Source organism: Scleropages formosus, chromosome 15 (genome assembly GCF_900964775.1).
Source record: "Scleropages formosus chromosome 15, fSclFor1.1, whole genome shotgun sequence".
In the NCBI taxonomy this organism is placed as follows: domain Eukaryota; kingdom Metazoa; phylum Chordata; class Actinopteri; order Osteoglossiformes; family Osteoglossidae; genus Scleropages; species Scleropages formosus.
Genome location: NC_041820.1, coordinates 12492955 through 12637133, shown reverse-complemented (window position 1 = coordinate 12637133; position 144179 = coordinate 12492955). Strand labels below are relative to the sequence as shown.

The window sequence follows — 144179 nt, the reverse complement described above, 5'->3', positions numbered from 1 at the left end:
TTTTATACTGTATATAATTCTATGTGCTATACTTTTATACGACTGGCAGCAGAGTAGGTTTGTTTACGCCAGTACCTCCACGAATACGTAACATGTTGCGCTACAAAATTTCAACAGCTATGGGACCACTGCCGTGTATATGGTCAGTCGTTAAGTGACACATGACTAACTAGAACCTATGAGGAAAACCAGTCAAAAATGGGAGAAAAACATTGTTAAATCTCAAGTTGCCACTTAACTGAGTCTTTTCTTTCCTTCCAAAGACATATCTGCATAAGCGACCAAAGATGGCTAACTCACAGGTAAGACAAATGCCCCTGAGTAGCCCCCGAGGTCTTTGTTGAGCTAGAGTTAGTTTCCTCAGCTGTTTGCTCACATGCCCTGAACGCTGTGTTGCAGGAATACAGCTTGAGCGAACTTGATGGGAAGATTAGTGCACTGAAAGCAACATTGCTGAAGAAGGTTGGCCAGCTTCGACCGAGAAACACAGAAGATTTCACCTTGCAATAGTACCAGTACTGCTACTCCAGCCCTTCACAACACCCTGTCAAGTATGAGGAAGGGGAATCCGGCCCCTGGTTAGTATGTTAAGATCTAACTCTTCCCACCAGCCTGTATTTGATTTAGGTTCACCCCAGTGGATAATCTTGCAAACTGATTGATTATTATTTAAAGACTAATTTCTAAATTTAGTATCATGTTTGCATATTTGAAACATTGTACAATGCATGTAAATACAGTGTAAATATTTTTTTGTTTTACTGATGTTTTTTTCCATTGGAATTTCTAATTAAATTCCTTTACAGCAGAAGTTCTTGTAAGTTTTTTTTTTTTTTTTTTTTTTTTTTTTTTTTTTTTTTTAAATTTGGTACCTCTATTTTCTATAGAGGCACGTGTATGCTATATATCATACTTTAATATAGTGCTAAAATGTTTAGTTTTGGCATGAATTACTATCTTTGATGCTTTGAGGGGAGGTGAGTTTGTTTATAGGTAGATATCTGTTTTTGGGAGCTCTGATTCTTCACCACCACCAAAGCCTAGTGTGCTGTAATACCATTTAATTTTTTACACAACTAGAGGATGTCTGTGATCCATTATATTTTGTAGGTAATAAGAATTAGAACTTTGGCTCTCTTAAATTACTTAGTTCTGAACAGTTATAAAAACACCACTAACATTGAATTACCACCCAATTACCAAAACACATTTTCAGTTTTATTTTACAAAGCTTTGTCTCTCACAGATGTGACTGTATTTTTGATAAATATTAATATTTCTTGAAATGTATTTTAATATAAATGTTGCATGTTTTTTTTTCTATTTTCATGATACATGTTTATTGTATCTTTTCAAGGACAAAGATGTTTCAAAAGGGCATAACAAATGTCTATCAGGTCCCTTTGTATGTATTTTGCATAAAATTGATGTTGGCAGTCAGTCAGGTTTGTAAGGTTAACTGCCGTCGACACCGCTTTTCGGCTGGTTATTGCCCCTGTGCATTCCTTGTCTGTGGTTCAGATTTGTTTCCGATTTTGTTTCTCTCTTCCTCTGCACTGCTGTGCGAACTGTAAATGCTGCCTTTGCCTCAAAAGCTGTCATTCACGCAGTGCCTCATGTCTGTAATTAGGGAACAGCGGACAGCGAACGGGAGAAAGCTGATACCGGCTGTCATTACAACAAATGACCTGATTACTCAATCCCAGGGATCAAAATTGGCAGCGTTCGACCAGCCAAAATAGACCTGTCATTTAAGAAAATTGAACCCTTTTTGGTCGGGTGAAATTTGTCTAGCTGTCATTAGTGTGTAAGACTGATACATAACAAGTTGAGTTGCGCATCCACAGTGGACTGATAAGACAGCATATCGACAGTGGTAGCTTTTGCCTGTGATTGTGTGGCTCAAGTGGATGAATGGTTCATATAATACAAACACTTATATTAAATCTATATGCAGTTTGTTTTACAACGTAAATTACTAGCCAGTGCAAGGTAGTTTTAAAATAAGACTGCCCTATTCATTCTTTCTTGTGTAGAATTTGTCCAAATGAGTAGGCTGCCCACCTACATGTGTCTAAACAGTAGAGAGATACAGTGAATGTAACATTCACCAATTCAATTAGCTCAAACTTTAAAACAGCATTTTTTTTTTTTTCCACAAGTACCCTATGTTTCAGCCACGCTGCAGCATTTACATGTGTATTTATCTTGTCAAAGAGCCTGCCAGTGCTAAACCTGGAGATTTTCTTTGACCAACATCCCATTGTAAACTGGATTCATATTTCCTGGGACCTTTGTGTAATAATACCTGTGATAAGGGTTAATGAGGAAAAATTGCTCTGAACATACAAATGGATTAATAATGGAAATTAAGCTCTATTACGTTTAGATTAGCTCTGCTCGGAGTGTCGCTGTTCAACTGAGCTTCAGAATAATGGCTCTGTGATGTACCCCCTGCCTGCTTGCTAAATACCTGTCATATTTTTACTTTTTCATAATACTTTTTAAATTGGACCCATGAGTCTTCCAACAGCTTTTTTTTTGCTTCTATAAGTTTCCCTTGCAATTTTCATCCTGACAAAGTTACAGGGGCTACTGCACAAAGCGGATGCTAGCAGTCAAAATGTAGGGTTTAATGTGTCATGGGGCTCTGTTAAATTGTCAGATTAATTTTGAAGGACATCACAGAAGAGCATTGTAGGAAACGCCCACATCCATTAACACTGTATTGAAGGAGTTCCACTGGGGCCAAAGACTTGTAGTACTGCTGTCTTGTTAGTGGATCCTACCTTGTCCAAACCCTCGATCTGAGCTGACAGAGGTTACAGCACTTCCGAGGGGATGTGGTGATTGAGTCCCTCACCTCTGGATTGACAGTGCTTTCAGGCCAAAGTAGCCCCATGGGCCACAGAATCCTTCCTCATTGGGTGAGCAGCCATTGTTCTGCCAGCTCCATCCACATATGTGAATGGGCTACTTGTGCCATGCTGAAAGCAAGGAGTTTTTCCTGCTTGTCTCGCGCAGGGACATTGTTGTGCGGAGAAGAGATTCATATCCATTCATAATTCACCAACTCTTAATGGGCTCAACCCTCAAAAAAGCTCTCCCTGACTAGTCAGACCCAGTCTTTATTCAGCTATGGCACCATGTCAAAAAAGACTGTTGCTCGTTTGTGCCCGAACAATAAGGAGCAAGGCTGAATCTTCCTGGGGAACAAAGGAGAGAAAACAGGCTTTTAATTCTGGAGAACATTAGATTCTGACACATTTACCATGGCCGTTTTGTCCTAAGTGCTGTGGCTGTAGAGTCTCAAAAAGACCACCTGTTGGCTACCAGTCTGCTCTTCATTAGGGGTAAAACCATTGTCATAAGAGTGGAACACCACAGGGATTTTAAAGTTAACCCATTTTTCATGATTGCCAAACTGAGCGTAACAAGGTAAAACTTATTTTGTGACTCATCCGTGGAAGGGCTGTTGCTTTCAGTTTGTGAAGGTATAAATGAATCCAGCTCAACAGTTAGTCATAATTTATATATTTCATAAAAACTCCATTAGAGAGCTTTGCAAACACAACCAGATATTTGAAAAAAGTTTTTTTTTTTTTTAAATGTGAAGGTGTAGGGAGAAAATAACATGCATTTATTTATCTAGCGGATACTCTTCCATCTCTTTCTTGCAATGATTTACACTAACACACACACATAGTCTGAAGCCACTCGTCCCAAGCGGGGTTGTGGCGATTCGGAGCCTAACCTGGCAACACAAGGCACAGGGCTGGAGGGGACACACCCAGGATGGGACGCCACTTCGTCGCAAGACATCCCAAGCAGGACTCGAACCCTAGACCCACTGGAGAGCAGCACCCGGTCAAATCCACTGCGCCACCATGCCCCAGTTAAATATATATATGTAGAGAGCGATCTTTTTACTGGAGCAATTCAGGGTAAGTACCTTTGCTCAGGAATCCTAAAGGTGTAGTGGGATTTGAACCCAACTCCTTTGAGTGCAATACAGTAATGCTAACCTGCTACACTAGTTGTTTCCCCTTAGAGATCAAGTTGCTAAATCTCTAATAAAATATTTCTAAAACACATTCACAACAATCTGCCTGCAATATCATATAAATCTAATTTGAGGCTTTAGAAATGGTGCGGACATAAGCATTAACATCAGAAGAGCAGCCGTTTAACATCAAAACAGTGTTTCGCAGTTATCTAGAAAACGTATCTGTAGAACAAGAACAGAAGAAAAAAAGGCAAGAACATATATTGAAATAATGGTCCATAGACAGAGACAGCCCAGTGAGAAGGAAAGCATTGCACACGGTTGTAGGGGGTGGCGACTGTCCCCTTCAGGCCAAAGCCCAGTACCAGAGATCCGGACAGGTCTCTGCAGGCAACCGTGGTGAATCCGTGGCTGAAAGGATGAAATACACAAGTGGAGAGCAAGGACACGCTGAGGCCAGTGTTGTATGCCAAGTTATATGAAGCCCCACGTCTTAACAGTACTTTTTCAAGTTCAGCAAAGTTTACCAAGTTTCTTATGTTTACCTGTTAATGCCCTTAAAATGTTTTCTTATGAATAAAGCTTTTCAATAATTCTTCATTTCCCATAATAGTCTCTGCAATGTAGATTATCTTCATTTGACTAAAATTATATTTTTTTTGGCTTTTTTCTTTAACGAGTTTTGTCCTTGTCAAAAGTTTTGTCCTTTGTACAACCCTGAATTATCCTACTGCTGCAACGGAAAAAATCTGCGCCCTTTTGCGATGGGGCCCATGTTAATGTGCATTTATGCCCGAGAATGTAGTTTAATTATTCAAAAACTTTTTAGCAGGTTATTTGGAGGAAATTGTATTTCTTGCACCGTACAGAAACATTTCCACTCCTTGTCGCACTTCTACATGAACGTGATGCAGTAGGCCTTCAGTCACGCTGACAAAAATGGGTGCTAACAAGGATCACAACGGTCCCATGTTACACACATGTTTTTGAAATGGAGCCATCCATGCATTCGTGGCTGGGGGAACACCTTGTCTGCCGCTGCAGGGAAACAAACAACGATTTGTCACCCTGGAGACTGCCCCAGTGTCTCCGCCGACGGGCCCTGGAGAGTTAAAATGCAGCGGTTACGTCGCCGGGACGGATCCGCGGGAGCCGAATTCAGGCAATTACAATCAAGTCAGGGCACAGGCGGCGCGGGGGCCAGGCGCCTGAGTAGGATGCTGATGAGCCACTTAGCCGCAAAACCTCACACGGGCCCTGAGGCATCGACTGAGCCCCCCTCCTCATTTTTGCTGGACACCCGCTGTCCCCCGAAACACAGCCATGCGCACGCACACACTCGCCTTGCTCCCGCGTGTCCTTGATGCTGCGTGCATGTTGCAAAATTCACAACAGCATGTCAGATGCAATGGCACATGCATGCACATCACTAAATGTCACTTTGGACACATGTACTAAGGTTCTGTGTCACTTTGGCAGTTGCACTCGCTGTGCGGTAAGAAGCGGAAACTCGGCTCTCGTGAGGTCATCGCGTGGAGCTTGACCTGGAGGAGAGAGGCGAACAACTTCACTTCGGAGCCCTCTGACACACAGAATGGACATAAAGGGGCCTCGTTTTTGGCCATTTCAAGACTTTACGCTTACAAACCGGATGGCAGTACTACGGCAAAATTAAGTTTCCCACTGAAAATGATGATGTTGGACCAAGCGTAAACGTTCAAGTATGGAGCTCTGGAAAGGAAATTTGCAAAGCCAGTAAAAGCAGTTAATCTGGGGATCAGTTTCAGTGCTTCTGCAAAATTTTCTTACAGCCACATCTGAAGGGGCACATTTAAAACCTGCCTCTCTGGCCAACAGCTAGGGAACACAGCAGGGCAAATGGGTCAGGATCACAAGCACACGAAACTCATCTCGTAGGTGTAGGCCGCGGTGTAGTTTCCCCATACCAGGTTTTTGGATGAGCCATAAACCAACCCCTTGTGCATTTTCTTCTCTTTTATTTCTTCCCCTTCTCTGCTCTGCTTGGGACTAACCTTCAGGCACACTCCGTGTCTCTGTGTGCTCCTCGCAGCCATTAGGCTTCGCACCTGAAGCTCTCAGGCTCCCTGCAGTGGCGCTAATCTCTCCTCCATTCACCCCGGAGAGCCTGCGAGGGCCGTTGAGGGGGCAAGGCGGGTGACGCGCACTCACCGCTTGATTGCCCCCGGCCCCTTGAATGTCACCATCTGCGGAAAATCACTTATGCACTCTCTTTCCTGACACTGTCACTATGTGGGGGTCTGAGAGAGGAAAAGGCCCCACGGCCGGGGTGGGGACTCGGGGGGTGGTGTTAGTTCCAGCGGGCGACGGTAATAAAGCAGCAAAGCTCAGGGTGTCGAGGTGATGCGTTGTCTAGGCCGTGCCCCAACTCCCCAGGGAAGGGCAAATCTTGGGTCAGATGCCCCCCCACGGGCACATCTGAGAAATGCAGTAGAGGGAAGACTGAGGACATGGGGGTCTTCCACGATCTGCTCCGCAATCCGTTACGAACAACGTGCTTTTGAGCAGTAAACCCGCACCGTCAGGATCTCCCATTATTCGCACCAGTCCCGTTCTGCTTTGCAGAATTTTTTGCCCATTTAACGTGGCCGCATGGCGGACAATACTTCACTTCCAATTTCAGCCATAGTAACAGCTCGAGCCGCTAGAATCTCCCCCGTCAAATCATGTCAATTTTGTCGAGAAAGAGAGAAGAGGCAAGGCGTTGATCCTATTTTCCTCAGAGGAGGGCAGCCGCGGCCCCATGGTAAATAGGCTATCACTGCAGCTGCTCTCCGACAAAACACTCCAGCAGACGCGGGGCAGGAAATCCCATCACAACAAGCCTCTCTTCTCTGTTGCCATGAGCTAAGGGAAGAGGATGTCAACCCACCTGCGCACATCCCGACAACAAAAATCAGAATGCCACGCGGAAAGCTCCTCCAACAGTCTACAGCTGGACCACGAAATTACCCATAATTCGCAGAGGACACCCCCACGTGTAATTAGACAGCACACAAGATCAGAGTTCGAAAACTAGCAGCTCCGCCCTGAGAGTCCCGCCCAGTCCCCCCCCGCAACGTCCACTTGTGGATTTGCTGTGTGATTTAAGGAAGGCCTGACCCGTCTGTTTGCGACCACGGAGCCGCTTGCGGAGCTCAACACTCGAACGGCGATAAACGGAGCAAAGGCGGTTATTGGCACCCAGTCCCGAAGCGACGGCCCCTCTCCTCCGCAGCACCTCTCTGGGACGGGCAGTCATCTCCCACCCAGTTGGAAGTGTTCCTGAAGCCTGTCTTGCATAGGACCAATAAAGCTGCCAAGACCTACGGGACACGACAGTCTGTGTGGTGAATCACATGTGAATCACATGCAGTTGCCCTTTTAAAAAAAAAAAAAAAAAGACTTTAAATTAAAATTGCTCATAATTAAATTAGACATCGCCCAGGGGACACTGAGGGTTTGTCTTTGTCACAAGTGGTGAAAATATTAACAAAGGCAGGGTGACGCATCTTAATTTTGTGCAGTGTTTCGGACGACCAATTAATATACGTAATTTGCCCTTTGATACCGCCGCCCTTTCCACGCATAAAACAGCACACGGAGTCGCTGTCTCTCACAGACGCACAGCTGAAACTCCAATTTCAGCCGGCAGGGCAGAAATCAATCTCATATTTCTTTAGTTAATCCATAATGGCCCTTCACAAATCCTGACACTAATAAGGTATTCAGCTGGGGGCAGGTGAGACCAGAGGCTGTGGGGAGTGCATGGGGCGGAGGGCTGGGGGTGGGCAGAAAAACCCGCATTCTCCGCCCTGGCAGTGTTCCAGTGCAATTATGCGACTTCTGTATGGACAGAGTAGAGTGCAAGGAGGAAGCAGCTGAGAGACGGAGAGTGACAGAGAGAAAGAGGGAAAGACAGAACGAGAGAGAAAGGTACAGAGGAGGGAAGGGGGGGAGAAATAAAATTTAAAAAAAATCAATCCCATCTGTGGTATGACGGTTAATTAAAGCAGCTCTCCAACCGGCTGGGGATGAGTGCCTTGCCCTGGCTGCTGGAGGCATGGTTCTGATTACTGGCAAAGAATGGACCGTTTCTTAGCAATAAGAGAGGAGGCTGGGAGCGGTCCTGCATGATGTGTGTGTGTGTGTGTGTGTGTGTGTGTGTATACACACACACACACACACACACACACACACAGGCCTGCATGGGACCCGCATGGTACACACTCCAAGTGCTGATGAGGTCCTGGAGCCATAAAGTGTCCTCATTTAGAGAAATTTCTCAAAAGAACATTAGAAAATCAGGTGCTCCAAAAAGCGACGCGGCGTCTTAACAGCACCGAAAAATATTGAATTCTTATTGCGATTTGAAAATGACAAACTACACGAAGAGATCACAGAAGCTAGCTTCCCCTTGTTTGTAAGGGTTTGGGAACCATAATTGGACACCCTTTACAATCAGCGGAGAAGCAGGAATATGGGGCCCTTTCAGCTGTTTTCAAAGACCCGTTCTACACGGCCTTCTGCCCAACCTCATTTGTGTGCACAAGCACGACTCTTAATGCATACGGCGGTACGGTGCCCAGCCCTGCGAGCGGGACGGTCGCTCGGATAATCCCGCATATCACATGTGAACGGGGACGGAGCGCTGACGCGTTGACATTTGCAGTGGCCCGCCGATTTGTTTTTATATGTCGGGGAAGACTAACATTTCAGCATCCTCTCTCGCTTAAACCCGCATCACTTACGTGTGTCACACTCATTTAACCTCTGCACTCCCTGAGTTAAGGTACAGGAGATGCTTGTACCAGTGGCACCATGTGCTGTGATCTGGTGACATTCCAGTGTGACTCTGCCCCCTAATGGACTCATTTGGTAACACTTTGTAAAATAGCTTTGTGCTTTCTTCAGCCTCTGATACACAGAAACAATGTGTCATAAGTCCAATAATAATAGAAAAAGAGTAGCAACCTAAATTCTTCCTCATTTACGGAACCTTCGGAAGTTTTCAATTCGTTTATAGGTATCATTGTTCCACCCTTCATTTAAGGAATTTCAGCATGTCTGTCTTGTATAGTCCAAATAGCCTATACGATATTGTGAAATATTACTTACTTTATAGAATTTCTAAGGATCCAAAACGTCAGTTGTGCAAAATATCAGGGACTCGTCTTGCCCGTTTTTTTTTTTTTAAAAAAACTTATGGTTCACACGTATACCAGTGAAACCCCGTAAATTCATCCGCTGAAAGTGCAGTAATGCTGTTCCGGAGAGCAGAGGTTACGGACGTAAAATTGTTTTTAAGAGTACAGACTGAAATATGGTAATGCCCGTGTCGCGGAGAAGTGTTATTATAACCTGGCAGTTATGGGCCATTGTAAGCGTATGAATTATGTATATTGATATGATTTGATGGGTGGAAAGGAGTGAGCCCTTGATTGAAACTCTACATGGGTGTTCGTTCATGATGTCTTTTTCACACTCCGGAATTGGAGGTCAGACCCCTTGCTAATTAGTGTGGGCCGAAGGCTTCAGGAAGAAATGAGGAAATTATACGTTCTCCCTGGAAAAATCAGCTGCCAGATTTTCAGGAACCGCTGTAGAGCCCTCTTCCTGATGGATGCGAGTTCATTAGGCTTCCACAGCGAGACGGAACCTGCAAATGACCAGTGCATTGTTTTTACTATTACTACTACTGTAAAAGTACTCAGGCAATATTGACAAGATGTTCCTTGCTCTAATATGTAGTTTAAATTATTGTTACAGTTGGACACCGGGGTGGCATTGCTTTGCAGTGGGTAAACACTGCTGTCTCATAACCCCTAATCCTGGGTTTAGATGCAGGCTCCAGTCTGGCTCAGTTTAAGTGGAGTTTGCATGCTGCTCTTGTGTTTGTGTGGGTTTCATCACAATGCTCTGGTTTCCTCCCACAGTTCAAAGACACCTGTTTCAGGCGAATTGGTACCTCTAAATTGCTCACAGCGTTTGTGTGTATGCCTGCCCTGCAATGGACTCATATCCCCTTCAGGGTGTACCACATCTCATACCCTGTGCTTCTGGAATAGACTCCAGGTCACCACAACTCTGCACCAGACTAACTGATATCAAATGAATGAATGAATGAATGATCGATCACCAATGACCAGCAAACTCCCGGAAACCATACTGCTATGTGCGGGTTTTTTGCCAAAAGCTTCAAGGAATCAGCAAGTTACTGTTAAGCAACTGAATGAACAAACTCTATACATACAAGACCTGTATAGCGAATGAACCGAGTGCTGGAGCAGAGCACAACCCTTCAAGCCACAGCAGCATGTTGTTGTTCTTCACCCCTCTGCAATGGATGATGACACAAACTGCTGGTGCCATACAGCGGAGGAGGGACACTGTGAAAGCGGGGTCCTTCCGGTTGTCCATTGCCTCCCGCATCATCTGGGTTTACCGAGCAACACAACGAAGGTGCACTAGTCTTAGGATCCCACCAGCTCTGCCCTCTCAAGCTGGCCAAATGCCAATAGATGGCTTGCATCCACTTACACGTCATCACGTGATCAGCACTCGCCAATCAGCGCCGCACAGAACCACAACACGATGCTGTTTATGTCTTAATGGCAACATGAAAGAAAAAAAGATGAGGTTCATTAAAGCACTACAATACCATCCCTGTCTTTCTCTCCTTTTTCATGTGGTGTAATGATGTCTCTTGTCTGCCTACCCACGATGTTTGTCATGTTTCAACCTGAAGCAAAGCAGGGTGGAATTCTCTTTCTTTCATGATGGAGTTCTTTCCAGGCACAAGACCAAATAAAAATATAAAAAAAGGAAAAAAGATAATGAGACAGCAGCGGGCAACGGCCAAGAACCTTTCTGTGACTTACACATGTAGCTTGAAGAGGATTTTACCCAGAGTAGAATTCTTACACATTTTAACAGGTGTATATTATATTATAATTATTATTGTTGTTGTTTCTGTTCCCCGCGACCCCCTATGGGACAAGCAGTTCTGAAAATGTGTGTGTGTGTGTGTTTCTGTGCCAGGCTGTTAGCTGGCCATGAACTATACCAAGACACTATTGGAGTGTGGTACCACCATAATTCACCTCCCTACCACAGTGTTTATACCTCCTTTCTGGTGTTTGCATGTTTTTCTTTTCTGCAGTCAATAACAAAATGATGAATTCTGATATTGTTTATGGGATGAACCGTCAGGATTGATTAGGAGGTTGTTGCGGTGACGTACATAAATATTTATTTTCAGTCATTTTAGGTCTCGAACTGCCATCATCTATTAGGCGCATGACAACTGTGTAATTGTTTATGTTTATACTTTTGTGATGAGAACTTGTTGAATAATGGATAAACCTTTCTGCAGCTATTTGTGTGATATATACAGGTTCATATGGCAAAATGTGACAAACTCACTGTGTTTTATAATCATGTATCTGCATCCAAGTCTCTCCTACTGTTGATGTAAAGCACTCCTTGCATTTCCCTCTGAGATGTACCTTGGAGAAAAGCATCTGCTAAATGAAAAAAAGTAATTATAAGTTAATGTCAATGCTGTGTGATGGTGAGAAAAATCAATGAGATAAGTCTTAAGGATAATTTTAGATTTATTTATTTAGGTGATGTTTTTATCCAAAGTGACTAAATGTTAAGCTACCTACAATTATTTACCCATTTGTACAGCTGGGCAATTTTTACTGGTGCAATTTAGGGCAAGTACCATGCTTGAGTGTGCTGCAGATGGAGGTGGGATTTGATCCGGTAATCTTCGAATCTAAAGGGAGCAGCTCCAACCACCACGTAATCAGTCGGCCCCTACTTTACCATATCTTTATCCGAGTTTTCATCGTATCCCAATTAATAAATCAATAGCTAATTAATCAGGTGACAACTAAACTGCATAGATTTACAATATGAATGAGCCCAGTTTTATTCGTAACCTGTGGAGCTAATTTTGCATTTCCCCATTTGCATACCCATTAATTATTACTTGAACCGTCCCTCTTAAGTACCGTGATTAAGGGTACCGCAACGGAAACAGGGATTCCAACCTGTGCCCTTCATCTGCAAGCCGAGGCTCTGATATTTCTCTACTCGCTGCCCCAAGGAATATGTACTCAAGTAACTGATTGTAAGTCACTTTCTAAAGCAGACAAGAAAACTTGGTAAGCTTTAAACCACTCTAGTACTTCCAGTAACCACTCCAGCACTTCCCGCCCTCGAGCAGTTCAAAAACAAGGTTTCATGGCTTAAAAGTAATTTTTAAAGCCTAAGCCAGGTGATATGCCTTTGTGAGCTATTCTTACTTCCGTCAGAGTGCACCAGGGCCCATTGGATTCTTGCAGCCCCTTATATTTCATGAAACATTACAAAGAAGGGGCACGGAGATGGCAAGTCAGAACCTCCAGGTAGAAAACTGGGACGACGTGACTGAAAGTGGAGCAGAGAGAACATTCTGAAGAGATTGTTGATCTTTTGTGTTTCCCCCCCCAGCGGCATTATCGTGGCATTATTGCCTGTCCGCCATTTCAATGCCCCCCACACTCCATGCTTCATCAAATGCGAGAACCCCCTTTCCAGTGGTTCCCTGCCCCCTCCAGTCCACATGCTCGCTGGTTGCTAAGACAACAGATCTCAAGAAGCACTGAAGTAGGTGGCTCCTTGCCTGTCCTGTTTGTCTCTCTCTTTCTCAGCTGTGCGCCTGGGCCAGAGTGTGTCTTCACCACTCATTTCTGCCAAGGGAACTCCATGAAACAATGTGTAATGAATGGATGATTCAGCAGTGCAGCTCAACAGCTGGACTTCCATTTTCTTCAAGCAGGGCTCACTCCTACCGATACAACTGACCTGCACGAGGTCAGTAGATACATACCCGTCTTGCTTGCCACAATGCAAATGCACCTTTCTGGGGTGATAGTCAGCGTTTCCTTCCATCCTGTACTCAATTGTGCTGCACAACTCCTTGTTCCTGGAATCCTGGATTCTAATACTGTGACGGCTTCAACCTAGAAGATGTTTTAAGAAATCATATACAAAATCTTGCAGAATAAATTTCTTTTTTTTTTTTTAAACATAGGGGGGCGCGGTGGCGCAGTGGGTTGGACCGGGTCCTGCTCTCGGGTGGGTCTGGGGTTCGAGTCCCGCTTGGGGTGCCTTGCGGCAGACTGGTGTCCCGTCCTGGGTGCGTCCCTTACGCCCTGAGTTGCCGGGTCTGGCTCCGGCCCCCCGCGACCCCGCATGGGACAAGCGGTTCAGAAAATGTGTGTATTTATTTACATTGTAGTTAATATGTATTTATCTTTCTACATATGTGTTTGATACTTTACGTATGTATGGACATACACAAACACAACATATATGTATGTATCTCTGTATGTTGTACTTTGTGTGTTGCTGCAACAAAGCACGTTTTCCTCTGGGACTAATAAACTTTCATTCATTCATTCAAAAACTCTTGAAAAATAGTTTCTTACTTTTCAATGAATACTACAGAAAATTCAACACGCAAACTGATCTAGTCCATTACCACAAATTCAGTAGAAAGTAAATCACCCAGATTATAGTGTGATTTTTCATGAATTATTTCATACTTTCTTAGTCTTGTTTTGGGTCAACATTAGTGATCATCCATTCATATCAGTAAAGAGCTGGTGAAGAGGCCATTTCTACAGTGGAGTGGGTCTGTGCAAGCTGAAATAGTGGATGCTGTAGACCACTTCGCTTGGCTTCAGACAGGAAACAGAAAAATACACCGAACTCAGCAGACCAATATTATTGAAAACACCCATAAATCCATCCGTTATGAATAATAATACTTAGGCAGGATGGTGGTGAGTCAGAGCACATCTGGGAAACACCAGGTATTAGCCAGGGCAAAGACACAGCAAAATGCTCATCCATTGGTCTCTCACTCACACACACACACGGAGAAATTTGGAGTCACCATTTGACTGTACCAGTTCACCTGAGTAAAATCTTCGGACTGCGAAAGGAAACTGGCATATCCCTAGAAATGACAAATGTTAGACAAACCTAAGCAGAACCTACTGAAAACTTTAGCTATGATATTAATGGGAGTATATTTTAACAACAAGAATTAATATGTAGCTATTCTGATAAAAAGCAATATACCAGTAATAACACGTGTCCGTTTCATCCCTGAGCAGCAGAGTACTTCACCTGCAATCAGATAGGTAGGAAATCTGGTTGAAGAGATACGGAGAAGTCAACCATCAAATGGGATGGGGCGCCTTTAGCAAAGTACCCAGCAGTATGAGCTTTTCCGAGCACAGTATGATCCAAGACAATATTGTCTCATCACCGCTTCTCACAGACTACATACCCTGGTACACTCGCTTAACATTCTCTTCTCAAAGAGAAGAGCTCACATGTCACCTCTCATTCCAACCCAAATTTTTTGTCCTTTGAAAAGCACTACAGCACTTATTCTGCAGGCCAGTTAAACACCACAGATGAAAAGGTATCAAACTCCCAATCCAATGGCTACTTGTAATTTCATCCTTCTGTGAATTTCTTTGTCTCAGTGCTTTTAAAGAGATATACCTTTTCTTTCAATGTAAGCAAGGAGCATTCTTGTCCTGAATGGTGAAAGATTGCAGATTGCAAAATTGTTTGTCCTGCCCCCCTCCATCAACCTGTAAACTCCATACAAACACACAGTGGAACACACCTGGGCTTTCTTCCTAGCTCTGATTGCTGGGGGGTCTTGGAGCAATATGCATTTCAAAACCAGCGGCTCCTGCTTTTTCCACGAAGGAAAAACAAGAGGCAGGAGGAGAAGGCCTCTTTCCCCATGGTGGCGTTCGCAAGGTGAGTAAATACATTCCTAATGGCCACTGATTCATTCTTCATTGCTCTCATAGGAAAGCCAAGAGAGCCATAATGACCTGCATCTTTACCTTATTTTTGATTATAAATTAAAAGGAGGCCGTGAAAGCAAAAGCGGTGGTCGGCAGCCTCCTGATTGCTGCGTTTGATTAGGAAAATGTCAGCCGGTGTGTTTCCTTTCTCTCTCTCCACCCCCCCTCCGCCCCCCCACCATCGTAGCAAAACCCCACTCAGGGAGCCTTGATGAACACAATGGCGTCGCTCTGAGGGGCCCGCCGTGCCTGTGTACCAATGCTAATCACACGCATTCTTTCTCTGCTGCGATCTCTCATGCTCTCGCCTGTTCAAGCCATCGTAGACCCCGAGTCCAGGTAGGAGAAAAACAAACAATAAGCAAAATCACAGGCAATTAAAACTTATTCAGACCAACAGGTCAACAGCGATGGAAAGCGACGCAGCGAACAGTGCTTTCGGACACCTCCGCTTTCAGTTCGCTCCCTCTAGCCAACATGTCAGAAGGGGAAATGGTTCATCCTCTTCCCTCTAAAGGTCACAGTCCGCAGACCTACGGACAGGAATCACCCTGACCAAACACAGAACACCTGGCCCTGGCCACGCAGACCGAGACTGAAGACGGATCATCGTAAGGTCAATGCCTCTTTACACTGTGGTTTGGTGCAGCTTATGAGAACATGGCACCACTGCTTTAAACCCTAAACCTATATCAATAAATAAACAAACATATTCTACCTTATTTTTCTTCTCTCCATCCTCCGTCATGTGAATTCACATTGTAATGCCTGGCACGCACAAAAATGCGATTTGATTCTTTTGAAAACACCAAGGACGGCACCTCCATTTTCCATGGCCAAAAAAAAAAAAAGAGACCGACAAGGAGGTGGAAAGTGTAAATGGATTGGAAAGGGAGAAAAAACAGAAAGATACAAAAGAACAAATTAAATGTCAACCTCAAAAAAAAAAAAGACTGAAGAAAAGAGGATGCTAGAGAACCCTGGGGCAACTCGTGTGGTTTATCTTTCCCTCTCTTTTCCTCATGGTTGTTGCCACCATTTTGTACGCCTTTTTCCCCACTACCAGCAAAAAGGCCTTTTCTCCAGTCAAGGAGAAAAATAAAATCCTCCTTGAGATGGGAGAAAGAGGGTGGAGTGGGACACAGGAGATGAAATAAGCAAAGAAAGGGCGGAAGGTGCCTGGGAGAAGTGTTAATGAAGGGAAAGAAAGGGCTCCCTGTTCGTGCGTGCCTCGTATTATACCCTTGACCCTATCCCTCCCCCAGTATCGAAGGCAAGGTCAAGAGCCGTAGAAGAGAGTGTGCGCATGTTTATGGCAAGTTAACAGGGGCAGTTCTACCTAACGATGACAGCCAGGGTGGGGGCAGGGCTGTGACAAGAGAACTGTTTAAGATGTGCTCCTTTTCCTCAACCCTTATGTTCTTCTGCCTGGCGTTCATCCATCGTAATGCCATTCAGCAACAATCTGCGGAGCTACCCAATACAGTGCACTTGGAAACATTTTTCTTCTCCTTAGCAAGAATGTAAAGACAACAAGGAAAATGTGTTGTTTCACCATGTAGTCGTTCCATTGTGGTTTTTGGACTGCTTCTCACTTTCCGGTTATGACGTCCCTTTAAGTGCTGGCAGATCCACAACGGCAGAAAAATATGACTTTAGCTTACTAACTGCCAAAACAATTGACAAATATGACAAGTGCTTCACTGAAAAAAACATGCAGTACAGCAGCACTGGTAAGGAAACTGCAGCACGCCTCGCACGGCCATGAAGCAACTTTTCTCTTCTTCTCTAAACCCACATGTCTAGCTGCATGCTTTCGAACCCTTGACCTTTACCGGCATACTTTAAGTACTTTATTTGATGCAGTTTTAGTGACAGGAGCTTTACCTTGGCAGAATGTCAGACTTCACAGACTTTGTGAAGATTAAATGTCAATGGGAACATTCCACATATTTTTTAAAGGAAGTGAAGGAAGACCTGTCCTTCACACATCATAGTTAACAAAACAGAATAAGATAGAGACATGCACCAAGAGCTTAAATGAGTCACTATGTCAATAAAATGAAAATAGCCGCAATAGTAGCTTAGAGGTGTATTACCGTATTTTGGGGAGGGAAGGAAGGCTTGATGAATTTTGCTGCTGAAGTGCAGAATTACCATATCAAGGAGGAAGTAAAACTTGTGCCAGATATTCTTCAGCTTAGATGTGAAGGTCTGCCATGTGCTCTGGAAGTGAAGATGGTAGTTCATTTTGAGTCACAGCCAGTGTTCACCTTGCCTAGTTTCTGGGACATTAAACTAAACCCTCAGGCACAAGGCCACATAAAGAGTGATGCAAAAACAGATACATATAAAAAGTAGCATCAGCAATGACAACACCCAGGTTCTTCAGTTGCAAAGGGATCTAGCCACTATGCAACTTGCTGCCCCTTAACCTCCTAAAGCTGTGACACTCTGGCAAAAGGTCTCCTGGGAATACTGGTGCTAAGGGAGTTGGGAAGAACAGATATGTCTCATTAGGGGCAACAGGTGTTGTCTTGGTTACAGCTATTGCCTTCCCCTAATGCTTGACAATTTTTTAAAGCTGAGATACAGAATTACTAGAACAAGGAAGAAGTTGAGCTAGGAGAATTTAGGAAAGATAGGTATGTATCATTAGGGGTAGGAGGTTGCATAGTGGTTAGAGTCTTTAGAATTGAAAGTTGGGTTTAAATCCCCATTTCTGCTACAGTTCCCTTCTGCAAGTTACTTACCCTGAACTGCTTCAGCAGAAACTACTCAGCTGCATAAATAGACAATGAGTACTTAAGTATACAAATCTAACATTTTAAGATGCATTGGAAAAAGTCATCAACCAAATGAATTGTAAACATAGAATCACTACCACATATTTTGATAAATACTGGCAGAAAGTGGAACCAACAGATTAATTCAAAGCATGCTGAACCAGAACCAAGGGATCCATGGAAGTTCTGGTGGAAGCAACCACAGCAGCATAGGAGCATTAACTACTTTCTCTAGTTGCAAATCATGATTTTAACCAATGTAATCACAGGTAAATCTACCTAGCTTTGATGTTTAAACTTTACCTGATATAAAACTCAGCCAATAAACTTCTAAGGAGTAAAGAAAAAGTCATGATCACATAGTGATTGGTGATGTAGTGAACCCAAGTGTGAAGTTCATTTGTAAGTACAAAAGGCAAATAGTGGATATGAAGGTTGAGTGTGAAACACAGAGGCTCAAAGACACGTCGACTGTGGGACTCAAAGGACTAAGAAAGCTCAGTTCTTGAGGGCAAGGAGATATGGGAAGCACACAGGGACCAGGAAAACCAAGGGCTAGAACAAACAGGTGGGACACACAAACTCAGCCAAGAGAAAGCAAGAATCACAAACAAGCTTGTTAAGATTCCACAAGGCACCTCGTTGTGCTTCAGTCTTAAAATCTGGTTTGAAAGGCTGATGGAGCACAGGTGTGCTGAATCCTGCTGGCTCGTTTTGAGTGAGGACCTCTGGCGGTCAGCTGGAGAACAGTTCCCAGGGAGCATGAATGAAATGCTCAAACAAGGACTAATCTAGACACAGTGACTGGGAATAAATAAAAACTGGAGCAATGGAACAAACTTTCCAGCAACTCCATTTGCCAATTGCTTTAATATTTTTGAGGAAATAATTAGACTCTTTTCAAAACAAAGCACAGATGAAAAGCAATAAATTCCGAATTCTAATATTTACAGTCTTTTACTAGCTTCTAGGTTGTGTAGCACATATACAGTACAATATTATATTATATATTAGTCAAAGCTTAATTCTCTGAATAACACAACAATGCAGTTTGCGCAAACGGATCTCCGCAACAGAAGCCATAAACAAATCAACGGATATGGCGGGGTCTCTAATCAAAGCAATCAGCCCTGTTTTCAAACGTGCCCAGTGCCAGATCCACGCACTAGGCTCATCTTTGTGTATGGTTTAATTGCTTGTTTTTGCATTTTGATGGAGGAGGGTGATGATGCCTTATCACCTATCCCTGGAGATAAAGGACTTCCCAATTACTTTGTTTAGATGCTAATGATTGCATTTCATTAGTGGCCGCTCTTAGCCCTCCTCACCCAGTTAAACGAATGAATATGCTGTAATTTCAATTATTGGAATTATGAAAATTGCTTTAAAAAGACGACACCGGTATCATCGGCTTTCTGCTGTGACATAATGTCATTTTAATTTCCATAATAGTTTTAATTGTCAGTGGTCCTGCTGTGCGTTAATCATTTAATTGCATTGTCTTGTTCCACACCCCCTCTTCTCACTGCTCCCCACACCCCATCTCTTCTTGAGAAGACAGAATCTTAATCAGAATTATTAGGAAGAGTTGATGGGGGCCGTGAAGACAAGAGAGACATGCAACCTGAAAACGCGTTACAAGTTCAGGCACGGGTCTATGAGGAGAACGTTAAATGAAGACTTCACTTAAGAAACACCAAAAATGTCACCAAGAAGTTATGCACAACATCCTCAACCTGGAAACATTCAATATGCCTCCAAAGGGAAATATTTCCCAAAGGCGGTCCAAAGCTGTTAAAACATTCGTACCCAAACTTCCTGCATGAGAAAGTCATGAAAACTGTTGCAATTATACAATTTAAGAAAAAAATCAATAGCGCTTACTGTGAAATCGGTAACATGAGTGATGATACCACTCACCATTGTGAAACTCCTTTGCTGTGAAAACAATGTAACTGTTGTCAATGGTAACCAAGGTCATGCAAGTAATTCACACATGATGACAAATGCATTTACATAAGCATTAATAAACAAATACAGAGTTAATACTGTGTACATATTCTGTAGTACCAATAGGTGTAATGAAAGAACTGGGGGAAATAACTGTGTTCTGTGTCCTGGAGAAGCATCACACCTGTACAGCGGTGGAACTTTTTGCATCTGAAAAACAAATTAGTTGTAAGATGTTCAATGTTCTTAGCAATATTGTGTTTAGCAGCACTTTTGCCTGCAAAAGCTATTTCAGGGGCTGTAGTTTGTCAAAGTCTTTCAAAAGGTTTGTTTATCTCTTCATATTTTTGTAGGTATTTTTCATTGAAATACTAAACGTAAAAAAACCTATGATGATCACAGTAAAAGGAAGGAGAGCTTATGTAACATGGGGGGTAATTTTGAACTTAGATAAGAGCAAAGGAGTTTGACAGTGCCAGCAGAAGGGTGGTAGGGTACACAGTAATCAGAGGGCGCACGGAGAGCAGTGCGGAGCGCCCTGAGTCACGGCTAATTGGGTCTTTGTGACCTCAGGCTTGAATGCTCCTGATCCATTTATTTAACCTCTTTGTGATTTTTCTTCCCCACTTTCCTCGGAACATTGGTCCTTTCATCTGGTCAGAAATGGAAGGGTTTGCTTCTCTTTTCTCTCTTGCCTGGGTCAGATGTTGAGCTACAGATGGATGGCTTCCCACACAGCAGCAATGGGACAGAGAGTTTTTAACTGACAAGAAGTTCAGCTGTTGTACCATTGAGAAACATATTCCAGCTGAACTTCTCCAGGAAAATGTATAGCTGTATGAACTGGTCACTATGAATAACATTACTACAAATAAGAAGAAGAAGGTAAGAATAGGGGTATTCGTAACGACAACACTGTTACTGCTTCAGTGCCAGGATGGTATATGGTCACTGTTGGCATCACAATATTTGAAATCAACACTCAGAAACACCCACCACCACTATTTTACACTGATTTCCTGAACCAGAGAAGAGCTTTAGGTAATGCATAGGTTGACAACATGGGTTTGTAGCCAAAAGATTGACCCTACACCTTGGCTAAAATGTACTCGCCCTGAACTTTTAGAATATATTATATATATTTACTTTTATTTATTCAGCTGACACTTGTCTTCAAATCGTCTTACAATGTTAAGCTACCTACAATTATTGACACATTTATGAAGCTGGGTAATTTTGGGTAAGCATCATGGTCAAGGGTACTACAGCAGTAGATCCAAAGGTAACAGCTCTATCTACTACATTGTCAGTTGTCCCTATATATATAAATTGCATGTGTGTGTATTTTAAGTTCATTGTGCAGTTGCATCTTGTAAGTAAATAAAATCAAGAAAGGGTGTTAATATTAGCCACGTGGCACCTGTTTGGTGAAGGGTTACGAAGAGAGAGAAGGGCTCCTGATGCTGCAGTGTTAGCCCTGAGTGACAGGCCTGAGCATTGTTCCAGCGATTTGCTATTCGAGAGCGGGGGCGGTCAAGTGCAGCCCCTCCAGCATCGCACTCCAATCTCCCCGACGTAGGAACACCTCTGCGGGCCCTTCAGCTGGGGAGTACGGGGACGACGCGGACGACGCAGGTCAGCGATGCCGGCGAGGTGCAGTAGCTGAGGACTCCCAGCGGCCTCTCCTCACAGGGAAGGAGAGCGCTTCATTATGTTCATTTACAAGGTCAAAGCAGGCCTTGTCGCAGCTCTCGCAGTCGGCTGCCAGATGACGCCGCCCCCGCCGCTGCTTGTCCGTGGGCCAGGCTGGGACCGTCAAAGACTGGGAGAAACAAGGGACAGCTGGTAGCATAGCAGTCAGAGCTACTACCTTTGGATCCAAAGGTTGCAGGTTTGATCCCCAGCTGTAGTACCCCTCAGCAAGGTACCCCCCCCTCAATTGTTCCTGTAAAATTACCCAGCTGTACAAATGGGTAAATGATTGTAAACCTGTAATAACTGTGACCTTAATGTGGTAAGTCATTTTGGAGAAAAGCATCAGCTAAATGAATAAATATAATAATGATCAGCATGGAGGCAAGCTGGAGCTATTGACAAAACAGTTTGGATTTGTGTCCTTAACACCTTTTATAACCAAGTCTGCAACTACTTCAGATTCCAAGCATCCCAATCCCTGCACCCTATTTTTTGAGAACCTTTCTGGCCGGTGTGAGAATTTGATCTTACACGTACTACACTCATGAGCTTTTTTCACTCTGCTCAGCATTGCTGAGCTTCATTTAAAGTTCCGGTTGCCGATCAATTTTCAATAATTAACAATTCGATTTAGTAACGCTAGAATGTACATGATGCATTTTCCAGCTTCAATAAAATATCTGCAGACATTCAGCTGTTAGTTACGAAACACAGCGAAGAAAAAGCAGAGGATGAATGACTTCCTCGGTGTTTGTGGTGGTGTGGTCTGTGTGCTGCCTGTGCTGTGCAATTACTCCATCTGCTGGGGCGGTAGGAGAACCACGGGACTCACGTCTCTCAGGAGCTCTCCAGATCCTGGTGAGGTACTCCGTGGGAGTGCTCGCCTCCTTTCCAACCCCCACCCCCAGTGAACCAGCCACCCCTTGAACATCTCAAGCATGTTTAGAAGCAGAACTAAGGAAAAAAACGTTAGGAAAGCGCAACTTTTTTAAAAAATCCCCTCCCGGTACCAAACCCAAGCGCTGTGGCAGTATGAAACGTTGCCATTTCCGGAACGTTCTCCGCGTCATTATTCTGCACATCCATTCGGATTAAATTGGACGTGTGCACACGCAGGACAGGCAATGAACATTAAAGAGAAAGCCATCCACTTCACGTGGCGGGGCATACGTGCCGGCATCTAGCCGAGGAAAGGGAATTACTTTGTCTATCTGGAATGAAAGAAACGGGCTGGAGCAAAGAGAAGGCAAATGGATGTGGCTAATAGAGCAGGCCTCTGATCCTTGGCTGGTGCACAGCTGGGGAGACACTAATAGGAGTGGCTGAAGAGGAGAGGATGTCTTTATAAACAAGCACATGTATGGGACACTGTGGGGGCTTAATGTGATCTAAGATTACAAAGAGCTGCTTTTGGGGTGGGGTTGGGGGTGCACACAGGAGGAGAAAAAGAAAAGACGTAGCGCTGGAGTCATATATCAGACAAATGAGGGGACCGTCAGTGTATGAACAGAGCTGCACGCTTGTGTGCCCACGTGCGAGTGGTTGGGTGCAGTGAACATGTGTACTATGCTAGTACTGCAGTTACAGAGAGAGAGAGAGAGAGAGAGAGAGAGAGAGCGAGCGAGCAAGCTTCAATTATCTTCTTTTCTAATGCTTTATTTATTATTTTTTTGTTACAAAATACTGTTCAGGAAATTGTTCAGCCGATGCTTTGGTGATACAAGTGTGTACAATTTATCATGCCAGGAAAGCACACATTGAAATTTAGAGAGAGAGAGACAAAGAGAGGGAGAGAGAACCACATACTGGCTGTGGACTTACATGTGGTCCACATGAGCGAAAGGAGCACTGGAGCACAACTAGTCTCCTAAAATGACTTTTTTATATTCAGTGAATGACTTGCTTGCGGATATACGTATTTTCCTGATGGGGGTGTGGCAGGCTGGGCTCTGGTCCTGCTCTCCGGCGGGTGTGGGGTTCGAATCCCGCTTGGGGTGCCTTGTAATGGACTGGCATCCCATCCTGGGTGTGTCCCCCCCCCCCCCCCCCAGCCTTACGCCCTGTGTTGCCGGGTTAGGCTCAGGCTCGCCGCGACCCCGCTTGGGACAACCGGTTTCAGCCAGTGTGTGTATTTGTCTTTACTTTCGTAATCAGACATTGCACAGCCTTCCTTACTGTAAACATGTGAATACTTTGATGGAGAATGCGTGGAAATACCACTCACCAAAATTTAAAGGTGCTTTCGGAACGAGTTCTCCTTAGACCTACGCAGCTTAGCTACTTTTTATTACTCACGTTTGCTACTTTTTGGCAAAATTTCTTACAATTTTTTTGTTCAGTTGTTTTTTTAAATCCATCAACAGCCTTTCAGTTGCCATCGGAATGGGTGTCAAACCTTGAATGTATAATGTTTGAACTACACGTGTATTTTAAGTCATAGACACGCAGATTCTTATTCTTAAGGTATTTAGACTGTTTGTTACAAATCATACTACAAGTAAACTGATCCAGTCTAAACTTTACTGGACTTCAGGAGAAGGAAGAGGGTCATGAATCTCAGTTTTAACAGCACCATGTGTTTTGGCATCCAAAGGACTCCACCTCAGCGACCTCCCACCATCCGAAAGATTCGCGTTCGCACCATGTCAAAGTGACCTCTCGTTGCTACAGCCGCTATTTACCGCCCTGAAAAACACTACAACCCCTCCTCCTCAGGACATCCATCTACCCTCTGACAGCACGAGCCCAACTGACCGTCCCAAATTCTCGTCTTCGAAGGCTCGGAGGCGGAGCAGTCGACCACCCACTTCTGCTGGAGGAGCAACCGTCAACAAACCTGTATATAAAATGTAACTCCAAAACTTCGGGATTCCCTTACAGCTCCACCTCCTCTGCAGCACTTTCACGAACGAATCTCTTACTCTGCATTAAAATGACTATTACTCTGTTACTGCGGTAAGCATATGCGCAAAATACATTTGAATTTGAGTTTTCTTTTTTTTTTATCCAGAGACGCACGATGGCATAACAGGTTGCACGTCTGTCCCACAGCTCCAGCTGTGCAGTTCTGATCATGTTTGTGTGCTTTGCCGGATACTTCTTTCCTTACACTTTTCAAACACGTGCTGTTCCGGCGAAAGGGTGACCGTAAATAGGCGGCAGCGTGTGTAGCTCTGAGTGAAAGTGTGAATGTGTGTCCTGCGTTGGATTGGTGTTCCAGCCAAGTTGTAATAAAGGCTACAGTGTTGATGTGGCATCAGTTCACAGCAAAGGTCCCAGAGGCAGATGACACATCATATACTGTAACAGCTCCATTCAACAGATGAATGCATTCAATCAACACGCACACATTTTCGGAACCGCTCGTCCCATACAGGGTCGTGGGGAACCGGAGCCTAACCGGCAACACGGGGCGTAAGGCCGGAGGGGGAGGGGACACACCCGGGACGGGACGCCAGTCCGTCTCAAGGCACCCCAAGCGAGACTCGAACCCCAGACCCACCAGATAGCAGGACCCAGTCCAACCCACTGTACCACTGCACCCCCTTCGTTCAATCAACATTTAGCCAAAATTCAAACGCAAAACGGACGACGCTGCTCACGGCCCGAAGACCCGCTACTGTTCACAGCCACTGAAACCATTCTCTGTCACATTAACTTTTTGCAAAAACAGTCCCGTCAAGTCACAGTTTCTATCTAATGGCTCTTATCCAGCTTGAAAAACAAGCACCAACAACAGCATAGTTCCTTATAACAAAATACCACCTAAGTGTAGCATTCGGAGAAGGGCTAAAAACGACACTTGGACAACAAATTCTCACTTTTCCTGCTTCAAAGAAAAGAAACCTGTGCAACGATGGAGTTCCCGACACTGATACAAATGCAAATAACTATTAAGAAACAGAGGGAGAAGCGAGAGGGTGTTTTGTCTGTTATCCCTTTTTACCATAATCCTTTGTGCCCGTACTGAGCTTTCCTGGCTCAGGTCTGCAGTGAGAAGAGACAAGCAGGAAGCGGCTGGTGTGTCGTCGCCGCAGCTGGTCCTTATGTCCCAAACTGTCCCCCCGCCTCCATTACCCCGAACCCCCTTTTCACCTCGTCTCTTCATCCCCTACTGAAAAATCTTCCCGCGCTCCCCTTGGGTCTGGGAAGGATGCGACAGAAGGAGACACGTTAGACCATGAATGAAATGAGGACATTAAGAGGATCTACACACATTAAGAGGACACACACACACACACACACACACTCCCCAGCGCATGCCCAGAGCCGCAGCATCACCCTGTCTGGAAGTTCACAGATACCCTCATATCCTTTTAAAGATGGCCAACGACTGTGGTCACAAAGAGAAGAAGACAAGCTGTGAGCATGATGGGTTCAGCAGGAGTTGACCCAAGAAGCCACCTCCTCAAGCTCAGCACCTCCATCCCCATTCCCCCTCTCCATTAGTAAGTGATATAATTGCCCCTCCAGCCCCCAGCTCCCCTCTCTCGTACAGTAGTTCACTCGCCCGGTGGGGGGGGGCGTGTTTCCCCACACTCCACACACAAAGGGGCTGCTTAACTCAGGCCCACCAGGGAGGCCACAGGGAACCCATTACCTACCGAGAGAGGAGGTAGGAGGTACAGGAGACTCAGAGACAACACGAAGGAACCGAGAGGAAGGTAAGATGACAACAACTGCGTGCTGCTTAAACATCCGATGATCCTGACATACACCGTTTGTGCAACACGCACAAATTTTCCAGGTCGAGCTTTGCTGACCCGTAAGAACGTCTGTCAGAATGAAAAATGACACGTTCATTTAGCTGCGCAAAAATGTTGCCAAAATCAAAACTCCATCCTTAAAAACGAACGAAAATACGAGAGGAACATTCAGGGTCTGTCTGAGCTTTCCGTATCACGTCGTGTTCTCGCCTCATGTAGATGCCCCCCCCCCTTGCTTCACCACCGCACACATACACACAGACCCTCCCACCGTGTCTCCTTTGTGTCGGCCTTTGTAACAGTTTTGTCTCAGACATATGGCTGGCTTTAGGGGAGCAGGGCCTCTGCAGCTGAGCCTTTGTGCGGGGTCACCAGGGTTGCGGGGATTGTGTTCCTCGCTAATTCCTCTTTTCACTGTCTTCAGATCAGAGTCTATAATGATCCAGGCGGCACAGCACAGGGATTATCATACAGACGTGGGGGGGGCAGAAGCAGAAAAGGGGAGAGTAGTTAACCCATCTCACTGCCCCCACGACTGCCCTCCTCGGGAGATAGTTACTCCTAATGAAACATCGATGCGTTGCCTTTTCCGTCCCACGGACTTGTTATGCCTCCCATAACTGGCGACCAAGCCTGGACCCCCGCCAAATTCCCACCTACTTTCCAGCTCATTTCCCTGCATGCAGCTTGGGCAAACACTATTAAGAGGAGACAAGCATTCACTGAAGAGCAGGGCTGCAATTACATCTTTCGCGAAAGACTTCAGCGGAAACCCGTTCCAAAGCAACCCACCTCGAGGTTCGGCGGCCCCGAAAAGCACCGCGCTGCTCTCCGCAGACATACCCGCCTTTGTCGCCGTCTTGTCTCTGCTCGTAAAGATTCTTCTTTTCTTTCCACTCGCAGGCCCACGAGGACCCGTTCGTCCGTCAGGAAGGGAAAGGAAAAGTGCGCAAAATTACGAGCGAACCCGCAGCCTCCGCTGTGCGATTCCCGCGACCGGGGCCCCCGTTGCTCCGTCAGCAAGTCTACATTCCGGAAACCAAATACAAATCGACAATTAAAAGGCCGTAATATTTATTCAGCAGTTGTATTATCTCTGTAATTTCAGTTAAATGGTTTACAACACAGGGGGTGCGGTGGCGCAGTGGGTTGGACCACAGTCCTGCTCTCCGGTGGGTCTGGGGTTCAAGTCCCGCTTGGGGTGCCTTGCGATGGACTGGCGTCCCGTCCTGGGTGTGTCCCCTTCCCCCTCCGGCCTTACGCCCTGTGTTACCGGGTAGGCTCCGGTCCCCCGTGACCCCGTATGGGACAAGCGGTTCTGAAAATGTGTGTGTGTGTGTGTGGTTTACAACAGCCACTCTAGCCTGGAAACTAGCCCAGAGCATCTGAAAGAAGTAATCCTTCAAATCAGCTAAGTAAGCGGTTCTCAGTTCTGAGCCTTTGAACCACACTGTATGCTGCTTTTGTCTGAATTGACGTTAAAATTATTTTGCCTTGATTGAGCTGTTCATTGTAAGTTCAAGTAATGTTAAAGCTACAAGCGTTCTCTGATGTCCGTCTAAAGTATTCATTAGCCGAAAAATAACAGATGGTGAAAAGGGATGAAAGTAAGTCATATTTCTTTTCTGCCTCATGAAAGACTGAAAAAATGTAAAATATTCATATTCTACAGTGTCTGTGGTTTCAAGTAGACAGTGATTAAAATGAATATGTGCCCTATGCCATAGTGCTAACGCTTTTAGAAACTATGACTTTGGCAAATCCTGTAAATTCAGAAGTAATTTACACACACACACACACACACACACACACACACACGTTGTCCGAAGCCGCTTGTCCCAAGCAGGGTCGCGGGGAGCTGGAGCCTAACCCAGCAACACAGGGCATAAGGCTGGAGGAGAAGGGGACACACCCAGGACAGGACGCCAGTCCATCGCAAGGCACCCCGAGCGGGACTCGAAGCCCAGACCCACCGGACAGCAGGACCCAGTCAATCCCACTGCGCCACCACACCCCCTGCATAATTTATCCTGTTTTAATTTTCACAAATTATCGAACAAATGAAAAGTTTTAATAGAAAATCCTGTATGTAACTGAAACAGATTTCTGACATCTGATGTCTTTACGATGTCTTCAGCATAATGCAGCAGTCACAGTCCTTGTCTAAGTGATCAGTTGGGTACATGGACTTCTGCTCAAGATTTCATGAACGACCGCACTGCACACCGTTAACCACACGATGTTATGTACTAAAATGTGAGAATAGAAATCTGCTTCAATGCCTTTGTCTCATGTAAAGGCCACAGCAGAGTTAATGATTATAAAAGTATACGGGCATATTTGCTAAAATAATTAAAAACACACCCAGTTGTATCTGAATTTGCTCTCTTGATCACAAGACCTGGATTAAGAACTGCTGTACTTACAAAACACTTACAGAAATCATTGTAATATTACATTTATTCCATTTTCATCAGCCACATATTCTGCTTGTGGTCACTGTGTTCCAGAGCCTATCATCCTGGAAACCCAAGGCATGAAGCAGGGTTACACCTCGGATGGGACATAAATTAAAGAAAACTTCATCTCACAACCTCCTGATCGCTTTGCTTTCTTATCTATGATAATAACAACATATTAATAAGATGTACCTCGATTTAATTCATTATATAACTATAATAAATGAAAAACATATGCGGTCCGACATATGTAAATTTTTTAAAAATTGTTTTAACTTTGAGCCACATTAAAAGGAGTGTGAAATGACCAAAAATAAAAATCCAATATCCGCAAATTTGGCTAGATAACTGGTCTGGCTTGATCTAGCAGGATGTTTGCCTATTTTATTGCCCATTTTTACTGATAAAACATACTCTACATGAGAGTTATGTTTTGAAATGCAAGTATAGTGCATCCCCACTTAAAAGTGGCACTTTTATGTGCAGACTCATGTAAACCGAGGGTACGACATCAGTCCTCGGGGCTTCCAAGTTAAGATACACGACTCGTTATTGCGCGATATATAAAACTTCATGATAGCACTAAAGATGTTTATGATAGCACCAAGTCATGCACTTCCTCTGTGCATGACTTTGGATTGTGGCAGGAAACCCATGCAAATACGGAAAAAACATGCAATCTGTACCAAGCCACATTGAAACCTAGGTCTGAAACCAAAGCCCAGGAGCTGAGAGGCACCAGCACTACCCCCTGTACCCCCTTCCCTCACTTTGCTGCTTTCATTACATATTTCATATATTTAAAATCAGATGTTAAAGAAGATTTGGCTAAATTAAATCAATTTGTAGTGTTGGAGGTATAACCCATATAAAGTAATCTATGTGTTCAGTTCAGCACCATTTCCTTTCTCTCTTCCACATCATGTAAAATTGGCTGCACTGCAAGTGGATAATGTACAATAATTATAAAATGTGCGGGTGCAATCGTCTTATCGCTTGCAATATCTTTATTTTGGTGCTTTACTGATCTGAAGTGCAATTTCATTGGTCTGTGAACATGCTTTTCTCCCATAAGAAATAATTGTAATAGAACCCTGTATAACACTGACCCTTTTTAAATGTGGACAGAGATTCAGCAGCTCTGAGTGAAAGAGGGAGGTTGCTCCAGCACATAGGAGCCAGAACTGAAAACCATCATGCTTTTGGACCTTTTGTGCATGGGGCCACCAAGCAGGCAGAGCTGGAGGAGCGTAGCAGTCTGGTTGGGGTGTAACGGATGATCAGGTCTTGTAGATATTATGGTCAGGTCTTGTAAATATGTTTTCTTTAACATTACTTGAACTGTGCTGTTTATGAAATGGAAAGCTGTGTAACAGCAACAGCCAAGTTGAAACAAAAAGCATAGTACACAGGATGTGGACCAGGACTGGAACAGAAGATGACCAGAATGGTAGGTTAGTTCAATTTGAGGACATTGCTCTGATGGAAATGCAGAAAGATTCAAAGGTACAAACTGTTCATTAAATAATTTTCCAACAACAAAACCTGAATAAAGCAACACAATGAGTTAAGAGGTCCAACAAGTTAAGTTTGGGACATCTGACCATGACCATTATTCACTTCTGCTTGCAGTATCTCCAAATGGATGTTAATGGAGCCATTCACTGTCAAGGAAATCAATGTGCAAAATGCAAAAACACTGGGGAGAGGGTTTAAAACACTCCCAACACAAAGGAAAAGCACCAGTTTTAAACATCTCTACTTTCAACAGAATCATTATTCTTTATTCTGCCTGTAAATGCAGAGTGACACTGAACATTCACTGAACACATAGGCCTTACATGGATGCTCTCTGCTTGCTTTTCACAGCGCAAACATCTTTTCTTCCGTCAAAATCCTCACCATCTGCTCAGATTGACTGATACCAACTAGTGATATGACTTACATAATCAATGGGTGGTGCACAGGACTATGTTCTTACTTTTACTCTATATTTTACAGCCAGAGTTCCTTAAGCGGGGGGCGTAGTGGCACAGCGGGCTTGACCGGGTCCTGCTCTCTGGTGGGTCTGGGGTTCGAGTCCCGCTTGGAGTACCTTGTGATGGACTGCCGTCCTGTCCTGGGTGTGTCCCGTCCCGTCCCCCTCCGGCCTTATGCCCTGTGTTGCCGGGTTAGTCTCTGGCTCGTCGCAACCCCGCTTGGGACGAGTGGTTTCAAACAATGTGTGTGTGTGTGTGTCCAGTGCAGGATTGCAGGGGTTCAGCCCCTGTCTGGAAACACAGGATGTGAGGCAGGATACACCACTGAATCCAACACAGTGAATTAACAAAAAAAACATGTATCAATAATGGCGATGATGATCATGCTCATTTCTCTAAGACTGGAACTCTGGAGTGCATGACAGCACATGCTTCTGCCCATTGTCTTCCTGCCTTGTTTCGTGAAATTGAAGTGTGCAGCAGAAAGGCCTGTTTAACATAAATTACACAATTAACTATTCCAATTAATGGAACGAATGAGGAGCCTGTTAACCACTTTACCGCCCTTTGTTTTGTAATGAACTTCTTTTTTCCCTCTTTCTTCAGTGAAGCCTCCGCAAAGTCCAGAAGGAGCAATCGTCCGTCTTCAGGAGAGGAGGACCAAACGACTGTACAAAAGCAGTGCAGTAAGAGACAGTTGGCAGTTGTCTGCTGGTTGGTCTTACCAATTACTCTCAGCCATATCTAAGAATCAGGCAGTCAATGTGTGCAGGTGCTTCTCTCTCACCACGTCCTCGACCAACTGGCCCAGCTAAAGAAACATTGAGTTACCTCGAAGTTACCAGCCTACTTACATCCAGAGGATGGAATGTTTATATTGCAGTTATTTCCATGCTATTAAGTTTGGATCTCAGGGGTTTATCACGCAACTCTCATTGTACGGTTTTATTTAGCAGAAAGCAGACAGTCCCTCTTCACAGTTGGCTTGATGCTGGACGATGACTTTTAGAATAACGATACCAGCACACGTGTCTGTACATATGAACGGATGTAAAATTGATGAAAGCTGAATTATGGACCTCTTTATGTATGCATGCTCTAGGTAGAGGCATTCACACATGTGCAGCTACATTTAGACGATAGTTATCCTCGTTTATGCAGCCTGTCTATTGGTGCAATAGCTTCAGAAGAAACCCCTTGACTACTTTCCCTCATTTTTGTGATTTGTTTTTGTTTAGCCTGTAACGGTTATATTTACTTACATTTTTCTTACTTTTTTCTACCTCTCAGGGACTCATCATTGAAATTCATGCTCTCAAGGACTGACGCTCAAGCAAGGCCAGAAGATAATAGGAGAACCTATTTATTCCCGGCTTTTGTTTTTTTTTTTTTTTTTTTTTTTTTTCGTTTTCTTCATTCAATGCGATCGTGTTCCAGGAAAGATGACAGCTGTCTCCTGTCTATTAGCATTGCAAATGAGGAAGATCGTGAGTGCTCCCATTGCCATGCCACAGCCACCCCCGCACACACACATACGGGGACACACTCTCAAACATTCCCAATTACCAGGCCTTGCCTGGACTCAGCCTAAGACTCAATTAGCCCACTGACCAAGGACCTGGGTTTGGGATAAGGGGGTCTCTAAGCAACAAAGATTGACAGTGGATCGAAATGGACTTTATTCGATTCGCTTCTTCCTCTTCTCACCGCCCTACCATATAACTTCACTTCCTTTGTGTGTCACCTTGACAAAAAAAAGGGAAAAACATGCTAGTCTTCAAGTAGCCTTCTAAGCTAGAATGAACATGTACAATGAATAATCATACACAACATTTCTATAAAACTACTTTGTGTTTCTATTCTTAGAAGTTGAAATGCTAACAGCAAAAAAAAAAAGAAAAAAATGGGAATATTAGTTGTTTTAAGTCCTGCTGTCAGTTTCACAGCTTACAAATTTTTTTTTTTTTTGTCAATCCTAAAATAAGCATCTTCGTATTGGTATTCAGGGTATTTTATCCAAAACTAATGGTCAGAAGGTTATACCTATTTGTAAGTAGTTTATTTAAAGTTTAATGTTGTCCTGTGTGTGTGTTTCCATTCAAAGACAAATATAATCACTAATAACAGGAAGAAAAAGTAATGGAGGTAATTGTTTACAATACTACTGCAAAGCCCCATTGTCATGGTAACAAAGGAGTTCAAGCTTAGTAGCAGTTCTCGTCACATCAAACAAACCTCCAAAAAAAATCAAGGCAAGTATTCAGTTACATTTTCAGCCAAGTGGCAAAAACTGTTGTTTTATACATAAAAAAATTCAAATATCAATGTATATTTCTGCTGCATATGAATACAAAATTTGGATAAGTATGTATGAGAAGCCATACAAAAGCATGCAGGAAGCAGGTCAATTAAGGGAAGATGCAATGAAAACTTTTACTTCATCAGCAGACGAACAGTATTTTGACATATTCCTGTGTAAATGACAATATCATGGCACCAGCAATTATAAATTATACTGTGAAATTTTAACAAAATGCTCCAGTCATCTAAGATTAGAAATAACCCTGAAGATGAAGGCTGGCGTTACCGATGGAACATGTGACCGCTGGAAACGCAGCGAAACGGGCAAACGGCACTTGGAGGAGAGCAGCGCAGACAGACACCCGGCACTGACAAACACTGCTGGTCCTCATGGGTGAGGCCTGAGCCCTTATGGTAGCACAATGTGGATTTTCACCGGTCTCATCTGATCATCCCGAGAGGGTCTCGCAGGCCAAGGAACACATCCCTTATGAAAAGAAAGTCCGCAAGCAGCTGATGTCGTACCCTCGAGAAGAATTCCCCAGCTCAGAGTGGCCATTCTTGCTTGCGGGACCCTAGAGGTTCACCGTTCAATCCAGCCCCCCTTCTTTCTCTGCTGTTGCGAAGACGCCTCACTTAAAAGAGGCCGGCTCTTTTAGATAGCCAAGTGGTGTGACACAGGGGTCCTTTTTTCCCTCCTTTTTCTTTGGAGGGCTCTGAGTGGACTGAAAAGGGATTCCCTTCTTTCTCTTTGCCTTCCCCTGCACCCACACCCCTAGCAAGCCCTCGACAAGTGTGTGAAGCGCCGGTGGTATTGTTTCCCCCACAATGCACAGGAAACACAGGGGTCGTGTGGCCTGGAATGAAGGTCAGTTCAATCAATCCAGTCCCTTTCCCTCGCTCTCGCCTCTGCATGATGGATGCCAAGGGGGACTGGGTCACTGAGAGTGGACACCACCTCTTCTCTAGTAGAAACATCACGTCCAGTCAGAGCTGGAACCCTTGAATGGACTCCAGTCCAGGGGACTATCCCAGACATTTGCCACGGCCCTTCTTACCTATATGATGTCTCTGGTCATACTTGGGCAGAACGTTCATTACTATTTGAATTTTTTAATTTGATTTGACTTCTCCATTTGCACAGCAGCACAATGACGATAAAGTCTTCAGTTCAGTTCAATTCAATTCAATCTCAGTATCACCCTCAGACAGCAGGACTGGCCCTCTGTAAATAGGGTGCAAGCAGCTATGCTTATAATATACGAATAGCAATACCAGCGCATCATTTTTTGCTTGGGCTAGAAGCAGGTTGTGTGGTAGTTAAGGACACAAGCTTTAAGATTAAATGTTACCAGTGCAACTTCCAGGAGAAGTGATGCTGTTGCAACCTAGAGAAATTCACCTAATAGTGCTGATAAAACATTCAGCTAAAAGCAGATACAACTGTAAGCCACCTTAGCCACAAAACAGTTGTAATAATAGTGTTACATACAGTAAGTGTATGCAGCCTATGCAGCCGCTGAGTAGTTAGTGGTTTGGATGTTGAAAGGCACCTTGAGTATTCCTGTATGAATGGAGTCATGGCCTTGTAAACATGCATGTGTAACTCTAATTATGGTGCAAAGTACCTTCAGAAAGTATTCAGAACCCTCCACTTTTTTTAGAACATTGCTGTTTTGCAGACTTCTGTAAAAGTGGAGTGAACTGCTTGTCATTAACGGAAAGAAAATATCCCACAATGAAGTGAAAAAAATGTTTTAAAGAATTTTTACAAATTTATTAAAAAATAAAAAACTAGAATCTCCCATTCATGTCAGTATTCAGACCCTTTATTCAGTACTTTGCAGGACTACCTTTAGCAGCAATCACAACTGCAAGTTTTTTGGGTGTGATTCTACCAGCTTGGACACAAATATATTTGGGCAGCTTTTCTATGGGTTTAACTCCAGGCTTTGGCTGAACTACTCATCGAAATTCAGAGACCTGATGTGAAGCCCCTCCAGCACTGGCTGTGTCCTTCGGATTGTTGTCACTCTGAAAAGTGAATCTTTGCCTCTAGTCCAAGGTTGTATGTGTTCTAGAGCAGGTCTTCTTCAAGCACCTCTTTGTATTTGGCTCCAGTCAACTTTCCTTCAATCCTATTCAGTTTCCCTGTCCCTGCTGCTGAGAAGCATTCTCATGATATAAAGCTGCCACCACCATGCTTCACCATAGAGATGGTATTAGCTAGGTGATGAGCTATACAAAATGCCATGTCTTATTGGACCAGAGAATCTTTACCTCAAGCTCTCAGAGCTGTTGAAGTGCCATTTGGCAAACTCAAGATGGGCTGTCATATGCCTTTTAATCAGGAGTGGCTTCTGTCTAGCCACTCTACTGTAAAGACCTGATTGAAGAAGTGCTGCCGAGACAACCATGCTTCCAGGTGCTTCTCCATCTATACACAGGAACTTTGAACCTCTGTTAGAGTAGCCACTGGGTTCTTGGTCCCGTCCCTGACTAAGGCCCTTCTTGCCTGAGTACTCAATTTGTCCTGATGGCCAGCTCTAGGAAGAGTCTGGGACATTTCAGACTTGTTCCAGTTGAAGGTGGAGGCCACCTAATCCTGGGAACCTTCAGTGCATTCCCCATTTTTATAACCTTTTCCACATGTATGCATCGAGTCAATCCTATCTTGGAGGTCTGCAAAGAGTTCCTTGGACTTTATGCCTTGCTCTTCACTCTGCCATGCGTTGTAAATTATAGCACCTTAAAAAGATAGGTGTGTGCCATTCTAAGTCATCTCCTGGGTATTGTGTGTTGATTGATGGCAAAAAATAATAAATTTAATTTTGAAAGAAATGTACAACACAACAAAGTGTGGAAAAGTAGAAGGATCTGAATACTTTTTTGAGGCACTGTATATAAACCAGCATTTAAAAGTTTGGAATCACCCAGAAATTTTTATGTTTTGGAAAAAATTTATACCTTTTTTTTAATCAAGGTACCATTACATCTGTATAAAAATAAAGCAAAGGCATCATTTCTAATTCTGCAAATGGCTGTTACTGCTTGAAATGACTGATTTATAATTTCTTCACATATGACTGTAAAGTCCCATTTTTATCCATTACCCCAGTGTCCTAATGGTAAACTCTAATGGTAACAGTCCTGATGGTAGAGAAACCTTTGTAATTGTCTGTACAGCAGAAACCTGATGTTCTGTTCAAGAAAGCAAGCAAATTGTCTTTCTTTGAGTTGCAAGTTACTTCATTCCTGAAGCTCATTTCTGGGTTCAGAAATGGCCAAAATAAAATAGCTTTTTAAAGAAACATGTCAGTGCATTGTTGTCATGCTGAAAATTTTCAAACTGTCTTGAAAGAAGAGGGCAACCTACATCTAGCCAGGATAGAAAATGAGGCAGAAGGCCAAGATGCACAACTGCGCAAGAGGTAAGTACAGTAAAGTCTGTAGTTTGGGCAAAAAACACCTTACAGGTCCTCAGTTGGCTGCTTCCTTCAGTAGCATATGCCAAATATCAGTGTCATCTGAAGGAGTGAAGACTTGGACTCATCCATCTTCCTTGTCCTTGCTGGGCGGTCACCCTTCTCCTCCCTCCTCCTCTGACCACTGAGGTTTTGTGGGGTTAGTAGTATCAACGGTTGCCATGGTGAACACACTATGGAATTGAACTGGAACATTTTTGGGTCAAGATTGTCTCCGATCACTATAAAGATACCAACATTACGCTTGATTGAGACCAAAGGCATCTGAGGAGGATCGGTGGGGCAACCACACTGAATGGTGAGGTGGGATGTCCTGTGCCTGTTTCACTGCAGGCAAGAACATGTTGATCTTTGATAGCATGCTGACCAAGGATATGGATATACAGTATAATCCTAAAGTCAGTCATCACAAATTTAGTAACTAATGGAAACATTTTTTTTGCCCTTGGAGCTAAGGGTAATTTTGTATATCCAAGGCTTCTGAAATCATACAATATAATAGTTTTGCCTTTAAAATTAATGTTCTGAAATACTTATCCACCCTTCACTGGATTGCGTCGTAGTTGACTGTACTCACCAAATGTCCAGTGGCAGATATGTCAACACGGTTGAGGGTTTTTCCCAGGCCCTTGCACCAATCCCCATCCCTCCTCCCCTCTTCTCCTGCACCTTCCAAATTCTAGCACTGAGTCCCAGCTGCCCAGTCAATTAATAAGACATTGTCTCCTCCCCCAGACCTAGCGAGGCCACCCAGGAGCCATGAACCTCCGGCCCCCCAGTGTCGGGCTCTTCTCTGGTGGCCCACTGGAATGCCGGCAGCTATTGGAAAGGGCTGTCTTGGGGTGGGTTTTCTATCGCCATAAGCTGATGTTGCACTGGCAGTATCGGGGCTGGACAAAAAAAGTGGTTGCACAGTTCCTTGTCCTGACCTTTCACCCAACCCTCACACTGCTACATCCCCTTGTCCCAAACCCATGCTCAGCCCATCATCCTTCATTTCGAAACATTGCCCCTGGGTGGCTCCTCATGCTGAAAGTCAGTCAAATTTGGGTCCTGTCACAAAGGAGGTGCAAAAATTAATCTTGGGAGCTTTGACAAACGAAAATACATTTATGACAACCTATGACAAAGCCCCAATTCATCAGTTACAAATACCTTCGCAGTGTTATTGCATTTTGAGCCAACCCTCAGTGAAAGCCACCTCAGAGATGTCCTGCCACTATTTCTTTTAATCTGTAGCAATGTCGGATAAGTGCCTTGCTTAAAGGTACTATAGCAGAAAGTGTGGTTTGAACCCGGGTCCTCTGAATCAGAAGGGAGTGTCTAATCATTATGCTGTGCGTTTCACATTTGTTCAAAATAGGATTATTCTGAGAAATTCCAGTCCCGCACATTGCATTTTCATCAACTGATGCGGCCGGTCAATCTGTTGCAGCCTTTAGCAAGTGCAAGGACACGTTAAATGTTAGTTTTCACGTAGATCTCCCTCCCCATGGAGACCAGCTCAATCCTACCTCACGCAGCCAAGCTTCCAGATTCAATCTCAAAAAACGGCTAGAAATCCACAGTCTTTCGATATGGCAGCGTCGCACTCGCGGAGAATAATTGCGTCTAAGAGGGAACATTTTCTCTCATTTTTCATCATCTCAGGGAACAAGGAACACAGTGTGGATACCCAAGTTTGCAGTTACTAAAGCAGAATTTCCACTTTGAATTAACAGCAGTTAAGTAGAAAGCAGGAGCTTTCCGACCACAGAGGTGTCACCAAGGTCAGTGCAACATAAACACTAATAAAAAATAACAAGTGACACTGAAAATAAAAATAATGATGCAAAGAAGCCAAGGAAACAAGATAATCTACCGAGTCTCATCCGGACTCCTACGTGCAATTTGTGCCAGGGGCCAATTATGTGAAATCACCAGGGAGTCGCACTTTGCTACTTACTTCACCCAAAATGCCCTTCATAAGAGAGCTGAGGTCTGGAAAAAGCACTTGACATTCCAGTTATTTCAACAGGAGTGGAATTACACAACCATTTCTGGGACGAAAATTCTCCAGGAACAGAGGCAGTGCAGGTGGACAGTGCCCTCTACAGTTAGATGGTTCAAAAGCTAAAAAGCAATGCTGTGAAACTGACGGCAGAAGAATACACAATATTTACATTTTATTTTGCTGACGCCTTTCTCCAAAACCACATGACTGTGATATAACCGCACTAATATACTCATTTATGCAGCTGGGTCATTTTTACTGCAGTAATTCACGATAAGTACTTTGCTCAAGGGTTCTGCAGCGGGAGTGGGATTCGAACTCAGGTCCTTAGAGGGTGACACTCTGTCCACGAGACGTCCTGCTGTACAACAACTACTTCTGCCGAAAATAACAACACGTGCATGTGAATGTAGAGCGTTTTATTAAACATCTGACAACAAACAGTTATACCGTTTTACTTAACATTTTAAATATAAATTTTAAAGCCCTTGAACTTTTTTCCTTAAATATCTCATTTAAAAACATATAAAACCACAACATATTCATGTCTTAACAAAGGAAACACAATTAAAATCTGAGAGCACAAACACCATTCTAACGAGACTGTTTTTTTTCCCCCTCAAAAAACATTTTCTCGACAACTTTTGATGGCGATAAAATCCGAGTTGATTCAACCCACCCTCACCCCGGCCATCCACGCACAATCTGGATGGATTTTATTCCATTACGCATCACAAAACACAAACACAGAATACAATATGAAAAACGCACTTTTATATATTTGTCACTTTTTACACTTAGTGGATCCTTGTTACCCTACATCTTTTCCTCATTTTAAAAACATGAATCATTTAAGTTCCTGATACATACGAGCCAAAATCAAGACAGAGTACTTTTAAGCAGCTCCACATTTTCGTTATTATGACTTAACATGAAAAATATACATAATATTAAGACAACACGACGACTATATTTTGGTTCATGTTTTCCATGCGTGCCCAGAATGTACTGCAGTTCAGCATGTATAAGTTGAAAACACTTCTAGCCCAGCTAGATGACCAGAAAAACAGATTTCCGTGAGGTATGACCCTTACGTGCCGTCAGAATTTTCTACGCGTGACCTGAAATGAAATATTCCACAGTGAGCGCAGACTGGAGGCCCGAGGAGCGAGCAGCACTTCCCTGAGGCCTAAACACGAGTCCGCTCTTCCTGAACAGCTGCGCTCGGCCCAGATAAAATCCAACGGACAGACTCCGCACATCCACGCGCTCGGAGGATGCCCCCCCCCCCCCCCGCCGCCGATCGGTTCTTGAGCTACGGCTTAAATAAAACAACCGCTCCGGAGGAACGTGTGCTTTTTCACTTGAACGTCACTAAGGTTCCTCCTCCAGTCTTCAACGGGCCATCGGATTGTCTGTGATCAGTGCGGTCAAGAAAAATGCACGCTGTCTGAGATTTCTTCTGTGATTCAGGAGGGTTAGTGCACTCCTTCCCATCTCCAATCGTAGCCAGAAGAAATTCTCGCAGAATTAAAGGGCACACTTGCAGCGATGATGCCACGCAAAATACTCGCACACAATGTCTTCAACCGCTTGACCCGAGCGCGGTCACGGAAAGCTGGAGCCTAACCCGGCAACGCGGGGCAAAAGGCTGAAGGGGGAGGGGACGCACCCCGGACAGGACGCCAGTCCATCTCAATTCACCCCAAGCAGGGCTCGAACCCCAGACCCACCACACGGCAGGGCCCGGCCAAACCCGCCGCACAAAATAAATGTCCGGTTTTCAGCAAAACAATAATAATATATATTCCTGAACCACACTGGTATTTCCTAGCTGAGGTAACAATTTCTTGCATTGATTTGCAAAACATAAATCAACGTATTATTACATTTACACCATACGCTGGCAAAAGAGCAAAGAAGCAGTTCGGATAGTAAGCGTTCGGAGTGGCGGAAGCAGCAGCACTTTCGACTTCAAGATGCGTGCAAGAGTGCTGCCGGGCAGCCGCACTGCAATGTTTCATAGGTGGAAATAAAACCGTTCCTTTAGCAGCCACAATAGTACCCACAGCTCTGTCGAAGCACCCGGACTCACAAGGCGAACTCATCCCCCATTCCCGTAGCTAAAAGGTACCAGTTACCACAGGCTTTCAAAAAAGAGTCATTCTGACACATTTTGGTAAAAATCTTAACTTTTAAAAATCTCGACCTAGTACCCAAGCTAAATTGAAGTTGCTCAATGACATCCACCTTTCGAGAACAATATGAAAAATGCTATATGGTGCTGCATTCTTCAGCTTGGCAGAACTTGAAAGCTCAGTGCTAACTAGGACCTGAGAGTCTCCAGCGTTACGCTGGGTGGGATCAGCAGGACCACAGCTGGACAGTGCAACTTTTGGAGAAAATGGGCAAAAATACAGATCGTTCCGAAACGCGGTAAAAAGGGAGTCCAACTCTGGGTGGATAAAAACCCAATTTGACCAAGATGGATTCTTCTGACTTTTTATATTTATTCATTTAGCGGACGTTTTTCTCCAAAGCGACTCTTTTATCCCCATACCTAAAGTGCCCATCAAAGTTTAAGTACATCTGCTCACGCCTGTTTTTTTCCACTTAACTGTATATCAAAAATATAAACTATACACGTAAATAAAATCTTGCACATTTCAATGATATGGTCACCCAATACAAACTTATATGACACATACAAACTTATAAGATATTATGGGGGAATAATACATATGATGATGCAAATTGTAGGTTCCCCCACATCCTGGTTGCGAGGCGTCAGAGTTACGCACAATTACAAACTACCGTTGTGGCTAAACACATGGACTTGTAAACAAAGGGTTGCCAAGCAACGATCCGTGAGCTGATGATGCTGTCACGTTTGACAGCGAGCTGGGAACCCTGCAACCCTCTGGTGGAAATGGAGAGACAGGAGGCAGAACCATGGCTGTGTGCTTCAGCGCTTTCCAACCGTGTGATGACTGATGACGCTCTGCTCTCCGCGTCTCCTCTCCACACCCTATATGATCAAACAGAAAGCTAAAGGCATTCTAAGCCCACACAATTTTCCAGAAAGGCTTGTTTTCCTAACAGGAAACACACCTGCACAGGAGGCCTCAGCAGACAAGTACAACTTTTTCGTGACTCAAAATAAAGGGCACCAGTGCTCACAGGCAAAAAGGTCCTTTCACAAATACATACATTTTAAAACACAACAAAACCTACCCCCCCACTTGAACAAACCCACTAATCACCATTTCATACAACTATAAAAATGAATGAAAGACAACTTTAAACATTTTTGTGCGGATCGGGTATGTTTCTGTACGACTATGTACACATCCCACACACACACACACACACACATGCTTTCTGACCCGCTTGTCCCATACAGGGTTGCGGGGAACCAGAGCCTAACCTGGCAACACGGCATAATGCTTGAGGGGGAGGGGACACACCCAGGATGGGACGCCAGTCCATCGCAAGGCACCCCAAGCGGGACTCGAACCCCAGACCCACGGCAGAGCAGGACCCGGCCAAACCTGCTGTGCCACCGCGCCCCCCTATGTACGCATCCAGTCTTATGAAAACAATTTTTTTCTCTCTCTCAGTAGTTCGGTAAAAGATCCGTGCCGGAAATCCACAGGACCTGCTGGTTTGTCGGACTTGAACCCGGTCCAGTAGTAACATGGTGCTGGGAGGACAGGGGGCCGTCAACCAAAGCTCTGAGCTCTGAGGCCACATCTCGTCCGCGCCCTTCCGCAACCTCCTTGTGTCTCCGTGTCGCTGAGAGCAGAGAGGAGGAGCTACGAAAGGACCAAACCATTAACGCGCTAATACCCCTGCACCATTTACACACCCCGGGCTCACACTGCTGCGCAAATTATTTTTCCGAAAAGCATTTTAAGAAACGTTGACAAACATTTCCAGAATGGCTTTGTTCTCAACCTGTCGGACGTCACTAAAGGGACTTTTCTCTTGGATCAGCATCAGTAAAAGCGAGAAGAAGATTCCGGTAAAAGAGCACACCGTTTTGATTGTCGTCTTCTGAATTAGCGGTGTGTAAACGGCTGCCCCGTTCGCAGACACTGAAAACGGAACAAGGAGTCAACGCTGCGCAGCACCGGCAGCAGCCGAGACAGCCAAACGCGTGCCTCGGGCACAAGTCGCAAGCCTTGCAAGTCCACCAAGTTGTCAGCATCGATGAACTAATAACAGTCTCACAAATAACCTGGAATTTAGAGCGGGTTTTGTTCTCTTTTACCGGTTCCGAAGCTCAGAACAGAGCATCCGCAGGCGAATAAATCAGTGCACAAACACACGAGTCCAGACCTGAAAGAAAACAACGCAAGAGAAACGAAAACAGCACCCCATCCCCGAGGTATTAAAAAAACTCCAAAGTACCGTGTCCCTTTCAAACCCTTACAAACGGGATTTCCATCTTTACCACGGTAGCCTCCGAGTGCTTGGGGAGGGACTCGGCATCCTCCTCTACATCAAAAATCAGTGCGGCAAACACACTCACGCGGCCCATCTCGCAGCCAGCGGCCGGCTCGGCCGAGGACAGAAGACCGCCTCTTTGTTCTACTTGTTTTACTTCCACACGAGGCGGGAAGAGGACCGGTGTGAGACGGACCGAGAGGGAGAGCGGAGCTCTAATGTGACGTGTCAGGGTGTCTGTTGGCGGGGAGAGGAACCGGACTGTGGCCTTTGACACTAAACAGCTTAGGCCTGGTTTTGACTGCAGGCTTAAGTTCTCTACCCAGCTTTCTACTTTTTTAGTATTTGGTCAAACCTGTGCATTTAACAAGAAACTGAAATTCAGAGTCTGCCCTCAAAATTCCAAATGGGGGCCTGGGACACGACCTTTAATTGGGTCTTCATCTTATGTAAACAAGCGATTGTTAACCTTGACCGCTGCCCACCACATCTACTAACACTCTGGCCAAACAATAAATCACTGACTCTGCTGCTTTATGACACTTAACAAAACCCATAAAACAATGATGAGCTTTCAGCTGAGACTGCTTTAATGATATCGCCCAGCCATTGCATAGAAACTGATTCGTGTGAAAAAACACCATACCTGGCCCTACTGGTTTAATTTTTATAAAACGTAGTTTACTCAGCTGCCTTGCGGAAGGGACAAAGTCCCAATACATATCACAGTTGTTTTTCCACTTCCCTAATCTTGACATTGGTCTGTCAAAATTCTGCGTCCTGTCTGAAATAACTCCGAGACGCACTTGTCGTCCCTGGTTGAGATGCTTTTAACAGTCGCCATTTCCACGTCAGGTTCGATGTGATCAGTGAGGATGTCGAGACATAAAATCACCATCCGTACCCCCAGTGTAACATCAGCGCATGAAAGCATAAGAAACTGCATAACTGTTGTGTGAAAGCAAAAAATACTTGAAGATTATTGCTTTAGTTTGATGAGTACTGGAGCCAACTGACTATGCGCAACTAAACATTTGGCAGCTAACAGCTCTTCAGCCCTCAGGATCCAGGATTGTCTATAATACACTAACCGCATGTCAATGTCTGACCACCACCAAGTCTGTCATCAGCATCTTCTACACTGCTCCCCAAGGTGAAGCCACTCTTTGGGGGAAAACGCATTCTGATCAAAGTGTTGCTGAAACATGTCAATAATTCAGCACAGACTCAGATACCAGCTTCTTGAGCCACAGTTTGAAAAGCAAGGCCAAGTGCATCCATAGGTCATCCATGGCAAAGTACCCCTAGCCTGAAAAAATATATATTTTAAAACTTATCTTTCTGTATTACAAGACATAAATATCTCAAGTTATGATAGATCCAGATAAATTTCCCTTTCTTTTAACACTATGAAGCAGAATCAATAATCAGATAACAGAAATGTATAAGCATTAAAGTCCAGTATCTTATACTTACGGAACTCTACAACACAGCTTATCTACACTATATGAGAACTGTTGTCTGTGCTAAGAAACAACTTCACATAAACACCTGAGCGCCACAAGGCCTGACCTGTATGAACCTAAAGATGTGACAAAGCAGAATCAATCACTCAACAAAACAAACACTCATTTCCTCGCATACTAGAGAGGAATAAATTATAAGACCTATACACTAAGCCTGATCATAGTTTAGAATCTATGCTTCTAAATATGATTAATGCTTTTGAATGAACATCTCAGCGCATTTCTGCCTGTCGGAGTAAGCTGTGAATCTGCGTGGATGCAGTTGAGATGTCGTCTCTCAGCCCGTCCCTGAACATGGAGCGGGAGAAACACTGAGCCCAGTACAGAGATTCCGGGCCAGTCCGAATCCACTGGTCCCGAGCCCCGCTCGATGGCGCCTCTATTGCTAGGAATGCTGGAGGAGGGATTCCAAGGGATTGTGCATTTGGAAGTGTGCGTCTTGCTCCACATGTGACAAAAATAACCTTCCAGTGTCATTTTGCAGTTTTCTTTTTTTTTTGGCAGGGTGGGTTTGGTCATTCCCTCAGTTCACTCTGAAAAATTAAAAATGTTGCTGGCCGGACATCGCCCGCATTCTGTGCGGATGTCTGGGACAAGGCTGAGGGCGAGGGGGCTGGCACCGGTCCTTGGGGTGGAGTTCCTAGGTGGAGGGGTCTGCTCCTGCGATTGCGAAGAGGAGTAGGAGGAGGAGCATGAGCTCTCTCCAGAGCTGCTCCGTGTCTCCGTGCTGGTGCTGGTCTTCTTCATCTTTCTCCTCTTGGCCAGCGGAGCCTTATCCACAGTCTGCAGTCGGAAGCCCTCGCGTTTGCACTTGTTGAAGGCCTGGGGCAGGATGGGCACACAGGAAAAACGGAACCTGAGAAATAGCATGTATAGAAACGCATCCAAAGTGCTGAAAAAACATTCCATCGCAGGCAGACAATGAGCACTACGTCCTGTATCAGTCTCTTAATATCTTTATCGGTGGACCAACGATGGAGACAGCGGTTTCCATTGATCCCCAAAACAGCAGACTACCATCATAGTACTGCTATGATTCTTTTGGCAAGCAGTGCTCCGCCTACTGCAAAGACAGCAAGCAACACCTTTCAAGTAAAATAAATGTCCTTAAATTTATTTTCTCCTTTTCAGTTATTTGCTATAAATTCAGATATAATCTGGAACCCTACAGTAAATGTCCACCTGGAAGACCCGAAGGACTCTCAACACCAGCTCTTACAGTGTGTTCACACGCACCGAAGCTTAGCGAAGCACCAATTAGAAAAGGAAATCACATTATAAATAGGCCACGATCAATTGGATAAGCAAAGCAGTGCAGCATGTGACTGCGCTCTCAGGTCGTTTGCCAATGACACTCATCACAAGAGCGAAGACCCTACGCTGAAGGTGGCCTTGACGCAGGTGTGCACGGAAGCGGTGGAGGAACCCAGAACGTCGGGGGTCATGAGAGGGCCGGAGGGTAGCTGGCCGTCATCCTGGAGCCAGGCGTTGTGGCGCAGGCTGCACATCTTGATCCTCTCATCTGGGTCAACGGTCAGCAGCTCTTTGGGGTAGAGGCCAGCACAGATGGAAACACATTGAGCAACACACCAAGAAAATGTCAGGCCCATGTGTTGGTTTATGAAGTGTCGGTGAAGAGTTTGAGTATATAAGCTAGAAACTACAAGCTAGAAGCTTTTTTCATTACTAACAACACATTATATGCAGGTCATTAATCTGCATTGTCTTTCACTTTCCTTCTTCACCAGATAGTTCATGCACAACTCTGATGTGTGCCTTAGGTTGGTATCTTACTGAAGAATGACAGACTGTCCAACTAGGTATAACCCTGATGGAATGACATGCCTCTAAAGTATGTTATAATAGCAATGGACTTGGTAATGATCACTAACTGTGAGCAGGAAACTAACCCAGACCATGACCCTGCCTCCTCCACGATGGACAGTGGTACCCATAGAGACACAATTCCTACCTTTACTCTCTCTGTGTCTCACAAATTCCAGGTAGCCATATCCAAATATTTCACATTTTGTCTCACCGGTCTATAAGCCTGGCTTCAACTCCCCAAAGATGTATTTTCAGTGTTTTTTTTGGCTCTGGCAATCTGGTTTCAAGCAGATGTACTCACATTTCTGACTGGGGCTTTACATCCATCAACAGACTGACACTAGTGTAAAGAAAGCACTGCTGCAACACTGCAAAAATACCTGGAACGCCATCATCACCTTTAATTAGGTCCTTGGCTTGCTGGGATACGTTCCTCCAGGCGTCTCCTTCGAAAGAAAAGTCTCCCTGTTTAATCTTCTTCATAATTTCCTCAGCTGTGGTTTGGGTGAGACTCTTGGCCTGACACTGGAAGGGCACCTGTCCTGACAGCATGGTGTACTGCGGGGGAAGCCAAGGAAACCCCTGTGCTCAGTCTGGTAGCACACAGAGCCGACATCGCGGTTCAGCACAAGGGTGGGTTTTGAAAAGAGCATCAGCAAAAGAACACAAAACACTCTTCTAAAGCGACTCCTGCAAAGACAAACATCAAGCCTCAGAAGAGTTAACTTGTGTTCCGGGCAAATTACTCTTTATTCCCTGTCTTTATCTATTGCCCATGTGACTGTGTACTCAGGCCCACGGCACCAAGCCTGCCTGGACGCGTTATATCACGGCGGCGCACTGCAGCACTCCAACCCACCCCTTCCCGCCCCAGGCAGTGGGCAGGACACAGACTACTGAGATCCCAGTGCACAAGAGCAGCCAAGAGCAGCCAAGAGCAGCCAAGCACACAAGCACGTCGCTATGTGAACTTCATTCACTGCAAAATTACTCTGCTGGCCTGTCATAAACCACCACATCGTTACTGCTACTGCTATTATTATAATTGTTGCTGTTGTTATAATATTTTGAGACCTGTACACCATCAAACCACATCAGTGAATAACCAGATAGTTATCAGCCAAAGCATTAATTGCAGATTATACAATTATATTTCAACTGAACATATTTTTATCCATCATAAGCCTAAAACTCTAAACTGTAGCTACAATTAATCACTTAAAATTAATACACCCCTCAATGGGCAAAATAATACCCCAACTAAAGAGCTTTGAATATGAAGGTTTAGGAAAGACCCTTATTTGGATAATCACATTTAATCCTCATTAGAGGCTAGCATTAAAAGCTGACGGAGGTGCACTTTCATTAAAACAAAACATTAGTCAAAACATGGGATTAGAAACCCACACCACCTGACACTAGACTGGAAAACACTGAACAGAGAAAGAGTAAAATGCACCAAACCCATTAAATGAACTACATTGGGTTCTAGAGAGGACTAGCCTTCCCCAGAGAACTGGCCAAATTCCCCATTCGGGCCCCATGAGAAAATACCAGCATCACACAGTAAAATGACTGGCTAAATAACTCCTTACTTCCATCACAAAAAGCTGCTGTGCACCGAGTGCTCCGGCTGCTTTACGCTCCTCGCTGGGTGCTTGGTGGTGACATAGGCCAGTCATCCACAAAAAACTATTTCAAGAGAAGTGGCAAGAGACGAAAAGATGAGAAGTGCTGCAAAGACACATTTTATGCACATTTAATTTGGAAAGTCTCAGCTTTTTGCAGGCGATTTTCCTGCGAGATAAAATATTCAGCGATGGTTTTCCGCACGTTAAAAACACCTCCGAACGTGCTGCATGCCAAATGAGCTCTTTGGAGTGGGACTTCTCCCGGGGACTCGACTCGTCCAGGTACCCCTCTCCAGATGCCCCTCAGCATGTCGGCAACAGAAGGGTCACTCGGCGAACCATTTATGTGCCATTTCTAGCTTTACGCACTGTGTCGGTTCCCCCGAACCCCACGTGAGGTGCGACTCCACGGTATTCCTTCGTTGTTTTCATTACGTGTTATTACCGTGTCTCTCGCCTGTCGCTAAATACACACTGCGAGCCTCATGTGTGGAGCGCGCGCAAACAGGCGAAACCGGGAGGAACGGCTCAGAAGGGGGGACGGCCCTCACCAGGATGACGCCGAGGCTCCAGAGGTCGCACGACTCGTCATAACCGTCGTATTTGAGGATCTCGGGTGCCGCGTACTGCAGCGTGAAGCAGGGTGTCTTCAGCAGCTGGTTGTCAGGCGGCTTGAGACGGGCGAAACCAAAGTCTATGATCTTTATCTCAGACGCGTCGCTCTCGTCCGCGAACAGCAGGTTCTGGAAAAATTAAGAGGAATAACGTAAGAACAAAAAAATATACTTGTTTCTAAGTAATGTTCTCACTGGCCGCACTTGAAAGCCATAAACTGGCTATACGCCTTCCTCTCTGCAGTCCTTAGTACGACTCTGCGATGCTAGAAAATACTGTAAAATAATGACACAGTTTATACATAATTGCACATATCATACATGTCACACCAACAGAAATACTCCCAAATGGCCTGCAAAACAGCATGTGATCTGTCGTGGGAGCATTACTATCGGTTTGTTAACACCCCACTCCCTCACATAATGGGGCTAATTCTTTCAACGAAATTACCGTTACAGCAAGTTCCCAATCCGAGGGGATCAAATTACCAATATTTCTTACGGAAAAACAAAATAACTGGTTGCGCAAGATACGAAGCTGAACGCGCGCAGCGGATTCGCAACGTTACTCATTTGTTTTCCCGCGTCTCCGGGAATGCCCACCTCCGGCTTGAGGTCTCGGTGCACCACGCCCACGTCGTGCATGTGACTGACGGCCGACGCCAGGCGGCGCATGATACGGCTGGCCTCGGTCTCGCTGAAGTGGCGTTTGCGGCGGATCCTCTCCAGCAGCTCCCCACCCCGCAGCAGCTCCAGGACCAAGTACGTGTGCAGCTGGGCAGGACACCACGGTACAGGTAGCCTGGGTCACATACGCTCGTTTGGCTCCTTCCCAAAAGCATTTCAGTCCTGACAATTAAACTCCATACACAAGTCTGTGGTTCCCAGAACAGAGTCTGGACTGCCAACATCCTAACAATACAGGACTGATGCAAATGGATGGATATGTTATTTAAATTAAAAAGATACGTGTTCCAGCGGTATAAACAAAAACACAGGAATATTATTAACAAGAACGGACATTCGCACTCTTTCCCCCGCTGCATGAGGCTACGATAAATGCAATAAAATCTCCGCAGACCGTGTGCGGAAATAAAGGCACATGGAGCGGAAGGGAGCGCAGAGGGAATGAGTGTCAGAGAAGCAGCGGGCAGCGCGTCGTTCTCATTAGCAGGGCAAAGCGGGCAGCGCTGTCACGTGGCAGGACTGCGATCTCGACAAAGAGGATCTGGGGCAGGGATGGAGTGCGAAAATGCATCCGTATCGACCGTGCGGACCCCATCGGCCCCTCCCGCTCCTTCTGCTGCAAGCAAGCACAGGCACACGTGTGTGCAGACGCAGGTGCGCAGAGAGTCAGAAATCGGAGAGAAACAGCAAAGCGCAAGGATATGCTCTGAAATGACACGCGAACACGCGTGAGCGAAGGTGAAACGCACACAAACAGACAAAGAATAAGGTGCTTTCAGCCTCAGTAGAAATGTACTTATGTGGTTCGGGCGGCGAAGCGGGGTCGCGTTCAGATCAGCGGGCTGTGAAAGCAGACTCGGTATTCGAATAAACCACAGACTCCTACTTCCGCACATTTGCAGAGCTACACAACAAGCTACTGTGAAGAGACGATTCCCGAAGGGGGCTTCTGGGGCTCCGTATTCAAGAGGCCCGGTCAGAACCTCTCGCCGTTCTGCTGGATGGAGCACCAAGCGCGGGGTCACTGCGAACGCAAATGAAACTGCGGACGTGAGAAACCGGCCCATGCCGCCAACCTGGTCGTGGTAGATCTCGTGGCACTTGACAATGTTTGGGTGGCTGTCGCACAGCTTGAGGGCCGCGATTTCCTTCTGTGTCTGGGACTCCATCCTGTGGAAGATGTCGAGAGTAAAGAATGAGCGGTTAAGGCGCACGGTCCTCTGTCGCGGTGATGTAACCACCTTTGCTGTTCATAGAGCACCTACCTTCTGCTGATGATCTTCACAGCATACTTCTGTCCAGTCTTCCTGTGGGTACACGGTCTGCAGATGGAGAAGCTCCCCTCCCCGAGTGGCGTCTCCTTCAGGTCCATCTCGTAGTTTGTGTAGAATGGAGAGTCCTGCGTTGGGACGTCGGCACGTCACACTTTTTTCATTTACAATCACTCATCCCTCCATCCCTTTCCAATAGCCATTTATCAAGTGAGCTGTAAGGCACGAGGTTGTGTATAAGCTGCTCTACCCTCAAGTCCATCACAGAAAAACATTAAAGAATCAAAAGAACAAGAAAGACTCCTTGTTGGACTGAGCTGGACGAATTCAGAGGTCTTCAATGCGAACATATGACTCGGAGCTAAACCGCCACAATCCCTCCACGTACCCTTGGTACATTTACCTTCATCATTACGCTGCGGGCCACGGAAGCAGAACCGGGACGCTGCGAGCCCTCGTGCAGCTGGGACAGGTCGTCCATCACCGCATTATGCTTGAACAGGATGGAGGGAGCCACGAAGGAGTACCCCTGCCTCAGAAAGAGCACACGGGTGGAAAAAGTGCTGTGACCGGTTCAGCTTGATTCAGTAGACCGTATGGTCGTAGGGAGCGCTTAGGTCGGTCAGATGAACGAAAAAGGGCCTCCAGACACAGTGACCTCAAAGAACTTGATGCAAGCCTGCAGCGGACTGAACACTGGCAGTTTTCATTAAATCACAGATGTACCATTTTATTCATTTAGCTCATGCTTTTCTCCATAGCTACTTACAACGTTAAGCTACCTACCCAACACTTACCTATTTATACCGCCGGAGAGTTTTTACTGTGTCAGTTCAGGGTAAGTACTTTATTTAGGGGTACTACTGCAGGAGGTGGGATTTGAACAGGTGACCTCCGCATCCAAAGGGAGCAGATGTATGGTAACCTCACTCACTACCTGCTCTGCAGCATCTGGGGAAAAAATTGCTTGGTGCACCTCAGGGCAACATACACTCTCTCAACTCTTCATCGTTTCATATTCATTACTTTTGCATTTGGATTTAAGAAAAAACTAAACTATCCAATACAGATTTTGAGAGAGCTGAGATGAAAGCAAAGAAACAAAGCGGTGTGATGTCTTTGCCTTTTTTACAGAGCAATATGTAGTATTTCAGGAGTATTTCCCTACTGATGGTTTATTACTCTTTAAACCGGCATAAACGCAGAAGGGTGGCACAGTGGTGCCTCACAGCTCCTGGGCTGTGGGTTCGAATCTGGCATAATATGTGTGGAGTCTGAATGTTCTTCCCGTGTTTGCATGGTTTCTTCCCCCAACAGTTCAAATACGTGCGTTTCAGGTGAAGCGGTGCCCCTAAAGTGCCCCAAGTGTGTATACTGTTTGTGTGTGTGTGTGTGTGTGTGTGTGTGTGTGTGTGTGAGAGAGAGAGAGAGATTGCTCTGCAATCCTCTAGCGTTCTGTCCGGAGCGTACCCCGCCTCACACCCTGTGTTTCCGAGACAGGCTCTGGATCGCCACCGCAATCCTGGATTAGGATAAGCAGTTATTGATGACTGAATGACAGCGGTATTTAATTCCTCAAGTATTTCACTCTCTAAAAAGAAATACGATCAAGTTAACACAAGTAGCATAAAGCAAAGCTCTAAATGGAACTCATATATTTAGTCCTCAGACACGTCTCGGTTATGTAAATAGAGAAGTGCGAGGGGAACTGGCGAGAGCGCCGATGGCTCTGACTAACAAGCGCAGAGCGCCGAGGCCCTCAAGGCAGTGAAAGAGCGCCTTTCCTTGTCCATCTGGGGTTACAATGCCACCCCTTTCATCCGCCCCCCAGCTGCACGCAGCGATCCGGTGCTTTGAGAAACTGGCAGCCCCCCCACTTCAGACAGCTGCTTGGTGTAAACGGGGAATGGGGGGCATGATGGCGGAGGAGACACTCCTAATTGCCACACTTCAGTGCCTTGATTGCCCCGCTTTGATAAGCGACGGCTCGGCCCGCCAAGCGCCATTCAGGTTCGCGTTTTGCGTGAAGGCAGAAAGGAATCCAGGCTGAAATAAATTTAAAAAAAAAAATAAAATAAAAATCGAAATCACGGACATGGGCTTCTGTAATTGCAAATGCTTGTAATAAAAAAAAAAAAAAAATGAAATAAATAAAAATAAATATTTTGATGTCTGCAAAGGGCCTTGAAAAAGGCAATGCGAAGAAGAGCAGTCAAAAGCTGCGGAGATAATTACGGCAGACTTTAGCAATTCCAGCGGACCGCAACCTTCTATTTCTCCCCGCCGCTCCTATTGATCGGGCAAAACTTGTGCGATCAAAGAAAGCAAATGAGGGGACGATTCAGCGTCAAATTGACTGGCATCAACAGTGCTAAGGAGGTCAAAATATAGGACGGTTCAAACTTAATTATTGTGGACAATCTACATCTGATGCCGAAGTGCAAAATGCCAGCCAGTATAATTACTTTTCATAAAGTGGGGAGGCACAGAACGATGCACTATATTCGCTATTCAAGACACAGCAATTTGAGAAGTCAGGACTGTTCATCTGGAAGCTCTATCATTTCTATTGAAAACAGAGAGGGATGCTAAATTCCACTGAAAATGTTGCTAGCGGTCTACCGCATATTTCAAGACACGGGTCACAAAGTCAGCTCCCCGAGGGCCTTAACAAATGTTTTGAATGTATGAATTGTTTAAATTCGAATAACTCCTAATTGGGAAAATCTGGCCACGAAAACTTGGAAAATAAAAACCAGAGGACCTTCTGCGGACTGAGTCATACAGTTCTGCTTCAGTCCATTCATTCTTAGCGGTGTGGCCACCCACAAAACTACCACCTAATCCTTCAACGTAGTGACTCAGAGACGTGGTTCTGGCCGACCCCAACGTGCGCAGCCTCCGCCTGGGAACATAAGCACTTGAGTGCAGTAATAATTACCATACTGAACCAATTCGGCGGTCTCTCTCAGTGGTGACGCTGGAGGTAGAAAGCCAGCAACCATCAGGCTTCTCCAAGACCACGGCCGAGATCGCTGGTGTAAAGCAACCTCACGGAGCCGCTACGAACCAGCGGGCGGTAAAGCCCACCTGGAAGATGCGGTCACAGCTCTGAGGTAGGGCAGCAGGGGAGTAGGTGGGCTCCATCTCCGTGAACTCCTCCGCAAAGTTGCTCACATCCAGCTCGTCCCGAATGGCGGGCTTGAACGGCGCCGGGACCCTCTTGGCAGCCAGGTCCTCCCAGTTAATCCTCTGCAAGAACAAAAATTTTAGTGCTACATACTGTGAAACTCCTTATTTCAACTTCCATGCCAGTCTGCAGCCTATCCTAGAAACACAGGGCACTAGACTAATCGAGGTACACGCTAGACAGAGTGCCAGTGTGTCACAGGATAACAGAGCTTGACGATACTTTAAACCATTGTGAATAATATTTAAAATCTATAAATAACTCAAGCTAATTGAGAACAAGGTAGAAAATACAAATAAATCTAATTTGTTTGCCTAAAAATATATTACACTGCAAGGTACACTCAAAACCTGGTTTCTTTCTTCCTAGGAAGTAAGACAAAGGAATATAAAGGAAAATGGCACTGGTGTCTCAGCCTGGACCGGGAGATTGTCGTTACACCTGTAAGATGGTAAAAGAGCTGGATAATGCAGCACACTGCAGGTCTCCTGTGCCTAAGTGGGTCTCACCTGGTAGAACGGGTGTCCCTTCACACTCTCGGCACCCGAGGACCCAGAGCCCAGCCTCTTCTTGGGGTCCTTGATGAGCAGCCTCTGAATGATGTCTTTGGCTAGCGGTGCCATGTCCTTCGGGAAGGGAGGGTCTTTCTTGAGGATCCTCCTTGGGATTGTTAATGGCAGTGAGAGACAGGTGATCTTTAGAGATATGATGATCTACTGAGACTTTGTTGGCTATGCTTTCAAGGTATGAGGTTCCAGTAAGTTCTCATCTCTGTCAAATGAACGTTTTTATTCTTTTTTTGGTCATTTAATCATTGAGATGATGAGGGTGAAAAGTTTTCTCTTAGCTTTCATCCATTACTCTTTTAGAACCTTCAGGCCTTTGGGGATTGAACATTAGACATGCACAGCCCAGGTTGGAAAAACGTATGCAAGTCTCTAGGCTAGTAGCTTCTCCAACAGATATTTGAAGTGAGGTGTTCCCATCAATAAAATGAGATTAGAAGGGTGGGTTGGAGATGTCCTGCCCTACCAAGAAGGCACATGAAGTTTGGATCCTGACAGAGTCTGCTCTTCGTTAATGTTTGAGCACATGGGCAGCAGTGCGGACAGAGCTGTGGCATCTTCCATGTAAATCCCAGACAGTGAACACACACAGATCTACACTCGTACCTCAACTTACGAACACAGTTGGGACTGGAGGTTTGTTCATAACTTGGAAGTGTTTGCAAGTTTAACTACTAAATCCTGATCAATTAAATATACTGATTAATCCCTCACTTTATTCAGAAGTTAGGTTCCGTTAAAAATGTCAGCTAAAGCTATAATGAAGCTAAAATTTGCAATAAAACTTTATTATATTTGCATCAATAGTTCATACAATGCAGGGTTTCAGTGTTCCTCTATACTGGAAACACTGGCCATAGGACAGGGAACAGAACGAATTGGACACCAGTCTATTTTATTATCTTTTATTAACACGAAGCAACATTAAAGTCCACTCTAAAATGACTGTAAATTAAAAAAATGCATGTTTACTCTGTCCTGTTCGCTACATTGTGCGTGCTTTAGGCATGCAAAGACAATGCCGTGTTCTTCACCTGTTCGTTCTGCACTTCAGGCACCATAGCGGAGGAGAGGAAGTAGGGCGAGTTGGGGAACGTGTTTCACCTCAAAATCCTGATTACTGACAATGTGGAAGTGACCGATTTATTACACAAACATGTTTGTCAGTTATCAGGCCACTTCCGGTTTAGCAATAAAAAATAAGACATGTACCTCTGTTTGCTGGGTAGTTTCCGTAAATGTTTGGATAAAAGTATCACATAAAAATATTCTGAATGAAATCGGTATGGAAAATCCTCAAGATGCTGCAGAGCACCCTCTGTTTCGTGATACACCCCCTTCCCCACTTCATCCTCCTCCTCCTCTCCCGCTTCTGAGTGCATTTTACTGCAGACTAGTGGCGGAAAACATAAAAGTGAGAAATGCTCCCCTGCAACAGGGAAACCTTAGAAAATAGAAGAGCGGAGAAAGCTCAGTCGAAGATAAACTCGGAAATGGTTGTATCTTTAAAAATCTATAACCTGGATTTCTGTAACAAGAGGTACAAGTTTGCATGGACTCCATCGCTTCAGGCAGGCACGTACAGGTTTACGGCACAGGTTTAGTAACTAAACAATATCAGCACTTGTGCAATTCTGATGTATTTAAATACATTTTTGAAGAACTCGTATCACGATAACAGGCACCCTGATATTTTTCCAGCATCCAACTTTTGTTTAATGAGAATGACATATGGTACACAACAATACTGACAGATAGATAGAAAAAAATAAATAAATAAATATCTACGTGTGGATTCCAAAATAGAAGTAATAGAAGTCATGTCAAGCATTTGCTATGAAAGTGACTCATACGCCTCCCCATAAATAATACATCTTGCAATGCTTCACGGCTTTGATGCTTGTTTTCCCTTGAATATGGTGTTGGCTCACAAATAGGCCTGAAGGGTTTGTATGTTAAACCTAGTGGGAGTCACGCTTGTAAGATTAGTGAGAAATGTGATTTTAACATCTCATTTGATGGAAGAGGTTCGATTATTCATCTGTTTGACTCTTTTTTTTTTTTTTTTTTTTACATTATTTAACTTCTACTCCAATTACCCTGTTGTTCATGCGACGTGGAGACTCTGTAGACAGTAGCTCTTAGTGTGCGTGAGAAAGTATGAGTGCGTGTGAGAGAGAGAGAACCGTGCAATGGATTGGAGTCCTCTCCAGGATGCAATTTTCCAGGATTTATTGTGGAACTGGGGCGAGTTGATGGACGGATGAGCGGGTGGATACTGAAGTTAAAAAAACCTGACAGGAGGTATTCCAACGACACCGGCCGGGACAGGTCCTGAGAAAGACCCACACAGTGCCTGCTGGATTACAGGAGGGCAGCTCTTACCTGGAGATGTCTGTGTGGGAGTTCTCATGGCCGTCCACGGTGAAGGGCGACCCCCCTGTGAGCAGCTCGTACATCAGCACTCCCAGGCTCCACCAGTCCACCGCCTGCCACGCAATCCCCCCCACACCAGCAGAGGACAGGAAAACAAACGAAAAGCACGAGTTCGCCATGCGAGACCACAGCTCAGCAGAAGGAAAGGTGTAAATGCAGAGCCCATGATGGAGGGACCCACGGGAGGATAGAGAGCAGTACCTTGTCATGGCCGCCCTGCCCGCCTTCCACGATCTCCGGAGCCATGTACTCGATGGTGCCGCACATGGAGTACGCTCTCTCGGCCTGACAGACGACCACACGGAGACGCGGGAAAGAGTACGTTTTACAATGATAGAGAAAAGGCAGCAAAATCCACCATACCCTCAGCCAGAAAAAAGATTTTTTTTTTTTAATCTTTTTTATATTAAAATTGGCAAATGAAAGAAACACTACTAAATAAAATTATAAATTTTATACTTACTGTACAAGTGTGATCTTACATATTGAAATACATCCATGAAAGTTAACGCTATTAATAACCACTGAGGTTATTATCGCAATGGCAGTTCCCAAATCACTGAAATCAAGTGGAAAACAGCAAGATTTACTTTCAGCATTTATTTTAATACTTACATCATCAAACTCTTTGCTGAGACCAAAGTCGGTGAGAACAATGTGGCCGTTTGAGTCCAGCAGGATGTTCTCCAGTTTCAGATCTCGGTAAACAATCCCTAGCTGAAAAGAGGACATTCACATTCAATAAGATTAGGTGGAGTATTGTGACTGTTTTGGAAAAATATCTTGTCGTGTATCAATCGATCAATTAACCAATTAATTGTAAAAAGTATTTTGTCAATCTCAACTCATGATTAACACCGTTGCCTTTAAATATGAAGAGTATAATGTGTATATATGTATGGTGGGAATAAACATTCCAGTTTAGTGACTAAAGTGAGCAAAAACCAACAAGCATTGTATGCTAATTTCATCACTGACATATAATGTACCCGTTTCATAACTTTCTTGTAACAAAATAAGTGATGGACTGTTTGTTTCCTACACACACCACTTAAATATTATTCCGCACAGATGGGAATCACCTATTCACAGGTTGGCTCCGAATCGCACGGTTGCAGACCTTTTATCATCTTAACCCAGTACCATATTTAAGGCAACGGATGCATGTCCGGCCGAAACGTCGGCGTAGCGTTAAGGACAACATCAGACGGAATGATTAAACACGAAGACATTACGGGGTGTTCATATATCGGCGTCTGAGACGGCCGAGATTTTCCAACGCAGCCAGGCGCAAAAGCAAAGCAAGAGGGAACCGCAGCGATGGGATACTGGCCTTATATTCATATTTACTCCCTTGTTCCTTACAGTGAAAGGAATAAACAATTTCGGAAATCGTGCAAAACGAATGGGGAGAATAGCTGCTAGATGCCAATGTGGCGCAGCGTGGTGAACGTGGTCTTAGGTGCATAAAGAGCATAATCCTGTAAAATCTCCCTGAGAACAAAGCCTTCTTTGGGGGCCACATCAGGACAGCGTGTGGCCACAGACCACATTTAACACAGAGCGCTCTGATGGAACTGTTTGCGCTGCCTTTCATTTCATTAACAGCGGAAGCTCACGGAGCCTCGGAGGGTATTTTCACACATCCGACACAATGCGATAACCGTCTGTTCTGAAATATCATCTAATCACTGACTTAAAAAAAAAAAAATTTTATTTACTACTTTGAGCTTTCCGCTCTACGGCTGAACGGGAGCCGAGGGATCTAGAAACCGATCGCTCGAGGAAATGAATGACTCAAAAATAAAAAAAAAAAAGAAAAAAATCACGGTACGTATTTTCACTGCTGCAGTGTTGAACTAGTGCTATTAAAACACGTTCATATAAAAAGCGCGTTATCGTTCACGCTCGCACAACGTGCCCTTTTCGAAACTCGCTCGGACGAGGGCCCGTGCCCGTGCAGGTGCGCTCACCTTGTGCAGGTGCTCCAGGGCCAACGCGATCTCTCCGCCGTACAGAGCCACCTCCTGCTCCGCAAAACGCACCCTCTGCACCAGGTGCGTGAAGAGCTCCCCGCCGCTCACGTAATCTGCAAAAACGGCCTGGCGTGAGGGCGCGGCACAGGCCAGGGTCACGTTCTCGGGCGGCTACGAGTTGGAAAGACCGCGGCCAGAGCTTTACGCCACCCTTCCTTCCAGTCCATAATGTACGTTGAGCTCATGTCACTTCAACTGGACTAACGCGCACGAAGATGAACGCAAACCGCCATCATACCGCACGGCAATGGCCTGTAGATCTTTGGTATTATTCATTAACTGGCATGTTAAAGCAGGTGGCCTACTGATCAGAGTCATCACCTCCCAATTCTCGGGGCCAGGTTCAAATCTCACGTCCTTCTCCAACACCCTTGACCGCGGTACTTACCCCAAATAGCTCCAGTAAAAATTACCCCTCTCTACAAAGGGGGAGTTATACATAACCTGACTATACAAACCTAACACAGTAAGTTCCCTTGACAAAGACATCAGCTAAACAATAATTAATGATAACACGACATGCGTTTTTGGAAAATAAATACAATTAATTATGGAGATTACCTCTGATAAATGAAAAACACTGCAGCTTCGCTTAGTCTTATTTGGCCTCATAATATCGAGGCTTTCAATAATTTATTTCACTAAATAAGCACACCAGCGCACTTAGACATGCTTGAAAGTAAAGTACTAATAGAAGATAGTCCCCAACACAGCTGCAGTTCCAAAAAACATACTTAATTCTGCTTAATATTTTATTGAGCACGTAATGAGCTGCGCTGCTTTTTTAAACCGGTCACAAATTCAAGAGACGCGCAAAGAGCCACCGCACAACAAACGGTTCGGCGAGCAAGAAACGCAATTATCTACGAGAACTTCAAATCGGGCAAAGAATTCGAGTTGTCGTCACAGATGTGCCGAACGCTGCTCTTTGGCAGTAAACTTCGCTAATGGAGCACAGCGAGTTCTGCCTACAACATGTTCCTGCGAAACACTGCATTGTGAATCATTGTGCCCATTTGTGTCATGAAAACAGCAGATTTAACAGGGAAAAGGAGGTTTGGGTGGGAAAAAAAAAAACACTGTATGGCATATCCCAAATTGAATCGAAATATAGTGAAAAACCTACAAAACCAAAATCCGTTGCAAAAAACAAAGGGCGTAAAAATAAGGAAAGAATGTTCCTTCCAAAGCGCTTTACAACACCCAACTCCTGTTTAATCGTCACGACGTTTCTTTTCGAGCCTTCTGACCACCAGAGCACTGATTTAAACTCTTATCGAACGGCCAGCCACGTTTAAGAGTAACAGCACAGGTAAAAAGTACACGCTAAATAAACAACCAAACACAAGGAGGCAGTGTGAACTTTCGGAATGACATTAGTCCTAAATCACACTCGCGAACGTTTCTCCTGTTTATTGGCCGAGTTGCATCGCAACTAAAAGACCAGTTATAGAAGAACTGACCGCACTTTGTAATCGCGACGAAAGGGATAGAGAGACAGCACAGCCCTTCTGGGACTCGAGGGACTCGATCTAGCAACCTCCCGGTTCCAATTCTGCGCCCTCAGTTAATGGGCTACGAGACGGGGAGGGAGAGGCGGACAGCCGGCGGGACAAACAGACCCAGGATGAGGTGCAGCTGCGTGTCCGTCTGGAAGGCGTAGTGCAGCGTGACCAGGAAGGGCGACTGGCGGATGTGCTCCAGGACCTGACGCTCGGTGCGCGTGTGCTCCGCCGTCTTGGCCTTCTGCACGATGGTGGCCTTCTTCAGCACCTTCATGGCGTACGGCTTCCCGGCGTCGTGTCCGCTCACCTTGCGCACCAGGAACACCTTGCCGTAGGCTGCCGGCGAGAGCACGTCGGCCACCGGGGGAGGAGCCGTCGCAAAACCCAGAATTCCACATCTCCGCATCGCAACAATAGAAATCTGGAAGTGCTTCTACATCTCAGTTAATTAATACGTACTATTTTGAAAATGTTACTTTTTATTTAACCTTTTACCTTTTATTGGGTTTGCACAGCAGTACAGGAATGAAGGTTTCGACAGGTCGCAACCACGACGCGGCAAATTCTGAGCCCCACGGTACGGACTAAGTATACGATGCGCCGAAGGAAACCACTCAAAGGCTAGAAAACCTACAGAGCAGCGCAACTTTTCCTTGACGCCGAGAGCAGTACCACAATCGCATAGGATTACCACATCGGTCAGTTACGTTTGTACCCGTTGCATCATTTCCTGCCGGTACTTACCTCCGGTGCCCAGTACCTTGAGCAGCTCAAAATTCTCGATTCCAACCTTCTCCACGTGACCCGTCAGGTTAGCTGCAGGGAAAGGAGATGGTTCACACTATCAGTACCTCAAACCCGACCTCTCCGTAACACTAATCCCGTATCTTAAGACCAGATTAAGAGCGCGGAGGCCGACATCACAACCACGTACATCCACGCGCCGGTCCAGACCCGGCACAGCGAGCAGCCGTCTCCTGTCACAGTCTCTAGGCTGCGGGTTCGAATCCAACCTCAACTCTTTCCAGCCTCTGCAGGTTTTGCTCCCCTCATGTTTCCTTACAGAGACACGCTGACCACATTAACTGGTGTCTTCCAAACTGATCTTAATATTTACATAAGTTACCTGTATCAAACGGACATCATAAACGCAAAAAATGCATGAATCAAAGAGACGAAAGGAAAGAAGAGGTTATCAAATATGTTATTACAGTGCTTTTCATATTCTAGTGGCACTAGTCTTCACCCAGACCTTGGCCTCATAAATACAGTACTTTATTTTTTTTTTTTAATATACATATGTTGAAGGACTAAAACACTAGCAACTTCAGACATTATATGCGAGGTTAAAAATTTTCTGAGCACTTTGCACACCATTTCTAGTCATGCAAATGCATCCGCAGTATCACTGGGCTGTGGTCAATCCTCTTCCTCCCCAGCTATTTAAAAAAATTTAAAAAAAAAAAAAAAAAAAAAAAGGTCTCTTGCAGGGAGCTGATGGCAGCACTGCTGCCGCAAGCTCTGGCAGGATGTTCGATACGATCTGCAGCCCGGCCTTCAGGTCGAGAGGCCTGGAGCCCACCGCGCCGCGGCGACCTCGTGCGACCACAAGCGAAAACGCCGATGCAAGCCGAACGCTCACCGCGAGCCGTGGCTGCGAGCCTCCATGGGAAATGAACGATACAAACAGAGTCACCAAACATTTTACAAAGCCTGCAAAGCCCAACCCAGCAAAATCTACGTTCAAATTAAGCGCCACATTTCCACTTTTAGAAACATTCGGAATGCAAAGATGGACTGCGAATCAAACGCACACTATCCTCAACAGCACAATTAAATATTGCTGCTTGTAAGAAAAAGCACATGCTGCTGCTGCTGTCTTGTTTACATTTATTCATTTAGCATATGCCTTTCTCCAAAGCGACGTACATCTCAGAGAAATACAATTTGAACATTACATTAGGAGAAAGAGACATAGTTGCAGACGTGTGATTCTTAAGTAAACTTAATTTCTCTCTTTCCACTATATCATGAACCGATGTGATGTTCCTCGCAAGACTCGAGTAGGTAACTCAGAATAGACGATTCCTGATCACCCTCATTTTTTTTTCAAACGTCCACAAACATTTACATACGATACAGGAGCAGCGGCTGTTTAAAGGCTCATCTGGGGATGATCGCAAAGTTAGGGCGCGTGAACATTTACGCCTTACGTGAGCTGGAGAGATCTTGGGCGAAGCGAGTAGGGAAAAGGTGAGTTTTCAGACCCTTCTTGAACGTAGACAGAGTTTCAGCAGTTCTGAGCGACAGGGGGAGGAGGTCGCTCCACCGCAACGGGCCCAGAACCGAGAACCTTTACCTTTCGTGCGCGGGACCGCCGAGCGAGCAGAAGTAGATGAGCGAAGCGGTTTGGTTGGGGCCTAGCGGTCGATCGAGACCTGTAAATAGCTGGGAGCAGTTCTGTTGATGCTTTTGCAGACAATAACCAGCGTCCTGAATTTGATCTGAGCAGCTAGGAAGCCAGTGCACAGAAACGAGTAGAGCAGATAGATGGGAACGCTTTGCAAACACAACTTGTGCAGCAGCAGCGTGTATCAGCTGCAGAGCTTCGATGGAGGTGATTGTTGTTGTGTTCAAATGATCACTTCATAGTTCAGGCCACTTTTATTTTAATTAAAGAACGGGGGGGGGGGGGGGGGGTGACTTTTTCAATCTGAGAAACTAGTCATGATTTTCCCCATTTAAATTATACATACTGTACACAGCAATTGCAACCGGGTATGACACGTGTTCCAATTTCTCCATTTTTACTACTGTCCAGCAGTGCTTATGTTGGAATGTACGCGTGTCTGTTTGCAGTGTAGCTGAATAGCTGACATTAGTTACCATAACGTAACATAACAAGACAATTCCCCCTTTGTTAATACTCTGTAATACTGTATGACTGTCTGTCTACCTGCACTCATTCAGCTCTTTCGTGACCCACCATGTTAAATAGTAATACAACAGATCAAAAGCGTGCGTCTCCTCCGGGTGGCCCAGTTTTGCGTTTCACATGCGTTCGTCAGTCTAAATTGCTTGGTGTGTGTGTGTGTGTGTGTGTGTGTGTGTGTGTGTGTGTGTGTGTGTGTGTGTGTACACCTTGCAATGGACTACAGCCCCATCCTGGATATACCCCCCCATTCTAGCCTTGTACCTAATGATACAGAATGAGCTCCAAACTGCTGTGACCCTGGCCAGGACAAGAGGTTACCAGAAGCAAATGAGTAAGTAATTTAATTATTTATTTATTTATTTAAAAAATGCAACATGGAATAGAATGAATATACATTTAAATGCCCCCCTTAAAAATTCCCCCTCATGTTTGCATGGATTTCCTCCCACAGCTCAAAGAAAGACTTGTGGTGGTTCAGATGGACTCTAGATGGCGATTCTAAGCGTGCGTTTGTGCGCGTGTTATATTGCTCTGCAGTATCGTTCGGTGAATCACTGCAGTGCTTAATGCGCCGTACCTAGCGTCTTAAGTCATCTCGGAGTAACGAAATACTAGTTACTAACAACTGCATGACGGCTTGGAGGACAGCTTCCGCCAAATGAATAAACGTGAATGCAAACGTCTCCAAAATTCCAAAGTGGCGCCTCGTAAGTCGAAGCAGGGGTCTTGCGCGAAACGTGCCGCATTCTCGTAACTCGATCGAGCGCATCTCGGCCCACGACTGCGGAAACGAATACGTCCGATCGTTACCGCCGCTTGAGAGCGAACGTGTCGTTAGTTTGCACGATGGCAAACCTTTGCACTGCATAATACCGACAAGCGCCGCAGGCCTTCGGGAAAGAAAACGCACATTTTTAGGTCAGCTGTAAGCCCTGAGCTCCTCCCCCTCCCTCTCCCCCTCACACACACAGCCAAGTTAACTCGCTGATGGGTGCACAAAGCCGCCGGGGACAGACTGGAGGACGACACAAGACACGACCATAGCAGCAATAATGCAGAGACCGCGGCGTTATCGGTAACACACTCTTGTCCTTGAGGGAGCGCAGGAACACTGAAGGAGACCCAAGGCGCTTGGGGAGGGACAGGTTGAAGGCGGCTCTGCAGGAGGGAAGAGCAGAAGTGAGGAGAAGGGCACGTGAAGACAGTCGCGAGAGCGTGGAAGGTGGCGCCTGCTTTAACACAACCCATCCCATCGCCGGTCAGCTCTGGGCTTGAACACCGGTCTCCAAAACGGTCTTTCCTGCACCCGGCGCTCAGACAAAACCCTTCGGAGAGCAGTAACCTCGAGCGGGTGTTGTTCTCGACGTCTCGTTTTGTTCTCTCCCCGCGTGGCTCTGCCAACCGGTTGGCCTCCGAGCCACGTTCCCCATCTCCGCCTGCCTCAACCGGAGCGGTGCTGCCGAGTCGGCGCGTTTAGGCAGCTCCCCTCGCTCCGGCCTTCTCAGCCTTTCGCCAACACGCCACATACTCTAAGGCAGAACAGCAGAGCAGGAATGCAAGGCTTATCCTCAATTATGTCTACGCAATGGCGCTGTCAACAGCGATGTATCACGTTCACGGTCCCAGACGTTTTGGGGATTTTGACGTGCCGGTGGTACTTATTGCCGATAGCCGAGTTGTTTTGGACACATCGCCCAAAGCGATTGAGCTGATGTTAAAATAACAAGCTTTGTGATGCAACACTTTTGTAAGTCTCTGTAACTTCCTGTTCTGGAACGCAGGAACTGCAAGCTATCTTGGATGATGGTGTCAGGTACATGGTGAAGAAATGATTGTCAAGGCATTTTGAAGCAAGTTTCAAGCATCGATATCTATTAATAATTCTTTTAAAATTTCCCTCGGACCTTAGAAATATGTGCATGTTTAAAATGTATTTGGTGGAGCTGAGCCAGGTCTGTAATTAGGAACTTTGAAGTGTTTCAGCACAAATCTGGCTTCTCCTCGCTGCCCGTCGGTTCCTCTTCAAATTATACAAGGGAACATCAGTAAGAAAGTTAATATACTGAATAAAAAGCTGCCTAAAAAGCTCACCGAAACATAAAAGCAAATGTAGTTTGACTTACTTAACATGAAAAACTGGGGGGTGGGGGTGGCAGGCATAAAATATTAAGATTATGCTTGACTCAACTAAGGCAGGAGCTGAAGGCTTTGCTGAGGGACCCCACCGTCATGTTGCTCACGTAAGGCTTCAAAGGGGCCGTGAAAAGGCACTGGCTGAAGCACATAAAGACGCATCTGTCCACAACAAGCAAGGATCCAGGGCCGTCAAGATCCTCACCTGCTCTTCTTCTACAATCGGTGAAACAAACGCCAGCCAGGAAATTCAACAGTCAAGAGCCAGTTGACTGTCGAATTAGACTCAGTCCTTACAGTGCCATCACCAGCTCTACTGGGTCTATCAAATGCCAAAAATGTCACAAAACAAGTTTTTCGACAACCGTGAACTCTTCAGCTCGCCGAGAAGCTGGGTGTTGAACACAAACGATGACCGTCACTAGAAATGCATCATGCTAACAGATGAGGCTTACATCAAAATAATGTGCTTTTCAAGCAGAAACTAGAGGACGCGGGAGAGGTTTAAGGCCTTTAGTTCATGGAGAAACCTCTTCCTCTGTCCCTGATTTGGGTTGGAGCAGATGTGTGGCACCAGCCAGGGGGCATGAACATCAGGGAACAGGAATTCCTGCTGAAGGATTTAAGGCTTAATGGGGACAAGGTGAAAGAACATTGTGAACATTTGATTGTGAAGAACAGCATGTTCTGGTTTGGCCCAGAGATAAAAGAATGTACTCTGCTATTTCCTATGCTATTTCCAAACTGGAGAGATATGGAAAAAAGAAAATTACATTTAACTGATAAATGACCATATCTACGTTCTCGTAAACTGCATTAAAATGTTGAAATTAATAATTGCTCCATCTGTGGAGCATGCTTCTGATATTATCACAATCAGTGCCTCTGATTTTATGATAATTTAGGAATGGGTGGCAATTAAACATGAATTAACTGGTTAGGCACAGTATATGAGTAGAAAATACAGTGACTCATTCTTCGCTGATGTTCTTTAAATGTTATTAGACTTCTATTTTTAGTGGGTACGCAGTTGTACATTTTTAATTGATAACTAAACAACTTCAAAAATGAAAAATATTTTCATCCCGAGTCTAAAATGTTTTCGTATGTCCTGCATCGGTGTACACTGTAAAATGGATGTTCAGCTTTGGGCAAAATCAGCTATGAGCAAATTCATCTCAAATTAAATGAAAGGAGGAGGACCCCAGGGTGCAATAAAGTCTAAAATCTGTAACAAAGCAAACGGGCTCATTTCAGACTGTCATCTTCCGTTAACACACACAAAAAAAGCTATGCACAAATGCCTTCCATCAATGACATTACAGCAAATATAGTTCCCAGTATTTAGCAAGCAAATCAAGGCTGCAATATTTTATTTAGCATGTTTTGTCTCCAAGGCATACGGCAGATAAAATACACATACATGCCCGATGAAAGTCGAAAGCATTCAAGAGTGGAGGAAAAAGTTGCAAAGGCAATAATTATAACCATGCAGCCATATACCTGTGTTTACAGATGAATGCGAACATCACATGAATTGCTCATCATCCTTCACCAGTTCTGGACTTGAATCCATCCTGTCTGTTCCGGGTAAAAGGTCAAATGAAATACACAGCAACAGTGTGGCGCCCTTGAACTTCATCATATGTAAATCTGACTTGCGTCCTCATCCTAAATATAATACCCTCAGATGGTCAACTCCCACGACTTCAAGATGAACCAAAATTACTGTTACACAGCCCAGATCCACATGGAGCCCACAGGGATACCTCAGCTGGAGTGAAAGAGCAACTTTTGCCACAATTTCTAAACCGTCTTCACACGTACTAAATTTTCCCACATGTGCCGATGACGGGGTCAACAGGGTATGCAGATACAGTCCTTGTGGGTAAAACGTTCCGTGCGTGTGCTCCATACTGGCCATGTGTGGGGTGCGGGTTACTTTGCAGCCATTATACGGCCTGCAGAGTAACCCACATACAATATGTCCCATGAATCACCCAATTCACCCAAGAACCTGCCTGTAACCCATCTTTGCTTAGCGCCTGTTCATCTCAGACCCAACAGTACGGATCAGTTTACCATCACTGACTATGGCGGAGATGTGTGGGTAAAGGATACATCAACTTCGTCAAACCTCATGGTGTCAAGATACATGCGCAGGGCAGGCTGGTGTCAAATTTCTTATTGCCGCACCCCTTGCATGGCTTATAATGTACTTACTGTCTTTTGCCAAGGATCTTTTTTTTTTTGCTGTTTAATCTGATCTATTATGTTTATTCATTTAGCTGACACTTTTTTTTTTTTTCCAAAGCAGCTTACAATGTTAATCTACCTATAATTTATTCACCCATTCATACACAGAGCTGGCTAACTTTTTTTTTTTTTCCCTGTTGTAATTTAGGGTAAGTACCTTGCTCACGGTAACTACAGCTGGAGGTGGGAATCGAACCTACGACCTTTGGGTCCAAAGGCAGCACCTCTTAACCACTATGATCCCAGCAGCTGTCCCGGCCATAATTAATCAAAATACAGAAAAAAAAATATTTGCACGAAAAGATGGCTTCTGCACAGAGTACTGGAGGGGAAGTTCAGATTATTTACTATGTACCTGACGCCTTACCCAAGGTAATTTGCACGAGTGGTTTTCAGAGCGCTGAACAGCCCCCCCTGCCAGGTTGACGGATAAGAATCAGCGAAAGACAGCACTAACCCAGTATCATCATCAGCACACACCGCAGCAATAAACAAGCACACATTGATTCTTCAATATTTTTGAGATGACTTGGTGGCACACACACAGTGAGTGTGTTCGGCTCGCAGTCCTCCGAGACGAGGCTTTTGCAGCACGACCGGACCGGCGATGATGTGACACCCGATGGCCGATCGCAAATCCAGCCGGCTGTGCGGATCCGCTGGTCCGACGGTCGATGCAATGCTGCCAGCCGGGGCCACCGATACACGGAGCGGACCGGACCGGAGCGGACCGGACCGTACGCTGCGATCCCGAGCGACGTGTCATTTCGAGCGCTACAATTGTTACACTGACTCACCGATGACACAAACTGCGAAGAAAATCATGCGTTTTGCTTTTCACATATTCATCGATTGAACTTCGGGCTATTTTGCCGGCGCTGTATTGGAGGCGATACGCAGCCAGCGCTCTATGATAATTGATATGATATGATATGATATATCATATATGATTATGCGACCACTGAGCGATCAGGCAGCAGCGCTCGCGTTCTCTGCCATTATTTCGGAGCCCGCAGTTTTCACGCTCCGCGCGCACCCACAATCTTGTTTAAACGCCCGCGAGCGGATCCCCACGCCACGCCACGGTCACGGTGCCGCCGACCCGCGGAACTAACTGCTGGATCGGTCGCGATCGAGCTTTTCCCAGCAGCATGAGCCGCCGCCGCCGCCCAGAGAAACAGGGTCAGCTTACCATCTCTTAGCTCGTGCTTCACCGTAAACAGGTCACCTTCGCTGGACGATGATCCTTCCATCGAGGACGACTGCATCGCTCGCGATGCTCTTCACTTCAGCGCTCCGACTGCTGCTCCGCTGCCGCCTCGACAAGTTAGATTCGTGTCTGTCTCTGCACCGCGTTCTACAGTCGTACACACAGCTGACAAAAGTAATCAAATTGCAAAGCATGCAGCCCTCTCCCACTAAATGTCATACTACAACCAGCTAATTGAGCCCCGACGATCGCTACTATCATTACTACCGCCACTCCAGCACCTCGAGCGACCAAGCCCCCCCAGAGCGACGATTGGGGTTGCTGGGAGAAATCCAAGCCTTCAACTGGGCAGCGCCGCTGTCAGTATCCAGCTCCGCGAGAGACACCCTCCCCCTTCGCAACGCAGCGCCCCCTGTGTGCGCGCTTCATTCCGATTGGTCTGTAGCGCAAGACAGACAGCCTCCTCTTCGGAGCACACCGTCCGCTACCAATGGCCTTCATTCGGATTGGTCCAATGCGCGAACGCGTCGCGGTGATTGGTGGAGAAACCGGCAGAGCGGTTGATTGGGATTGGTCTGATAATACAATAATGTTTATCTGTGGACAGGAGAGAAACTACCGGAAAAGTTTGTTCGCATTGCTCGTCCTTTAAGCGAAAAAAGAGGAACGTCTTCCCCTTGATCCGGCAGCAGTGTGGCCGATTCCAAGTGAAGTACACTGCGTGAATTTATGTGTCAGTTTTACAAGATCTAAGAATGTTTAAGAAAACCAGCGCGCAAAGCATAGCACGGGGCGTTTCTTTTTTTTTCGTAACATGATGAAGACAAGTGAAGTGTACACATCATGATGATGCCATGCATGCATGGCTCGGACTTACTCACAAGTTGGGCCCCAACAACATCAAACTACGAGCTTTTTAACTAATAACTGCAGAGCAAGTTTACGCTGTTCTCGGAGCTGGAATTACCGCGGCATAGTAAAAGAAAATAAACAGCAAGACTAAAGTAAAGTAGCTATCTGGCAGCGACGCGTCGAAGCGCGGCTGGTGGTGCGAGATGCTGCCCGGCGCCGCCGGTGCTACGCTGCCGCTCAGACTGCTGGGGCTCCGCGCGGCCGCCAGACTTTCGGGTGAGAGAGCCGCGCGCTGTGGAGGCGGCACGAGACGCGTGTGTCCCGGGGCGCTGCGGTGTCCCTTCCCTTCACTTCACTTCACTTCGTGACGCATCCATTCCCTTCATACTTGTGGGCCATTTTCAGCAGACTGATTTAGGATGAGCACCTGCCTCAAGGTCACTAGCACTAGTAGCAGAAGAGGAATTCGAACCAGCCATCTCTGTCAGCGTTGTGCAAAAGGTTTCTAAATGTTTTTTTTGAGACAGTCAAAGTAACCGTATTGTTAGTATAATAACTTAATAATAATAATAATAATAATAATAATATCATCATCGTCATCATCCTCAGGTATTGGTGGGGTGCCGGCCAAATCTAGAAGTATCAATGCAGTAATACACGCATTTTGGTGACGTCACAATTATGCAAATCGTTCTAGATAATTTACATTCCATCTGTTCTGCAAACTAGGAGACTGAATAAATGAAAACGTGTTGTGCTGCTTCTGCTGGTATTGTAAGGGAAATAGTGACAACGAATCCACTTTCGGAATGATGTGCTTTATTAAAGGTATCGGATGATGATGATGGTGTCTCAAAAAGAGGAACGGGGTGGTGCGCAGGCTCTGTGATTGGTTGTAGGTTTGAATCGGGGTCAGTTTGTACGGAGGCCGCATGTTGCCCCGTATTTGTGTGGGTTTCCACCCGGTGCTCCAGTTTCCTCCCGACAGTCCGGTGATGTGTTTCAGGTCAGATGGTAACTAAATTGCCCGTAGTGTGCGAATGTCTTAGTGACTGCACGTGTTTCCCCTGTGATGGACTGGCATCCTGCCCAGCCTAAAGACCCGCACGCTGCAGTCCTGTGATGCACAAGGGCTCGTCCATAGAGTGGGTCTCCAAAGATGTATGCGGTACACAATTTTAAGAGAAAATATTTCAACTTCCCGGGGGATGCGGTGGGGCAGCGGGTTTGGCTGGGGCCTCCTTTCTGGCAGGTCTGGGGTTCGAGTCACGCTTGGGGTGCCCTGTGATGGACTGACGTGCTGTCCTGGGTGTGTCCCTTCCCCCTCCAGCCTTACGCCCTGTGTTGCCGGGTTAGGCTCCGGTTCGCTGCGACCCCGTTTGGGACAAGCGCCTTCAGCCACTGTGTGTGTGTGTATATATATTATATATATATATATATTTCCATTCCAAATCCCTGTACTCATGACAATTTCTTAATCTTTAACAAGCGCTAAAGTGACTTTTCTCCAGCATGTTACTGTAAAGGTTTAGATCACAAACGTCCGTGTGGGTCACGAAGCCCTGGCTGCTTATGTGTTTCACTCACTGGGCAGCTGCAGTTTCGTGTGACTGAGTTTGGGAGGACTGTTCGGTGCCAGGGAAATTTTGAACAAATTCCAATTGGATTCATTGCTTGAACCTGCAGGGGGGTGGGAGTTGGGAGGGGTGGGAGGTGCAGTGGTGCAGCGGGTCCTGCTCTCTTGTGGGGCTGGGTTTGAGTCCCGCTTGGGGTGCCTTGCAATGGACTGACATCCCGTCCTGGGTGCATCTCCTCCTCCTCCTGCCTTGCGCCCTGTGTTGCTGGGTTAGGCTTGAGCTTGCCATGACCCCGCTTGGGACAAACAGCTTCAGACAGTGTGCGTTTGTGTGTGCGTATTTAAAATAAGATTTTATTCAATATAATTATGGTCTGTAATTATATTGAATAAAATCTTATTTTAAATATGATTCATTAACACACTCCTGCTGAACTAAGTCTTTCAGGTTGATTTGTAAGCCAGTATGAATTATGGTTCTCGAAGTGAAATCTTTAAGCATTCAGTAGAGAGAAATTGCCGGAAAATGTTTTTTGTACTAACTCGCATTAACCACTTGTCCTGGCTGAGATTGTGGCAGTCTGGAGCTGGGGACTCTTTTATTTACAGTTTTTTTTTTTTTTTTTTTTTTTTTTTTTTTTTTAGATGGTGTTTCTCAGACTTCTTACAAATATTAGACCACATGGTTAGGTTTTCATATAATATTTCTGTATTTTCAAAATACTTGTGTATTTGAACTTCTTTTCACTCACATACTTTTGTGTGTTGGAATTCAGTGACAATTTTAAAATTGCACCAACAAGAAAAAAACGCTATTATACATTAATCCGTTAAAGTTACTGAAAAGCTGCTACTCTTTATTCTGGATGAACGTAAATGATTAACGCACCCTTTAAAAGATGGGGAGTTCGGGCAGAAAACTTTGACCTGGGTGCAAGCATGACCGACGCATCGCCGTCAAAAGGCCTGATCCCATCGGCTGTAAGGGTCCTGATCCGATCAAAAACCGAGCGTATAGCAAATACCTCAGGACTTGCCCCAGGTAGGTAAAACTTCTACAGTTATTACAGTTATTGCACCGCACGGCGGACCCGATCAGAACCACGTGCCGCTGCAGTTTTTCATAAGCAGACGGTTTAGCGCCGTCCCTGCCGAACGGTGACGCGGAGGATGGCGTTTTATTTTCGTTTCTCCGTCGGTTTTTCTTGATAAACGTGCGGCTCGTCCTTGTGGGGGGTGCGGTGGCGCAGTGGGTTGGACCGCAGTCCTACTCTCCAGTGGGTCTGGGGTTCGAGTCCCGCTTGGGGTGCCTTGTGACGGACTGGCGTCCCGTCCTGGGTGCGTCCCCTTCCCCCTCCGGCCTTACGCCCTGTGTTGCCGGGTAGGCTCCGGTTCCCCGTGACCCCGTAAGGGATGAGCGGTTCTGAAAATGTGTGTGTGTGTGTGTGTGTGTGTGTGTGTGTGTGTGTGTGTGCGCTTTCCCCTGAAGCGAGCGTTCCGCCCTGCGGTCGTACCCGTGCTCGCGGCCGGGCCGCATCCGGCGGAGCGGTTCCGGTTCGGTACCTCGCCGAGGGTTACGCCTCCGCGGGAGACCGTCCTCAACCGCTGTCCCGTTCTTTTGCTTCAAGGCTTCCAGCAAGCGAACGTGGTCATCCTGCACGAGACGCTCGCCGATGACTTCGAAGCGTTCTGTCGCGCCAACCGCGGCCCCCTGCCCCTCCTGTACCGGAGTAAGCCTGGGGAGTGGGGCTGCTCCCCCCTCGCGGAAAACTCGGACATCAGGTACGGCGATGATGAAACGGGGGGCAAATGATTGCGTTATTCTGAGCGGACTGAATTTTCTCTTTGTAGCTCACGAAACGTTCCAGCTGCTGGGAGCTTCGTGCGTCCGCGTGTGGGCTGTAACGTGTCACGGGTCAATGCCTGGCATTGCCTCCCCACCCCACCACTCGCAATCTGTATCGCAGAACTGTGTCCCTGACTTTATGGCTGTGCAGTGAACCGCGCAAGCATGAAAACAGCATTGTGCACGCTGCCATATGGTCCAAGTTTCAGCCCAATATGTAACTTATTCTCCTCACTGTGACTTTACCTGATCATTTTTCCCGTCGCCATCAGCAGGACTGACGACAGCTAATGTGAACTCGGCAAAACTGTCTTTCCTCGCTATGGCTTTTTATGTTTGTTTATTAATTACTATTATTGTTCTTGCTATATTTACATGTATTCATTTAGCTGACACTTTTATCCAAAGCAGTTTACAGTGTTAAGCTGCTTACTGTACAGTGATTTTCCCGTTTACACAGCCAGGTAATTTTTATTGGAGCAGTTCTGAGTTAGTACCTCGCTCAGGACTACTGCAGCAGGAGCTGGGATTTAAACGTCAAACCACTGTCTCTCTCTCTGAGATGGTAGTGCTAACCAGTATGCCGCAAGCTGCTCCTATTATTCTTATTAATAATATCCTCAAGGTAACTAGCAGGTGACTTAATCATTTATACAGCATAGTATTTTTTACTCAAACCCATCATTGTACTTTGTTCCAAGAGGCCAGACCCTTCCTGTAATTTTTTAAAAAATTTTTTCAAACTGGTTTCCATTCTGCTTCTTTAACAATTTCTGGACTACAATTCAATAGAAATGAGTGAAAATTGTCATTTTTCCCCTTGAAATTGACAGAGTACACGGGTGAAAAACATATTTCTCTTTGATGCATTAAAAAACACTGAGTGAACGTCCCTACAATGATCTCCCACCCCCATCCAGAGTGGACTGTGCGCAGTACTGCGTGTTTGAGAACGGAGCCCTGGCTGCCAAGGTGTCCAGCCTGACACCGTACACGGCGCAGCTCCGGGACATGGTCACCTTCTACCTGGGCTGCAGCTTCAGTTTTGAGCAGATTTTGAAGGCCGCCGAGGTTCCGGTGCGGAACGTGGAACAGGGTCGCAACGTCAGTATGTTCAGGGTGAGCAGTAACAGTGAGCAAACGTACTACGTTGTTGTTAGTTGCTTACGAGAACGACGTGTACCCTTTTCTTGGGATCAACGGGCACAAACCTATTATATATGCCTGTATTAACGTTATTAAAGGCATCAGCTCAGTAAGTATCTTTTCCACCATTTTTTTTTGAGCCATAGTGTGTTTAAGAAGTTGTTTAACACAAAGGGGGGCGCAGTGGTGCAGCAGGTATGGCGAAGGCCTGCTCTGTGGTGGGTCTGGGGTTCAAGTCCTGCTTGGGGTGTCTTGCGGTGGGCTGGCGTCCCGTCCTGGGTGTGTCCTCCCCCTCCGGCCTTGTACCCCATGTTGCCGGGTCAGGCTTCGGTTCGCCACGACCCCGCTCGGGACAAGCGGTCTCAGACTATATGTGCGTGTGTTTAACACCGCTGCCAATATATTGCGAAAGCTTGGACTGAACCCCTCTCACTATGGAGCTGGAATATTTTTATATTATTTAATATTCATTGAAGAAATTCTGATTTAGTTCGTATATCAAGTGTTTAGCAGCTGCCCTGGGATTTCAGTGTGTAGTATCTCAGTGTCGCTGTAAAGTGTAAACTAGTGCGCTGTGTGTGAGGACGCATGGCCGCTGCGGTAAATGTATCCCCAACCTCTTTCCCTTCCTCTGCCGCTCTTCCCAGACCTCGGTGCCGTGCGTCGAGGTGGGAAGCTTCCGGTGCCCCATGGTGGTGTCGATGCGGCCGATACCGGCCGAAAAGCTGGATGCGGCCGCGCGGGCCACGCACCTGGCCCCTCTGTCCCACGGGGCGCCCGTGCACATTGGAGACCCAGGTCTGGTGCCTGCTTGCCCTGGGGATGGGGAGTTACTGCATTCATACGCTAGCTATAAAGCTGGAGGCTGTCAGACTGACCGTAGATTCTAGACATCAGCACGACACAGATTTTGTTCACCTAAACTAATGCGTTATCCACAGAGTTAAATCCAGAAATGTACAGTACATGTTTATCTTCAGAGTAGCAGAGAAATAGTGGAGTTACTTGAACGTGAACAAGGTAAGTTGGGAGCAGGAATGTCAAAGCCCAGGTCTGTAATATGTCCCTTGATCCCCCCCCCCCATCTTTCGCTCCGCCCCCTCAGCTCTGCTCGGCATACGGGACGCGTCCCAGCCGGACTACGGCGACCCGGTGGTTCCAGCCCCGGGAGATGTGCCCGTGTTTTGGGGCTGCGGGGTGACGGGTGTGGAGGCCGTCCGGAGCTGCAGTGAGTACCAGCTTTGAAGTGCGCGTGGAGTGATCCTTGCAGAAGGTCCGGCGTTTCAAAGGGGACCTAACGCTTCAGTTCTAAAGGTTTCTGTTCTGAACCTGTTCTCTTAAAACACAGTCTTTACCCTGCAGTAAAAATTACTCAGCTGTATAAGTGGGCAAATCACCGTAGCTCAACACCATAAATCACTTTGGAGAAAAATGTCAGCTAAATAAGAAAAGGGAACTTTATCAGTTTTTTTGGCAAGATGCATGAGTATATTTAGAATTGTTCTGATGTTCTAAAAACATTATAAAGTAGTAAGTCCTGTAAAGAGCAAATTTACATTTATTCGTTTAGATGACACTTTTTTTTCCAAAGCGACTTGCAATGTTAAGCCACTTAGTTATTTGACCTGTTGATATTATATTGCAATTTAGGGCAAGTACCTTGCTCAAGGGAACTACGGTTGGAGGCGAGGCTTGAACCTGCGACCTTTGGAGCGAAAGGCAGCGCCTCTAATCGCTACGCTACCAGCTGTATGCCAGTTGAAATGCCACATGTCACTGAAACTGAATTGTTTTTACAGAAACCCCTCTGGCTTTTACCCACGCTCCCGGCTGCATGTTCCTCAGCGACCAGGAGATGTTCGCTGCAACATCTACAACAGACCCAAGACAGCGCCCACTGACCTTCAGCATCTCCCAGAAGCCCCTGCGCTTCAGCCTGGTGTCCGAGGCAGCTGTTCATCAGATCAGAGCCCTAGAGAAACTTATTGGGGAAGATCCAGGTATCCCAGAGTGCAGGACACCTTGGTAGTTAAGTGGGAAGCGGACGGTGTACGGAAAAGGCAATCCCCCCCTTTGTTCCCTAGTGCTCTGACAGGAACGCCGAGAGCCTCCGACTCATTGCCACACGTGACCACACCGGTAGCGTTCGTGGCCCGTTCGCAGAGCTTTTAACTCGATATTTTTAAAATGGTTCAGCGTGTGCTTTTTCTTCCGGTGTCCTTTGTCACTCATTTGTTGTATGTATACCGCTGCAGCCTCATGCAGTTTCCTGCTGGATTTGTCCATCTATTTACATTTATTCATTTAGCTGATGCTTTTATCGAAAGCAACGTACAATTATCACAAGCTTACAATTATTTACCCATTTATACACCTGGGTAATTATACTGGAGCAATTTAGGGTAAGTACCTTACTCAAGGGTACTACAGCCGGAGGTGGGGATTGAACGTGTGACCTTCGGATCCAAAGGCAGTAGCTCCGACCACTACGCGACCAGCTATTTTTCTTCTCTTATTTTATTTTTCATTAGCAGTCTACTTTTGCGTGTGGACTGAAGTGATTCAAGTCCCCTCTGAATTTGATGTTTGCTTTACAAGCATTTGTCCCATACTTGGCCATTCTGTTCCCTGCCTTCTCTTGGAAGGAATACCACGCATATTTTGACTCTTATTAAAACTATTGTATTTAAAGCTCTTGCTGTTGTTATGCTTGGAGGGATCCGTTAATATGACCGTAGAACAAAAGCAAGTTGTACATGACCGCATTGCCAAAGCTCTGGTTAATAGTGGTTGGTTTTCTGAGTGTCTGCACTCTCTTTTCACCGGTCCTTTCCCCAGGGGAGAGGGGCATCCAGGCCCTGTTTGTCCAGGACGAGCTACTCAAATCCTGCCTGTCCCTGTCCCACGCCTCTTCCGTGCTCATCACCACCGGCTTCCCTACACACTTCCAGCACAACCCACCAGAGGAGACGGACGGACCCCCCGGTGCCATCGCCATGGCAGCTATGCTTCGGGCCCTGGGGAAGCGAGTGGCCATGGTGACCGATCGCCGAGCCCTGGACATGAACCGTCGAATCATGGATGACGCGGTGCAGAAGGGTAAGGGCCGTGGGAAAGTAAGTGGGGGTTTGTGATTTACTTTACAGTGCGTCAAATTGTTTGATTTCTGGTTCAGATATATATGCAGGTATTTCGTCTCCCCCTGTTTTGAGGTTTGTTTTATCTGTAAACTGCCAGAATTTCAGCTGTTTACCCACTGGATATTGTGCATCCACTTCTTTTATCAAGTACTGACTTCATTATGTCCAGCATTAAAACGGTTACAAGACCAGGTTGGTATTTTGAACTGTGTTTTGATCGGAACATTAATAAAACATTTGTTATATTAGACGGTATATGTCTAACCCGCAGTCTTGCGCGCTGACTTTCGGTGATTACCCATGAATCTTTGGCCTCCCTCTCCAGGTATAATACAGACCGCAGTCCCACTGCTGAGCTTCCAGGAGTCTTCCCCAGAGTCAGCACTACAATTTTTGTGTCATGATGGGGACCCAAACAAGCCAAGGTTACCTCACCGCTAAAGCCAGCGTCTCACACACACTCAATATGAGGTCTTCGCACTACATTTAGTCATTTAGCTGATGCTTTCTCCCAATCAGCTTACAGTGATAACCTGGTTACAGTTATTTAGCCATTAATACAGCTGGGTAATTTTACTGGAGCAATTTAGGGTAAGTACCTTGCTAAAGGGTACTACCGCCAGAGGTGGGAATTGAACCTGCATCCGTTGGATTTAAAGGCACTAGTGCTAACCGCTACTGCCAGCTGTCCCGTTAACTGCGCAAGGGTTTTTTTATTTTCTTTTTGCAGCGTACCACCTGTTTTGGAACAGGTAGCAAGGTTAAAAAACATGTACACAAGCGCTGTCAGTGTGCTCCAACACAACTCCAAACCCTCGCAGAACATCTCGTACTGTCAGCTGCAGGTTTGTCCTGTATTATTGTTGCTTCTTGGTTATTTCTGCCCTGTGCAATTTCCAGGTTTGACCACTTGGTGGCAATAGAACGCAGTGGCAGAGCTGCAGATGGAAATTACTACAACATGAGGGCCATTAACATCAAGCACCTGGTGGACCCCATAGATGACCTCTTCACCGCAGCCGCTTCCATCGCAGGGATCGGCACCACAGGTACGGTACGGCTTCCTTCTCTCCGCGCGCACAAGAGCTGCGTCTGCTGTGTGTGCTCACATCAGCTTGTAGGATTCTGGGTCCCCCCCGTGAAAAAATCATTAGCGAGACACCTCTCGTATTTTGCACGCAACTGAAAATGTGCGGTAATTGTTCTAATATTTAAGTTAATACCTTTTACTTCGCAACTGTAAATGTTACGGTAGTTACGGACTCATGTTGAAAATGAGGAGGATGCCGTTTCATGTAACGTGTCAAGTATCAGTGGTTTCGTGAGCTGATATATTAGGATGTGAGAAATATTGTTGAAAAAAATGCACATAGACATCCTGCTTTTAAAAGTGCTTGGCTCTGAGCTATAACTGACCCGTTTGAGCTGCTTGTATCCCAAGCTGCGTGTTCTGTTTGCTGGGGGACGCACACGTGATCAGGCTCTGGCTCCTGCAGGGATTGGCGACGGGGGAAATGAGCTGGGCATGGGGAAGGTGAGGGGCGCCGTGCGGGCGCACATGCCCAAGGGGAACCTCATCGCCTGCGATGTAGCCGCCGACTACGCCATCACGGCAGGTAGAGCCCAGCCTTCCGTCACGGTGTTGCCGTCAGCGTGCAGGGCTCGCGGCAGCGGTGTTGGAAGGCATTTTTTTTTAACACCACTTTGAGGAGGATGTGGGATGAGGGAACTCTCTCTGACCGAGCAAGGATGTAGTTTTGCGTTATCTGTCGTTAACCCCTCGGGAAAATGACAGTTAGTGCTGCAGCCCACTCCCCTTTCTCGAGAAGCACTTGGGAAAAGGAGAAACCAATTACAAGTTTTACATTTAATTTTGGTGCTACCTGCCCCTTTTCTCTAAAACTACTAACAATTACAATACCATTTATACAGCTGGGTAATTTCAGTGGAGCAATTCAGGCTAAGATCCTTGCTCAAAGGTAGTACAACCAGTGCTGTGATTTGAACCTGCAACCTTTGGTTCCAATGGCAGCAGCCCTAACCACTCCACCACCAACAGGTTCCATTAAATATGTCTGAGGAAGAAAGATATACAGGAATACTTATGCTCTACTCATACCGCTGTGGACGACACACTGCTGACATGCGAGCGTGTGTAAGTGACATCTTGTTGTCTTCATCAGGAGTGTCCAACTGGGGAGGCTATGCCGTGGCCTGCGGCCTGTACCTCCTCAATGCCTGCCTGGTCCACGAGCGGTATCTACGCAAGGGACTGGGGACCCCTCCCTCCCCCCAGCAGCTGGAGACCTGGGCAGCCAGCCTGCCCACAGTCGCCAAGGTAAAGCTCACGGTGCCATTGTGACGCGTGACTAAGGCGTGACCTCCGTAGGTCCATCCCGTCACCGGCATTTGACCTGAGCAAGCTGGACCTGTGCTGTTCCGCTGCAGAGTAAAACAGCGTAGCTGTCCGTTCTCACTCGGATGTGCCGAACTAGATGTGCTGGAGCAGGAGCCACTATGTACAGGAGAAGGCAGGGAAGAGAGTGCAGTAACAGGCAAAGGGGAGGCTGTAAACGCTCCACAGGACAACAGATGTTTCCTGCTCACAACACACATTCCAGACTCACGTACCAGCCTGAGCAGTACTGAATCATAGCAGTTCCCTCATGCATGCGTAACAAGTATAGAGTGGGCACAGAACACTAGGTACCTTGTCTCTAACGCTCCTGGCGACTCCCATCTCTCTTGTTCTTCCCCCTCTCCGGGGTCTCAGGAGGAGGAGTTCCTGGCCATCCTGGTGAAGCACGGCGTCCGCAGCGGAAAAACGGCCAATTTGGCCCTGGAGGTGGACGGGCTGCCTTTCCACCCGACCCACTCCACCATCATCCGGAAGATGCGGGAGCTCGCGCTGTAGCGCAGGTGCAGACCCACCTTCTATCTCTTCCCTGGCCGAAGTGCAGATGAACAGCATTGGCAGAGGAGATGACCTGTGGTGGTAGAAGGTCACGCTGGTCTGCATAGTGCTTCAGTGATGTGAGTCCCAGATTCATCTCATCTTTTTCTCCCTCCAGGATTGCCTCCTCAAGCTGCAGCTGGCCTTTCTTCCTCCGTCTGACTTTGGCGATTACGGCGCGCTGATGCACCGTCTGTACGAATGCTCACAGGCTGCAGTTTCATGATGTGTCCAGGACCAGACAGAAATACTCATTTATTCATTTACCTGATTGTTTTTCCTCCAAAACAACTTACAATTATTTACCCATTTACAGTTGGGTAATTTTAGGGTAAGTACCTAACCCAAGAGTACTACCTCCCTGATTTGGAACCTTTGCACCCAAAGGCAGCAGCTGTAACCACTATGCTATCAGCTGCCTGAGGTTGACCACTAAACATGCTGATCATTGTCATTAATGTCCTGTCGCGTGTCTAGTATTGCAGGTTGCCTTGGAAAAAGGCGTTAGCTAAATACAACTTCATAACACTGAGTAAACGCATGGCTTTTTGGCATTAACTTCTTCAGTAGAACAAGAAGAACATTTTCCTGCAAGCTGAAACTAGCGCTTGTAACATTTCCACACACAGTTACTGGTGTTGGCTTGCAGCATCATGCAAGTGGTTTTCAGGGTTTTTGAGTCATTTCTGGGTGCCTCGTTAGCATTTCTATTGAGCAGCTGTAAATGGTAATAGTCATACCCCCACTTGCTGGATGAAAGAACACACTGATCACACCCTAGATGTATTCCAGTGGGTACCGCTCTGTACCAGGATCCAAGTGCTGCTCTCTCCTGCTAAGGGGGGGAGGGTTGGGGCAATTCTTAGGTAATATCACAACTCTGAAATTCCTACTTACTGGAGAAACTGCTCAGTCTTTTGTCCTTCCTTTCAGCTCAGAACACACTAGACTTGTCTTTCCACTACCTAAATTTTTAAATGGATGTAATAAATACAATATTGTGGATCATGAAATTAAAATGTTATGGTTGAACTTCCATAATTCATGTATTGATTGTTCCCATGCAAGAAATGAGTTCAAAACAGAACCTCAATGTTCCATTGCAGCCTCGTGTTACCCGATCGATTCCATCTTCATCTGAGGAGCGCTAGTATTTTGTAGTAACGACATTAGCTCAACAACCCATTCAGAGACTGTCCTTCTCAAGTGGATGTTGTCAGTTAAAAACTGGACCTTTTTGCCTTTCTCAGCGGAAAAAGGAAATAATACACCAGAGTGATGCGTGCACTGTGTCTGTCAGAATCTGATTGGTGCCCGTCTGCTTGGAAGCACATGCCGAGGTAACACGTGGCACTGAAAAAGGGGTTCGATGCGTCCCTTCCTCCGAGTACCGTAGTGGAAACACAGGGTTAAGATATCACTTTCACCCAGATACTGCCCCGTTTTCTGCGTCACATGTCAAAGGACTGTAGCTGAGCTTCTATTGCAAAAGCGTGTGAGATGGTGTTTGGGGGGGCTGACTGCAGCGGAAATTACTGAATGCTCCGCATACTCTTCTTAGACAGCGGCTCGGCTGTTTAAGGCAGCGGACCACAGGCCTCGCGCTGAGGTCGGCCGCACTGTAATTGAAGCCGTGGGTTTGTTTGGGCCGGACCTGTAGCAGGACCTCTGGTTGCTGTTGGTATAAAAAGAAGTGTCGGGATCAGCGCCAAGAAGCAGAAACCAGCAGCGACGCTGGTGCGATCACTTCAAAATTATTCATTTTCTCAAGAGATGTGGTAAAATGGGTCCACGGGGTTCAGTCTGTGGCACATCAGCACTTTACAGCACTGTCAGAATGACCGGGTTGGCGTGCTCTCAGTCTCACACACCCAAAGAGAAAAGTCTTCCATCTTCATGATCCACAGGAACTGAAGCGCTGCATTTACGTAATAAGACAAAAACACACAAACTTACGCTTTACAAGTTCTCGTACAAAACATGCTACTGAAGTTATTTTTAAAAACCTTTTACTTGACCAAACAAAGGCTCATAATACAAAGAAAAATAGCTTTACACATATGTAAAATTCAATATACCAACATGAACACCACAAAATTATCCAGACAATTTTCTGCCGTGAGCATTTCCTACACGGATCGTTGCAAGCACGATTCGGACCTCAAACAGCACCAGTACGTTTAAGCTCAGAACATGCTTTAATGCTTCAACTTAAGTACTCTAAGAGAAGCAAATACTAGGGAAAATAATAATACTCTTTAAATATTGTGCAACTTAAATGTTGGACAGATATACTTCATAATTATGCACTACACATACCACTGCTTTGTTTCTCTACATCGGAGATACACTCTTGATGCACAATGACTGCCTGTCTTAGTTCTTGTCATTTTAATCAAAAAAAAAAAAAAACTGACACTTAGGGACACAGTTCACCGACTGGTGGCGAGACATGTTTAACAAAGTGCACATATGTAAAATTTTAAGCATGGAAACTCTCCACACACATGGACATGCTTCCTCTGGGCACTTAACACTGCCTCCTAAGAGGACTTCTCCTGTACCAGAAAGTACCGGACCTGTCGGGCTTGTCCGCTGGTACCCCTCCTCCTGATCAGCATAGGCTGCTCCCCCCCTGCTGCGAAATAGCTTTTCCAAGACCTTCTGCCCCCGTCACCCTCCCCCTGCTTTCCCAGGCTGCTGAAGCCCTCGTAGTGGGAAGTTATCCAGGTTAAACTGGCCGCTTGGGACCCTGGACTCAGATCCTTCACACTCTTAGTCAACATTTCGCTTACTCGCCCCTCAGCCCGTTGATGTATTTATATTTTAAAAACCAGAAAGGCTTGTTAATCTCGTGAAAAAGATTTGGCAACACAGGCCAGACTGCTCCTGCTCTTAAACCTGTATAATTTATCACAGCGCGATCTGGGTGACTCCACTCATGACGAAGTGAAGCGTATTCTTCCGAGACAGAACAGGAACCGAAGAGGGATTAATGTGACACAAACAGACGGATGTGACTAAAGCCCTGAGGTGCTACGTTAAAGACTTGCGAACCTGAAATACTTGTAAAATTTATTATTACGATTCGTTCCGTTTTGTTTGGGTTTTTCCTCCTCCTTTCGATTTCTTCCCTTTTCCTTGTCCCGAACTGAAAATTTTCCGTGACGGGACTTCGCTGACCGTGGGGAGTTCTGATGGACTCCTCACGCTGTAAAATGCACATTAACTGCAACTCAAGACCACAGATCCGTATTGTCATTTGTCTGTACTGATATAGAGTGCTGAGCATAGTGCAGCAGTTCCAGTCCAGAAATATTGATTTTTCTCCGCCGACCTCATGCAGATGTACAGTCCTTACAGTTGCCAACACACAGAACTGTCAATGTATCTGGCCAAACTACTTGGAATAAACAGATGCCCATGACCTCAAAGTGAGAATGTATATAGAAGGTTTGAGGCTAGAAATCCCTGAGGAAAACAAGGGAAACCACGTAAACACGTCTCAAGCTTAATATCTAGAAATTTGTCCCGATGCTTAATGTTTTAGGATAAAATCACAACCAATCAAGTTTCACTGTAGACTCAGACCAGCTGAAACGCATCTAAACTTTTCTAGATTCCTGCCACCTAAACTATCTGGTTCCAGGTTAGAAATGATAGAGAAGATTGATGGTGTTGGTTCTGGGTCTTGGCCCTAAGAGGTCTGTTTGCAATGGTGCAGGAGCCTGATTCCCGAACCGTTCTCGACAGCTGGGGGAAGGTCATTGTTGGAGTCCTCTAGGCTGCCTGTCCGCTGCCTGCAGCACAAGATCCGACAGCAGGCCTCCTGGGCCCATTGGATCTCTCGCTGAGCGCTCTCGCTGACAAAGCAGTAGAGGGCCGGGTCAGCCAGGCAGTTGAGGCTGGTGAGCAGGAGCGAGAAGTGGTAGTAGTTGAAGATGGTCTCGATCAAGTCGCACTTCTTCTCGAACACGGTGCGCACCAGCAGGAACAGGTGGTAAGGTGAGAAGCACACCAGGAAGATGACGACGGTGCTGCTCACCAGATGCTTGATGCGGGTCTTCTGGGTGCTCTGAGTGCCGGTGCTTTTCGCCACCGCACGCAGCACACGGAAGTACGACGCCGACAGGATGCCCAGCGGAAACAGGAAACCCACGAAGAAGCGATAAAAGTTGATGAGCCGCTCCCAGTCCCTGATGGGGTAGTGCTCGAAGCACACCGACTGGTTCGATCGGTCCATGCTGAGCTCCTTCCGGCCAAAGAAGACCACCCCCACAGCCAGCTCTTTGATCCAGATGAGGGCGCTGGCCAGAGCGGCTGCCCGCATGGTGCGGAACTTGTAGAAGCGAAAGGGGTAGACGATAGCCAGGTAGCGGTCGATGGAGATGCAGCAGAGGAAGCCGACGCTGATGTAGATGTTCTCGTAGAGCAGGAAGCCACAGAGCTGACACAGCCACTCCTTGTGCTTCCAGTTGTCACCCTGGAAGAAGTACTGCAGCCACAGGGGCAGGGAAGCCAGGTAGAGCAGGTCGGACACAGTCAGGTTCAGCAGGTAGACGCCAAGCTCGTTCCGCGCCCGTACCTGCTGCCACGCGTGGTACAGCGAGTACACGTTGGCTGGGAAGCCCAGCAGCAGGACCAGGATGTAAACACTTGAAAACAAGTACTGGTGGATTTCGGAGCTGATGGTGCAGTTGATGTAGCCGTCCTCTGAAATGTTGGCCATAACTCCTTCATGGAGCTCTTCCAGCTTTCCTCCTCCAGTCCTCAGACCAAGAAGCTTGAAAAAACGGACACCTTGTTAACATGAGCGTCTGTGTCTCCGTTCCACTTCTTTCTAAAGGAGAAAGGAATGTTGGTACAAAATAATATTCAACTATTAGTGCAAAAGATACATTGTATGTCTTAGCTGTGCTCACTGAGCGTTTGTCATTGACGAAACAAACTGGAAGAAGGAAAATAAGATCAGGCCTTCCTGACTCTACGTACTGCGTCATACAACATACCTCCAAAATTATGCTTTTTGAAGGAAATACTTTGTTACTCCAAAACATTAACAGTATGTCACTCCAATAAGCCTCAACGAGGTGCCAACACGTCCTCATTTCTTGTTCCAAGACTTAGTACTGCGTTCCACTTCCATAGCACCGAAAGAGCGCTTCGCTACTGACAAGTGCTGTATCGGCGCTGCCCTAATTCTGCATCCAGTTTAATCCAACGATGACGTGCCGAATTAACTTTGCTCGTTACCACGATGTGCAAACCACTGGCTCCCAATCCTTGCTTTGTTACCCATTTTAGTGACGTAAAGTCACCACCATAGTAATGTTGATGAATGCACACTTAAAACAATTATAATGGGTTCCTCCAGAAGAAAAAAAATTACAAATGTTATACCCATGTAAGTTAGGTAATATTGCCCATGATTATTTAACATCATGAAACTGACTAAAATGGGTCCCTTATATAGCAAACTATTTATCATAATGCAGACTTACAAGCAAAGCTTATTTGTACTCTAAAATTTAAGAAACAAATCTTGTGATTTTCCCCCCAGCCTCTGTAATAATGTGGCTTAAAGGAAAAAACTAAAGTGGTCGAAGAGTTAAAGCAAAGAAATAAAGTTAACATCTCTTTAAAACAAAGTGTCTGTCTTGAAAGCCGATACCGTTATGAATTGCTGTGTGATTAGATTTACTATTCATTTACTGAAAATGATAGTTCACAAATAGCTCAGCAGAGAGGGGTTACTAGCCTTACAAGTGATTATAGTAATTACATTATGAAAACTGTCTCTTCACGTTGTGTTATAAGAAAAGCGCGTGCAAATGAGTTACGTACAAGAAACAAGTGAATCGAGCCTTGATGTACAGCCTGGTGTCCAGAGAATTCTGACATTACTGACTTTCTTTTAAATTAGATTTTGAAATGGCTGATCTTCAGGAAAAGATTATGCTTGACAGATGGTTAAATACTTCATTAAATGCAGGAGGATATTGCACAATGCAAGGAAAGCCTTATGTACTTTTTTTTTTTTTTTTTTTAAACCAAGTAGTGGCAGCATGTTTACTATAAAATGTGGTAAATTACCCAAGAAAAGCAAAACTAATACTTACCTGTGACAGTTTAAAACAATGCAAGATATTGAGCTGGTTATATTGAAGATATTACTGTACACAGCACAGTTTTCACACCTACACACTGAATGTGCATCGTTCTGCGTATGACCTTGTATCAAATAGAGAAATCTTTCAAAAAGGGAACTTCTTCCTTAGGCCAAAGGAGATTAAATCCTAAAGGCAATGAATATGTTGGTTTACTATAAAACTATTTCACTACTTTGCATTACATACTTTCTACACAGGCATTATGGACCTTTCGCTCAACAGTGACAACTGGAATAGAGGGAAGGAAAGGTTCGCATGCCTGATCGCAGTCCTACATTCTAATTTAAAGCGCTCAAAGTACATAGGTTCTCGCCAGAACTTTGAAATGCAACCTTTTCACGTAACCCCCACAGGAGCGCTGCTAACCACAAGTTCCAGGAAAGCATTGCAAACATTATTTGCATTGTTTATCTCTGCCGCCATCTTTCAAAACGCATTTTCAAAGATGTGCATATTTAATGCAAATGTTCTGTCTTAAGTTAGATACAATCTTATATGCAATCTACAAATGAAAGCATACACTTGGTAAATAATAAAACTAGACACCGAATTCAATGCCAGATCGGTGTAAGAAGAACCGGATCTCCTGCTCAGCCTCTTGAAAATAAGCAGCTGAAGTACCAAAAACTAACTTGGTGAGCAAAATAAGCCGCTAGTGGAAAGATGCTGCTGAATTACACCATAAAGAAGAAATCAGCTTAGATGTGGTCAGACCAGAGTAAACCGCATAGAACCGAGCAGCTCTACCGGGTGCAATTCATCAGGCCGAAGATCTTTGTCCAAAGTCAACCGAAAGGCTTCCCAGCCTCCGCAAATTAAAGCCGATTCAATAGAGCACAGCTCTCCCGAGGGACACCCTCCCGTGCAATTTCCTTTGGGCTTCGCGACACCGCACAGCCCGCACCGGCTTTGGTGTATCCAGGTGATATGTTTGCACTGACAGATTTGGTCAGGATTCTCACCAGCTGACAGAAGTGACCTTAGCAACAAAACTGGATCTGCAGGGTAATAAGACAAGACGGGCTCACGGCAAATTCAGGGGGACGCCAAGCACTGCCTACAAATCTTCGGTTCTCCTTGGGGAATATTTACACCGGAAAGGATCCTGTCAACACAGAGAGACACCTAAAAAATGATATTCAAGAGACATTCCACCTGAAAATACAGTGATAAATGGCTGGCCTTCGGTAAGAGGCCATTTTTATGTAAATAAAATTAAAAAAACCCAGCTGAAAACAAAAGCTCCTGTCTTTTTTTTAATATAATGAAATTGCAAATATAACTTTCTTAATCTTTTTAATACAAAGGGGACAGGTTGCTCCGCATCGTCGGCGCAAGAAAAATACCTGGCTTTACTACAAGCTAAAACACAATATGAGGCCGTCCGGGGGTGGCTAACCGGATTATTTAACAAAGTTGCGTCAGCCGTTACGACTTTTTACGCACCTTACAATGTCAGTTTTCACTGTTCAAACACGCCTTCCTGCGCAATGAGCACAAGTTGTAGATAACAAGGGGATGAGCGTAATCGGCAACCCTAACGCCTCATTAAGGGCCCTTTCCTTTCCGTGATGCACCTGTTTTGCGGAAACCGGAGTCCAACCTCAGCAAGATCAGAGCACAACGCACACAGGCATGTCTGCAACACGTTTAAAGCTCGGACACACGTACGACTAGAGAACTGCATCACGGCAAGGGCTTCATCCACCGTCGCGTACGGAGAAGCTTTGCCATCGAGTAAACTTTTAATGCTCGGTGTCGTTCAGGGTCAGGCAGGCATCACCTTCTAGCGAAGCCACCTGTCCTGTGGCAAAAAAAAAGAAATCATCTGATTTCATGACGAAGCGTTTGGAAGAATATCAGTTTTTATTTAAAAATTATTGGGAAACCTTGCAACATCTCAAGACAACAAGTGCACTTTGCATAAACAAAGATGTGCTTAATTACCCAAAACACTCTTTTCCCCCAGAATTCATAAATCTTTACTATAGCTACAGGCAGAATAATATGTACTGACTGCTGGACAGGGAAAACTCAGTCCAAAATGCTGCTCAATGGTAAATCAATGATTAAATAATAAGAAAAAATATAGTTAAACATATTGTTATATAAGTGGATGTGCCGAGACAATCATACATATTCCCTAGTATATTTTGCTTTAATAGCTCCCATCACAGAAAGAATAAGGAGCTCTTTTAAGAACACGACACTAAAGTTACTTTGCAATCATTCCATGTGACGCTTTTAAAAATTAAAAAAAAAAAAAAAAAAAAAAAAAAAAATTAAAAACCACAGAAACGTTTCCAAACGCTGGAAGTCAGGAGTTGACAGCACAGACTCCAGACTCTCACTCACAGCCTGTTTCACACTCGGAAAACAGAGTTCATTCGCCGAGACCCTCCGTTTACCACGTTATTACATCGATTCGCGAGGATGATGACAGAGCGACACGCGCGCACAGAAGTCGGGGGACGTTATTTATTATCGAGTCGTATTGTTCACTTGTTTTGCAGAATTCCCTCCTCAGACTCGGTCGCTGGAGGAAAACGCGCCAGGTCCACGTGTGACACACAGCAGCAGCAGCAGCAGCGAGCGCGCAGTTCGCCACCATTTCTGTGCGCGAAGAGAAGAAGTGTGTGCGCGGCGCGCGCGCGCGTGTGTGTGTGTGTGTGTGTGTGTGTGTGTGTGTGTGTGTGTGTGTGTGTGTGTTACCGCGCTTCACCTCCGTGGTAAATTACCGCGAAGTGGGGCGAGCACGGCAGACTTTCACGTCGTGGATTAGAAGAAGTTAGAATCGCGAAGGAGGAGGAGAGTAACAGGACTCGGCGCCGATCGCCACACACACACACACACACACACACACACACCTCCCCGCGGGCTTTCTCTCTCACACTCACACACGTACCGTTATTAAGAGTTTATCACCACTTTTGTTTAGTAAAAGCAATAAAAATAAAGATGCACAATTTCCAATTACACTCCAAACACCCCCATTAGACTAATTAGACTTTACGGGCGCCCTCAGCAACAGCTGGGCGTGGTTGGGGTTTTTACACAGAACAAATTAATCAATGGGTGCGGGCCCCCCCCCTTTCTTTTTTTCCTCTTTGCACTTCACCCCCTCACGTTTTTACACTGAAGCGATGTTCCTCCACGTCTCGCGTCCTACCTGCGGTCATCACGCACCTGCGGCCGCTCAGTCACAGGCGGCGCGCTGCGCTCTGCGGGCTGAGGAGGAGCGAGCCGAGCGGGACCGAGCTGGAAGAAGAAGAAGAAGAACCGGGCGGCGGAGGAATCGCTGAGCTCCGGGTCTGCAGCATGGCCCATCACCTCCAGCGCGCCGCCGCCGTAGTTTCTGCGAGGAACCACGAACTTTCCAGTCGAGTCGAGCTCCCACCCCGAAGCCTCGGCTTTCCCTCAAAGTCCTCTGCGCGCGCTCGCTATTCGCGCCTCTTTAATAGAGTGTGGGAGCCGGTGGAATGACGTCAGAGGGAGCGCGCGACTGTCCGTCCGCGCGGCGCGGTCTTCACCTTTGACTCAAGACAGCAGTTACAGGAAAAGGGAAAAAGTGACGGTTCAGCCCCTTCTGGCGGCCTCATCGCCGTTGCTGTTATGATGAATTTGTATTGATCGGCTGTCTTTATACTGGATTCATGTAGCGTATGTAGCACTGAAGTCATCTAACCCTACACACGCGGAAGTTTAGTCACCACCTGAAACACGTGGAGTGCGGGTGGAAACCGGCCACAGACAGAACGGATAACCTCCGCACGCACACACTGAGTCAGATTCGAACCCACAGCCGCTGGAGCGCGCGGCGCCGGCGTGTCATTTCTGGACTCGTATTTGTTATCGAAAAGTTTCACTCGTGTTCAGTCCTCGAATTTATAGAGAACGCAACATACGCAAGGATAATTTTAAACATCTTTATCACAGATGTTTACACACTTTTTCTAGGTAATTACAGATGGTCACATCATTATTTCTCAAAGGGATGACAGTCAAAACGGTGTACATGTTTAATTCATTGTTTAAATGCAAAATCACCTTGGTTCTACCATGAATCATGATAAATTACTTCCTGCAGGGTTACAACAGTTCTACAGTCAAAAGAGTGAAAACTCCAAGCACACCAAACCCCCACTGGAGAAAGTGCCTAGGCAAGGGTAACAGACCACTACTAACATCTTCCGAGGTACAATTTACCCTTTTCTCACAATATGTGACCCTTAAGAGATGCTTAAGCTCTTAAAATTAATCTTGTCCACCCCGGGAAAGCTTTCTTAGGTGCCTTTTTTTTCTGGTGGTTAATGAAAAAGCCTTCTTGCCATTATGAAAGCAAGTACCCACAGTATCTGTGGTGCAGTAGTTGAATAAATTTCGGTCCACCTGCATCGCACGGTCTGTAAAACTGCCCCGAATAAGTTTATGTTAAGCCAAACAACGCGCTCACACACTGACTCCATGTAAAGCACAAAATGTAAGTGGTAGGCTGTACAGCCTAGATCATTCAAGTTTACTTAACAGACTGTAACCATCTTGGCTATGCTTATTTAAGACAACACTGCCGGCCATATTAAAAAAAACTGCAATGTTGAATTGCAAAAAACATTCATTTAGTGAAAAGCACAACTGACATTTGTGAGGGTTCTGATAAATATGCATACAAGGATGATTCCTTATCTGCACTGCGTAGGGTTAGAAAATGAAAGACCTTTTTGGTTGCAGTCTCTTACTAAACTGCACCCTGGTGTCCAGTGTTTTTAACTTCTACAGTATAGTTACAAGAAAAAAATTATATTGCTCTGCACAATTTTCCAGAACATGCAGCGTGAGTGCAGACCACAGGGTCTGTCATTCACCTGAAGGCCAAGATCAAGACAAGAGGTCTTTCATGCCAGAGTACAGGCTGGTGTGATTTATAAAAATCACTGCTCTGTGCGCTTCAATGGAGACCACATCAATTACACTCTCTAAAAGCGGCTTTAAATCTGACCAGGGCCCATTCGTTCAGCAAACAGAGGTAAGCCGCAGCGAACAGGAAAAGCGCTATTTCAGAGGACAGAGGAGACATTTCCAGTAATCAGTTCCGGAGGCTGCCAATGCGATGGACAAACACTGTCCTTCGCCACTCCTGCTGCACGTTGTAATTATGCGGTAATTACGCTGGGAGTGGTCGTTCTTTCATTTCCAAACTTTTGTTTTTCTGAATCAGAATAGATCTTGGCTTCAGCAGGCATGCTGTACATATGAAACTGAAAATTAGCAGTGTAACTCAAGCTTTCCAGCACAATAATACATTCCAGTGTAGCCTTTGCTTTTCTCCCCTTTATCATACACAGTACTCTCGGACTATGACTGCATTGGTCCCAAGTCCGTGTTTCAACCTGTTAGTCAAGGTCATGTCCTAATCCGGTGTCTCTTTGCACTTTAACTGAAGGCATGTAGAAACAACCTTGCACCGGTATATCTCAGATGAAATCACAGTGAAGCAGCAGCCATGGAGAAGGACAGTCAGCATTGCACAGTGTGTGAACAAGGTTCCCCCAGAGCTGCTGAACAGACACCGCACTCGTACACTTTCAGACAGGAACATCTTTGGACATCTCTTCAGTGTTTTTCTGTTTAATGAGCCTATAGCGTGGCTTAAGGAATCTGTACAAGTTTTTAAAAACAAATGTGCTGAAAAGAAAATCCTATCTGGTATCTTATATTGTTTAATAGTCACCGAAAACTTACAGGTACTATTTTGTGGTAGCTTGAGTTTGGCATTAGTTCCAGAACAGCATCTCTTCCTGTGCTGATGATGCACATATAGCAGAATATGAAGCATCAGATCGCCTTCAAAGCCACCCCAATGTTTTTGCACAAGCGTAATTTCATAATGAATTACTTCATTTACACATTGGTTTGCAGAACACACTATTGCCGCCTGATTTATTACGCATATTATAAATAAAGGTGAAAACCAAAGCCACAACCCCAGAATTATGTTTCTGTATAAACTTTGAATATGATGGATACTGAGCCAAGGTCCACATTAATGGCAGTGGGACCCCTCACCTTCTGTGTATTTCCTACACACAGCCATACTCATACCATACAGTCTGAGAGTCACTGCTGGGGTCAGGGGAGGCCGGGGCGACTTTGAGGTGTTCCTCTGGGTTTGCATTTCCCCCACCTCCGTCCTGTTTCTTCAGAACAGGACATTCTGACTGTCTCATCTCTCTGATCTCCTCCTCTTCCTGCTTCATGGATGTTACTGCCCTCACAGGTGTTACCATGGCAACTTCTGCTCGGAGTTGGGAAACGGGCCGTCGCGAGTGTGGGCCAGCCTGGGAGGTACCTGCTGCTCCACTAGATTGGCGATCCACTGGGCCTGGACTGGCAGGCAGTGATGAGGAAGTAGGGTGGTGCATGGGCGTGAGAGCGTGCTCTTCCCTCGGTGGGGCATAGGACAATCTCCGAGGGTCCGTGGAGTGGGGGCTCATCTCCCCTGGTGGAGGTGAAGGTCCAGCCAGCCGAGCTGACAGTGGTCTCTCCCTGGTGACTGCCCCCACCCTTCTCACCACTGTGTCTCCTTGCCCTTGTTCAGTCCTCATCCGAGGAATACCACCGTCCTGCTGATAGCCATCAGGCCCGCTTGAGCACAGAAGTTCAGCTGATGCTAAGCTGAAGGTCCGGTTCAGATTGCGGCTGGCTGCCCGAGGGCTTCCGTGGTGCTGAGCGGGAGGCCGTGATCCACCAGCACTGCCACCTGCTCGTCCTGGCAGGGTGTGGGGCTGTCCTGAAGGCGTGGTCACCTCTGGTTGCCGTACACTAGGCTTAACACACTGGCCTGGTTTAGGAGCTCTGCCCTCACTTGAAATACCAGGGGGAGCTGCTTTCACAGTGGGCGTGACGTAACTTGTGGGGGTCTTGGCGCCATCTCTCATGGGGGCTGATAAGCAGGCACTGGACTGATCTCCGACTCTGATGAAGCATTCAGCCATCAGGTGCTCCCGGCTAAATGTCTGCACCTAAGGGCGTAATGGAGACACAGTCAGCCAGAGTAGCAGAGAACAACTTCTTGTCACAGCTTGGTTTACAAGATTAAGTACAAAGTTAGAATTCATCAATTAATATTTGATTGACTAGTGTACAGAGGAAGCCAACAGCATCTCGTGATATGTGCATGAAAACTAGAGAGGTGACAGTGAAAAAGAAAGTAAAACGTAAATCCATGCCCCAAACCCATACAAGTGAACAGACATACACGCAGACATACGCACAGACTTTTAAAGTGCTCTGCACCTCTAATTAAGATCTGTGTCTTTGAAAATCTGTTTATAGTGCCAGAAGCCTGACAAAAAAAAAAAAAAAAAAAAACTGAACAATGTAACATGATTATCTAAAAGGCACTTAAACAAACACTCTTCTACTCTGCTTTAGGGATGAGCAAAACAAGACAATCAATTGTCTCAAGTGAAAGCAATTTTATTTTTCCCAAAAATGTTGACATCACACTATTTGTTGCAGATTTAACTAGCAAAAAGCTTTTTGGATGGTAAAGAAAAAGTAATAAAAATTAAGTGTACTTTTTAAGAAGTAATGTGACTCTTAAAACTCATTTGGATGAAGGGTAGATATCAGTCCACGAAATGTTCTCACATCACCAATTAATGGTCTGTATTTACTTTGTATTAAGGATTGAATGACAAGTGAGTCTTCCACTGCATATTATTTACAGTTATAATATCATTTCGACACGCTATCTTGTTTTTTCCAGCCTCTCTTGCCTATGTGCTATTGAAACAGGACAGAAAATATAATTAGTGTGATCCCCCTGAGTGATGAAACTTCTGGCCAGCATCTCTTTATGCTTAAAAATAAAAAGCAGTCCTGCTAGACAGTGACGCCTCAGCTGTAGCACCATCCCGGGCAGCTAAAAGACATGGAAGGATTAATGCCAACAAGTTCTGTTTCACTATCAGTGAGCAAGATGCAAAGAGGTACCCTTATACGTTTAGAATGCCGTAGGAGCAGGGATGCCCATCTTTTCCAGAACCAAAGATACTAGTAAAAGCACTTTTAGAGAGGGACTAATTCTAGGTAAGTTAGAGTCACCAATTCACCTGCAACACACGTCCTCACACGCTGCAGAACGTTACTGTGACATATACAGTATACATATTGATAACCAATCACCACTTGCACCTGAAAATCTTTAAGACTGTGCTGCTCTACCTGCCTTATAGTCCTTCCCCCAGCGAAAAGCTCTCTTTCACTGGACAACTCACTGATGTCAACCTCCCAGATAGTCAAAAGCATGAATGTAACAGCTGACTAAGTTTTTGCTTCTCCCAAAGCACTGCAGCCGTAACCTACGCTTCTAGACATATCCTCTACAACGTCCTTTAAACCTGCCAGCACCTCACACCACAACCACAATGTAGCTCCTTGCCCAGGATATGGCGATATATCCCACTTGGACAACTGCAGTGCTTTCCTGTCAGGTTTTATGGCCTCTTCCATGAAGCCTCTTCAGCTGTTACAAAATGCTGCTGCACATGTGTTGACATCCCAAAACATTCCTACTTGTCTCACCTCCTGTCTCTCTCCTCTCGCTTCCTGTAATTTTCAGCATTAAGTCTAAGACAATGGTTATGGCCTACAAAAGCCAGTCAAAGGACTATCTCCTCGATCCCTACAAAATGTAACTCATCTCTACACCACAGCAAGAGCACTATTATCCTGTACGTCTGGCTGTCAAAAGGGGGTACGGTGACACAGTGGGTTTGGCTGGGTCCCACTCTCTGGCGGATCTGGGGTTTGAGTCCCTCTTGGGGTGGATGGACTGGCATGCCATCCTGGGTGTATCCCCTCCCACTCCAGCCTTGCACCCTGTGTTGCCGGGTTAGGCTCCGTCTCACTGCAACCTCGCTTGGGATGAGCGGTTTCAGACAGTGTGTGTGTGTGTGTGCTCTGGCTTTCAATATGTCAGCCTCACAAGGGGCCCAAAATCCAAAGCCAGTCAGTTCTCAATGTTGGCTTCCATATGTTGGAATTAACTCCCTCCTTTGTCCCTCAGAACTGCAGTTTCCCTTCCAGCATTCAAGAAGGTTCTCAAAACATACTCCCCTCCCAAGTTCCTGAAACCTCCCTAAGTTAGTCCCTTACCACCTACTCCTTTTGTGTACCCATTTGTTTTTCCTACCAGTTTTATCTATAGGTGGCTACGGGAATATTTGGGTTATGGCAATGGCAGTACTGAACAAATAAGTTGTGCTTCGATATTAAATAAAAAAAAGGTTTGGGCACATCTTTCCCCCAACAAACACCAAAGTTTCCACATTATATCTAAGATATTTTGCTACTTTTTTGTTTTACTTATTTGGTGCACTCTGAACAAAACATTTAGCAGTTACCCAGCTGTGCTGTTTCTTACTGCAGTACATCTGTGAGTAAAACCAGCAGATAGGGTTTTACTGTACCAAGATGAGGCTGAAAGCGTGTCTAATTGTATTAGTTACGGGACTATGAATATGTCCTTCCTGTGCTTCAAGCACAAAAGTAGCATCTAAATGGCTTTGTAGGACTATATCCAGACTAACAAACTTTAGTGATTTTCCCAGACTGATGTTCCCCTTACCACTGGAAAGTACTCTAGCACCAGTATGCATAGATGACCACAGCAATACTATAAATAACCATTTCTAATGAAAACAGAAGATTTGTTCTTTATCCAAATCTCTCAAAGTATTCCGTACAATCTCTGTAAAAAATTGACATTTTTTAATCGCTAAAAACAAATTCTGTTTAGCAACACCTCAAGATCAATTCAATCAAAAACTGACATAAGTAGGGGATCACTGGGAACAGTATTTAGAACCGCCACTCTATACACATTTACCAGATGTATCAGTTCACTGCAGCGCATGTTCCCATTGCAGAAGTGGACAAGTTTCATACTTCTAGGTGTATGTATAAATTTTCTCTAGAGATGGGAAATGTATACATTTATTGCTGTTTGGTTCAAGAACAGCAAGATAACATAAAACACTTTCAGTGGTGACCCTGCTCCTTACCAGTTATTGATACTCATCTATTTATATTTGCAAGATATCTTAAAACAGTGCATACTGTTAATAGAACCAATTTATTGGTGCAACCATTTTTGAACAGGTTTTCTACTGTCCATGAATCTTGGCCACTATGAGCTCCTTGTCCCAGCTGTATTTTCCTACCATTGGAAGGGGGGCATTACTCTCCTGCAAGAACTCCTCCAATGTGACCATTTCACTGCCAGGGGATGATGGGCGCCGGCGGGCCGGGCGGGTGCCACCCTTCTGAGATGGGGTGTCGTAGGGTAGAGTTGAGGAGCGGGACCGTGACACCTGGTTCCCTGAGCGGCTCATTGAGGCATCCCCAAGACCACCCTGGACCCTGTGGCCCAGGGTAATGACATCATCACTGGACAGACTTGCTGGACGGCCCTGCAGACGCTCCTTCGAGCCTAGGGATAGGGGAAAAAGTCAGATAACTGAAGACAAAATAAAACATGAAAAGGAGGAACCAAGCAGAGAAAGAGTTTTTGAATATGTGGAAACCCAATGGCTATAAAGTGTGATGAGAAAAAAAACAGCCTAGAACTTATGAAGACCCCCTCAAAGCTTAAACCTGTAATATGAAAAAAGGGGAAGATGAATGAAGACAAAAGTGAGCAAAAATACAGGGTACAAGCCACTGTGTTGAGCAGAGTCCTGATAAACAGTTGTTACCTCTAGAGTTGCTGGGGGAGCTGCTACTGGAGGAGACGCGGCCAAATTCCTTAGAGCCTGTCCGGTAGTCTGGGGAGCAAATGAGGGAGATTACATAGCACAATTTCACATGGGCACAGGGGTAAATCATGGCTACAGATGCTCTAAAGTAATGGAGCTCTGTGGAGTCACTGCCTTGCAGAACTATTGATTGGCCCCAATCCATACCTGCATTGCCATGGACACTGCTCACAAACACCGTGTCGGGGGACTGCGGGTGTGCATCGCTGTCGTCTGCCAGGGAGAACAGCAGAGGGTTGTGCAACAGTGAGACATATGGCTGAACACCTTTCTGAACCACCGGATGTGTGTATTTTCCTAATGTGTGTGAGTCACTGACACCAGTGAAATCTGTAGTTTACTGCCATGAGTGTGTGTGTGATTTTACATAATTAGTGGTTCCTGTCCAATTATAAATAAGTAAGCCATTTTTTAAAATTACAAACAACCAACACTAAGAATTACAGAATGACAATGTCCATGCAAATGTACATCCTTGTAATAATTTGAGATCAGAGTTATTAAATGTGTTTATTGCTCCTCCGCGCAACATTATGGGCATTTTCTGGATCACCAGTGACAGAAAAGACTGTACCTCTGAACCTGTGATCTGGCCTGGATTTGGATCCAGAAGCATGCACTGGACTGATGGGAGAGTGAGCGCCAAACCTCACTGGCTGTTCTTCAGAGCCGTTCACACCATCCCCGGTGCTACTTGTCATTCGGTACAGGCTCCTCCCCTTAGAGTTCCCGCTGTTGTTCACTGTTAAAGGCAAAATGAGTCAAGGTACCTGCACAAGTGACCATACAATGCAACCATTATAGAGCAGTGGCGACTGGGAACACAGACGGATGCCACAAGCACGTGTACGCACTACAGTGCCACGGTTGGGGAAAACTGTAAATGCCGCAAATCCTCTTTTTGCATAGACTTATGATTGGTGCCACTCCTGAAAAACCACCTTCTGGCCTGCTGCTCTACACTGCCTGCTGAATCAGAACCAAGCTGTGGTAGACTTGGTGGTTACATGCCGAAACCCACAAGGCAAGGAAAAAAATAATAATAGAGAGAGCTATCAACACTTGAAGCTTCGTTTTGACAAAAAAAAAAAACTGATAAATGAGGGATTCCACGCTGTTTCAATCCAACATGCTCATGGTACAGGTTCAGGAGGCACCAAGTGTCAGACAAAAAGCAGACAGTAGTGAAGTCATGAAGTGAGCAATAGGATGAACAATCAGCAGTACAAGAGGAAAGACTTTAGGGGGTGAAGGATTGTGCATCTATGTGCATGTGCATAAGGTGAATAAAATAAAGTAAAGGGGAGGTGCAAACACCTGTAAGCACAAGGTGATTGTGAGTGTGGTTCAGTATTCATTAGGAGCATGTTAGTTTCTATAGGGTGCATTAATATTATAGCCTGGATGTACAGTTGCTAAGCACAGATGTACTGAAACACTCAATTACAGCTAAGTGGTATTTCAATTCAGCTGCATTTTGTTGAGCAATTAGTCTGAGTGGGCATGAACCAAGATTTATATTGATCTACACCCTGATTTGTAGCTCTAAACTGTAAAGCAACTGATGTGTCATCACTCTGCAGGACTTCAATTTCCATAATTTCCAAAGGCTGGCGAGTGGATTACTCATCTCATAACTGCAAAACAAGAACCATCCAAGTATTTCAAACCACATATTTCAAAATGGTGCTACTTACTGCAGAGTTACTTCAGTAGAGTCCAATCTGTATGCAATGCAGAATTAGAGTTTAAAAGCTTTGCTGCAAATAATTAGTTCAGGGTAGTAATTAATTTAGGCACTCCAGTGTGTGAAATTGCAGATGGGGACCAGACTGCGTTTTGGAGGTGTAAGGGCTACCATGGAGTGGTGTGTGTGTTTTTTTTTTTTTTTTTTTTGTAAAGTGCAGACAATGTGTGTGTGTGTCTATGGAACGGAAAGAGGTATATCAGCTCAGCCCTAAGTATGTGTCTTTGTACATTACTCAATTCACAATTAATTTGTCTGACAGAGAAAGGAAGAGGACATCTTGCACCATGTGAATTTAAGCAGGAGGCTGAAAGCTGTGATGGAGATAGAGAGGCAAAGAAATAAGAGCAAGCATGAGGAGGATGTCATGACTGGGCGGCACTTGAGGTCATCTCGCACTGGGAGGAGGGGGGAATGTCAGAGGATGACCACAATCAGAGGCGTTGACAGAGAGAGTGCTGTGAGGAGGATGCCGATGGCAGCTTCAGTTTCTCCCGGCTCCTGCTCCTCAGAAAGCAGAATCGTTTGGCTGCTGCGGGCGCCGAAGAGGGTAGGGGAAATGTCGGTTATTGTACAGAAAACAGAAAGCACAAGGAGGAGCAGTGAAAGCAAGACATGTTAGGGATGTTGGATGATAACATTATGTTTATGGAGGGAAATAAAAACACCACCTGATTAGATATATTACAAAATAGTTAGGATTACGCCACACAACTGTAGCTCTGCTACATCATTAACAGACACACTGTATATGTCAGTGGCTCTTAACCTTAAGTTCTAAAAAAACTTCACATAACCACATAATCCCACAACTCACTACATCTCTTCAGGTGAACAAAAACAGATAGGTGATCCATTATACAGTAACACAGAGATGGTTTAATTCAGATGTAGTTATGCCGGCCACAATGTACTTACAATCTATAAATAAGCACAATATATAATATTTTAACAGTTAAGGTGAAAAGGGCAGCCTACTGAAAGGGACTAACTACCTCACCTGGATAACTGTGGTCTTAAAGAGCCACTGCAGTTAGCCAAAGAGAACAATATTTGAGTTATACATATTTAAAATAACTGCACATAAGAAAGAACCACATTGCACACATCTCTGAGGGAGAAGCAAATTGTGTTTTTTTTTGCTCCTAAATACTCCAGCGAATGATAGAATGGATGGATTTAAAGGGGGAGTGGAGAGACACTTAGTAAGGAGCATTTTTGTACTTGCAAAAAACAAACTATATTTTAAAGGAAATAAATTCAACAAAGTATATTTTAGCAAGAAACACTGCAGGAAAATAGAGAAGATAGTATTTACAAATACGGGAAACATTATGGAAGGAGTTCATTTTTAGTGTCCCAAATGAAATGCACGAAGGAATTTTAGAAAATGTTAATATTATAAATAGTTAAGCAAGGTTTAATAAGGTAGCAGGCAAAAACTGTAGTAAAGTTCATACCACAGGTAAGAGTTAGGGATCAAACAGCCTGCGCGTTTGTGAAAATGACTGATAATGTATAGCCTATGTGAAACATGAACACTATGTAAATGAAGAATCTGTCTGACAAAGTCATATCTGTGAAGGACGATCAGTGTGTGAATCAGATCTGTTAGGAGAACTGTGTGATGCCACAAGCCAGGGGCTAAATAGGAAGACACATACTGTACAGATCAGCCCAAAACTCACAGCATTTGCTAGTTCTGCATGCTGAACATACACAGGCTACTCACCTTACAAACACAATTGAGACTGGAAGTCTGCTTTGTAACTCAATTTGTAGCTTCTGTAAAAGTTTTCAATATAAATAGATAATATAATACTCCTCCGTGAACCGCCACCTTATCGTGGTGGAGGGGTTTGAGTGCCTGAATGAGTCCAGGAGCTATGTTGTCTGGGGCTACATGCCCCTGGTAGGGTCTCCCATGGCAGACAGGTCCTGGATGACAGACGAGACAAAGCGCGGTTCAAAAACCCCTTATGACAAAAAAATCAAGGCGTCCGTTTACCCCGCCCGGTATGGGGTCACCGGGGCCCCACCCTGGAGCCAGGCCTGGGGGGGGGGCTCGCATGCGAGCGCCTGGTGGCCAGGTCTATGCCCACGGGGCCTGGCCGGGCTCAGCCCGAAGCCACAACGTGGAGCCGCTCTTCGGTGGGCTCACCACCTGCCGGAGAAACCATAAGGGGCCGGTGCGTTGTGATTTGGGCGGTGGTCGGGGCCGAGTGCCCGGCCGACCCAAACCTCGGGCGCCAACTCTGGTTTTTGGGACTTGGAATGTCACCTCACTGGCGGGGAAGGAGCCTGAGCTGGTGCGGGAAGTTGAGAGATACCGTCTAGATATAGTCGGGCTCACTTCCACTCACAGCTTGGGTTCTGGAACCACTCTACTCGATCGAGGGTGGACTCTCCACTATTCTGGCGTTGCCCAAGGTGAGAGGCGGCGGGCTGGTGTGGGCTTATTAATAGCCCCCCAGTTCAGCCGCCATGTGTTGGAGTCTACCCCGGTGAATGAGAGGGTCATCTCCCTACGCCTTCGGGTCAGGGAACGGTCTCTCACTGTCGTTTGTGCTTATGCGCCTAGCGGCAGTGTAGAGTACCCGGCCTTTTTAGAGTCCCTGGGGGGCGTGCTGGAAAGCGCTCCCACTGGGGACTCTGTCGTTCTACTGGGGGACTTTAACGCCCACGTGGGCAGCGACAGTGATACCTGGAGGGGCGTGATTGGGAGGAACGGCCTCCCTGATCTGAACCCGAGCGGTGAGTTGTTATTGGATTTCTGTGCTAGTCGCGGTTTATCCATAACGAACACCATGTTCATGCATAAGGGTGTCCACCAGTGCACTTGGCACCAGGACACCCTAGGTCGGAGGTCGATGATCGACTTTGTAGTCGTTTCTTCTGACCTTCGGCCATATGTCTTGGACACTCGGGTGAAGAGAGGGGCTGAGCTGTCAACTGATCACCACCTGGTGGTGAGTTGGATTCGATGGCGGGGGAAAAAGCTGGACAGACCTGGCAGGCCCAAACGCATAGTGAGGGTCTGTTGGGAACGTTTGGCGGAGGCCCCTGTCAGAGAGGTCTTCAACTCCCACCTCCGACAGAGCTTCAACCAGGTCCCGAGGGAGGTGGGGGACATTGAGTCTGAATGGACTATGTTCCGCTCCTCCATTGTCGGTGCGGCTGTTCGGAGCTGCGGCCATAAGGTCTCCGGTGCCTGTCGCGGCGGCAATCCCCGAACACGGTGGTGGACACCGGAAGTAAGGGATGCCGTCAAGCTGAAGAAGGAGTTCTATCGGGCCTGGCTGGCTCATGGGACTCCTGAAGCAGCTGACGGGTACCGACGGGCCAAACGGAGCGCGGCTCTGGCAGTCGCCGCGGCAAAAACTCGGGCTTGGGAGGAGTTCGGTGAGGCCATGGAGGAAGACTTTCGGTCGGCCTCAAAGAGATTCTGGCAAACCGTCCGGCGACTCAGAGGGGGGAAGCGGTGTTCCACGAACACTGTTTACAGTGGAAGTGGTGCGCTGCTGACCTCAGCTGAGGATGTTCTCGGGCGGTGGAAGGAGTACTTTGAGGATCTCCTCAATCCCTCCGACACGCCTTCCGTAGAGGAAGCTGAGGCTGGGGACTCGGAGGGGGACTCGTCCATTACCCTGGCTGAAGTTGCTGAGGTAGTCAAAAAACTCCTCGGTGGCAAGGCTCCGGGGGTGGATGAGATCCGCCCCGAGTTTCTCAAGTCTCTGGATGTTGTGGGGCTGTCTTGGCTGACACGCCTCTGCAGCATCGCGTGGAGTTCGGGAACGGTGCCTCTGGACTGGCAGACCGGGGTGGTGGTCCCTCTTTTTAAGAAGGGGGACCGGAGATTGTGTTCCAACTACAGGGGGATCACACTCCTTAGCCTCCCTGGGAAAGTCTATGCCAGGGTACTGGAAAGGAGAATCCGACCGATAGTCGAACCTCGGATTCAGGAGGAGCAATGCGGTTTTCGCCCTGGCCGTGGAACACTGGACCAGCTCTATACCCTCACTAGGGTGTTGGAGGGTTCGTGGGAGTTTGCCCAACCAGTCCATATGTGTTTTGTGGACCTGGAGAAGGCATTCGACCGTGTCCCTCGTGGCATCCTGTGGGGGGTGCTTCGGGATTATGGGGTTCGGGGCTCGTTGCTACGGGCTGTTCGTTCCCTGTATGACCGGAGCAGGAGCTTGGTTCGCATTGCCGGCAGTAAGTCAGACCTGTTCCCGGTGCATGTTGGACTCCGCCAGGGCTGCCCTTTGTCACCGATTCTGTTCATTATTTTTATGGACAGAATTTCTAGGCGCAGTCAGGGAACGGAGGGTGTCTGTTTTGGTGGCCGCGAGATCTCGTCTCTGCTTTTTGCGGACGATGTGGTCCTGTTGGCTTCATCAGGTCAAGACTTGCAGCGTGCACTGGGGAGGTTTGCAGCCGAGTGCGAAGCGGCGGGGATGAGAATCAGCACCTCCAAATCCGAGGCCATGGTTCTCAGTCGGAAAAAGGTGGATTGCTCCCTCCGGGTTAGGGGGGAGTTGCTCCCTCAAGTGGAGGAGTTTAAGTATCTTGGGGTCTTGTTCACGAGTGAGGGAAAAATGGAGCGGCAGGTCGACAGACGGATCGGTGCGGCGTCTGCAGTAATGCGGTCATTGTACCGGTCTGTTGTGGTGAAGAGGGAGCTGAGTCGTAAGGCGAAGCTCTCAATTTACCGGTCGATCTACGTTCCTACCCTCACCTATGGTCATGAACTCTGGATCATGACCGAAAGAATGAGATCGCGGATACAAGCGGCAGAAATGAGTTTCCTCCGCAGAGTGGCTGGGCGCACCCTTAGGGATAGGGTGAGGAGCTCAGTCACCCGGGAGGAGCTCGGAGTAGAGCCGCTGCTCCTCCGCATCGAGAGGAGCCAGTTGAGGTGGCTCGGGCATCTGTTCCGGATGCCTCCTGGACGCCTCCCTGGGGAGGTGCTCCGGGCTTGTCCCACTGGGAGGAGGCCTCGGGGCAGACCCAGGACACGTTGGAGAGACTATGTCTCCCGGCTGGCCTGGGAACGCCTTGGGGTTCCCCCAGAGGAACTGGAGGAGGTGTGCGGGGAGAGGGAGGTCTGGAGTACTCTGCTCGGACTGCTGCCCCCGCGACCCGGCCCCGGATAAAAGCGGAGGAAGATGGATGGATGGATGGATGGATAATATAATAAATAGGTAGCTGCTGCCTTTGGACTCACCTTTGGACTTGTTCCAGTAAAATTACTCAGCTCTATAAATGGGTAAAATTGTTAAGCCACTTAGGAGAAAAGTGTCAGCTAAATGAGCAAATACATATATAAAAAAAATATGCTAATGAAAGGGAAAAGGTAACGCTGTGAACCACCCTCTACCTTCAGCCACCCGCCCAATTTCTTCTCCTCCTCCTCTCCCCTTTCCAAGTGTGTTTTGGGTGCCGACTAATGGTAGAAACTGGAAATGTAAGCAAGAAACTACTTCAAGAAAACAGAATGGTGAAAAACATGCAATTAATTATCAATGTATTTGGAAATCTTCATGTTTTTTGAAAATCTGTAACTCGGATGTTCGTAACAGAAGCTAAAAGTGTAATGACAATGAAGCTACAAATGTAATGACAATTTCAGTTACAGTAACATCTTCTAAAAATCACACTGTGAGGTTGCTTTTTTTAAAACCTCTGAAAGCCAAGCATTATTAACTAAAAGATCACACCACATTTTCAATTTCAGGCTCACCAGCTCTCAAGAGTAGATTAGAGTAAATCTGGGCAAGTAAACAGCCTGTTTACCTGCACTGACTGTATAAAGGTGTAATTTGCATGGTTTCCAATAGAATCTAATTACAGGTACACTCCATTTAACAGGAATGTGACATTTAACAGCTCATTTAATACCATGCATCTGAAGCAGAATAAGTAATTGCTTAAAAAAAAACATGCACACATCAAAAAAGCCACAATAAAAGTAAATTACAAAACATTTATGATAACCACTACCTTTCGTTTACTATCACAGTGAAAATTATGTCTGTACATTAACAGTCAATTAAGCCTTATCCTGTACCATCTCCAACAGCCAGAGATACGACCATGCTGGACGACTTCGGTACCTAAGACTACAATGGACGTCAAATTTCACCCGTGCCAGTTGCAAAGCATACACTGTCACCTTTGTTTTGGTGTTTCGTTGTAGAAAAATATTTATACAATGCACTCAAATATTAAAAATCATTTGTATGCCTTTTGGCTTGTAAACAGCACAGTTGTCTTCAAAGAAACTCACGCACTGGACAGTGTTACTCGTGTACCCGTATACACAATAGATGGAACTGACCTGAACACACCAGTTGCCTTTTTCCATCACAACTATTAGAACTTACTGAAGAAACTCAGTTCCATTGTTCTGCCTGCATCACAATTCTACAATTATACATACACAATGTTGTTGCAACCCACACTGTTTTTTGCTATTTTATATTCCATTGAAAACTACTAAAAATACATGCCAATTTGATTTTAGAATAGTTTTGGCAGGACATGTAGAAGAACTGAGATTTAGCCTATGAAAAATGTGCAAGTTCATTCAGTAAATTCAAGCACACTGAACTGTAAATGGAGAATCCAAGTTTCGAGAAACCTTTAATGGCATCTGACCCATTCCAGAAGGAACAAGATGGGGTCCGCCACGACAAGCCCCCACATACCTTTGCTGGTGTGCGTTGGGGTAAGGACAGGAGAGCGGCTGCATCTCTCCTCAGACTTGTGAGCACTTGTGGCATCTAGACTGCGCTGTGGCTGCCGGGGAGGCAGCGGGGGTGGCAGGAGGGCCGACGGCACATCAGGGTAGTCAGGGGCTGGTGTGGCCGGGAGGGGCACATCTGAGGCGCTGTGCGTTCGCTCACGGGAGCTGTCCTTCTTTGGTTTGATCAGTCTGGCCAAGGCTTTTGCACCAGCCCACTGGCTCCGCCTTTGAGCACAGAAAAGATGACCACGTACATTTTCTTTCAGCACTACAGAGCACAAAGAGAGGTTTCCAGGGCTTCACTCACTTTTTCGGAGTTGGGTCATAGAACTTGTACTGATTCATAATCTTCTCCTCCAGTTTCTCCTTCTGGCGCCTCAGTGTGTTCAGCTTGTCACTGAAACACAAGAAGAAAGATTCTACATTTTCTGCCATAACCGAGTACCTAGGAGCTAAAGGAGTAGTTTATGATTTCCCCCCTACGTCTGTGCTCTTTGTAACATCTACGCGAGAATGTGTCCAAAATTTCCAAAATGAACTTAAACACACTATTAACTACACAAAATTGCCATTTAATTTACATTACTGACAAGAGGGGAAAAAATTACATATAGATATATAGACACACACACTTTTATCCAAACCTAGTTTGCCCTTGAAAATCCTTTTGTAAGGTAAACATACAGGTACTCAAAGAATATTTCTTTTATTTCTTATGGGAAAAATTTGAATCAAAAATTGAAGTTTAGATTAAACTAAACATATACAAAAACACACTCAACCAGTAGTAACACTAAACTTCAAGAAAACCCTCCTTAAGAAACTAATTGGCTAATCATCAAGGTTCATAAGGTTCTATCAGTGTAACATGTCACCGACAGACTTGTGGATTGTTCCACTAGTACGGCACAAGTTTCACAAAAATGACAGTTGCGTGGAAACGGAACCAAAAGACAATTTTCTAAACAGCCTATCCTCTGCAGAGATTTTAGACCAGTTTGGCCATAAAAAGTAGTGGGCCATATATTTATGAGATATACAAGTTGAAGAAAGACTAACGCTTCTATTTACAGTAGAAAAATTCTATATAGAATATCTTTTTGTACAAACAACAGAAATGAAAATGGTCTTAAGTGTCAGAACACACAGGTCAGTGTTAAGAGGGCTGATGTGATGAAAGCTGAACTTCACCGTTAAATAAACAAACCCACCCATATACAAAAACACACACTCTCACATGTACTGCTTCTGTTCCTCATGATACAGCTCCTTGCTCTCCATGGTTCGGTCAAGTAGAGTCTGGTTCTGTTGACTCAGCATTTGGATCTGACTCAGCAAGTGGTGGTTCTCCTCCTCAAGATTGCCCTTCAGACGGGTCAGCAGCTAGCAGCAAAGGTCAAGAAGGGGAATGGGCTGCAGTCCAGAGCTCACCTTTTTCAGCATATGTGGAAGGTGCCAGAAACTTTTTCACCATGTACAGTAGGCCGAGTTCGTGTTTGTTCAGCTATTTTGAAAGTTGCTGATCTTGCATTTCAGATGTTAGTTGGGTGCCGATTAATATGTACTGCATAAAAAAATTATATAAAACTCAACCTTCTGATTACCAGTATTGATAATGCCTTGAATAAGGTCAAGTGCCACCTTCTCAAGTCTTATGGGTCATGTAAACAACTACTACAGATAACACTGAAACCTGTAGTACACAGGTAACAATGAAAATATTTAATTATATATTATTAAAAGTATAATGCCTCATAGTAGAAGTAACAGGAAAAGATTTCTGTTCCACTGTCTCAGTAATCCAATGGCATTACAGCCCTATCACTGATATATTCTGCATTAAGTAGGACTACAAAACTAACAAGCTTGGCTTGTTTTGAAAGGAAATCCTTTTTTATGTCCATTTATTGCAGGGACTTCTTTGTGTTTGCTTCAAAGTGTTTAGCCTACCTCACAGTGGTTGTCCATCTTTGTGAGGGAGATGTCCAGGCCTTGGTGCTGCTCCTTCAGCTGGTCATATCTGGCCTGCCAGCGGCTGAGCTCCAGCTGTGCACTATTCAGTGATGTTTTCAGCTCCTTAGACTGCAGCTGGACACCATCATATTCCTTCCTTAGCTGCTCATGGGCCTGCTTCAGTCTACAGGGGAAGTTAAAGACAGACAGGAGAAGGGGAGGCACAGCGAGGTGAGAGAATTAACACCAAGCAAGTCTACCACCAGGAGGAGACAATGCTTCAAAAGTGTCTTTCTTCTAGTTACTAATCATTACCAGTGGTGTTAGTATATAGCCGTTTAGCAGACCTTTTTGCTTTTATTCAAAGTAACTTAGTTCTTACGTTTCACCTATTTATTACACTAACATACAAAAAAATTTGAAACTACTTGAGGCAAGTATCTTTTTCGGAGAGTCAAAAGCAGGTCCTCTTCTGAAATTTGAACTGACAACTTGGGTACTTTAACCACTTTGCCAACAATTGGGACATAGTCAAACACATTGATTTGTCCAGAATGGAGAGCAAAATCACACGTTGGGAATGCTTACCTGTCTATCTCTCCCCTAAGACTCTGGTTCTCCCCAAGGATGAGGGTGTTTTTCTGGATCTCAGCCCCCAAACTCTCCCTCTCCTTGTGAAGAGTGGCTTCAAGCTCCTCCATAGCAGACTTCTGTGACAGCAGCACAGCATATCTACCAAGGTAGAGTGGGTAACGGGTATTATGAAGAGATGGCAACAGCGAGTCACAGAAGATCAGGTGTGTGATCACTTTCCCCATGAAAGGTCATGAAAAATCATGTCACTGAGGTCTCAGCTCTGAGACTGGTGACCCACAACCCTACTGGCAACAGTGCATTCCCTCAACTCATTAGCTTCAAAGGCTGAAGGCTACAAGTAATGGGCAAATTCATGAGAGAATGGCAAGTATGCTCCAGGCAAGAAAACAGTATACCAGTGAAGATCTACGCACATACAAATAGATGCTTCTGCATGGAACACCTTGTAAGCAGAGGCAGCTGATATTACAACTGGCTCACGGCTCAGCCCTCTTCCATTATTAATGGAAAGGTTATAATATGCACGGAACAAAGCCAACTTTCCATGATAGTAGGAAGACCAGGGTATGGTTTATATGTTGTCAAATGAAAGCATTATAGAAAATGTCATGAAGCAGAGGCTTGATTCCACTGTTCAGCCATCCTCTTCTCTAAATGAGCCCTTGTTGACCTGCATCCTGCTCCCCACTGTTCTTAGTCCTGCTCTAAACTTCACATCAGTTGCCGGATTCTGGACACGGCCGTGCTGTAAGGAGGGTGAGAGTTGAGGAGCACTCAGCCTTCTCAACTCATACTCTCCGTACTTATTATGTAATAACTGTCATGCAAATCTGAGTAAATCCGAGAAAATCCTGAAAGGGATCCCAGTGGTCTCATGTCCACTTCAATTCTGCCACCACCTGCACTCCTACTTCCAGTAGTTCCTCTGCATACCTTTTTCATCCTTATCATCATCTGTTCACACCACCTAAATGCTAAGAATTTAGTTAATAATCCTGCCCCTAAAATATGTAATTTCATGCCAAATTAACTACTGAAAAATTTAACAAAAGAAAACACTGAACAGGCAACTTTTAACTTTTTACTGTACAGTAGATTCAACCTTCACTTTCTCAGGACTGAGACATCTCACAATAAAGCTACAGTACTACATTTTGGAAAATGAAGTACACAAAACAGTTTGTCTCTTCTTTCGATTTAAGTGATATTGTTATGTCTGCGCAAGCTTAAACCTGCACAAAATGGCAACTATTCAAATCATCATCTGAAACCTTCCATCATTGAAAGACATCAGTCTGCAACCTTCAACAATGGAATCATTGAAGAAAATAGATGAGGAAATTACCTACCTGTTACTTTCACTTTCATCCATTATTTACATTATTCCGTTTGCCTACATTCAGGAGTGTGACTGCAGTAGTTGAGTAAACATCACAGTCCTGGTGAAGGTGACTCACTTGTTCTCCAAGTGTCGGTGATTCTGCTCCAAGGCACGCTGGGCACCCTTCAGAGCTCTGTGCTGGCTGATAAGGAGCTCATACTCAGCTGCCTGCCGCTCATGGACAGCCAACAGCCGTTCGTGATCCCGCAGAACGCCCTCGTGCTCTGCCCGTGTTTCCTCACACTGCCGACGTAGCGCCTCAGCTTCGCCTTCCAGAACACGCAGCTGGTCCTGCAGCACCGAACTCTGTGCTGTCAGAGCAGCACTCTGAGAGCCCAGTGTGGAATTCTCTACCTGGTCAAGAGCGGGAAACAACTAAGTCTGGATCTTAAAACTCATCTCTTCCAGACTCACTTTACCCATGATCTCTTAAGTTCATGTAAGGTATAAATGTCCATGATCATGCTTGGATCAATCCTTTACAGAGCAACTCCTGCAAAGTAACGTAAATGTTAATATGTATCTGAAAAAAAAAATTACTAGGAAGGTGATTAGGAATCAGCGATATTCTGATTTTATGCAGCTACTCGTGTGATGAATGTCGATGCATATGGTGAAGGAAACAAACTGTACTTAAGAGTCAAATCTACAGCTACAGTATGTCTCTTTCTCCTAAGGTAATGCACAAATTGTATTTTCTATGAGATGTACGTCGTTTTGGAGAAAAGCATCTACTAAATGAATAAATGTAAATATAAGTCACTGCCAGGAGCTTCTGTAATGCTGAAAATGTGAAGTGAAAATAAGAAGCTTTTCGTGAAGGTAGAACAAAGAAATTAACACTTCTTGTGTTTTCGGGATGGATGCATGTGATACCAGGTGCTGTGACTACTCTTCAATCCATCATGTTATGTAAAGATGAGTGTGAAGCCCAAGATTGTTTCATTTTGTGTTCATCTCATAGCAGGTACGATGTACAGAGAATGTGGGAAGAGACTGGAATAAAATGGACCTCAAGGTTGTACCACCTTCTTGTGCACCTTTCTTTTCAACTTCTAATTATGCCTACACATTCTGAAGAGCTGGCAAGTGTAGACAGGTAGTATAATAAATAGAATCGGATGAAATGAGGAACAGAGAAGCAGTGGAAAAAGATTTCCAAGCCTTTACCTGCAGTCTAGCCGTCTGTGTGTGCAGAGCAGTGTTGTGCTCCTGCAGGACAGCAGTCTGCCTCTGCAGAGCCACAAGCTGCGTATTGAGCTGTCCATTCTGTGAGTCCAGCTGCCTGAGCTGCTCTTTCAGCAGCTGTTTCTCTGTTTGCAGAGCTGCATTCTAGATACATGAGGAACACAGGAGGAAGCAGTGATGTGATGTTAGATGTGATGGAAATTGTGTTCAAGATATTAAGATAATTCTTTTAACAATATGATGTGAAGTATATTATTTGCAGGAAGGTCAAAATCTGAAAAGTTAATGGCACAGCATTAAAGTGAACCTTACAGCCACGTGAAATTCTTGGGGACAAACAGTCCAGGTGTACCTTCCACCTGAACGACCAAGCCTGGTGCCTGCCTCCCTCTGCTTACATTCTTCTCAATGTCGATAAGCCTGTCCTTCAGTCTGAGGAGCTCTGTTGTGGCCTCCCTGCACTCCGTCTCCCACTTCTCCTGCACAGAGCAGAGCTGTGTCTGGTCTCCAGAGGAAGCATGGGCTTCCTCCTCCTGCCTCTGTCGTAGGGCTTCTAGGCTTCTCCTCATCTGTATAATGGATTCAGACCACAGAGCAAGGTTTGAACATGCAGAAAACCCACAGAAAACATACTGAACATGGTGAAATCTTTGAAGTGAGGTTGTGGGGTGCTGGCATTCTACTTGAGTCGCAACTCATCCAATATAAAACCCTGAGCTGTGTAATGCAAGAGCACTGCTGGGAGTGGGCTTTCTTCAGTTTCCTTACACTTGCAAGCTCCATGCGGAGCTGTTGGTTCAGACTGCTTGACTCTTCCAAACGGGACTCCAAACTTTGGATCTTCTCCTCTCGGATCTCCAAAGTCTTCTTCAGCGTTGAATCAATCTTGGTCTCCAGGATCTTGAATTTACTGTGGAACCAAAGACAGCATAAAATCAAACCATTTGAAACAACATTCTCCCTTATCCCTGTCTTTCACACACAAAATATTATCCAAATCCTTCACAGAGGAAACAGTTTTATTACTGAAAATCCATGAACTCCTACCTAAAGTAATTCCAAAAAGGCTAATTTAGACATTTGAAAGAAATCCTTAATATTAAGCCCATACATAAAGTCAAAACTGAGCAAACAAGATGGCATGTGCCTCTGCACACATGTAGTAGGTGGCTACTTGCACTTTTCTTATTTAGAAACCTATTTTGCAAATTGCATGCACAGCATGGTATGTATTTAATTTAAGATAGTGAGCAAAAGACTGCTAAATATTTTATGAGCACAAAGAAGCAGAAAGCCTGATTTGCTTGGAGCACAAAGCCACGTGAACACTTGAGGTAGTGCTTCTTCATTTAGTTACTCATCTACTCATAACTTCACCACCTATTATGTCTGAAGAGGTCTGACTTTTGCTTCTGACACTATATATCAGAGATATTTCCGGATTTCATCTCTCCTCCTTCCCAACACAAATATATAACAGTCTATTTAAAAAGTTACGTATCAGCTGAAAAGAAAGCAAATCAGCAACATATATTTCCAATTTTCTGTTCCTCCTGAGTGAGCTTAGTACTTTAGAAAATTCCTTGTGTCAGCAAAACCAAATCATATCACCTTGTAAAAACAGTAATCATCTACTCCCAAGCATGGACAGCCTTCATTAAAAACTGACTTTGCTTGTTACAGTTGAGAATTGCTATGATTCCTTGTCCATTTAATGGTGACATGCTGAGATAAAACCATGCCTCAAATCCCTCATGGGCCTCAAAGGCCCAGCGTCACATATAGAAATAGTCAAAATGCTCTTGATCCTTTACTACCTCAGTCTGGTAAGATATCTCAATACTCAACATAAGAGAGAACTTAAAATGCCTGGGGCAATAACTTGTCTAAAAATGTGACTGTAGTTCGTTATGGCAAAGTGTGCATATAATACAAAAATTGTCATTTTTATTATATGGTACATTAAGCACGTCTGTGAAAGATGTACTTCAAACTGCAAGTTAAAAACAATTTAGTTTCTGAGGAGCACAGCTTTTCAAACAGTAGACAGCTAAGACCTAAAGCTGACGTAAGCCTTCTTGTAAGCCTGCATAAGAAAACTGAAGAAGCCTGATAAGATACAAATGTAGCAGAACGGGGTTCACACAACCATTAAAAAAAACAGTTTTTATCTAGTTTTTATCTATTGTCTTATTAAACCAAACCCAAACTCTTTTTCTGATGTTATGGCAAATACAGCAGCTTGTCTTACATACTTGGTAAGGAAAGGTATTTTAATGTAGTAGTCCAGAAGTTCCCTCTGTAAATACATAGATGACTGAAAAATTTCTTCCACTGAAAAAACTGACATCTGATTTACATGACAACTCCAAGGAATTCTGGAATGTTTTGACATCCTTCTAGGAGTTATTAAATTGGCCTACATGATCACACCTGTGGTATATTGTACCCTCCTGTCCCCAAGCCCTTGCTCTACATATGCAGACATATTTGCAGTCCCTCATTGTATTGCCTTCCTCTGTGTTGTTGTAACCCTTTAATGTTCATAAATTAAATAAAAAAGGAAACCTGCATAAGTCACTAGGTATGTAGAAAGATTGCAGGGACCACACAGCATAGCCATCTGCACAGTAACTGAGAAACACACAAATGTAAGGAGGCAGAGATCAGATTGCAAAGGCAGAAGTTACCATGAAATCTCGACCTCTTGAAAATTTTCTGTGAAATTTAAAGTATATTCTTAGTAAAGACAGACCAGAACAACACATTAAAGTAGAAGATCTTGTGCAACAATTGAAGCGTGCCACTGGATGTTCATTGTACGAACGTTAATTTAACAAAAGTTCATTTTTAATTGTGTGTTCTGTACTTGTCTTTCAAAAATTTGAGAAGCAAGTGTGACCTGTATTACTGCAAACTGCCATTTATTACCAGTAAAACACAAATAGAGTAGGAATGTGGAATTTTACTAATTCAACTCGGGTCTACAGCGCTATAGCTTATGTCTGGGTTTCTCCGAGAGTTGGTGGTCAGTAATACAATGTGTAACACTGCACGTTTATGGAATAATCCAGCAAACAAATTACATTTTGTAGCAACAATGCATTTTAATTTGTCCTTTTACTCTTTTTATAAATGTAGTTCAAAGTTAATAAAAATGTTTAAAACTTAGTGTGTTTTTTATTGTAGCTATCCCAGACTTATAGGGAAACTGCGCAGCAAATAACTTATGACTTTACTGATTGTACAGATAAAGCAAACTAAAAGTGGCTAGATGCTGTGTGACAAAAAGTGTGTGAATGTATGTGTGTTTATAGGTGAGAGCTACAGTCAAAACACGGAACAGTCCTTTACCTGTCTTCACAGCTATGTTCTTCCTGTAACAGTTTCTCTCGGTTCAATCCAATTTTCTCCAGCTCATGGCTCAGTTTCTCCAGCTCATTCTGCTGCTGTTGCACCTTCAGCTTCTCATTGACCAGATCCTGAATTGTCAAAAGTGCAACAGCAAGTCAGCCATGTGACATTCTGGCAGTGTTTGCTCCTCCCTCAACCTGGCATATTCACTTCTTCCCTTACCTCACTTACCTCTCTTAGAGTCACTAAGGTCTTCTTGTCAATGGTAGCCTGCTTCTGCAACTCCTTATTCTCCCACTCCAGCTCCTTCACCCTCCCTGCTGTTTCCTTCAAACGGTCCAGCTCCTTGTTCAGGGCAGCACTCTGCTTTTCAAGGCTGGTCACATGCAGACTGCTCTCATCCAGCGCTGCCTCCTTCACATCCAGTTGCTGTCGTAGCCTTCGTGACTCCTTCTCCAACTGCTTGCGCTCCTTCTCTGACAACACCAGCTCCTGCTCCACATGGCGCTTGGCTTCCTCCAGGCTGTCCAGACGCTTTACAATCATCCGAAGCTCCTCAACCTCACCATGGAGCTTCTGATTCTCAGCTTCCAGCTCATGGAGCTCCCTCTCCAGCTCTGAGATCTTTGTAACACTTCCCTCTAGGCTAAGCTGCAGCCTCTCATTCTCTGACTCAAGGCTGCTGCAGCGGACTTCGAGCCGCTCCGCCTTCTTCCCCAAGGCCCGCAAGTCATCACGCTCGCGTTCCAGCTCATTATTCTCCTCCTGCAACTGGGCAAGCCTTGCGGAGGACACCTTGAAAGCTTCTGCTCCACGCCGTAGCTCCAGGTTCTCCTCCTCTAGAGCTTCAAGGCGCAGTACAGCATTTTCTGCCGTGTCTGCAAGCTTCTTTAACTGCCAATTATTCTGCTCTAAAGCTTCCGCCTTGTCCCGAGCCTCCTGTAAGGTAACCACCTCCTTCTGCAGTTGTTCATAACCTCGTTCAAGCCGAGACACCTCCTGCACCAGCTCCTCAGCTCGATCAGCCTGCTTACGAAGCTCCTCCAGCTCCCTTGTAGCCTGTCGCTTCTCGGCCTCCAGGCGCACAATCTTGCTGCCTGTGTCAGAGATGGTCTGGTGCAGGACTTGGTTTTCCTTCTCCACCTCCTGCACCTGTGCCGCACTGTCTACCTGTGCCCTATTGCGCAGGGAGGTCACAGCCTGGCTCAAGTGCTCCTTCTCCTGCTCCAGCTCCAAAATCTAACAGAGGCATGGACATGAGAAGAAGAGAGAGGAAACCTGTCTGAGCATAGAACATGCAGGTAGTAAAACAGTAATAATAATGTTGCACAATGTCTAACTATGTTAATTATGATAGCAATTTTATATATTTCATTTTGCAAAAAGCAGCACAGTTCAGTTAATTAATATAGTTGGATTTCTTTAACTTAAATTAAACTGCCAAGCAGAGCTCCTCACTGGACCTGAAGACTTTTCAGTTATTTTACACATTCCTACCTACCTGTTGCTTGATGACAGGAAAGGTGAGCATGTACCTGTCTATCTTTATCAGCATGCACTGCCTCCAAGGTCTTCTGCAGCTTCAGCTTGTCTTTCAGCAGGTCATTTCTCATGTTCTCCGTGTGCTGGGTAGCCTGTTTCTCCTGCTCTAGAAGCATCTGCAGTCTTTCCAGCTGATGGACAAACTCAACACTCTAAATGGTTGTAACTAATGCAAAACTTGCTGAGAACCCAGAAAAAACTTTAATGAGCACCACCAAAAATTTTAAGCCACTGAATCAAATGACAGTATATGCATAAGCTTATTTAGAGTGCAAACAGAGCAGTTTGCTTGATTGAATGGTATGTCCAAGAATGCAATTTTTCAAATTAAAAAAAAAAAAAAAAAAAAAAAAAATTTTTTAAGTAGGCAATGATTCCCACCAGTGTGCATTCAGAGTAACATCCCCCCCCCCAGTCAGAGCACCTCACCTTCTTGTTGAGGCCATGGTTTTCCTTCTCCAGTTCCAGGGCATGCAGGCGGTCCTCCTCCAGAGCCAGAGAGGCCTCGCGTAGCTCCTGAATGGTATTCTTCAGGCTCTGGTTCTCCTTCTCAAACTTCAGCAGGCGGCTAGATGCAGACTCGTTCAACTCGAACCCAAATGACTTGCAGGCTGCAAGGAGAAACAAAAATTCTCCAAGTTCTAGACTGTTTGTGTTTTTTAGACACTTTTTAGAGAAAAATAATAGTCAACTCCAAAATTCAGCCATTCCTCAAATAAAGGGGTTATGATGTTTACCCAGTCGGCAAATTCCCATTGTCAGTCCCATTATGGACTGACTTATAATTATTAAAAAAAAATTAAAAAAAACTGCTTCTCAAAAGTTATCTAAAACTTATTGAAATACCAAAATAAGCTGTTTTACTGCCAAACAATAACACCAACACATTTTACATGTGTGACAAATTATCTTTCCAATCTTATCTTGTGATGCTGTATTTTCATTAATTCAGTATCAACAGCTGCCTCATAATGCAGCTATGGAGGTCTATCCAGGAAGCATAGGGTGTGAGACAACATACACCCTGCATGGAGAGACTATGATTATTTCTTTATATCAAACATCTAAGCCAAGTTCATAAGATTACTGCCTCTGTCTTTCACTTTGCAAAGAACATGGACACTTTAGCATTTGAGATGCTGTGCATTAGTAACAAATATCTGATGCTAGATGATTATTTTGAGGTGTATTTACACTAGCATAAAAAAGCTATTTACATGATTTAAATAAGTTAAATTACACGTATATGGTGGACTACCTGGCAATCGAAAGGCCGAGGCCCGAACCCTACCTTTGGTGTGTTTAAACACCACTTTGGATAAAAGCGTCTGCTAAACAAATAAATGTAAATTTATGTACAAAACAATATTTTTCCAGTCTCTTCCCTTAAGTTACTATCCACAGTGATGATACTTTCACACAGCTATCTGTTCAAGGCTTATTAAATCCATTTAAATGTAGGATTTCTATGTACAGCAAAAACCTGGCCTTCTAAAATGACAAACTTAAATAATGACCTACTGTATTTAAATAATATTGAGAGCATTTCTGTGTATATTATGTACATTAGTTTGATAATGCTTTTGATGCAGTGACTGCAGTTATGAGGCGTGCTATGCACTGACTTTCACCAGCATCACTGCTCTTGGCCAGTTGCTCCAGTTCCCACCCCAGGTGGGCTGATTCATTCATGCTCTGCTTCTGTGAGATCTCCAGTGCCATGTTTTCTGCTACCAGCTCCTTGATGCGTTTCTTGTCTGCATCGCGATCCTAAACGAGAAGGGGGGGGGGGCACACCAGATTCCAAAAAGTGGTGAGTTGGATAGGGTTTTATGAAAAGGGGAGCAAGATGAAGTGAAGGTGCAATACGGGAGGAGACTCCTTGGATGTTCACCATCTCTGTGTCATGTAGCTTGGAGCGTAGATGCAGATTCTCCTTTTCCAGCTCATGCAAACGATCGCAGCGACCCCGAGCTCCCTCCAGCTGCTCCTCTAGAAGGGCTTTGGTCTCTAGCAGGGTGACGTTGTCCTCCCGCAGCTCCTGCACAGGCAGAGGTGGTCTGGATCAGATGCCTGTCAGTGACAGCCACTCTACTTAGCACAAAAGACTGCAGACAATTTAACTGCAGTAACACTAAGGTAGGAATCACACAAGCTGCAACTACCGTTAAACGGAAATGTTGCATTCTAGGACAGTAAAAGGAAAATGATTTAAAGTAGTGGTCTGGTCAGCCAGACTGAAGAATATACAGGTATCTTAGAGCATGATTAGCATGGAAAATAGTGCATTCAATCTCATATTGTAGTCACCCCTAGTGCTGAACATGTTATGTGATTGAATTTAATCTTATTACAATGCCACACAGCAACCAGTGAGGACCAGGACTGGGACAGTTGCCTCAGAACATAAAAATAGTCAGTCCCCAGGCCCAATCGCACAGGAGTTGCAACTGCAGGGTGAATGCAGTAGGGGAGTCGCAGCTAGGGACCAACATGCTCACCTCCACCCGGGATCTGTAGAAGTGAACATCATGCAGCTTCTCTTTGCAACGTGCTAGCTCCGTCTCCAGCCGGTCGACACGTCCTGCTCGCTCCCGCAGAGCATCGAGCTCGTCCCGGTATGCCCGTGATGACCGTGCCTCTGCTAACAGCTGCATGTTCTGCAAACATCCACCAGGGACGAGACAACCTAAACGCTGCTTAATCTATTCATCATATAAATGTATCTTCACCCTTCAAATTGATCCTGGTGAGCATACAGATAGTCAAAAAGCAGAGAAAACAGCTTCTTGTCCTCAGTGACAAAGCAAACAATACACTTAGACTGCAGTTGACATTAAAACAGGAAATTACTAGAATGTAATATGAGGTAAAAATACTCATGAACTTTTTTCAGTTGAAATCAGTTTGAAGTGCAAGCAGTTAAAAAGCATTATTTTAGTGTTTCACCGAACAAAAAGTAAGAACCTTTTGCTTTACTGAGGAAGATAACGAGGCTTAATGGAACTTTTTGGCTTTTGATCAGTTTAGATCTGTCAGCACCTCAGACTGACCTCCTGTCTGAGTTTCTGCACCTCCAGGTCTAGCCTCTCGACTTCACTCTTGGCATCGATCAGCTGCTCGGCCTTCTCTTCTCTGCAGTCAAGAAATTAATTGTCAGACAATTACCTTAATGAGATGGGCAAAGCAGCCAAAAAAATGACCCTACATTCTAAGGATTGCTCATCTTCCCATCAGCCTCTAAATAAACTACAGATGGGTGCTTTTCCCTTTTGCTGAGCAGTTGCCATTTCCTCTCCTGCTGTAGATTCCTAAGCCGAAATATAAATAAGTGGCCAACTAAACGAGCAGATGACACAGGATAATATGCCATCACAGGCTGCTGTAACTTTCATAGGGAAAAAAAAGCAGCGCAATACAATCTCTGACATCTGAGACGCATGTTCTTGACAATACATCACATTTACTCATTGCTATTTCAACAGCAAAGGTCATTCTTGGTGCAAACAAGCTGCCAACAAAGAAATTAAACTAAGATTTACAGTAAGACCTTTACAAATAAATTTTAAAAAGGTTTTCATGAAAAAGTCGATAGAAATAAACATATTCTGAATAAGATGCATAATCTGACAATTTTAAGCACAAAACCACAACAGACACAAAATTACAAAAACTGAGGCTCACGTCACACTAAAATAATATATACAACAGCATTCAAAAGTTTGGAATCACCCAGAAATTTTCATGTTTTTGAATGAAATTGTTACTTTCTTGGCTATCTGACACATGGAATAACCATTTCCAAAAACATTAATAGACTGACATGTTTCTTCAGGAAGCAGTTTCATTTTGGTCATTTTGAGCCCAAAAACGAACTTTAAAAATACAGAGGAATATAACTCAAGGAAAGAATTTACCTGCTTTCTTGAACAGAAAACAGGCTTAAGACGTGTTAACACAATTACAAATGTTTTTCTACCATGAGGACCATTACCATTAGAGTTTACTTTTAGGAGGCTGGAGCACTGGCTGCTGAAAATGGGCCTTATATGTTATACACACACACACAGAATATCTACAACTGTTTGTCCCAAGCGGGGTTGCAGCGAGCCGGAGCCTAACCCAGCAACACAGGGCGCAAGGCTGGAGGGGGAGGGGACACACCCTGGACGGGACGCCAGTCCGCCGGAAGGCACCCCAAGCAGGATTCGAACCCCAGACCCACCACAGAGTAGGCCCTGGGCAAAGTCAGTGCGCCATCACACCCCCTTATATGTTATATGTAAACAATAAATTATAAATCAGTCATTTCAAGCAGTAATAGCCATTTTAAACATAAGTAATGATGTCCTGGTTATATTTTCTTATTAATTAAACGGTACCCTGATTAAAACATATCAATTCCTTCAAAAATATGAAAATTTGTGAGATTTCAAATTTCTGAACAGCAGTGTGTATTAGAAAAAAATGTAGGGGTGAGGGACTACTGATGTCTTTTGGAAAGTATCTCCTTTACAGCTCCAAGACTCACAGCTCCTGGCGTGAGCGACGCAGTTTGGCCTTGCTGTCAGCCAGCTCCACAGCCAGGTGTTGCCGCTCTTCCTTGCTCAGGAGAGCAACCGGCTGCTCCAGGCTCGTGGCTTGTAGCTTGTGGGGAGGCTGCTGCTGCTGGGACTGCAGATAATCTCGTTCTTGGGTTAGCTCTACAATCACCTAAGGGAGTGAAGACCAAGTCAAGAAGTGCTTAGGACAAGGCTGTACTGCAGAAATCACCACAAGCTGTAGTGATACTGTTGCACAGAAGATGTTGCAAGACTAAGACAGAAAACATCATAAAAGTTTTAATCAAGAGTGTGACACTACAGGATTCTTCTTTGAACTAACCTCTTAAGTGTCTTAGGACAATAATTTAGACTATCGCCTCAGTTTTTGTTTAGGTGATCAGTCAGTTGCTAATTAAAACCTAGTTAAAAACTTTGACTCTTGCCTCTGAGGATCATGAGGTTTGGAACATTTGATACCCACTTTTCAGGAATGTAGTTGAGGGAGGTATGTTGGTAAAGATGTAAAGAATGAAGATGTAACACACAAAACTGACCCAGTGACAATGTTTACATTTCCCTATTGGACTGCTCCAATCAGTAATAAACATGACATACTGTATACATCAGGGATCTCCAGCCATGGTCTTGGAAAGCCCCAGCTACTTTATAGTAAAAAAACTATAAAACTAAAGCCACTTGCTGACAGTGATCAATTAAACAAGGCATTAAATAAAAAGTTAAGACATTAGAAAAGTATCTTCAAGTTACTACAAAATATGTCCGATATCCAATATGTCCAAATCTGAGAAATCTATTCAGCTTTTATATGCGTGTGTGTAGTCATGATGTAGGTTCACAGCGTAATACAGTTTGATAATTGCATATGAGCGGCACGGTGGCACAGTGGGTGGTGCAAGAGGACGTGGGTTCGATCCCCGCTCAGTCTGTGTGGCGTTTGCCTGTTCTCCCTTTGTCTGCGTGGGTTTCCTCCGGGTGCTCCGGTTTCCCCCCACAGTCCAAAGACATGCTCACCCATAGTGTGTGAGTGACAGAGAGTGTGTGTGTTCCACTGATGAATGGATGAGTGACCCAGTGTAAGTAGAGTATCTAGCAGTGTAAGTCACCTTGGTGAATTAGGTGTGTGGGCTGATAACACTACATAGTATCCATTGGAAGTTGCTTTGGAGAAACGCGTCTGCTAAATAAATAAATGTAAATGCAGGTCATTCTTTCTATTCCTTCTCATTTCTCTGAGATGTACGTCTCTTTGGAAAAATGCGTCTGCTAAATGAATACATGTAAACGTAAATTTATGTGAGAGACCACAGATACCACTGCTGAGTCTATGACGGGGAAAAATAAGCTACGTAGGAGCTCTCCTACAGTATGGTACCTCAACATTGTCATCCCGCTCATCTACGAGTTTGCGCAGGTGGAAGGCCATATTGCGGAACAATGAGTCCAGCTCCTCAGCAGACAGCTCCGCCAGTCCCAGCCATTGCATATCGAGAACATTCTCTGGGTTGTGGGTCACCTGGAGATGAAGGAGTTAGTCAGAATTTGCATAAAATTCTCACATATGAGAGCAGCTCTAACCCACTAACAACCTGAGTACCAAGACAGAAGTCTGAACAAGCTTTAAGAAAATATTGAACCAAGTGCATAAATGGAAAACCTGAACAAAACACTGATCAGAACCAGTTACAAATGGAGGAAAATCATGGTCTACTGAAATACAGAATATATATTCATTAAAATTTGGCCCCTACCACTCAATTTCTGGATGAGTCTTTCTGGCCTGCTTGGTATATTACTCTGCAATTACTTCAATGCCCATGCAGACTGAAACCCTACACACACTGTGCTATTCCAGGAACAGAAGCAAAAAACAAAAACATTACACAATGACATTCCACAGGTTGTGAGGGAGACTTAGCAAGGCCAGACCCCAAGCAAAGCATCCAGTCCATCTCTCACAAAGGCCTTCATGAACTCCCCCTCACACCCACTTGTACTCTTCTCACGCACATCCAACCTGACCTCTTGTATGTGTGAGACGATGGCTGCCTGTGTTTCGATGTCCAGTGATTTGATCTTCTCAATAAATTCTTCTTTTCGCTCACACTGGAATTAAGGTATAAAGCCTTGTGATTAAAAACATTGGAAAGAACACAAAAGATTAGCATTGCTGTTTGTGCAAGGAGGACACCCAAAATCCTCAAGTGTTGTATAAAACGTGCTTTGCTTCAGAAAACCGGGAACCATTTAAAGAATAACCTCCCCACCCACTTCACACTGGGTAATCGAAAAAGGACACAAAGAAATCATATGTGGGAAACGGTGGACAATGACAGTTTCATATTTTTATTACATAAGAGAAGGTGCAGGTAAAACAAAGCAATGGGCAGAAAGCTTTTATTCAGTGACTGCAATCCTGAACCGCTGAGAACTTTCAGTCAATTTTGGTCACTTGGGATCTTCATCATCTACCGTTTAATCTTGTTTTCTACTCACAGGACATTACCAGGGGCTGACATTCTAACAAAAGCCACTGTTCATGTTTATGAAAAAGTGATGTTAATAGTCTATGGCACGGTTTCAAAACACAGGACTAAAACATGGTTCTGATGGTTGCTTCTCAACTACCTCTGTTGAGTATATTTTGTTCAAGTTTCTCTGCGATGAACTCTTCCTACAGTGACGAAGTTTATCCCTGTGTCCTGCTACAATGGTAATATAACAGCAGGTAGCCTAGGAGTTATGCACACAAACTTTCCAATTGAAAGCTGTCACTTTAATACCCAGAAAAGCTCCTGTGACTGTACCCTTAAGGTGCTTATCCTGAATAGCTTCAGTAAAATGTGTAGCTGTTCAAATACATAAAATGAACGGCGCTCTCCGCATTTCTCTAAGTATCAGATTTTGTTATTGCATTCTCAGGCATCTTAGATTTCATCCATTCATTCATTATCAATATCTGCTTGTCCAAATTAAGAATCATGGTTGTCTAGAGCTTACCAGTCATATATATTCACTCAAACTTTTGCACACTATGGGCAATTTAGAGGCACTGGTTCAGCTGAAATATGTCTTTAGGAAACTGCAGCACCTGTAGAAAACCCACATTAACAGGCCAAGAAAATGGTGTTCTGTTCTGTATGTGCATTTTGCTGCCAGCTAAGGAGTATATGCAGAAATGCAGGTCATTTTCACTTTGCAACAGACAAATTTTAGAAAAGAGAACGATAAAGACAGAATTAAAAATAAACTGGTGAATGTTCTTATCTTTGAAATTTCAAAAACGCAAATCTTTGTAATATGAACAACCAGTATATATGTGTTTTACCCTTTTTGATCAACAGCATGAGACTTCAGATGTTTAGAAGAGAACACACACTATGGAAATGAAACTGAGTAGGGTGATTTAAAAACAAGATTAGGTAACACTACAATAGGTTGATGTTTCACTAAGAATTCAGAACTTTTTCAGTGATTCCTGTCTGAAGACTGAAACTACAAGCAGAGCCTTAAGAGGTAGGGGAGAGCATGTTTTATTGATGAGGAAGGTGTTCAGTTACCTGTACAGCACAGCCCAACATTAACAGAAGTAGTCTCTTCAACTCTTCCATGCTTTTGCCTAAAGTTTGAAGAAACAAGTACTGAAATGCACAAAATGTATTCATTACACAAGTAAAACAACAGATGCTGTATGAGATTTTACCTTGTTATTACACTTGTTCTATAGCCATACAGAATTTTTGCTGCTCCTCCGGCCATAAGAATTATGTAAACTGGGTATTTTAAGGACTTCTAGTAGTTGAGGAAGCACAGATCCACTGAATGGTACATTCTTTGAACCCGTTTTACATATTGTTCCTGCTTTTCCAAAGTTGAGTAAACGCATGTTATGACTACAGTTTTTAAATCCTTCATTCACTGCAATGCCCTCAGGGAAAAATAATTGTCTGGAAGTAATAGTAGGCTTTGTCATTCCCATAATCACCAAGAGCTGCTGCTTATCAGGAATGATCAGATGAAAACATGCTATACAAGCACAAAGCTAGAAAGGCAAAGTAAAGCCCACACAACTGCATTCTTGCTCCATTCAATACCCTAGGGAAACTCCACCAGAAATAGTGCTACACTACCCAGGGTTGTTTCAACATAAACTTAAATTTAATGCTTTATACATATCACATACACACACACAAACATTCAACATGTTATCCTTACTGTTGCTACATCAGTTCAACTGAGACAATAATAATGTTCACTTCATTGTCTCTTAACATTACTACAGAAAGAAATTCCAGTTCACTACTGTATCAGGGAGTACCAGTGGGGTCTAGTATAATTCCCTGCTTAGCCAAAGTGTGAGATATTCTACAGCGGTGGACAAAAAAAAAAAACTCCAAACAATACATTAATATCATGGAGTAGGACTACCATTCAAAACACCTATCTATCCTGTAAAGATGTCACATAACTCTTAAACTGTGTGTAGTAGGATATAGCACTATTGTTCAAAAAGAAAAGTCTCCACTTCATTGAGAGATGAAGCAGGTGGAAACTTATTTTGTATTCAGCACTCCAGAATATCCCAAAATGTTCAATTATATTTAGATCTGGTGACATAGGAAGTATCTGACATCATCCTGGTTTGTACAGAGGCACTGGCATCCTGAAATATGACAACATCATGACATAACTGTTTGTACACAGTGTGGACTTGGTCCTGTAAATTGACTTTGCTATTATATGTAAATTCCTTTGCTATCACACAATCATGCATAGCACTCACTGGACCTAATGACTCCAAGATAGTTGCCCATATCACACAGATCCTCTAACATGTTTAACAGCTGGCAACAGACACTGTGGTTTGAAGGCATCCTTTAGCTTTCACCAAACTATCCTGTCTAGATGTAGGAAATAAGGTGAAAGATTGTCTGGCCATACTATTCCCCCCATTGCTCAGAGGTCCAGGCCATGTGATTCTTATACCAGGTCATGTGTTGGCCTTGGGTACAAGCAGTTTCTGAATGGCAGCCCTTCAACAAATTCCAGCTTTGTGACATTTACAACGCTGCTGCTGTTTGTCCATGTTTGGTATATTCTGTATTTTTGAGGCTGTTTGCATTGACACAAATAATTTTGCAGTTGTTACCAACAGACCTGCACTTACTATTGGCCTCTTTGGAACTCTTACTTGCCTCATTTTGCTTTGAAAACTCACGTGTTAAAGTGGTAATTGTCCAACCTCTCTTATAGCCAACACATACTGCTAACTGGGAATTAACCTGATGACTCACCTCTTCAACTGCGTTTATAACATTTATTTACTTCAAAGTTAACCTTTGTCATGGGATGTTTCTGCTACATACTCGACTGTTTCTGGAGTGTTAGGATTGATAAGCTTTTCCTCTACATATATTACACCAGAGTTCTGGGAGAAATCAACGCTACTTTGTTCATTCCTAGTCTCTGCTCATCAGGATAACATGCAACAAGGGAAGCCAGACCACAGATTCATGCAGATAAAATATATTTATTTCCCTGACAAGAACAAACATGCAAAGCACCCAGCAGGAAGTTTTAAAAAAAAAAAAAAAAAAAAAAAAAAACCCACTACGTAATACAGAGGGGGGGGGAAAAAAAAAAAAAAAAAAAAAAAAATGAACACAAACTGAATGACGTTTTGTGTTGGATGTCTTGTTGATTTGAATAAGCTAGGAGTCAAGGTCGAAAAAAAATTACTCCTACAGTCTTTCTCTTGGCGTTCCAAAGAAATCTATCACAATGAGCAATGGAGAACACTGCATAATGTAATATTTTTGTTATGCAGACTGATTTAATAGCTTTATGTGTTGGTGCTTCCTTGTGTTTGGTGTTTTCAGGACTGTATGATTTCATGGATTCTACTGTATGTAGAAACAGTACAGTACACATTCTCACTCACGATTGTTGTGGTCATGTCCTATACTGTAAGTCTTTGTTACAAGCATGCACATGACATTTTCCATCCCAGGAAGTAGCTTTTACAGGGGTTGGAGAGGCTCATCACAAAAGCTAGAAATATTTTTAAGCCAGTGAACTTCAGGTGCAGAAGGGAAAGCTTCCAAACTTCTATTGTAGCATAAGGAGTATACTGATTCCATCCATTTTTGAGAAGCCAATGAAGCAAGTGGTTTGACTGCAATTTGAGGGACACAGTGGTGAAGTGGCTAGCAGCACTGGACAAATGAGAACTTGCAAATAAGTTTAAAGCATGGGTACATCAGTACAGCATCCTGCCATGCTTTCTGAGGTCTTTTCTGGTTCATGAAGCTCTAATATCAACAGTTGTGGCATTCAAAAGCAAAATACACTTGCATTTGATGGTGGTTTGGTGTACCTCAATTCTGGAGCAGCACTGCCTCCTACAGACTGAACAGCAAGCCAAAGTTACTCTTGAGGAGACTAGAGGAAAATTTTAAGGTAACACAGGCAAGGGAAGTGGTGTTACACAGGGACTCATGCGATCCAAGAGTTGCTGAATCAGGCAGATAGAGGTAAGGACGGAAAGGGAGTGGAATGTGCTGGCTGCTTTGGGGCAGGCAGCGTGTCGGCTTCAGCACAGCAATGTAGTGTGTGGAGTGGTTTCTGGAAGAGCAGGATTGTGTAGTACTTCAGAGCAATATGACAAGGTCTAGGAAAAGTAGAGGCACAAGTTGTTAGAATAGGTGGTGTGAACACCAGTGGAGGATGGAAAGATGGCCAAGATCATAGGGATGCAGCAGCAGAGAGCATTGATGAGGTGGGAACAAGTGCTTGAACATAAATTCTTGCAGCAGAGCTCTGGAGAGCAGAACCCCAACCGCATTAAGTTCTTGATCCAAAGAAGTTACAAGGTGCTGCCAAATACAGACCTGTATAGCTGGGGAAAGCAGATTCTTCATCGTACTTATTATCCTCAAGCGAGCATCACTGGAATATGTCCTCAGCAGCTGCTCAAGAGCACTGAGCGACAGCAGCTATCACAGGCACCACGACTAGGTGTTTAACACGGTGGGAAAGTCCATTAGTGTACAGATAGTACCTTAGAACCTGGCAGCCGACAAAGCAGGTTAAAGCATTTGTCAAAAAACATGTGAACATAAAATCAGTACCAAGTGCCAGTTCAGGGCTCTTGCTAACGGCCTGAGATGAGCAACTGATGGTTGCTTTAGGCAGCTGAAGTTTCCAGCAACATGTCAGAGACAGCTCTGAGGCAAAGACATTGTGTTGCTGTCAGAAGCTTGTAGACAAGCAATCTGGTTGGGAACAGATGGATGAGAGTAACAAAAGAAAGATAGGAACTGCTGGAGCAATACCACTCAAAAGTCTGGATTATCAGGTATGTGCCAACTGCAGCAAGTAACTGATTGAATTCAGTTGGCTGTTCATAGCTGTAACATATATAGCCAAGAATCACTGCTGCTGGAGAATATGCTGTAAATGCAGACCAGCCACCTATGCTGAAAAGACATGACTGATATAAAAACAAGGCGTTTCAGACCACTTCAGCCTTTGGTGCTACTGGAGTCAGACTGTAGAATCAGCACTATTCGCCTTTGGGAGCAGGAGACCTTCAGTAAAATGCTTTCCTGTGCCTTTCCCATTTCCTGACCCCATTAAAAAGCAACAACACGCACATCCTTCAAATTCAAGCTCAAACATTTGTCCTTACGTCAGCAGTCCAGGAAGGTGAGACAAATCAGGCACTCAAGTACCAACAAATACTAGGGCAGCAGGTAGCACAGTGGGTAAGAACACAGACTATGTTTCGAGCCTCAGGAGAAATCCTGTTATTGTACTTATGAAAAAAGTACTTCATCTGAATCGCTCTGTTAATAAAATATCTAGCTGTATTGAGTAACAGGCCACTGGTTGAAACTGCAGTAACATAGTAATAGCATAATTATAATACATTAACATAATATTAAATGAGTAAATGATAAATGCAGAACAAAGCCATCATATTTCTTTGCCATCTATTCTCACCCAGTCAAGAGTTAACACTTCAAGTAACACCTTGAATGTTTACAAGCTAAACAGTGTATAAATACTGTTACTTGTCTGATAGTAGACCTTGATATGTAATTCTTCAGTCATCACTGCAGCTTTGAGAGAGAGATGTTTACCTGACAAAGGGTCCTTGCTAATGGTCAACACATTGGGCAGGTTCATGACAACAAGCTGCTGCAGGCTCTCCTGAAATAGAATGGAAACATCAAGGGTGGTGAGCTGTGGGTGACGACAGATTCTGGCCTTGTGCAAATGACAAGCGATAATCTAAGGGGGGAAAAAAAAAAAAAAAAAAGCACTGTACAAGCATAGCTCTTTAGTGTCTTTCCCTGACACAAAACATATACTGGAAACACATACATGAATGAACAAAAATAGGAAAACAAAGCTACTGCGTTGAGTGATGTTTAGTGCAGTGCAGTGGTTAAACACACTGACAGGAAGGCTGGTCGTTCATGTCTCAGAAGAAGAAGTCCTGCTGTAGTATGCTTTGCGAGAGTTTTCCTTTACATGAAGCACTTCAACATATCATACAGCTATTCAAATCCAAAAGTTGCTCTGAATAAAGCGTTGGTTAAACAAGAAGTAAATGCACATTTGCAAACACATTTCTGATAAACAGCTTACTTTTAGATTCAGTATAATACATAAGAAACCAGGGACAAGGCCACATAAGAGAGAGAGAGCAGAATGTGCACATGGGTGGAAAAAGACCAAGGCTCAGAAGGCAGAAGTCAAATCTTGAGAGGCCCAGGCACATTTTCATTTGCAGGGGCATGTTCAACAACAGGAGGCTGAAAAGTCACCTCCCGACTAAGTTGTACCATCGAAACCCGCCCAACAACGAAACAATGAAATGGCAGTGGAATGTGTGCACACATAGTAAAGTCAGTGAACACCATACGGGACAGGCAAGATCAAACATGCCCAGAAACTTCAAGCCATTCTACTCATTTACACTTGTGAAAGTACTTCTGTGTGGGTTTATGAGTACCTTTATGGCATGAAGCTGCCGACTCAAATAATGATTTGATGGGTGAATATTATGAGACAGGTCAAGCTCAGAAAAATGATCACGTTACTGTTTTTCGTTTTCGCTCAGGAGCAAGCAACACTTGCTTGAATGAGGCTTGACAGTCATCAAGACTAAATTAAAAAAGAAAGTTCTGAAACAAGGTCAGGAAATCAACAAATTACAATCAAAATTGTTCCCATGGCAACATCACATCAGACCAGACACATCATTCTGTCATAAAGTCAAGAGTGCAACCCACAAAGTAATCCAAAAACTACCAACTTATTTAAAATTAAAACAAGACCTGTTGTCAAAAATTACAGGGTAACAGAAAACTATAGGACAGAGCTGCTTCAGAAGTAGTAATTTTAAAGCACTGTGGTTTCTAGACCCCCAAAACTTTACTCTTTTAGTTCATTTTCATGGAAAGTATTAAACTTGGTACTCCATACTAAAAGCTGAAACCACCGGTTCTGAAGGAATTCCCTATGCTTTAGATTTCTTAACAAGGTGGTGAAAATTAAAGTGGGACTTAACCACATGTCAAGAACAGAATACATTTTTAGGGGCAGAGCCTTTGAGCACAATTTACTCTCATTTACTCTAGTATGCTCTGCCTTATGAACGGACAAGGTTTTTAAAACTTAAAATGTAAAGGTTTTTAAAAAAAAAAAAAAAAAAGCCACTTTTACCTAACTTGTCATTACACAATAAAAATCATTCATATAGAAGATGTATCCAGGATCAGAGTGCTGAAGAAAACTACACTGGAGATTAAAAACAAGTAGGGTTCACAGTGTAGACAGAAGCAAACATATTAGACAGCTCCTTCTTATCAACACTCAGATAAATTACAACTGATCATGATCACATGACACAGAAAATTGACAGATGCCATTTAGCCACCTAGAGGCTGACACACAATGAAGAGGCACATACAAGGTGTTGGGAGTCATGTTACTGCAGACGTATGACAACAGAATAACCCAAGGATGAGCCGCCCAACTATCAATTTACACCTGGGCAGCAAGGCTTCATGATGGGGACCACTGGTGTTCCTTCCCATATGCAGACTAAATGAGGCAAGAGAAAACCAGCACAAAAACTTCAAAGATGAAACAATGTGGGTGCACCAGCTGGTTGTTACACTGATGTTTTATTTATTAAAAGAAGAGTATCAATAACAGGGGTGTGGTCTCAAATGACATGGACTGCCCTCTGAAAAATCTGCCCTTAACACAGGGAGAAGGCAACTCCATTATTTATGGAGACAAGAGACATGGTTTATTGACTTGTCGACATAAGCTTAGTGCCTCTGAGGTAATACCACTGCTATTAGGTAATCCCCTTTGTCTTCTCCACTCCCAATGTTTCTAAAGCACTTTTTTCCATGTTATAGTATACATCACTGTAGAGACAAAGCACATCAAAACAACACAAGGCAAAACAGTTTTGAAAAAAGTGTTGCAGCTCCCCAGGTCATAATCACTAACATAAGATAAACTCAGTGATCATGAAGGAATGGAACCCTCTTTAAAACAAAGATTTGTGCAAAACTAAAAGGCACATGGGTAGAAGGGAAACTGCTCACATTATTTACTTTCAAGTTCAAGTTGTTTTTAATAGTCATTCCTCTATACAGGAAAACAAAATGTCGTTTCTCTGGAGACGACCATGGTGCAACGCAGAACATAGCACAAGACAGTAAATAGATAAATACACAGGACATGGCATTTTGCAGGTACCCAACCATGATCTTCTGTCTGTTGTACCATCACAAGTCCAACAGCCTTTTCGTAAACATAACATGCAAGACTTAAGCCACACATCATCTAAAAACTCCTGTCAAATCCATTTATTTTCCCCTCTTAATTTTGAATGTAAAACAGAAGGAGGAGTGTTCTGATCATACACAAAGAGTGACAAAAGACATGCAGTTGCAGACATTCTGAAAATTTGTGGGATGAAATCTGGGGATTGGCAACTTCTAAGTTGCCTTTGACAAATGTATCAACTAAATATAAAAAATAAAAAAATAGTAACAATAATGAGGGGAACATATGGGAATCTGTCTTAAGGTAATACAGCAGAGAATTATTTCCATACCTAAATGTAACAGTAAGCAAGATGAACAATAAGATGTTCAACATCAGTCGATTCCACATTACAATTTTAGAAGCATTAACCTAAGAAAATAGTTTCATAAGAGTCCTTTATGTGAACCTTAGACTGAAACATTGAACATGTTTTGTTTTTTTTTTTCTGTATGCTTAGAAAAGCAGAGCAGCTTTCTATACAGGACAAAAGAAATTAGGCTATTCATTAAAGGACATCTCGCATGCAAACATACAATATTTATCAGCTATTATGGAATCATTCATTCATCATCCATAACCGTTTTCCCAATGCAGGGTCACGGTAGTTTGAAGGCTGTCCCAGAAGCAGAGAGTACATGGCAGGGTATACCCTGGATGGGACACCAAGCCATTGCAGAGCAATCAATCACACTCATTCACCTGCAGTTACACAAACTAAGGGCCATTTATAGAGTCTAGTCATAAAACATGTTGTTTTTTTACTACAGGATGATACTGGAGCACCCAGAGAAAACCCACAAAAAAAAAAAAAAAAAAAAAAAAAAAAAAAAAAAAAAAAACTGAAAATTAACTCCATGCAGACAGCCAAATTCAAACCCATGTCCAAAGCAACAGCCCAAGACCTGCAAAGCAGCAGCACTACCTGCTGTTCCACTGTGCTTCTAAGCTAAATTTCTGATGAAAACCATTTTCAGTCTTATGTCTCATTTCACATTCATTCATCTGATGGCTTTCTCCAAAGTGACTTACAATGACCAACTACTTACAATGATTCTGAAATTTATACAGATGAGTAATTTCTATCCAATATTCTATGTTCATGTACAAAAATGTGAGATTATACATTACCATACAACACAGTAAACTTAAATCAAGCTTTTCCTGGAAGAAAATCTGGGAATATAAATCCAGTGCAGACCAAGAAAAATACAGCACCTAGTGCTGTTGTCATTGGAGGAAAATTTAACTTTTTGCTGTCGATTCACAGATGAATCTTATGAGCTAAAAGCCTTTTTGCAAGAATGTGCACGGGCAAAGTAGTGTAACAAATTGGAAAACATCAATCCAAAGCAATCTAAATGTTGATGCAATAAGTCGTGTTTTACGCTATGTGACTAAAGGGATAGATCAATACCCCAGAGAACAGGGCTGAGATGAGCAGACCCTGTGGGCTTTAGCGACCCACATTTGACTTAATTTGTTGGGGGACATATCATGATGCCAGTGGTGAGAAGCCAAATAGCAGTGTCAGGAAATAGCATGGTCCTAGCAGCAGCAGCAGCCGCCGCCAACTGATATCAGAACAAACTACTGTGGGTTCACATTCTCAATTACATTTATTCCCTTCACCAACACTTCACTAGGTACCACATAGTAACTTACCATGTTAACTACAGTTATTAATCCATTTACACAGCTAGGTAATTTATAATAGAGCAATTTAAAGTACGTACCCTGCTGAAGGGTACTTCAGGAGGAACTGGGATTCATCATACCACCTCTGAGCTCAAAGGTAGCAGCTCTAACCCCTACACTACCTGCTGCCCCATGCATTTATAACCCAGTTATCAATATTCTAGCCAACATAGCCCCAGATAATACAGCTGACTCATCTAACATGTGTCCTTTGCTTCATGAATTTAATGGGCCTTTTATTAAACAGTTTAAAAAAATAATCAAATGCAGCAATGGCTTGGAGAGAAACTATATTCCTGTCACCACATAATGTTGCTTTAAATCTGCACTGTATATTTAAAGTTCTGGAAAAAAAAAAAAAAAAAAGCAGGATTTTGGGGGCTAAGACACACACACTTAAGCTGAGGTTACTGGTTCAAGCCCCACTCCCTGTTCCAGTACCCTTGATCAAGGTACTTACACCAAGTTACTCCAGTAAAAATTCTTATATGCAGGAATCAATAAAGATCTGCAAGTTGCTATATATAAAGAAACAGCTAACCAAAAAACAAGTGACGTCTAGATTGATTCAGAATCACGTGTAGACACTTCCTGCATTAAAGATTTTGATATGGTGAGCAACTCATAACGGCAAGGTCTGAGTTTTCTGTTCTGAAGCTTAAATTGAAGATGTTTCCTTAGTTTTTTTTTTAAAAAAAAAAAAAAAAAAAAAAAAGGTGGTAAACAAAAGCTAAAACAAAAGCAAAACAAAGACAACACAGCCAAAACAGTGAAGGTACAGTGAGATCTGAAAACAGTTCAAAAGGAGGTGAAGGTACTGAACGTTTGAATGTAGCCCCCAGTTTGGGTCACAGGAATCAGAAGGGAACACTAGGGGAATTAAAGCAAAGTTGGGGAGGCTTTGTGTCCGTCTTTCCCCATAGCCGCAGTCCGGGTCTCAGAGGAGGGTTCTCCTGCAATGGATGGGTAAAAGGGTAAGGGCAACATCCAGGTACTCCAGAAGTAATGAGGTGAACAGAGGCTGCAGCCACTCCCAGAGTCCTAAAAATACTGAAACAGACTGTTCATTCCACCTTCCCCACTCTGACAGTTTATATCACTCCCTCATTAATTTCACCTTTTATTTGCAAAGTAATTCTTTTATTCAAATATCACTGTATTGGACATAAATATTTGTGTGTCTAAGTTCCACAGGCAAGCAGGCAGAGCGGTGGCTAGTGACAAAGACTTGTCATTATGGAAAGGTCATACCCTTAAGTGAGGTATTGAACTAGTATTAAATAAAATGTATAGATCAAATAGATAAATTTGCTAGTCCTTTCAGATTAAAAAGAAGCACTGCCAAAAATAACACTACAGCAATATGAAATACATGCCCCCACAGACAGAGTGTACACGTGCTCACCGATTCTACAGCTTCCTACCAGGCTTCAGGCTCTTCCAGGTGAGCAATGCAGGGGAAACCAAACACCTCCGGGAACATAAGTCCGAGTGTGCCAAAATGGGAATAAGAAGAAACTGGGACCCATTGTTCCCAGTTCTCTCCCTAAGGTCCTGCTAGTCTGCAATGCCTGGAAAGTGTTGACAACCATAAAGACAGCCCTAGCACTGTCAGCCACTGTGTTTACAGTGTAACAGCCATGGATGAGCACATTAGCCCTTTAACATGCTTTTGCTACATTATCATAGACGAGTCATAAGATTTGAGTTGCTTGACAGCAGGCACCCAGAAATGACAACAAAAATGCTTAGAGCCAATGCTACATGTGGAGGAGGGGTCTGCTTGCCTTGCATGGTGCTTGATGTTACCAAGGCTCATTTTAAAGTTACGATTTCTCTTCTTGGAAGAGATTTGTTGAGTTTTGTGAAAGTTACACAAATTATATTTGCTTGTAAATCCAAATTCTTATCAAAGCAACCTTCATTATACAGAAGACTACTTTGCATTGGGGTGATGTTTTCTGCTGCTATGGGCTTTAAAGGGGGGGGGGGGGGGGGGGGGGGAACTACCTTAAAATGACAGTCAAACATGTGCAGTTTTCTGGTCACTTGTCTTTATTTCACTTTCAGGTCATGTTATGTAAGTGGGGTGTCTGAACCCTGGCTGCCAGTACTGAGTCTCCTTCACGTTTCACTATTCATTATTGTCAATGTCCTTGAGCTGGAGTCCTATAAAAAAAAAATATTTTATCATTTGGTGGATGGAAAAACTAAAGGAAAATGCTGCAATGGAGCCACTTATGTTTTTGAGAGACTTGATATTTTTAAGTTGTTTAAATATCTGAATGCAGAACTTGTGATGTTGGTCTAAAGCCTAAACTGTTCATTGCATAAAATGCTGAACATACAGAAGCCTTATCTATATATAATGTGCTAGAATTCTCCTGAAAGGCAATATATTGCCAATGATTTAACTTACAAGCCATTTTTATACAGCATGTCTAAAAGCAGTGCTTTACAACAGACCAATTACCACTCTAAAGAACAAGAGGACAACAGAAACCATTAACACATAAGCAGCGCAGGATTGCAGTAGTCAAAGGCTACTGAATCTAGACCACTGAAACCACACAGGCAATTCAATGGCACCAGTTTACCTGGAACTGGTCTCTGGCCTGTGAGAGGAAACCAGAGAATCCAAGGGAAAGCCACACAAACACAGGGGAAAACATGGACTGTTTTTACAGAGAGCCAACTTGGAGCCCATATTTGAACCCAAAGTCCAGGAGACATGTGGTACTTGCTGCACCACTGTGTCCCCCAGAATAATAAAATAAATTAAAAACTAAGATAAAGGAGGGAAATGAGAGGAAAAAGGAGCTACCACACAAGTTAGGAATAACATTCTGAACATGTGGATACAAAGCTTGGTTTTGAATGTGTACAGAGAGACAACTAATTTGAACTAGATTTTCCCTCAGTAGTCTTGCAAGTCTGGTGAAAAAAAGTGAACTTTCTTGGCTCATGACCACATTTTTCCCCCCTTTAACAGTAATGAGTATTTTCCACAATTAACTTCATGAAAAAAATATTCAGGAAAAAATTAATTGTACAAAGGCAGCCCTGTATTTTGACAAGAGTAATTTTGGGGGTGGACAAGGTGACATGTGAGAAACTGAATACTGAAAGCCTTAAAACATAAGTCCTAGAAGGCATCTATACAACCAATGTATGACCTGAAAGATTATTTTCTGGCTTCATTTCAAAGGAATAGAATTTCTCAAATGAACAGGAATAATGAAAGCATTACAAATTAAGACTATTTTTAGAATTCAGTTCAAATATTCACCAAGGTGAGAATTTCAGTTACATTCAGTAGTTCTCATCTTCAAATAGCCTTCTCAATGGAACACAGCTCCCATCCATGAACAACTCAGTTCTCAACAAGTCGTGTCCAAGATCTCACAACCAGTTACACCCAGTTTAAACTTCTTAGATGCCAAAAACATGTGGGGTTGGAGCTTCCGGTTCAGTTGCCAGGACACCACAACTTTATATTCAGGATATAAATTTCCTGCTTTTTTGTTTGTCCAGGGAAGAACATGTGTTGTAAAATACCAGTCATAAATAAATCAGAGAAGCCATCATCAATATCAAATGTTTCCTGTGTGACATGCACATACCACATATTTACAACTTCAACAATATTGTCTAACAAATAACCAGAAGATGATGCCGATTTAGGACTGCATTCAGCAAAGCTGTAGGTTGCCATAGCAGTTACACATATAACTTTTCAGACTTGTTTTCACACAAATTGAAATGTAATGAAACAAGTTAATCTCTCACCCCTTCTGGACTCGGTGAGAAAGGAAGGGGGGAATGAAAAGGATACATGGAAAAAGTAAGCTGTAGCCTTGTTGAAGGCTAAGTTATGTACATGTCACAGTAAGATATGAGGACAACAGCACACTGAGAAAGCCTGTTGGGAAAATAACCCTGAACATTTTGCTCTCACAATCATTGTGTGAAACTGGAAACAACAAATAGACTTTAGGACAAAAGACTGCCTTGTGGTTCCCAGAGCAAAAGTTATCCAACTGATAGATATCATTTGGCTGTAGCGCACAGATGCACAGTCAAAATCCCCCATGCCGGCCAAACCAAAATCAGGCTGGCCACCTTACATCATAAGGTATTCTGCCAGCAGTACTCTTTTGATAGCCATTTCCACATAACTGAGTCCATTGGGCTGTTAGCAAGTTATGCCTTAGACAATGCACACAAGTGCTGGTCTCTTCCAAAAACACATCAGCAGTAATAGGCAGAGAGAAGCGGGGGGGAGGACTTGGGGAGATGTGCTAACTTTAGAAAAGGAGAGGTTGACCGAATAGTCTCTGACAGGATTCACTGAAGTCAAAGTGAAAGAAAAAAGAAATGCAAGACTAATTTAAAGTGAAAGGGCTAAAGCAGAACTCTACTAAAAACTTCCATGAAGCACAGTAGGGATATCCTTAAAGCCTCCTAAAGGGACCTGAGGAAAGCCTAATCAGGTACAAAGCAACATGTCGGCACCCCTTAAAGCCAGCGTCAAGGCAGGGGCATACAATTAACACACGCAAGGCGACACATCTGTTCTTAATGAGCACAGCGCTGACCCAAAGGAGAGTCCCAAATGTCACCCATCTGAAGCCCATCTCCTGCATATATTGAGTCACACAGCAGGGTTACAACTAGGCTGCTCTGATCAAACAGGTAAAGACCTTTGTAGTTCTCACCAAGTTTAAGCTCAAGGGCAAGAGGGGATCGATGGCAACGTGAATTGGAACCGTTCCCCGGTGGGGTTTCAGTCAAAATGAGAGCTGCTCTTCTCACTTAAACAGCTGCAGTATCAGTCAGGTACTTAGAAATTGCCTAGGTTTTTACACATGTACATTTACAAAATACATAAATCCTCTAAATAAGTTATAATTAAGTCAGATAGGCTTCCAAATAGAAACAGTGTAAAGACATTCCTTTGAAGACAGGCAAACCCTCTGCTGTTCCTGACTTGGTTACTCATTAGCATGCTCTTCACTGCCAGAGTTATTTTATTTAAATAAATAAAAAACCCTGACAGAGAAAGCGGACATTGGACAGTCACACCCTGCACTGTGCTAAAGTCAGCCAGCTCTTGGTCATAGATGAGGGTGGTGAAAGGGGTGGAGCTCCACCCACTACAGGCAATGGAAAGACCCTCCCTTGACCCCGTGACACACTTTGATCCCTTTTTCCAACATTACAGCTAATAATGCACACCAGGTTCTGTCATTGTCAAGCAGTAAAGTTTTAAAGATACCATTAGCAGCCTTGGCATGCTTGTTAAAAGGAGGAGGTTCTGGCCTGCAAATTTCAGATACACAATTACAACAAAGAAGAAGATCCTACACTTCGGAGGGGGAGTAGTTGATCATGGGGAGTAATCCATATAAGCACAGATTTAATGTTCCCCATTCAGCTGTGGGCCATGTTTAAAGAGTAAAGCCACTGACCAGCACAAAGTCTTGTACAACAAAACCAGGACTCTGAGCAAGCGTTCTCTCTGAATTCTGTGGTAATGAAAAAGAATCAAAGGAGGAAAGAACATTTATAAGGGTCACCAAGGTGCTGGGAAATCTCTGGTGCCTTACACATTGACTTGCTTTCTCAGCGCAACAAATGTGTTGCAGACAAAGAATAAGCCACCTTCACGAGCTGGAGAATCAGCATAGTCCCCAAGGGGTCATGATAACCTATGTATACCAGTCTTTCATTCTACCACAGCACAGAAGTTTGACCAGTTATTTCTCCAACTTAAGGCCTAAATTAACCAACATGGAAAACCTAAACATCCTGCTTTTCCTTTGTCTGGATCAGAATTTGGGAGGTTGTATTAAGTTCTATGTCACAGAGTGAGGTTTGAGGGTTTATTAAAACAAAGTGGTTATACATGAAACCCTTTACATAACCATCAGAAGATGCAAGTAAAAGTTTTAGCATCAGTTTAAGTTACTGTAAAGTCTATTGGGAAAACAGTAGAAGTACCAGCACATGCTTGTTTATAGAGTATGCTGCAGGGGATACACAGTCACCATTAATCCCCTCCCAGTACAGACAACAGCTGCAACCTGAACACACCATTCATACTGTAAGGCATCATAGCATTCCTCTTCAAAATAAACACAGAGCTTTGAATGCACTGCAAGCTTTGAAGAGTAAGGTACGCATTTGCATCAAAAAGAGAATAAGCACTATTATACCCAAAGCTATTCATTATAGTCCCGGATTACAAAGTGGATGAGTATGCAGTCAAACTCACCTGGTAGTAGTTCTTGATCTGTCTAATTATAATGTTCAGGTTCTGTATACGAAGGTTGATATCGTTGTTGACATGTTTGTTCACCCACTGGTTTGAAGGGCTGGGATCACTAAAAAATAAAATTCAAAAACCAAGCTAAACTGAAATATTTTGCAGGATACTCAGCCACACATACTAAAAACAAAATCAGTATTAACATTAAATAGTCATTAGACCATTAACGTCAGATGCTGACAATGACAACACTAACAGTCAAAATATTTTTAGACCATCTTCTGATGCCCACTTCAGCAAACACACTCATGAGTACATACTGGTTAAGGCTCACATCTACAACCATACCTGTGTGACTTACAAGTAATATTGGCTTCTGTGCAGATTTGCATTGCTTACAGGAATACAACAAATGCAGATATTTACAAATAAAGATCTAAAACACATTATGATCATTACTGCACATTCTGTAAATGCAATCACGAAAGTTTATTCATTTCGCAACTTATTTTTATTGTTATAAAGTATTTAAAAAAAAATTCCCACACACACACACACACACACACACACACACACACACACACACACACACACACACACGGCAAGCCAGAGCCTAACCCAGCAACACAGGGGGCAAGGCTGGGACGCCAGTCCGTCACAAGGCACCCCAAGCAGGATTCAAATCCCAGACCCACCAGAGAGCAGGACCCAGCCAAACCCGCTGTGCCACCACAATTACTATCAATTACAATTTCCCACAACACCAGTTATAGGACCTCATAGGTTGGCACTTTTATCCCTTTTATGCAGTTACTTTTGGTCCCTCACGCTGATAACAGGGCAATGACTGTACTGGTCAAACATTTTCCTTATGTCCATAATTTTTTAAAAAAAGCATCATAATTCATTACCTTTTAAAGGGAAACTTCATACTGATGTTTCACAGCTCAATCCTGCACAATAGCATTCAAACCCTTGCTTTGTTATATATTCAAAAGTGTAAAAAACCAACTAAAAACTCACAGTACTTGACTTGAATATAATGAAATAAAGATTACAACATTCGCCACAAGTGATGCAAAAAAAGGGCTTGAAAGATACGACAGCAAAGCTGGATTTGCCATCGCCGTCTGAGACAGAGCTGGTTCTGCAGTTTGCAAAAAGGTGTGAGAATGTGCTTACAGTGGGGCTGCATTACCAGGGTCTTGCACAGAAACTCCTCGTTTGCTTCATTTACATTTGCTTTGTGGTGGTAGCATGCAAATCTGGCCAGCTTGGCTCAGCATCCCATGTGGCAGTGAAAGGGCCTTCGTTACCCCTGGGCCACCAGTGACTACGTTGCTCTTAATGCAAGTCTTCCTTTGGCGATGGCCCCTCCCTCTATCCCCCCCCCCAGGCACTCAGGCAGGCGATCACGCCAGTTCTAGACTCATTGGGGGGGGGGGGGATTAGGCAGGTAATGAGACAGGACATGGCTGGATCTCAGGCCCCTGGGAATTCCAGAGCTCCACAGCCCATAAGGGCAAAGAGGATCCAGAGCCAACAGAGTGAAATCACACCCGTGCACACCTGCTTGTGCTCCTCATATCTTCAAGAGAGTCGGAGCCAACACACAACTTCAGTCTAGCCTCTGGTCTAGACGTAACAGGCTGGTACTAGCCACTTACAGACATTAAACAGTACTAGCCAGTCTTAACTTCAGTAACATGGGATGGGCTCCTGTGGGCTTATCAGACCTACTCATATCACTAGCATTGTCATCTCAGAAAAGGACCAATGTATGTCCAGGTAAGACAGCAAATCAAATAAAGGTGGACTTGTGCCTGGGGGGGGGGGGGGACCCCAACTAGATCTGGGCCTCCAGGACCACAACTGAAGACCTCTGTACTAAATAACTCAGCCCACCAGCAGCTAGTGAAACAGACTGCACTTTGCGAAATAAATCTATAAATAGGCCACACCTCAACAATGCTTAACAGCTTGAATGTATATTACTGAACACAGCAGACTAGACTAGAAAAAGCTTACATGAAGCTCATGCATGATGGCATAAGATGCACGACACATAAGCTGCTGTGACAGGGCTGTTTTTCGTATGCCTAAGGATAACATTCCTTTTTAGTTGGAAAATGGAGTAGATTAAAATTTACTAAAACTGGGTGGAAGACTAGTATGTGTGTCAAAGAGCCCAGAGAAAGGACTAAAGGACAGCACTGACAAAGGGGGGGGAGGGGTGTCTGTACCGTTAGCACAGATGAGGAAGAACCCAGAACAGAGAGCCTGATGCTTGGTCAAGGTGGTTGGGCAGGAATGGGATGAGAAGAAAGCATCCAAACCAGAAGAACAGGATAAGGTTGCCACACTTCAGGGGCAGGAAGAAAAAACTCCATGCAAATTTATTATGCACATGTCTCCAAGTAACCAGCTCCACTCTTGTTACACACTCAAATATGGGCAAAAAAATATTAGAACCAGGAATAAAAACATTTCAGGGTAAAATACATTGCCCGTTCAGGTACATTGAACGCCATCACAGCACAGGTTAAGACAACTGCTGTTTGGAGTATTAGTGATTAAACAACTGTCTATAGTTACTAGGCTTATTTAACATCTTCCTTTCAAAAGAGCTTTTAAGAACAGCGGACTCTACACAGTTAAGACTGGAAACTAGGCTGGATCTGTGATGTTTCTGCATTCCTTAAGAGACCAAACAGCTTTGCAGTCTCAATGCAACACATTAACACACTAAAACAGATCTGCTTCATGCAACACTTTTGCTTACAGCAAAAATACTAAATGCTTAAATGAATCACTACTACTCCAAAAGATTTCCCTTCATGACAACTGTTGTGACTTAACACCTTGGAAATTGGTACAAAACACCAATTAAATCATTTTCACAAAATGAAATTGCATAAAATAGGTACTGATGTTACTTACATGTGAGTCATGATCTTGTGCAAGAAGACACCATCAACTAGGTCCATGAACATAGACAGCTTGTCTTCAGCACCAGAGCCAAGAGGTCCAAAAGTCTTCACCTGTATGTACAACAGCAGATGCTTTCATGGCACAATGACTTCTTGTTTTCAATTTAACAAATTTCTGCATTACATCTGAAAATTTCTAGAGAAAGTATTTTAGCACAACATAAACACAGAATGTGATTTAAGGACATGCTGGATGTCCTTAACATGAGTAATACAGTGCAATTCACAGTGCAAGCAACCACACTATTTTTTGCAATAAAACCTGTATAGTTTGCATTTTTTTAATTCTGATCAGATGCACAGCTAAAAAAAAAAAAGCATTACTCCAAAGGACAGCTTGATATTCTGCTAAGTCAACCTTTCCAACTTTGTCTAAATGTGTTGTAATCTGCTAATCTAAAGGAAATGATCACACCAAGATTGGGAAATTAGGAATGGCAAATTCACACATTATGAATGATTCAGCGCATGATTTCAACACGCCAGAGTATTCAGCAGCTTTTAAAGAGCAATGGACTTAGTTTAAGTGAAGAATCATGAACGCAAGATCCTAAGGATTAAAAAAAAAAAAAATTTTAACAAAGCCATGATGCTAGTACATAACAAAAAACACCCAAAGTGACATGATGGAGCAATTTCGCTCGGATCGGCACTAGACTAGTGGTGTGACACATTGTGTGACGCTGTTATTATACCTACAAATTCAGGTGGTTAATATATAGTTTTTTTTTTTTAAACCCGCACTGTTATGATTAATTTTTAATTGAAACTTATAGCGCTCCTCCAGCCATCGCTGCTGCTGGATTTCGCTCGCTCGAAAGCGGGACTGTAGAAGTTACTTTCTCTCATGACACACACACTCGCTGCCGCACATTACACTTATTGTGTGATTTCTAAAGCGATTCTCGCGACGTTTCTCGCGAAATAACCGCGTGGCCCGGTGTCGGGTATAAAGAGAGTCAGAGTGCCAGTAGTAGGAAGGGAGCGGTGGCGGACGGGACGGTGGGCTCCTCTTACCCAGGACACCAGCGGGGAGCCCAGGAACTCCTCCAGGAGCTCAGACACGGTCACGTCTTCCATTTTCGCACCCGCCTTTTCCCCCCAAAATGTTTCACAGCAGCAGCGTTGCATCCACACTGGAGCTCCACACGACACGAGTGGACAGCCCACGGCCCGGGGGAAGAAGAACGGAGCCCCCGGCCATGAGACAAGAAAGAAGCCGGGCGTCTAGCTGAATCCTGGGAGGTTCCCCCCCCCTCTTCTTCTGCACCCTTCACCGTCACCGAAGCGGGGGTGTTTTCAAACACCTTATTTCTCCAGAATCTCCGGCGTCAGCTGTGTCTCCAGTGCCAAGAACAGCTCATTCCAACGCTCAAGGGGGCTCGTAGTACCGCTGGGCGAAGTCCGCAACCACACATAAATGTTCGGGAACATCCAGTGGAGCGGCTCTAAGTCTGCGCGCCTCGCCTTCGACGACGTCCGCAGACAGACGCGAGGCGGCTCTCTGCTTTCTCCCGTAAAGGGCGAGTCGGTCGCTCGCTACGTTAACTTATGGTTATCACGAAAAGTAAAAACAGCTGAAAAGTCTCTGTAACCGTTACAGTAGACGCGTAGCTCACCGCACACTTTCGCACCAGTTTTTCGGTTTGTCTTCCTCTTTTTCTATAGAAAAGACCAGTTCTAGAAGTTATATTAGATAACTGCAAGGGTCGCACTTACGGAGACGGCACCTGCCTACTTTCCCTCCGCCTCGGCACCCCGCGCTACTTCTACCCCTCAGCATCCAATCCGGACTGACGGCTCCGGCGTCCAATAAAATCCCGAAATGCAAAGTAGCTTCGAGAGGAGTGAGAAAAGCAACCAATACGAAATCGAGATTTTTAAAAAAAACAACGTGACCAATAGTCGGGGACCGTCTGAGAGAATAACACCTGACAAAAGACAAAAAGTGGCGCGCCTGATGCTCAGGATGACCGACTCAACAGCGCCCCCACCTGTTCAGCTTGGTGTCCTGCGTTTTAAAAGCAACAAGTATAGGAGGACAAACTGCAAAAACAGCGTGGAATAGATACGCCATCATTTGTGAGTATATTTTCAAACAGATGTGATACTTTCTATTAGAAATGTGTTCTCCAGACAAGGGTAATCCGATATAACTTAGATATCAGTGATATAAAAAATTTCAGCATGCGATATTCATGTATATGAAGTCGTTTTCCCTTGTATAAGTGTTCTTTGTAATGGATACA

At 44.5% G+C, this 144179-nt stretch overlaps 5 protein-coding genes across 11 annotated transcripts in view; 2 read left to right on the top strand and 3 right to left on the bottom strand.

Moving 5' to 3' along the window:
• The window catches only part of mbip (MAP3K12 binding inhibitory protein 1), a 7782-nt gene extending 6979 nt beyond the window's left edge, over positions 1-803 (top strand). For both annotated transcript variants that reach the window (XM_018757572.2, XM_018757495.2), the window contains 2 exons: positions 264-302; positions 400-803. In XM_018757572.2, coding sequence (XP_018613088.2) covers positions 264-302; positions 400-510 — 150 coding nt within the window. In that variant the 3' untranslated portion in view covers positions 511-803. The remainder of the gene's footprint in view (positions 1-263; positions 303-399) is intronic.
• Positions 804-41826: 41023 nt separating this feature from the next.
• rps6ka5 (ribosomal protein S6 kinase, polypeptide 5) lies at positions 41827-68897 on the bottom strand. 3 transcript variants are annotated; one of them, XM_018732842.2, is made up of 17 exons: positions 68522-68897; positions 60750-60821; positions 60123-60341; positions 58438-58553; positions 57080-57181; positions 56666-56749; positions 56414-56517; positions 53972-54122; positions 53363-53524; positions 50676-50801; positions 50267-50400; positions 50078-50171; positions 48918-49088; positions 48252-48443; positions 46468-46627; positions 45622-45785; positions 41827-45064 (listed from the first exon to the last, which is right to left on the bottom strand). In XM_018732842.2, the coding sequence occupies exons 1-17, from the start codon at positions 68595-68597 to the stop codon at positions 44771-44773; spliced, it is 2421 nt and encodes an 806-aa protein (XP_018588358.1). In that variant the 5' UTR covers positions 68598-68897; the 3' UTR covers positions 41827-44770. The 3 variants fall into 3 exon arrangements, with proteins under 3 accessions (XP_018588358.1, XP_018588376.1, XP_018588368.1); XM_018732852.2 differs by lacking the exons at positions 41827-45064; positions 45622-45785; positions 46468-46627 and adding an exon at positions 47612-47761; XM_018732860.2 differs by lacking the exons at positions 58438-58553; positions 60750-60821; positions 68522-68897 and having other exon boundaries at positions 60123-60262.
• A 256-nt stretch (positions 68898-69153) lies between these two features.
• dglucy (D-glutamate cyclase) lies at positions 69154-81173 on the top strand. Of its 3 annotated transcripts, none has more exons than XM_029258729.1 (13): positions 69154-69667; positions 72596-72749; positions 73734-73932; positions 74607-74757; positions 75065-75187; positions 75759-75959; positions 76798-77058; positions 77425-77524; positions 78000-78148; positions 78596-78715; positions 79283-79437; positions 79873-80018; positions 80171-81172. In XM_029258729.1, the coding sequence occupies exons 1-12, from the start codon at positions 69595-69597 to the stop codon at positions 80011-80013; spliced, it is 1827 nt and encodes a 608-aa protein (XP_029114562.1). In that variant the 5' UTR covers positions 69154-69594; the 3' UTR covers positions 80014-80018; positions 80171-81172. The 3 variants fall into 3 exon arrangements, with proteins under 3 accessions (XP_029114562.1, XP_029114561.1, XP_018605746.2); XM_029258728.1 differs by lacking the exon at positions 69154-69667 and adding an exon at positions 69675-69892 and having other exon boundaries at positions 80171-81173; XM_018750230.2 differs by lacking the exon at positions 69154-69667 and adding an exon at positions 71667-72009.
• Positions 81174-82045: 872 nt separating this feature from the next.
• gpr68 (G protein-coupled receptor 68) lies at positions 82046-89665 on the bottom strand. Its single transcript, XM_018756564.1, has 2 exons — positions 89392-89665; positions 82046-84892 (listed from the first exon to the last, which is right to left on the bottom strand). Exon 2 carries the CDS (start codon positions 84779-84781, stop codon positions 83750-83752), a length of 1032 nt encoding a protein of 343 aa, XP_018612080.1. The 5' UTR covers positions 84782-84892; positions 89392-89665; the 3' UTR covers positions 82046-83749.
• Positions 89666-90586: 921 nt separating this feature from the next.
• Positions 90587-143979, bottom strand: ccdc88c (coiled-coil domain containing 88C). Of its 2 annotated transcripts, XM_018732694.2 has the most exons (30): positions 142948-143979; positions 141881-141981; positions 138947-139055; positions 128259-128328; positions 123675-123733; positions 122137-122220; positions 121490-121630; positions 120084-120265; positions 118606-118687; positions 118054-118212; positions 117447-117593; positions 117178-117322; positions 115982-116163; positions 115546-115683; positions 114242-115249; positions 114011-114138; positions 111425-111566; positions 111055-111225; positions 110639-110800; positions 109545-109822; positions 108079-108222; positions 107488-107674; positions 106775-106920; positions 105845-105934; positions 105500-105762; positions 97617-97784; positions 97190-97255; positions 96983-97051; positions 96449-96717; positions 90587-93241 (listed from the first exon to the last, which is right to left on the bottom strand). In XM_018732694.2, exons 1-30 carry the CDS (start codon positions 143059-143061, stop codon positions 92300-92302), a joined length of 5946 nt encoding a protein of 1981 aa, XP_018588210.2. In that variant the 5' UTR covers positions 143062-143979; the 3' UTR covers positions 90587-92299. The 2 variants fall into 2 exon arrangements, with proteins under 2 accessions (XP_018588210.2, XP_018588218.2); XM_018732702.2 differs by lacking the exons at positions 122137-122220; positions 123675-123733; positions 128259-128328; ... (1 more) ...; positions 141881-141981; positions 142948-143979 and adding an exon at positions 121866-121902.
• Between the last annotated feature and the right edge of the window lie 200 nt (positions 143980-144179).

Excerpts from the sequence above, each read along its gene's own strand:
- gpr68 (XM_018756564.1), bottom strand. The coding sequence starts at position 84,781 with ATGGCCAACATTTCAGAGGACGGCTACATCAACTGCACCATCAGCTCC.
- dglucy (XM_018750230.2), top strand. The coding sequence starts at position 71,844 with ATGATTAACGCACCCTTTAAAAGATGGGGAGTTCGGGCAGAAAACTTT. Across the intron at positions 77,059-77,424 it reads GGATGACGCGGTGCAGAAGG|GTATAATACAGACCGCAGTC; the intron begins GTAAGGGCCGTG and ends CTCCCTCTCCAG. Across the intron at positions 79,438-79,872 it reads GCCTGCCCACAGTCGCCAAG|GAGGAGGAGTTCCTGGCCAT; the intron begins GTAAAGCTCACG and ends CCGGGGTCTCAG.
- rps6ka5 (XM_018732842.2), bottom strand. The coding sequence starts at position 68,597 with ATGCAGTCGTCCTCGATGGAAGGATCATCGTCCAGCGAAGGTGACCTG. Across the intron at positions 56,518-56,665 it reads GGCAGGGCGGCCATGACAAG|GCGGTGGACTGGTGGAGCCT; the intron begins GTACTGCTCTCT and ends ATTGCGTGGCAG. Across the intron at positions 50,401-50,675 it reads CCCGCAGCGTAATGATGAAG|GACTCTCCATTCTACACAAA; the intron begins GTAAATGTACCA and ends GTCCCAACGCAG.
- ccdc88c (XM_018732694.2), bottom strand. The coding sequence starts at position 143,061 with ATGCAACGCTGCTGCTGTGAAACATTTTGGGGGGAAAAGGCGGGTGCG. Across the intron at positions 115,250-115,545 it reads ATGCTGATAAAGATAGACAG|ATTTTGGAGCTGGAGCAGGA; the intron begins GTACATGCTCAC and ends TGCCTCTGTTAG. Across the intron at positions 111,226-111,424 it reads TCCGCATGGAGCTTGCAAGT|ATGAGGAGAAGCCTAGAAGC; the intron begins GTAAGGAAACTG and ends TCCATTATACAG.